Source organism: Anolis carolinensis, chromosome 3 (assembly GCF_035594765.1).
Source record: "Anolis carolinensis isolate JA03-04 chromosome 3, rAnoCar3.1.pri, whole genome shotgun sequence".
NCBI classification, from domain to species: domain Eukaryota; kingdom Metazoa; phylum Chordata; class Lepidosauria; order Squamata; family Dactyloidae; genus Anolis; species Anolis carolinensis.
Genome location: NC_085843.1, coordinates 2331676 through 2453474, shown reverse-complemented (window position 1 = coordinate 2453474; position 121799 = coordinate 2331676). Strand labels below are relative to the sequence as shown.

The window sequence follows — 121799 nt, the reverse complement described above, 5'->3', positions numbered from 1 at the left end:
TTATGCCTCAAGTACCACTCCCAGCAGCAAAGAACTGGTGGGATCACAAACCTGGAAGAAGAAGAAGAAGAAGAAGAAGAAGAAGAAGAAGAAGAAGAAGAAGAAGAAGAAGAAGAAGAAGAAGATTGCACAGACTGACTACAAACAGAGGCACAACTATGTGGCCCAAAGGAATCCATTGGAACTTATGTCTCAAGTACCACCTCCCAGCAGTAAAGAACTGGTGGGATCACAAACCTGGAAGAAGAAGAAGAAGAAGAAGAAGAAGAAGAAGAAGAAGAAGAAGAAGAAGAAGAAGAAGAAGAAGAAGAAGAAGAAGAAGAAGAAGAAGAAGAAGAAGAAGAAGAAGAAGAAGAAGAAGAAGAAGAAGAAGAAGAAGAAGAAGAAGAAGAAGAAGATCGCACAGACAGACTACAAATAGAGGCACAACTATGTGGCCCAAAGGATCCATTGGAACTTATGCCTCAAGTACCACCTCCCAGCAGTAAAGAAATGGTGGGATCACAAACTTGCAAAAGTATTGGAAAATGAGCACGCAAAGATACTGTGGGACTTCCGAATCCAGACTGACAAAGTTCTGGAACACAACACACCAGACATCACAGTTGTGGAAAAGAAAAGGTTTGGATTATTATTATTATTGTATGACACAGCAAACAAGATAGACATGCTGGATTTCGTATCACAAAATCACAAGTTGAACACTTCCCAAGTGTCTAGGACTGTGTGATGTTTTTTTCGGATGATGCACGCAGATCTCAGTTGGGTGGCCTTTTGCAGTTGGCAGATTGTAATTTTGTCAATGTCTATTGTTTCCAAATGCCGGCTGAGATCTTTTGGCACGGCACCCAGTGTGCCCATCACCACCGGGACCACCTGTACTGGTTTCTGCCAGTCTTTGAAGTTCAGTCTTGAGGTCCTGATAGCGGCTGAGTTTTTCCTGTTGTTTTTCGTCAATGCGACTGTCACCTGGGATGGCGACATCAATGATCCAAACCTTTTTCTTCTCCACAAATGTGATGTCTGGTGTGTTGTGTTCCAGAACTTTGTCAGTCTGGATTCGGAAGTCCCACAGTATCTTTGTGTGCTCATTTTCCAAGATTTTTGCTGGTTTGTGATCCCACCAGTTCACAAGCAGAAGTAAAGCTTCCATTTATTACCATCTACAACACGCAACAGAGCATACCCTCAGGGAGCCGGAAGCTGGAAAATGTTAAACGGCCTCTATTGTCTGTCTGTAGAAACATCAGAAGAGATGACTATATAAACCAGAAAACTCACAGAAACCCCGTTGTAGTTCATCTTGTTCATTTCCTATCCTTTGTGTAATAGACTGTGTCTCCAATGTCTCCCTTTTTGGTGTACGTTCTGAGAACTTTATCCATCCAAACTAATTTAAAGTATTTTTTCGGGCTGTGTGGCCATGTTCTAGAAGCATTCCCTCCTGATGTTTCACCCACATCTATGGTGTATTTTGGTGTATGTGTGAAATGTTAAATCAAGTGTTTTGTTGTTGGAGTTTTTGCAACTGTGTATTCCATTCCAGCATGCTTTCCAGCAGTACAGGGGGTTAATGGCAGGCCAGCTTGAGTGATAGCTTGCCTAGCCAATAGGTCAAGCCTTCCGATCTCAGAAAGGCGACAGGACATTTGTCATTCTGCTATGGAATGTGGGAGTTGCCGGCAGAAGAGCTTCACTGACGATTGGCAAAGAGAGAGGACATGCTTTGCCTTGTTAAGGAAGCATGGGTCCTATGAGTGATAAGACTTTGTAGTTGTATACAGTTTGTATATAATAAAGTCTTGGAACCGCTGTGATCAGCTGAATTACGACTATGGTGTTGTTGTCGGTGCTGCTTAGCCAGATGCTTAAGCAGTCTGACGGAGGATGGATTGGTGAGAGGCCTAACTCATCAATAAATCAGGGTGGTTCGATGCTAATTAACCCCCTGACACGGCAGGCCTTTTCAGAGGTGTGAGCTCTGTTGGAAACTAGGCAAGTGGGGTTTACATATCTCTGGAAAGTATAGATTGAGAAAGAACTCTTCTCTCTTTGAAGCAGGTGTGAATGTTGCCATTGGCCACCTTGATTAGCATGGAATGGCTTTACAGCTTCAAAGCCTGGCTGCTCCCTGCCTGGGGGAATCCTTTGTTGGGAGGTGTTAGCTGGCCCTGACTGTTTCCTATCTGGAATTCCCATTTTCTGAGTGTTGTTCTTTATTTACTGTCCTGGTTTTAGAGTTTATTTTAATACTGGGTGCCAGATTTTGTTCCTTCTCATGGTTTCCTCCTTTTTGTTCAAATTGTCCACGTGGTTGTGGATTTCAACGGCTTCTCTGTGTCGCCTGACATGGTGGTTGTGAGAGCGGTCCAGCATTTCCGCCTTCTCAAATAACATGCTGTGTCCAGGTTGCTTTGTCAAATTTAAATTAACGATGTGTGGACGTTGGGAGGGCAGAGAAAGAACCAGGCAGGCCAAAAAGAAAATGCTATAAACTTTTTTTTATTTGTTTTTCTTAGAAATTCTTTTCCAGAGAAACAGACAAGAAAATAATCTGGATTTTTTATTTATAGTTTCATTAAAAACCTTTACATAATGTCCATGCGTCTCCCCCCACGAGCCCCTCCTCCCTGCCACAGATCCACCCCAACTTTCCAGTCCAGACGGGCTGGACGGGGGCCTCAAATGTCCACCTGGATGGACACCAGCAGTAGTGTCCACTCCAGCCCTGGACCTTCCTCCCAATCCCTTCCACCGCCTGGGATCCAGGCGGACCCTTGTGCAAACGTGGATTCCGGCTGCTCCGCTTGCACACGCACAACAAACACACACACACTGACACACAACGCTCTTGCAGGAGCCTGGAAAACCCCTTCCTCAAAACCAGACAGAGCAAAACACCCCAGTTTTAGACCCACAGAAAGGCATGTCCCTCCAGGTGTTTTGGACTTCAACTCCCACAATTCCTAACAGCCTACCGGCTGTTAGGAATTGTGGGAGTTGAAGTCCAAAACAACTGGAGAGCGGAAGTTTGGCCCATGCGTGCTATAGGGCTTGCAAAGAGGATTGCAAGAAAGAGCGAGAGCGTCTCGGCATTCTTTGCAAAAAGGCCAAGAGAAAGCAAAACAATCAGAAGACGTAAAGCCATTTGGAAGGCCGTCCTGCACTTGACCGGCCAGGCCGGACTTGACCACCGGGAGGGAGGGAGGCCGGACTTGACCACGATGGGGAAAAGCCTTCCTCTCCCCAAATCACCGAGAAGCTCCACAAACCCACACAGAAATCCCTACTGCACACAACAGACGTCACAAAGGTGCTCTGCTGCCTCGCGTCCTTGCCAAGAGAAAGCAAAACAATCAGAAGACGTAAAGCCATTTGGAAGTCCGCCTTGCCCTCGACCTGCAGTCACAAAGGCAGGCCGGACTTGACCGCCGGGAGGGAGGGAGGCCTGGTTGGCATGATGGGGAAAAGCCTTCCTCCCCAAATCACCAAGAAGAAGCTCCACAAGACAGACATCCCCACTGCACCCAACAGACGTCACAAAGGTGCTCTGCTGCCTCGCGTCCTTGTCAAGAGAAAGCAAAACAATCAGAAGACATAAAGCCATTTGGAAGGCCACCTTGCACTTGACCAGCAGGCCAGACTTGACCGCTAGGAAGGAGGGAGGCCTGGTTGGCATACGCTCTGTGATGGGAAAAAGCCTTCCTCTCCCCAAATCACAGAGAAGCTCCACAAGACAGACATCCCCACTGCACCCAACAGACGTCACAAAGGTGCTCTGCTGCCTCAGGTCCTTGCTAAGAGAAAGCAAAACAATCAGAAGACGTAAAGCCATTTGGAAGGCCACCTTGCCCTCGACCTGAGGTCGCAAAGGCAGGCCGGACTTGACCGCTGGAAGGGAGGGAGGCCTGGTTGGCAGACATCCCCATTGCACTCAACAGACGTCATGAAGGTGCCCTGCTGCCTCACATCCTTTCTTCGCTCAACCTTTATTGATTCAGCAACTGGGAGAAGAAGGCATCCGCGGGCTCCCAAAATGTCTTCACGCCGCCACCCAAAACAAGACGGGTGTCAGAAGCCAGAAAAAAGAGTGTTGCAGTTCCAGGGTCTTCAGAGAGGGAGTCTGTGCTGTGAGGGGGCAAAAGGGGGGATTTGTGCCTCTCCCCTCTGAAAACCAGGGCCAACTGTTAAGAGAGGGAGGGGCTCTGGTCAGGCCGGTCCGGCCCGCGCGGGTCTCACTGGGCCCCCAGGGTCAGTTCCCTCAGGTAGGAGCGGGTGAGGCCCCGCAGCTCCTCCAAGGCGTAGTCCTCGGGCATCGGCAGCCGGCCAATGTGGGGGGCCAGCAGGCGCAAGGGCAGGTGGGGGGCCCCGGAGGACGAGGAGGAGGAAGAGGGGCCCGCCGGGTGCTGCAGGCTCAGGATGGCCCTCAGGATGTCCGCGTTGCGCTTGGCCATTTCTGGGGAGGGAGAGAGGAACGTTAGGGAGGTTCTCCCACAAAACAGCAGAGTATTGAAAAGAATACAGAGTATAGAGCACACACGGGCAAACTTCGGCCCTCCTCCAGGTGTTTTGGATTTCAACTGCTGGAAATAGCAACCTTCTTTAGCACAGCTGGAAAATCACCAGCAGCAATAAGATCTACACACCAAAAGTGTAGTGAAGTATGAATTTTTAGTTTACAGATGTTATGTTTACTTGTGTGTTTGTGTTTTAAAAGGGTCAGTATTTCAGTTATTGCATCTCTGCACTCAGAGGTTGGTTGCCATGGAGAAGTGGGCGGAGCCAACTGCCGTTTTGGTGAAGAAGTGCAGAGTTTAAAAAAAAGCAGTGAGTCTGTGCTCTGATGAGGCACAGGGAAGACTGATCCCAGGTTGAGAGGATCAGGGAGGCTCAATTGCTTATTTTTGAGCCGGTTTAAAATAAGTTTGGTGACTTATTTAAGGTAGTCTGTATCCTGGTAAGGAACAGAGAATCTGTGATTGTATATCACAGGGTGACTGCGGTTTAAAAGCAGCAGAGAAAGAAGTTTTAAATACTTTAAGCTAAAGTAGTGACACTTTAGGAGGTTTGAATCACCTCATTCTAATATTGCAACTGTTAACCAAAGTGCCTCTAAGTGAAGAACAATTTTGTAACCACTAAGCTCTGTGCCTGAATAAACTTGTTGTTGTTCCTCTAACATCTAAGCTTCTGTCGCATATATTATAGACTGAGTTGTGTTACCATCTGAAGTGAATAAGAAAGAAGAAAGAGGTCTCCTCTCTGAGTCTGTGGTGGCTGACTCTTTCCCAAAGTGGTGGCAGCGTTATAAAACCTTTATAATTTGGCGGCAGCATTAATAGTCTTTACAATTTGGTGGCAGCGTTTAATAAATCCTTTACATTTGGTGGCAGAGGTGGGATAAAAGGATTCCCCCTGCCTGAAAGATAGGGTGGAATAGATATAAAATGTTATATTATTATTATTATTATTATTTTCTTCAGGCCTCCACTAGTTATTTGTTATGTATGTAATTCAGATTGCTTACTGTATTATATATGTGTATATTGGTATGCAGTTTTCCTTAACTCTATATTGTAGGCTAGAACAGACCATGTGATCAGATCTGGCATTGCTCAGGACTCGGACTCCATTTTAGAAACTTTAGAAGTCTTTAGAAGTCAGTAGGATGTATGCTTAGAGGCTTCAGTAGGAATAGAATGCTGTACAGAAGCCATTAGACATTCAGTGTAGAAACAGAGACTCTATTCGACTCTCAGACCAGAAAGATGCTTTGGACTTTGGACTGTTGATTCTAAGAAACGATGTCCTGTGTTACCCACACAGAGGAACTACTTCAAATCCGATCTGTAACTGGATTGATAAGCAATGTACCTGTATGCTGAATATATGAAGTTTGTGAGTAAACCAACTATGTTACTTTTAAAGAGCAGGTGTCTGCTTTACCCAAAGTGTCCCAAGGAAATGCCGTTATATTTGCTTTTGCTGCGGGGTCTGGGACACATCGCGGAAGGGAATGCCTCAAAGACAGGACAGCAAACCCTGGGACAGGACTCACCAGACTGGGCCAACCTGTCCTTGGCGCTGTGGCAGGGGAGCAGCTCTATCCGGCTGCAGAGCGAGATCACCTTGGTGTGCAGCTCCTCCAGTTCGTAGCTGGAGCAGTCCATCTGGAAGGGAAAGGCAGGAAGGAGAAAAGCATCACACACCAAGAGAAAGAGAAGCAGAGGTCCTCAAACTTATCCCCAGTCATTTCTGAAACATATAGTCTGCATTTTTCCCCAGAAGGGGATTAAAGTTGATGGGCGCCAGGACAAGGGATGTGGGTGGGCCTAGCAAAGATACAGCTCCTTCTTAAGATGTCTTTTCTAGCTACCTGACCTTCTCAGAGTTCACGGGGAGGGAATTATCACCACCACCATGTTATTGCAGGCATTGAATTTTTGCCTATTTATTGTAAGCTGCCTTGAGTCCCCTTGAGTGAGAAAGGCGGGGTAAAAGTGCTGTAAATAAATAAATAAATAAATAGCCCTACTCTCCTTGGAGAGGAAAAAGAACTAGGGCTAGCCCCGCCCACCAGGCTATATATACTCTATTGGGGAGAGTGGGCGGGGCTTCCGCCAAAATGTTTCATTTACCGTGTTTCCCCGAAAATAAGAGTGTCTTATATTAATTTTTGCTCCCAAAGATGCACTAGGTCTTATTTTCAGGGGATGTCTTAGTTTTCCATGAAGAAGAATTCACATTTATTGTTGAACAAAAAAATGAACATTTATTATATACTGTACAGTAATTATCACAAACCAGCATAACCAGAGAAACTATGAATCCTATCAATAATTTCTTGTTACTACCATTATTTCCATGTACAACACTCTATGGTACGTACATTTACCAATCCTGCATGCTCTGGTACTCTGTTAGTTGGGCCTGCTTCCAAACAAAAACTTTGCTAGGTCTTACTTTTGGGGGAGGCCTTATATTTAGCAATTCATCAAAACCTCTACTAGGTCTTATTTTCTGGGGATATCTTATTTTAGGGGAAACAGGATAGAGATTCTAGAAGGTTCCGGAAAAACTGCAAGCGCAGGAAAAATCCCATATGTGCGATTTCCACAGAAGCACCACAAAGAATAAATAAATAAATTGCCCTATTCTCCTTGGGGCTCAAGGAAGGGCACATTATTACATGTTCATGTGACAGAAATAGAATGCTCACCCTGCAACACGCTTCCATCCTGAACTAGAAGGACAAGATGGAGAATAATAATAGAATCCTAGAGTTCAAGGGAACCCAAAGGCCATCCAGTCCAACGCCCTTCTTCCAGGCAGGAAGACACAGTCAAAGCCATCTCGACAGATGGTCCTCCAGCCTGTTTTAAACACCTCCAAAGGAAACTCCACTAAACTCCCAGTCAGAGTATTCCAATAGCTCTGTCTATCAGGATGTGCCTCCTAATATTCAGGAGGGATCTCTTTTGCTGGAGTCAGAAACAATGGCTCTATTGGGTCCCAGTCTCCAGAGCAGCACAAAACAAGCTTTGCCCCTTCCCTTCAACATGTTTAGGTTTGACAATGTATGGAGTCATGCACTGCGAATGGGCTTCTATTGGGAATCATTTGGGGAATGTGTTTGGGCCTACTCCAGGTGATTGTCAATGATGCAATCCTGAGTTGGGTCAATTAGTTGGTAACCAATCAAGGATTACTATGTGTAAATGTATTGTATATAAGGAACCATGTTCAGTGTATTTTCACTCTCCTTTTCCTTTTGATGTTGTGAAGTCTATATGCAATTAAACCTGTCTACTAGGACAAGATACTGCGAACTATGGTGAGTCTGTAATATCCTCTAGACTAGGGGAAAGGCAGTAGTAAAAACTGACAATGGCCGGGCATGTGCTCAAGTGTCTACTGTGGAAGCAGACTGGAAGACTGAAAGACTGAGCAGGTGTAAGCTACTGGAAGGCGCTGAGACTGTGCAAGTATAAAGTTAAATCTTAACACTTCCTTTCTGATATTTAAACCTGGCTCTCACGTCCCCTTCTCTCAACCTTCTTTTCTCCAAGCGAAACAGACCCGGCTCCCTCAACCACTCTTCAGAGGGCTTGTTTTCCAAACCTTTTGATTATTTTGCCTAAGCATTTGTCTAAGTCTTTCTCCAACTGTGTCAAATGCCTGGCTGAAGATAAGAAATGAAAGGCCCATGCAGTGCAAACAGCAGAGCTTTCCCATGAGTCAGGACACAAAAAACTCCTTGTCCCGGGGAGAGCTACCTACCTGCTGAATCCGGTTGAGCATCTCGATGACCTGGATGTAGTCCAGGAAGACCAGCCCCGCCGTGTCCCAGTCCTGGATGAGGGCGCTGCGTTCCGGCACAGACAGGTCTTCTAGGAATCCCTTCAGGTAGGTGTACTTCTCGTTGATGACGGCATCTGAAGCGAATTGACAAAAGCAACAGTGTTGGAAGAGGCTAAGGCTTACCTCTCAACCAGGCATGGGAAAACTTGGGATCTCCCTCCAGATGTTTTGGACTCCAACTCCCACAATTCCTAACAGCTGTTAGGATGTTAGGAATTATGGGTGTTGAAGTCCAAAACACTTCCGCAAAAAAGGAGTTTTATGACTGCAGAGAACCCCTGACATCAAATCCTGAGTTTCGTGCGCACTTTCTTTCTGTGAAGCGGTGACCAGGCACTAAAACTTTATTTATTTATTTATTACAATACTTATATCCCGCCCTTCTCACCCATAGGGAACTCAAGGCGGCTTACAATAAAGCACAATATAAAAATATTACAGACAATTCAATCAGTTAAAATTAAATACATTAAACATTGATAAAAATATACAGTAGAGTCTCACTTATCCAAGCTAAATGGGCCGGCAGAAGGTTGGATAAGCGAATATCTTGGATAATAAGGAGGGATTAAGGAAAAGCCTATTAAACATCAAATTAGGTTATGATTTTACAAATTAAGCACCAAAACATCATGTTATACAACAAATTTGACAGAAAAAGTAGTTCAATACGCAGTAATGTTATGTTGTAATTACTGTATTTACGAATTTAGCACCAAAATATCATGATATATTGAAAACATTGACTACAAAAATGGCTTGGATTATCCAGAGGCTTGGATAAGCGAGACTTGGATAAGTGAGACTCTACTGTACATATAAATACACAATTGGCGCATTAGAATTAATACAGTTTGACACCACTTTAACTGCCAAGTCAGGAGCCCCTGGTGGCATAGTGGATTAGAGCCTCGTGACTTGAAGGTTGGGTTGCTGACCTGAAAGCTGCCAGGTTCGAATCCCACCCAGGGAGAGCGCGGATGAGCTCCCTCTATCAGCTCCAGCTCCATGCGGGGACATGAGAGAATCATGGAAGTTAAAGTGGTGTCAAATTGTGCTAATTTCACAGTATAGATCAGGCATGGGCCTGCCCCCCAGGTGTTTTGGACAAACTCCCACCATTCCTAATAGCCTCAGGCCCCTTCCTTTTCCCCCTCAGCCCACTGTCCAAGTTCACAGCCGGGCTGTGGCACAGGCTGGAAAGCAAGCCAGCTGCAACAAATCACTCTGACCAAGAGGTCATGAGTTCGAGGCCAGCCCGTGCCTGCTTCTTGTCTCTGTCTCTGTTCTATGTTAAGGCTTTGAGTGTTTGCCTTTATGTGTGCAATGTAATTGTGCTGTAATGTATATTATTATCTATTGTATTGTTTAATTGTGTTATGATATGTTGTTTTTATATTTTGTTATTTTGTATTGTTCTGGGCATGGCCCCATGTAAGCCGCCCCGAGTCCCCGTTGGGGAGATGGTGGCGGGGTATAAATAAAGTATTATTATTATTATTATTATTATTATTGACACAACGACGTTGTATGACACAGCAAACAAGATAGACATGCTGGGTTTCGCTTCACAAAATCACAAGTCGAACACTTCCCAAGTGTCTAGGACTGTGTGATGTATTTTCGGATGATGCGTGCAGATCCCAGCAGGGTGGCTTTTTGCAGTTGGCAGATCGTAATTTTGTCAATGCCTATTGTTTCCAAATGCCGGCTGAGATCTTTCGGCACGGCACCCAGTGTGCCCATCACCACCGGGACCATGTGATCCGCCTTGAGTCCCCTTCGGGGTGAGAAAGAAGGGCAGAATATAAATGCTGTAAATAAATAAATAAATCTCCTCTCGAGGGAAAGGCTTCATCCCTACAGGACCAAGACATCCTTGTGAGCGACTCCATACGACCAGAGGGGTTCTGCCATCCATCACACACAGGAGTGAGGGCCTCACCTGAGGCCAGGTGCCTGACCACCAGCCGGTGGCAGGGGCTCCAGTGCCCGGCCTTGAAGAGGTGCAGGGCCTCCAGCGGGGTGTCCCCCTCCCTCCGGGCGCGGACGGCCTTGGCCTCGTGGATCCACTCCGGCGGGAGGCACAGCTTCTCCGTCAGGAAGGCCTCCTTCTCCCACAAGTCCGGCGTCTCCACCAGCTGGCAGTGGCGGCCCAGCACTTCCCGCACGGCCCTCTCGCGCTGCCTGCAGCCGGAAGCAATCATAATGTAATATACTTTATTTATATTCCGCTCCATCTCCCCGAGGGGACTGAGAATGGATTACAGAATACATATAAGGCAAACAACATTCAATGCTGTTATACAATTAACTAAGACAAGACAGTACACAGGCAGAGGCACCACTTCCCTCTATTTCATTTCCTGCATCTGGAGACTGTCCTCAACACGGCCATGGGGAAGTGCTGTTGTTCTATTTTTTCACGCCGAGGAGCATGTTGTCCATGGATGTCTTGCTGATCAAATTATTGGCAAGGAAGGAAAACATATACCGTGTTTCCCCGAAAATAAGACAGTGTCTTATATTAATTTTTGCTCCCAAAGATGCTCTAGGTCTTATTTTCAGGGGATGTCTTATTTTTCCATGAAGAAGAATTCACATTTATTGTTGAACAAAAAAATGAACATTTATTATATGCTCTACAGTAGTTGTCATCACAAACCAGCATAACCAGACAAACTGTGAATCCTATCAAGAATTTCTTGTTACTACCATTATTTCCATGTACAACAATCATGGTACATGGTAAATGTATGGTACATACATTTACCAAACCTGCATGCTCTGGTGTTCTGTTCGGCGGGCATCCTTACAAACACAAACGGTGCTAGGTCTTACTTTTGGGGGAGGCCTTATATTTAGCAATTCAGCAAAACCTCTACTAGGTCTTATTTTCTGGGGATGTCTTATTTTAGGGGAAACAGGGTATATCTGTGGAGAGTGCAGGGTGTGACAAGAGTCCTTTGTCAGTTGGAAGCCAGCACTAATGTTTCAGTTAATCACCCTAATTAGCATTGGAAAAGTTTGTCTCTTGCCTGGGGAGCATCCCTTGTTCAGAGTCATTAGCCATCCCTGGAGCTCCTCTGCCCTCAGAGTGTTGCTTCCCATCTACTGTGGATTTCAATGGCTTCTCTGTGTAGTCTGACATGATAGTTGTTGGAGTGGTCAAGCATTTCTGTGTTCTCAAATAATATACTGTGAAATCCACAAGCATGTGGACAACTTCAACAGAAAGGAGGAAACCATGAAAATGAACAAAATCTGGCTACCAGTATTACAAAACTCAAAACTCAGAACAGTAGATAGGAAGCAACACTCTGATGGCAGAGGAGCCCCAAGGACGGCTAATGACTCTGAACAAAGGATGCCCCCCAGGCAAGAGACAAACCTTTCCAATGCTAATTAGGGTGATTAACTGAAACATTAATGCTGGCTTCCAACTGACAAAGGACTCTTTTCACACCCTGGACTCTCCACAGATATGTTTTCCTTCCTTGCCTAGTTTATCCATGCCTCACAACCTCTGAGAATGCCTGCCATAGATGTGGGCGAAACGTCAGGAGAGAATACTTCTGGAACATGGCCACACAGCCCGAAAGACATACAACAACCCTGTGATCCCGGCCATGAAAGCCTTTGACAACACAAATGAGGTACTTTTTTTGGTTCCAGGGTTTTGAAAATGGAGATATGCATTAGATTCAATGGCGCATGAGATTTGAGTCAATACAGACACATTGCAGCTTAAAGGAGCTCTGCGAATCCCTAAGAAGGGCCCTCCCCACACTTACTGGGCGCTGGGGATGTGGAGCAGGACGAAGACGGCCCACTCCCAGAGGCCCTGGCTCTCCAGCTGGGCGGCATAGCTGGCGCTGAGGATCCCCGTGGACTGCTCCGAGAGGTGCGTGTAGTTCAGGGCCCGCAGCGCCTCCCAGAGGTGCCAGCTCAGGCGGTGGTCCAAGGGGTCGGCCGTGATGCTCCGGGGGTCCAGCAGCTGGTGCAGGTCATAGCACCTACAAGAGGACAACATGCATCAAATTAGTGCTGGTGTTGTGACTCAGCTGGAGCCTCAGAGTGACTCTGATGGGGATTGTGGGATCCAGGTTCAAGATGACTCTGATGGGAATTATGGGATTCAGGTTCAGAGTGTTCCTGCTGTGGAAGATGAGGAACAGGGAGGCTTTCCCATGGCAGGGGATGGTGTGGATGATACTGAAGCTAGCCAGGTGCAAATTGACTCAGGAAGGGAGGACAGCTCCCAGTCTGACAGCATGCAGACAGACGCTAATGCTAACGAGCTGTCTGGCCTTGATGAAAGGAATCTTTAGATCGAGCTGGCCGTTTGGAATTCAGCGTTTGCAGAAGTTTTAGAATAGCAAACAAGAGGGAGGTCAGAGGCCAAAGAAATGCGTTCATGCAAAGGATATTAAAAGAGTGTGCTGAGAGGGAAATCTTTGTCAAAGCAACTTCTCGTTCGAGTCAAGAAACAAGCTCTTGCTTTCCCAGATTATCTTGCAACCTTTGTGTGTTCATGTTCGTGGGACTTTGTCATGCATTAATGGAACCTTGTTTTATGCCTAATGTTTTCTTGGATTATTCTTTATAGCCTTGTTTTGCAACAATCTTTTGGAACTTTACTTTTGATTTTTAAGAACTATTTATTTCCTATTTCCTAATAAACTACAAAAGACTTCAACCTGTGTGCAGCCTAGTGTGTTTAGCAAGGTGAAGCTAACCTGAGGTGCGATAGCTGGAGCGCATGCATGCATGCAGTCATTAGAGACCCTGATTAAAGGAGCAAACATGCCAAGGGCTTGGAGAAAGCAAGCAGGTTTTTCTGTAAGGCAGGCATGGGCCAACTTCAGCGCTCCCTCCAGGTGTTTTGGGCTTCAACTCTCATAATTCCCAACAGCCAGCTGATAGGAATTGTGGGAGTTAAAGCCCAAAAGACCTGGAGGGCTGAAGTTGGCCCATGCCTGCTGTTACTCAGGGTGCTCATCTAACCTAGCTTCATGTTGGAAGAAGTGAAGAAACATCCCAACTAGTGTTTTTGAAGGCTTTCCTCCAAAATGAACTGAACCACCTAAACTGGGCTCTCCAGGCCAATGGAGACTCCACAACAGACAAGAACAAGAACAAGCCATGAGAGTAAAAACAAAGACCCACCCAGAGGAAAGTGTTCTTGGCATACATCAAGGGAACCACTGACCACAGAGGGAAACTGAGGAAGAAACACAACCTACAAACTATCTACAGACCCACCAAGAAAATCCAACAAATGCTATGGTCAGCAAAGGACAAAAGGGAGCCTCCTGTCACCTCTGCAGGAGACCACCATATCCCATGCAACTGTGGACAAGTCTATCGAGGGACCACCAAATGCAGCAGCATTGCCCAGACACAAATCAAGGAACATGAAAGGCCCTGCAGACTGATTCAACCAGAGAAGTCAGCCAGAGAAGAGCACCTGATGAACCAACCTGGACACAGTATATTATTTGAGAACACAGAAATGTTCGACCACTCCCACAACCACCACGTCAGATTGCCCAGAGAAGCCATTGAAATCCACAAGAAGCAGGTGGACAATTTCAACAGAAAGGAGGAAACCATAAAAATGAACACAATCTAGCTACCAGTATTTAAAAAAACTCTTAAAATCAGGACAGAAAATAAAGTGCAACACTCTGAAAACAGGGGAATTCCAGACATGAATCAATCAAGGCCAGCTAACACCTCCCAGCCAAGGATTCCCCCAGGCAGGAAGCAGCCAGGCCTTGAAGCTGGCAAGGCCATTAATACTAATCAATTACAACATTCACACTGGCCTCCAACAGATGAGAATTCTTTCTCCCACCCTGGGCCTCCCACAAATATATATAAACCCCACTTGTCTAGTTTCCTTCATACTTCACAACCTCTGAGGATGCCTGCCATAGATGTGGGCGAAACGTCAAGAAAGAATGCTTCTGGAACACAGCCATACAGCCCAGAAAACTCACAGCAACCCAGTGATTCCAGCCATGAAAGCCTTCGGCAACCAAACCACTGACTTGTTTGGGGATGGTACACGTTTTATCTTTGAGCAAGTCAAACTCAACCCAAATGGTATTACAATATATATCTCTGCACTTTTGTCTAGACCGCCCTCCCATTTTATTCACTCTGCCATTCAATGGTGGTAAATTTTATCATTTAAAATCATAGAGTTGGAAGAGATCTCATGGGCCATCCAGTCCAACCCCCTGCCAAGAAGGTGTTTTATTACTATACTATATTGAATTATTGTAGTTTTAATGTGTTTTTTTATTTGTTTAAAGATGCTATCTATACATGTATTTTATTTTGCTTATTATTTGTTTTTTTGGGCTTGGCCCTGTATTAGCCACCCTGAGTCCCTGCAGGGAGATGGAGGCGGAATAGGAAAAAAAAGTATTATTATTATTATGATTATTATTATTATTGACACAACAACATTATATGACACAGCAAACAAGATAGATATGTGGATTTTGTATTATTATTATTATTATTATTACACAGCGAACAAGATAGATATGCTGGATTTCGTATCACAAAATCACAAATCGAACACTTCCCAAGTGTCTAGGACTGTGTGATGTATTTTCGGATGATGCGTGCAGATCCCAGCAGGGTGGCCTTTTGCAGTTGGCAGATTGTAATTTTGTTAATGTCTATTGTTTCCAATGCCAGCTGAGATCTTTTGGCACGGCACCCAGTGTGCCCATCACCACTGGGACCACCTGCACAGGTTTCTGCCAGAGTCTTTGAAGTTCAATCTTGAGGCCCTGATAGCGGCTGAGTTTTTCCTGTTGTTTTTCGTCAATGTGACTGTCACCTGGGATGGCAACATCAATGATCCAAACCTTTTTCTATTATTTGAAACACAACAAGATGAGTCCACAGCAGACACTCTGCTGGCTGTTGTATTGGATCACACGTCGGACACTTCCCAAGTGTCTATTGGTGAATATTATTATTAACTCAGTCTCCACTGGCAAGAGGGGCAAAAAGAAATGGCCCTATCTCTGTTGTGCAGGAAACCCTAAATCTTGTGGTGTGTTACAGATTTATCCATTTATTACAATGTATGTATGTATGTATGGAAAGAAAGAAAGAAAGAAAGAAGGGAGGGAGGGGATAATCCATTTATTATTTCTCCCTGGCAGCCGGAGTTCAGGATATGTGATGCAAGGGAGATACGGCTACAGCACGAGGATTTTGGAGGAATGGATTTCAATCATATGTTTTATATCTTTATATTGTTTTAACTGTTTTATTGGATTTTCATTGCTGTTTTAATTATGTGTAGGCATCGAATTGTTGCCAGTTTTGTACGCCGCCCTGAGTCCCTTCGGGTGAGAAGGGCGGGATAAAAATGTTGGAAATAAATAAAATAAATAAGGGAGAGAACAGGAACGGGAAGCAAGCACTCACCTGTCACTGTAGAGTTTGAGGAGGTGGAAGCAGACGTCTTGCAGCGCATGATGCGCATCCCCTTCCTCCACCAGGAACCCGGAACCTTCCAAATAGGGAGGCAGCGGAGGGCAGGCGTACTTCTCGCTCTCTGGAGAGTCCTGAGGGATGCAAGGGCAGTACAATGGGTCAGAGATGGAGGCCGCTTTTTATTGGTACCCGCCAATACAAAAAAAGTCTGAAAAAAAGACTCAAAGCAGCTTACAGTAAAACCAATACAATACAACGGAGGGGCCCGCTGCCCGCTCACTACAAACTTATGGGGACCTGGCTGATCCTCACAGAATCAGAAGAAAATATTAGAACGGAGAGGATGCAGATCAGGAAGTGTCTTAAGAGGCCTTACGGGGCTGCATCACCACCACCATTATTATGATTATCATCATCATCATCATCATCATCATCATCATCATTATTATTATTATTACACATTGGAAACATTTTCTGTTACTGATTTGAAAGTCTTATTTCCTGTTTAATTGTGCAGTTCCTACTTTGAAAGTAGTTGTTCTACTCCAGAAACTTGTGTTTTTGTAGCTGCCACAAACTATGTTGTATTGGTTCAGAATCCATGAGATATTCATTGATACATACATCAAAATGTGATGCAGGATGGCCCACAGAAAGAAAATGTTTGCATTTTAATACACTTTTCTCATGTTTTTATGATAGAACCAATTAGAAAAGGACATTTATAACCCAGGAACAATAATCATGTTATATTGTGTCGCTGTTGTTGTTGACACAAAGACATAATATGACACAGCAAACGAGATATATATGCTGGATTTCGTATTATTATTGTTATTACTACTACTACTACTACTAGTAGTAGTAGTAGTAATACAGTAGAGTCTCACTTATCCAACATTCGCTTATCCAACGTTCTGGATTATCCAACCCATTTTTGTAGTCAATGTTTTCAATACATCATGATATTTTGGTGCTAAATTTGTAAATACAGTAATTACTACATAGCATTACTGCATATTGAACTACTTTTTCTGTCAAATTTGTTGTATAACATGATGTTTTGGTGCTTAATTTGTAAAATCATAACCCAATTTGGTGTTTAATAGGCTTCTCCTTAATCTCTCCTTATTATCCAACACGTTCGCTTATCCAACATTCTGCCGGCCCGTTTATGTTGGATAAGTGAGACTCTACTGTAGTAGTAGTAGTATCCTGCTTTTATGCCTCAACCCAGCTGCAAAGAGAATGAGTTTAAGTTCAATTTAAATTTGCTACCCACTTTCTAAACACCTCAAGGGCAAACAAATCAAGTTGATACCTCCACATTTGCTGTTAACACAGAACAGAAACAGATGTATCTCCTCCTCCTCTTAACACACGTAAGAGACAAGAAAGACTGACTCCTAGCACTATTTCTGAAGATAAAGAGCTCTGTGTAACATTTCTGGCTGCAAGTGTTCAAGCCCTAGCATTTAGGAACTGTGGGAATGTTATACCCCAGCCACCTTTGGGTTCTGAACCTGGTTCAGAAATGAACTTTGACCAGGATGAAGCTTATTCTGGCTTTTTACCCAGTTCTTCTACGAGCTCCTTCCAATTACAGACCCCAGCTGTGGATAGCGCCGATGCTTCCTTATTTGGGAGAGATACTGAAAACATTATTCCCATGGTAGAACCAGAAGTCCCGAGTTCCCCAGGGAATGTATCCTTTAACAGAAGGGAGTTTCTGCATCGCCAGAGATCAGAAAAACAGGAGCTTCGAAGGAGTCAACGTTTGGCATCTAGAGGGGATAATGGGTAGGAGATTCCCTTGGGGAGTTGGTTTCCCTTCGCTGTGGTTACATCTAAGTTCCATAAAAGTGTCCTGTACTGTGAACAATTCGTGGTGTCAACGTAGCCACTTCAGAGAACACTTCACCATTTCCAGTTCCCTGATTTCACCAAGCCAAGTCTCCTGTTCCTAGCGGCCAAGCCGAGGAGCAACTTCTGATTCAATCTGGAGTAAATTCACATCCTTGCCTTGTTCCTGAATCCAGGATGCTTTTAGCTTTGTCTTGTTCCTGCCTTGATATCCAAGACTTCCTAGTGACTTTGGACCTTGTTATTCACTCTTGCCTTCTTGTTGTTTCCCCACTCAAGAACTTCCCAACAGTTTTGAGCGTGTTTCGGTTTCTGGACTTTGGACAATAATATTGGACGTATCTCTTCAACTCTTTGGACTAATTCATACCATATCTTAGAGGACTATTGCTCACTCATCCTTTCCACTTATTCTTTCCTGAATTTATTATTGTTTTAATAAAGATATTACATGATTAATGGTCTCTGTTTGGTTTCCAGTGCTCACGCTGCCTTGGGGTGCAACGGGGAGTTTGAACACCAGGAGGAGGGCCCAAGTCTGCCCATGCATGTCTTCAAGGGACAAGCGAAAACTCTCCTGAAGGAAAGGTCTGGGCCTCCAGTTTGGGCTTTGCCAGCATGTGCCACATGGGCCAAGGACAGAACTGCAGCCCTCCATCCCTCCATTTTCCCTCCTTGGTGGGCAGCTATGGAAGGGCCAAAGCATCTCTGTGTCTCACCCACCTGGAAGGCGTCTTCGTAGAGGGTCAGGGCCTGGGAGAGGGGCGCCGTGGACGGCAGCAGGTACCAGAGGTGGACGCCCAGGCACCGCTTCCAGTCCAGCTGGGAACAGACGTTGAGGCTTCTCCTCTCAGACAAGCGCCACACCTGCAAAGGGAAAACGGGAGGGCTCAGGCCGGAGCCCAGGAGAAAGGCACCCTTCCTCTGCAAAGCCTTGCGAGAGAAGCAGCGGAGGCACAGTGCGCCAGACTCACCGGCTTCCCGGCTAGCAGGGCGTAGATGTTCAGCCTCTCCTCCTGGATGAAGCAGTCCGCCTGGAGCTGGTGCCAGTCGGCCAACTGCAGGGCGAGCAGCTCCCGCACCTCCTGGCTCCCAACCAGCTGGGAAAGGAGCAAGGCCAGACGGTGGTCCCCTGCAACACAAATAGTCTTTATTAGGTTGTATCTTCTATATATATAAAAGAGTGATGGCATCACGGCGACCCACAAAACAACAAAACTACAAGCCCCCCAACCTCGAAATTTGACAACACAACCCATCATCCACGCCTCTAGGTTGATACAACAAAAAGAAAAGAAAAATAAAGTCCTAATTAGAGGGAGAGAAATAATTGTTTTTATCCAATTGCTGCCACTTAGAAGGCTAAGCTCTGCCCACTCAGCCCAGTGTTAATAAAAGAATAAAAAATAAAATAAATACAAATAATACAATAAAAAATAATAAAAAACACTAAAAAATTAATACAATAAAATACTATAACAAAATAACTAAAAATAATACAACAAAATAATAAAATATAATAAATAAAAAAGATAAGTTACAATACAATTAATTTAAAAAATACAAATAACGTCAAATAAAAATTCCACAACAACTTTTAACCAATACCACCACCACTTTGCCACAGCAACGCGTGGCCGGGCACAGCTAGTAGTAATATATAATGCTAATATTGTGCTATGCTAATAATATAATATATTGTATGTACATACAACTTGTAAGCCGCTCTGAGTCCCCTTCGGGGTGAGAGAGGGTGGGGTATAAATGTAGTAAGTAAATAAATAATTGTTACTGGGTTGTTGTTTTTTTTTTGTTTTTGTTTTTTTTGCACTACAAATAAGACATGTGCAGTGAGCATAGGAAATGGTTCATTTTTTTTTTCAAATGATAATTCGGCCCCTCAACAATCTGAGGGACCATGAATCGGCCCTCCACTTAAAAAGTTTGAGGACCCCTGCTCTAGCTGAACACCATGGAAACCATGTCAATTTTATTTCCCCAAATTCCTCCTTTATCTTTTCCTTCTTCATTCCCCTCTTAATCCAGTCCCCTATTTTGTCTAGGTTTTTTTTTTCCCTTAATACTTTATCCAATATATTTTTTCTTGGAGTTTCTTCCATCCCTGCGATGCTATGAGTCTCACCGGAGTTCTGTGCCAGGCGGCAGGCTTCCTTGATCTGCTTCCCGGTGAGGAGGCTGAAGACGGCTTCCGGGGGGTTGCTGTTCTGGCTGAGGGACACCTCCTGCCGGATGCGCTCGGCCGCCGTGCGCGACAGCCAGCGGGAGAAGGCCTTCCTGCGCTCCAGGGCCTGGACGTACTCCGAGGGGCTGCCCAGGCAGGCCTCCAGCTCCTTCAGGCGGCCCCAGAGCGCCTCGCACAGGCTCCACACCAGGCCCCAGGCCTTGGCCACCCCTGGGGAGAAAGAGAGAGAGAGAGAGAGAGAGAGAGAGAGAGAGAGAGAGAGAGAGAGAGAGAGAGAGAGGAGATGGGCTTTGGTCTTTATTTATTTATTGAATGTATATACCGCTCTTCTCCCCCGGAGTCTCTTCCTAGGAAGTGGTGCTCCACAAGATCTTGAAAGAAATCTACCCTCTTCCCATTGTGTGGTTTGAATGAAACTATAATAATAATAATAATAATAATAATAATAATAATCAGCTGATGACCCAAAGTGCAGACTCTGCAAGGAAACCGACGAAACCATTGATCATCTCCTCAGCTGCTGTAAGAAAATTGCACAGACAGACTACAAACAGAGGCACAACTATGTGGCCCAAATGATTCATGGGAACTTATGCCTCAAGTACCACCTCCCAGCAGCAAAGAACTGGTGGGATCACAAACCAGCAAAGGTCATGGAAAGTGAACATGCAAAGATACTGTGGGACTTCCGAATCCAGACTGACAAACTTCTGGGACACAACACACCAGACATCACAGTTGTGGAAAAGAACAAGGTTTGGATCATTGATGTCGCCATCCCAGGTGACAGTCGCATTGATGAAAAACAACAGGAAAAACTCAGCCGCTACCAGGACCTCAAGATTGAACTTCAAAGACTGGCAGAAACCAGTGCAGGTGGTCCCGGTGGTGATGGGCACACTGGGTGCTGTGCCAAAAGATCTCAGCCGGCATTTGGAAACAATAGACATTGACAAAATTACGATCTGCCAACTGCAAAAGGCCACCCTGCTGGGATCTGCACGCATCATCCGAAAATACATCACACAGTCCTAGACACTTGGGAAGTGTTCGACTTGTGATTTTGTGAAACAAAATCCAGCATAACTATCTTGTTTGCTGTGTCATACAACATCGTTGTGTCAATAATAATAATAATAATAATAATAATAATAATAATAATACTGTATTAGAAACTGTATGATTGGGGTCTGGCTGGGGCCTATTAAGGCTTGCCAAGGTTGAAGAAATTATTATGCAGCCTTGCACTTCATCCCATGCCCTTGTCCCATGGTTATAGTTCTGCACTTATTCCCATTCCCTTGCCCTACTGTTTACAGCCTGGCTTGAGTTTAATCTGAGTTTTATGTTGTTATTTACATGCTTATTTACATGCTTTACATGCACAGAGTTCACCCCAGTTTAAGGTTCTCCCCATGATCTTATAGCACCTTAACTTCCTTCATGTTTACAAGTTTCACTCAGTGCACTTTGCTCAGTCTATTGTATGATTTTATTGCTGTGTTTTATCATGTGTTTTATAATGACTGTGATTTTATTTTATGCCTTTTAATTTTATTTGTGTGTTTTTTCTATTTGATACCACTGTATGCTTGTTTTATATCTGTGAGCCGCCCCGAGTCCCTCTGGGGAGATGGTGGCGGGGTATAAAAATAAGATTATTATTATTTATTATTATTATTATGTGTTTTATTCAGTTTGTTTATTTACAGTATTTATATTCCGCCCTTCTCACCCCGAAGGGGACTCAGGGCAGATTACAAAGCACATATACATGGCAAACATTCAATGCCATTAGACATACGACATATAGATACACACAGTAGCAATTTAACATTTTCCAGCTTCTGGCTTCACGAGGGTATGTATTTTATATTGTGTCTATTTTATGTTCTGGTTTTTTTTTACGCACCTTGTGCCTTGTGTAAGCTACCCCGAGTCCCTTTGGGGAGATGGTGGCAGGATATAAGAATAAAGTTGTTTTTTGTCTTCCGTTTTCTACTCTTCATGGATATATTCGAATGTTTAGATTGTCTTTTCTTGTTTGTTGGTCTCAATTTTGTTTGGATTCCCAGGATTCTCCTTTTCATTTCTTCTATTGCTTGTTTTCTATATTTTTCATATTTATTCCAATCTGTATTTTTTATTGGTTTGCCTCTGTTTTCTTTCATTAAATATGTTAATCTGTCCACCTTTACCCCCCCCCCTCTTTTTTCCTTTTTCTCTTCTCTTTTCCACTCTTTTCCCTCTCCCCATTGAGTTCCCCACATTTCCATTTCCATTATTATTATTATTATTATTTTCTTGTTTCTCTCCCTCCCTCTCTTCTATTTTTCCCATTTATCCATATATATCTTTTATGTAAAGTACTTAAAATCTGAATATAAATAAATAAATAAATAAAAAAGAATAAAGTTGTTGTTGTTATTATTATTATTAATTTGGAACCTGGAAAACTGCATTATGGGGACACAAAGGAGGTAAAAAGAGTGCTGATGAAGGAAAACTACTAAACTGTTGACATAACTGATCTGAGAACTTTTTAGTGTAAACAGGACATGTTTACATGGTCAGAGACATGGTCAGGAAGAAAAACAATATCTAATCAGAACTGATGGAGTATCAGCAAGTTTTAGCTGAATAACATGTTGTCAATCAAGTGAACAACAACAACAACAGGAAAATTTGCTCCGTAAAGAGACACTTTCCTCTTGGAAAAGTGTGGCAGATCAGTGGGGAAGGCAGAGCTCATCCACCCGCCTCCTTCCAAGATGGCCTGAATGAAGACGGTGGTGAGTATGAAAGTGACTGAATGTATGTGTAGTAAATGCCAAGTTAACATTTCCCTTTGTCTTGTGTAATCAATAGAGCTATTATAAAACCAGTACTGGGTCTGTGGCTCTGTTTCTTTCTCTGAAAGTGCCTAATGCACCCTGTAACAATGAAGATGGGTTAAATAACATTTTTAAGGTTCAAAAAATATTTATGACTACCACGTGCCAGGTTGTCTGAGATAAACTCACTCCTAAAGATTCTGCATTTACATTTGCTTTTGACTCAACTGGCTTTCAATCTGCTCCCAGATGTGTTTCTAAAGGATTCCAAACAAGATATTCCCTTCCAGGCTTTGATTAAATCCTACAAAACTGCAGTTCATGCTATAACAATGTGCTAGTTTTAAAAGTGCCACAAAACACAGCTCTTCCCTCTCCCTTAATTCTATTTGTCATTCCTTCTCTAGCAAGATAATAATAATAATAATAATAATAATAATAATAATAATAATAATAATAATAATAATTTATTTCTAGACCGCCCTCTCTCCCCAGAGGGAGTCAGGATGGTTAACATACATATAAATAGCAAACATTCAATGCCACAATTTCTTCATTAATATTAAAAGTATAACATGACAATAACATACACATTATAATAAAATTCCACATTAGAAAAAAACAATACATTTAAACATGACAGTCAGTAAAAACATTATTGCACAGAGCAAGAGTATACCTGGATCAATTTAAGCGACCAAGTTGCTGAAAATGTTCAGTCCTTGTTCTAGTTTCACTTAGATGCCACCTGTACCAGGTATCAAGAAATCTCCTTGTACCATCACACTGAGGGAGCTTACTGTAGTGTCATCAGATAGCCATATCTGTTAAGGTAGGATTTGTGTATTGGTAGTGTTTAAATGAAATTTGTGTCTTGCCTGTATTGCATACTGATTGCATCATCCAGAGTGTACTATAGTCTGGAAAGAAGCTGTGATGACCTTGATGTGTGACTGGAACCAGGGAGTGTCCAGACACAAGTGTTTGTACATTGCTGATTGCATTCAGTTCTGAGTTGAGTCGAGTCCAGTCCTGTCTGCTTAGAGTGAGAGTCAAGTCGTGTGTTCGTCCATTGTCTACAAGTCTGTTTGTCTTGATTATTACTGCTTACAGTAAAACTTTGTATATAGTTTTACCATCGTCTCAGTTGTCACTTTGTTCTGTGTTCCACTGATCCCATCCAACTACTGCTGCGCTACAATTACTTTGACAATATCTTCCCAAAGTAGCTTTACATACTTGTCTGTCTATCACCATAATTTGTGTCAAGTCTTGAGAGCTTCTCAATGGTCTTAGGTCGCAGAAAGATGTAATGTGTCGTGTACACCACCCAGTTAACACTGCACACAGGCTCTTGAAGGAACACAGGCTAGAACTAGTGAGCTGCTGGTTTTGTTCACCAAGAAAAGCTTGTCCCTAAGCACTGGGTTCTTTAAACCAATGCAAACAAGAAGATAGAAAAAGAATTTGAGAGCACGCTTTCATGCTGATCTTTCGTGACCTCAACAAGGCTAACGCTACCTTTCTAGTTTCCCTCCACACCAGACCCCCTTGACACCGGATGTCCGGCTGCAGACTCACCTTCGCTTTCCTCTGGGTCTCCGCAGACCTCCGCAGTCCAGGCCGCGTACTCATGGATGGCGGCCACGCCGGGGTTGGGGGTCAGGAGCGGGCAGGGCTCCTCCAGGTGGACCGTGCTGTGTGCCAGCTTGATGGCCAAGGGAGCCAGGTACAAGGACAGGTCCTCCTCGGCCGACTCCCCTTCCAGGCTCAGCTTCTCTATGTGGACCTTGAAGGGGGACTCCGAGATCCTGTGGAGAAAAGGCAGGAAGGCAGGCCTCAGGAAGGGGAAAGCAGCAGGCACCGCCATGGAGTTGTGAAGAAGAGCACGTGGAGTATCCATTTCACCAGGGGTCCCCAAACTAAGACCCGGGGGCCGGATGCAGCCCTCCAAGGTCATTTACCTGGCCCCCACCCTCACTTTTAGTATAATATTTTTATATCAGTTTTAATAATATAATATATTGTATATACATATGATATTGATAATAATATTATCATTTTATACAATATAATACTAATAATAATACCATATAATAATATTAATTATATGTTATATATTACATATAATATTACAGTATAGTGGTATAGCTCAATATAATAATATATAATGCTAATATTGTGCTATGCTAATAATATAATATATTGTATGTACATACAGCCGTTTTGAGTTCCCTTCGGGGTAAGAAGGGTGGGATATAAATGTAGTAAATAAATGTAGTAAATGAATAAATAAATAATTTTAGACTTAGGCTCACCCAAAGTCTGAAATGACTTGAAGGCACACAACAACAATCCTAATTAACCTGACTATCTCATTGGCCAGAAGCAGGCCCACCCTATTGAAATCCTGATAGGTTTGTGTTGGTTAAAATTATTTTCATTTTTAAATATTGTATTGGTCTTTTGTTGTTTTGTTGTTGTTTGTTGTTTTGCACTACATATAAGATATGTGCAGTGGAATTTGTTTGGGGTTTTTTTTACAAATGATAATTCGGCCCCTCAACAGTCTGAAGGATTGTGGACCGGCCCTCTGCTTTAAAAATGTGAAGACCCCTGTATTTCACAATCCATTTATCCATTTCACAATCACTGTTTCTGGAATGCTTTCCATCATGTCACCCTAATCCCATTTCTCATAATTCTCTGGAGAGAATCAGGGGAGCTAATTGCTCCCTCCATAAGTATTTTGGGGCCGGGCCGTGGCGCAGGCTGGTAAAGCAGCCTGCTGCAATAAATCACTCTGACCAGGAGGTCATGAGTTCGAGGCCAGCCCGTGGCGGGGTGAGCACCCGTCAATTAAAAATAAAAAATAGCCCCTGCTTGTTGCTGACCTAGCAACCCGAAAGATAGTTGCATCTATCAAGTAGGAGATAAGGTACCACTTATAAAAAAAGTGGGGAGGCAAATTTAACTAATTTACGACGTTGGAATGAGGAAGTGCGGTCAGAGTGGATTGTGAAGCAGCTGCTCCCCCCTGTGGCCAGAATCGAACATCCCCTCAGGAGAAGGTTAAATTGCCTCTGCGTCTGTCTATCTCTGTCTCGGTTCTATGCATATGGGCATTGAATGTTTGCCCTGTGTGTGTATAATGTGATCCGCCCTGAATCCCCTTCGGGGTGAAAAAAAAGGGCGGAATAGAAATACTGTAAATAAATAAATAAATAGTAAAGAAACAGATCTTGCCAACTGTCCAGAAATTCTATCAGGGACATAGCCACAAACAACCATTTCATAGAACCTTAGAATCCTAGTGTTGGAAGAAACCTGGTGGGCCATTCAGTCCAATCTCATTCTGACAAGAAGCAGGAAAATCGAATTCAAAGCACCCCTGACAGAAGGCTATCCAGCCTGTTTCAAAAACTCCAGGAAAGCTTGGTTTCTTGCCAAATCCTGACATGTATACTTTTACCTTTTTAAAAAACCTTGCCAGTGCATCATCCTGTGTATTTCCTCGCCTGTTTCCTAATAATAATAATAATAGTAATAAAACTTTATTTCTATCCCGCCACCATCTCCCCGTAAGGACTCGGGCGGCTTACAGAGTCACTCCATGGTGCAACATCTACCGTGTTTCCCCGAAAATAAGACAGTGTCTTATATTAATTTTTGCTCCCAAAGATACTCCAGGTCTTATTTTCAGGAGATGTCTTATTTTTCCATTAAGAAAAATTCACATTTATTGTTGAGCAAAAAAAATTTAACATTTATTATATACTGTACAGTAGTTGCCATTACAAACCAGCATAACCAGACAAACTGTGAATCCTATCAATAATTTCTTGTTACTACCATTATTTCCATGTACAACACTCTATGGTACGTACATTTACCGATCCTGCATGTTCTGTTTGGCGGGCATGCTTCCAAACAAAACCTTTGCTAGGTCTTACTTTCAGGGGAGGCCTTATATTTAGCAATTCAGCAAAACTTCTACTAGGTCTTATTCTCTGGGGATGTCTTATTTTAGGGGAAACAGGGTATATATATATATAAATGTTCTGTTCGTTTTACTATGGAGTAAACAGAAAAACCACTGAACCCAACCACACCAAATTTGGCCACAAAAGACATAGTCATCCAAAATATATCTTTCAATTAAAAAAACCTAGAAAAATAGTCCAATTACAGAGGATGTTTTTTCCCCTTAACTACCAGTTAGAAAAGTAGGCTCTGCTACCTTTAGCCTCCCCCCCCCCCCCGGCTGCCTTTAGGCCCCGCCCCCTTTGTGTCCTAGCAACTCCCTCAGCCAAGATGGCGCCCAGGGCACAAGCAGTTAGGCCTCTTCGACATAGCCTATAAAATACATATTATCTGATTTGAACTGGATTTTATGGCAGTGTAGACTCAAGGCCCTTCTACACAGTTATATTACCCAGAATGCCAAGGCAGGATAATCCACAGTATCTCCTTTGAACTGGATTATCTAGAGTTCACACTGCCATTTCACCTGGCCAACAAATTGTTGGGAAATCATCCTGGACTACTCAAGTCCAAATGTAGTTAGATAGATGATAAGAGTTAGATTGAGGGAATCCTTTCCCTGTTTCCAAAGCATGCCTAGACAGGCTTGACTGTGTTTCACTCTATCCTGTTTACGCCACATCCCTTACTTTGAAGTTAGTAGAAATGTGAATCTTTAGGGACACTAACTTCCCATTGGTCAGAATGTCTTTTATGGCCCCAATAAACTGGACCATGAGGTCGGAACCTTTTTGGTTCGCTTCTTCTCCCTTTGTTCTTCAAGCTAACAAGCAGCATCCTGCCATCTCTCCTGGCAAGATGTAACTATGTAGATGTTTGTTATTTTTCCTTTCTTATTTTTCCTTAGAAACCAGTCTATAGTAATCTAGACAGCTCCCAAGCCTTTCTATCTACAATGGAGTTCTTTTTACCTGAATAAATACTTTTTGAACTTTTATTGAGACTCTGCAGTCCATTGCAATCCTAAAAAGGCTTCTCTTGCTCGCCAGTGTAAGTAACTGCTGCATTTGAAAGCTTTGCTTTTGCTACTCTGCTGCATTTTGGTGGAATCTCCCCCAGAGAGGGTTAAATTGAGTCTAACCGCTCAGAGATTACCACAACACAAATGATTCCCATATGCCACAGCAACACGTGGCCGGGCAAAGCTAGTATAACATAAAAATATACATAAGTATAAAACAATATTGCATAAGATTATAACAACAACCACTGTCACAAGCAAACATACGCTGCGCTCCACTCTGCTATAGAGACCAAATGTTCCTACAAGGAGAGAATGACTCACTGTTTTGGGGTGACTGGTGTGGGCAGGAATCCGTACTCCATGGACTCGTTCTGGAGGTCCTTGGCTTCTCCACAGGTGCTCAGGCGCTCTCCGCCGTGGGCCAGGAGCCAGCGGGGGCCCCATCCGACGCGGAAGGAGCGTCCCATGAAGAGGCCCATGTCCTTCAGCAGACGACCCTTCCCACAGGCCACGGACTTCTCCAGGGGCACCAGGGCCGGGTGCCTGCGGGTGCCGACCGTCTTCAGGGGCGCCTCGGGGGCCGGGCCGGGGGCCGCAAAGATCGGGGTCAAGGGCGAGAGGGCCGGCCAGGGCAGCGAGGGAGGCGGCCCCGCCAGGGAGGAGGTCCTCTGTGGGCGGGCGTCCTGGAGGAGGGAGGAGACTCCCGATAACCTCGACTGCAGCAGCCCACCGACTGAAGGGAGATGGGGACAGAAGGGGTCAGGATTAGGAAGGCAAAATTCAGAAAACAGAGAAGGCAAAGCTAGAAACACCACAAGCAAGGCACCGTGATAGCAGCTTTCTCTAAACTGGACATTTGGTCTGAATGGCACCACTTCTCTCCAGGATGAGGAGGAAAACAAACTTCTAAAAACATGAGTGAGCCAAACTTAAAAACACTAAAAGCAGGGGACTAGGATAGCAGTGTTCTCTAAACAGACTAGCAATATAGAGTGAGTGTCTGCAGTATTTAAAGGATGCATACAGCAAGTTTCCAGGCCTGAGTGTGTGTGAAGTCTATGTCAGTGCAAGACATTCACCTGCCTGGCTTCCAAAGGAGGAGAAAGGCAGGTCTTGACACTCACTGCTCGCTGACTCACATCGCACAGAATCCCAGAGTTGGAAGGGACCCTAAGGACCATCCAGTCTAGCCCGCTTGTGCAATGCAGGAAAACATCATCCTATCCCTACCAACAGATGCCCATCCAGCATCTGCTGAAAAACCCCAAAGAAGGAAGGGGACTCCGCTTGACCCCCAGGCATCTCAGTCCAGCTTATCAACGTCCACCTTGAACTGTGACATCCAGAAGTGGTGTGAATCAGTTGCGCTGCAACAGTATTCTAAGCTCAGGAATAATCCGTATTAATTAAAGAAATTATGTTCCACAGTTTAAGTCTTTTCTATCGAAGCCTTTTGGAGGAGGGTTCAGCCCAAATCTTTAAAGGTCCAAGCCTGCGTTAATTACTCAATTGTTTATTTTAAAAGAAACGGAGTTTAAGAGTGTGACATGAATTCTTTAGTGTTCCAAACTTTTTAAATTGGTTTCGTACGGGTTTCATCTGCACACCGCCCTTAGATCTTGTGATTTGTGGCAGAGAATCGCAGATATTGTAATAATAAGGAGTAAGGATTGTGGCTCTTGCAGTACCTGACAGACGGCTCTTCTGGCCTTGCACCAAGGAGGAGATGGGGGTCCGGGGGGAGCAGATCTCCAGGGAGGTGTCCTGCGGTGCGGCCTGTCTCCTCGGACGGTGGTCCAGGATCAAGTCCAAATCGTCATCGTCCACCAGCAAGGAGGCCTTCATGATCTGGAAAACAAGGGCAGACGGAACCCTTCACGTGGTCAGCTTTTTACGGAAATCCAAACAGTATATAGGAGCCCCCAATGGCGCAGTGTGTTAAAATGCTGAGCTGCTGAACTTGGTTCGAATCTGAAGAGCGGAGTGAGCACCTGCTGTTAGCTCCAGCTTCTGCCAACCTAGCAGTTCAAAAACATGCAAATGTGAGTAGAGCAATAGGTACCGCTCCAGTGGGAAGGTAACGGCGCTCCATGCAGTCATGCCAATGACCACATGACCTTGGAGGTGTCTACTGACAATGCCGGCTCTTCAGCTTAGAAATGGAGATGAGCACCAACCCCAGAGTCGGACACGACTGGACTTAATGTCAGGGGAAACGTTTACCTTTACTAAACAGTATATAGCAGGCTTGGCCAAACTTTGTCCCTCCCTCCAGGTGTTTTGGACTTCAACTCCCTCTGGCAGAAGAGGGGCAACAACCTCCATCCCAAGAGGCCTGTGTGTGCCAGGTATGCAGGTGAGAGCCACAAAAGGCCAGGGAATCACCTGCAAGGTGTGGGGGTTGATGTCCAGGGAGGAGGCGATGTGGGCCGAGGCTGGGACCGGCTCCATCTCCTCCGCCAGGCCTTGTTCCTCCTCTTCCTCCGCTGCAGCAAAGGCCTGGGGGGCCTCCTGGGTGATGTCTGCCATGTCACTGTCCAGCTCCATGCTCTTTGCCAGCGTCTCCGCGTCTGAACTCTAGGAGGAACAAGGAGGAGGCACAGCAGGTCTTAAGGCCGGGGCGTTAATAAAAGAGAACCACGGTTGAGGCTCAGTGTACAGTTTGATTTCCAGTCAGACACTAGAAACAAGTTTAAAATACAATAGCTTAATCTGCAGAAAGACACTATTGGGTGGGTACCATTGCAAAAGCGGAGCGCTACACCAGAGTGATCTGCATGATGGGTTCTATATTATTTATTATTTATTTACTGCATTTATATACAATAGAGTCTCACTTATCCAACATAAACGGGCTGGCAGAACGTTGGATAAGCGAATATGTTGGATAATAAGGAGGGATTAAGGAAAAGCCTATTAAACATCAAATTAGGTTATGATTTTACAAATTAAGCACCAAAACATCATGTTATACAACAAATTTGACAGAAAAAGTAGTTCAATGGGCAGTAATGCTATGTAGTAATTACTGTATTTACGAATTTAGCCCCAAAATATCACAATGTTTTGAAAACATTGACTACAAAAATGCGTTGGATAATCCAGAACGTTGGATAAGTGATTGTTGGATAAGTGAGACTCTACTGTACCACTTTTCTCACCCCTGGGGGCACTTCAAAGCGGTTTACAACATAATGGCAAAATGCCAACCATACATTAGAAATCATAAACAATAAAATGAACAACATCAGGTGTACTTATCGAACAACTCAAAAATAACAAAAATAGAAACTTAAATACATAAATCAAACATTCAGGCCATGTTTACTAATAGATCTAATATTAGTAAACAGTTATAGAGGACCAGAGTCAGATTAAAGTAAACATGCACACACCCGAAAACCTTTTCCTCCTTTCCTGTCTGCATTTTCCCCCTCCCAGCTCCGTCCTTCAATCCGGCGTCTCTCTGTTCCTCTTGTTCCAAAACAATCCTGTTTCTTGTGTTGTCAAAGGCTTTCATGGCCGGAGTCACAGGGTTGTTGTGTGTTTTCCGAGCTGTATGGCTGTGTTCAAGAAATATTCTCTCTTGACGTTTCACCCACATTTATGGCAGGCATCATATACCTCACAACCTCTGAGGATGCCTGCCATAGATGTGGGCGAAACGTCAGGAGATAATGCTCCTGGAACATGGCCAGACAGCCCGGAAAACACACAACAACCCTGCAATCCTGTTTCTTTTCATAACCATTTTCCTGTGCTTTCCCCCCTCCCATAAACATCAAAACAATTTATATCACATTTAAAAATCAATTTAAATTAAAAAATTACATTAAAATTGAGAGCTTACATTTAAAAAACCTGCATAGTTATAAATATACATTCAGGCGCATTTCAAGTCCAAGTGGGGGCAATCAGTGAGTCGCATAATTATTGTACAGTAGAGTCTCATTTATCCAACATAAATGGGCCGGCAGAATGTCGGATAAGCGAATATGCTGGATAATAAGGAGGGATTAAGGAAAAGTCTATTAAACATCAAATTAGGTTATGATTTTACAAATTAAGAACCAAAACATCATGTTACACAACAAATTTGACAGAAAAAATAGTTCAATACGCAGTAATGCTACTTAGTAATTACTGTATTTACGAATTTAGCACCGAAATATCACGATGTATTGAAAACATTGACTACAAAAATGTGTTGGATAATCCAGAACGGTGGATAAGTGAGACTCTACTGTATCTCATTTCTACTTCTACTCTTGTTCAAAGTCCTGGTCCCATTCTGCAAATAACTTCTGGTGTAGAACCTTTTTTGTTGAGATCCAGGGTCAAATAAGCAGATGGCGAAAACAGAAGAATGGCCTGCCTCGGGGGAGCGTCTTGCTCCATCAGTGTTCAACATTTACACAAATGATCAGCCACTGCCAGAAGGGATAGTTTCATCTATGCTGACGATTGTGCCATGACCACCCAAGTAAGAAGCTTTGAAATGGTTGAACAGAAGCTTTAGGTACTCTTACTGCCTATTATGGGGAAAACCAGCAGATTCCTGTTCTGTCTAAAACTAGGACATATGCTTTTCACCTTAAGAACAGACAAGCATTTTGAGTTCTGAGGATGACCTGGGAAGGAATCCCCTGGAGCATTGCAGCACAGCAAAAACATCTGGAAGTCACTCTGGACCGTGCTCCGACCCACAAACACTGCTTGAATATCAAGCAAAAAGTGGGTGCTAGAAACAACATCATAGGAAAGCTGACTGGCACAACCTGGGGATCACAACCAGACTCAGGTAAGACATCTGCCCTTGTGCTTGGCTACTCTGCAGCTGAATACGCATACCCAGTGTGGAATACATCCCACCATGCTAAAACAATGGATGTGGCATTATCACAGGATGTCTATGACCAACACTGCTGGAGAAATTATACTGCTTAGCTGGCATTACACCACCTGACATCCGCTGGGAAGTAGCAGAATGTAATGAAAGGACCAAGGCAGTGGCATCTCCAGCGAATCCCCTGTTCAGATATCAGCCAGCATGCCAATGCCTTAAATCAAGAAATGGCTTTTTAAGATCTACAGAAGGAAGTAGAAAGAGGGATTTATAATATTATTTTATGATTTATACTATTATTTTAGTGTTTATTAAAAATCATGAAGCAGTGAGTCCGCAAAATGCGAACCGCGAAGTAGTGAGGGCACACTGTATGGGGGTGGGGGGGGGGGGGGGAGGAAATACCAGATTGAGTAAAAACGTAAGAACCATATGATGCTTGTCAAGCTAAATGAAGGAAATGAAAGTTCAGTGGAGCTGCTCGGTGGAAAACAGGGCCTGGCTGCCACAGCCCAGATGCCAGCTGAAGTGGATTCCTCCTCTGTGCCATTCCCAAGATGGACCAGAAACCATTTTGGGCAAAAATGAGGGAGGGAATGCAGCCCCCATGAAAATCTGAAGGGCTGTGTTGTGGACATGACAACACAAAGAAAGGATTCCCTGAAATGCACAGGCAAGAGGCCACTACAGCTAGAAATGCAATCCAATGATATGAACTATACAACAACAATTAAGCCAAAATATAATCCATGTGTTACCAACACACATACATTCATAGAAAGTAAAACTCTATATTCAGAGAAAGTAAAACTGTATATTCAGAGTTTTTGAGTCTAATGCCCACCAGAGTTCATGTTCCTCATGGAGGACTGTATAAATCTCTAATTGTGAGTCCAAATTTAATGTCCAAGTAGGTGAATCCTGTTATGAAATCCAATCTAAACAAGTCCAAGGTTAGTCACCATCCACGACCGGTTTCGACTGTGTAGTCTTCCTCAGGTGGTGGTTATGCAGGTATGAAAAACCTGGAGTAGTCAATTTCGTTCTTTGAGTATATCAATTCAGTGTATCATTATCAATGACGGAGTGGACCTATACAGTTTTACTTTCTCTGAATATAGAGTTTTACTTTCTATGAATGTATGTGTGTTGGTAACACATGGATTATATTTTGGTTTAATTGTTGTTGTATAGTTCTTATCATTGGATTGCATTTCTAGCTGTAGTGGCTTCTTGCTTGTGGACATGACAGACATAGTGAGCAAATGTATAAATGTGTTAAAGCAAGACAACAAAAGGGGGAATACAACCATCCATTTTTAATGTTTCCCTCTCCATCACCAAACGGAATAACTTAGGTCATTTTTCCACACAGGAAAGGGGGAAAATATCACAGACAGACTTTTGTTTTGTTTTGTTTTGAAGGTGGCCGGGTCTGCCGCTAGTCACGTGATTCTTCCCAGTCCGCCTCGGCCGCTCCTCCCCTCACCTTGGCGGGAACTGCGGGTTTCCCATTCAGAGCCGTCTGCTGCTGCTGGGAGGCCAGCTGGCCGGCGGGGGTCACTTGGGACGTCTTCAGCTTCTTGGCCTCTGCTTTGGAAGGCTGGCCTTCCTCTTCCTCCTCGTCGGAATCGCGCAAGCCGTATTTGGAGAAGTGAGACACCTGGGAGGAGAAATAAAAGCACCGCCCGGTAGGCTGTTAGGAATTGTGGGAGTTGAAGCCCAATAATAATAATTATTATATTATTATTGCAAAGACTCTGGCACAAGCCAGTCAAGGTGGTTCTTGGGAAGTGTCCGACGTGTGGTCCAGTACAACAGCCAGCAGAGTGTCCACTGTAGACTCAACTTGTTGTGTTTCAAATAGTAATAATAATAATAATAATAATAATAATAATAATAATAATGTGATCTAATACAACAGCCAGCACAGTGTCTCCTGTGGACTCATCTTGTTGTGTTTCAAATAATAATAATAATAATAATAATAATAATAATAATAATAATAATAATAATGATGATGTAATCCAATACAACACCCAGCAGACTGTCTGCTGTGGACTCATCTTGTTGTGTTTCAAATAATAATAATAATAATAATAACTTTATTTTTATATCCCACCACCATCTCTCCGCAGGGTGGCCAAGCCCAACATCACAATTAAAATAGAGTAGACAAAAACATAATATACAAGTCACAGTATAACATAGGTAAAAACAACAGTACAACATAAAATGAAGTATTATAACAGTAGTTTATAATATCAACCAACCACCAAGTCTTCATGGGAGGGGAGATTAAGACAGCAATACAAAATAGGATAATGGTTAAAGTGCATAAGAAATAGAGACCTAATAAGGTGAGGGATTGATTATCAATAACATCATCTAGAGCTAGAGCTGGATTATCTCATGACTGTCTTGCCGACAGCCAAACAGAACATCCAAGTCTTTAATTGTTTCCGGAAGGTGTATAGGGAGGGAGATAACCTACACACATGGTGGGCCAACGTTCACCCATACCTGCTGAACATTTTCAGTACAGAGGCTCATTTTCCGTTCTCTTCTTACCTTAAAGACCCACGAGCCTGTTTCGGGGCGGTACTCCTTGAACTGGGCCCCCTGCTTCCGGGAGGCGGCCTCCAGCCGGCCTTCGTAGTTCATCTCCGCCAGCCGCTCAGGGCTCTTGATCAGGCAGCGCGAGGTCTTGTCCGTGGGCCAAACGCCGTCCAGAGTGACTTCGGCCGGCCTGCGGAAGAGGAGATGCTATAACAAACCTCACCCAACAAAACACGACTGGGCTTCCCCCGGGGGCAACAAAACGAGGGGAACCAAAGAGGGAACCCAGTGTTGTCACCTGTTCAGGCCTTCCCCGACGGGAGGCTTTGGCTCGTCATCCGGGTAGACAATGACCTCCTTCCTGCGGATGTGAACGATCTCATCCAGGTTCAAGTCGGTGAGGTTGACTTCGCCCTCAAAGCAGATTGAGCCGTAACCTGAAGGGAAGACACCCAGCACAGTCTCAGTCCACACCCAGATCCGGCCACAGAAAACCTTCCGGCCTACTAACTGCCTAACTGCCCATGAGAGAGTCATCTCCAGCCAGCCATAAAATAGCAACAGCCTAAAAGGATCAAAGGTCTGAGGGAACTGAGGATATCTGGTTTGGAGAAAAAGAAGCTGAGAGAAAATGACATGGGAGCCAGGCCTGAATGCTTGAAATGACGACAATGACATGCAATGATGACTGGAATGGCTGCAGATTGCAAGCTTGGAGCATGTGGTTTTTGTCAGGAAAGGGTTAAATTGAGACACATTCACCTTCTGTCTCAATTTCCCTTCTTCTCCAGCAATCTAGCAGTCTGCTTGGTCACACAGAAATAAATCCACACTTCTCAGCAATTACAATATGTACATAGCTTTGCCAGAGCGTAACATCTAAGCATCCGACATGATCGATGGCCACAAGTGAAGCTCACCATCTCTCAACTGTCGCCACCCACATTCCAGAGCAGTGACGAATGTCCTGTTACATATCCGGAAACTACACAGTTTCCCTCTAGCAATAAATCTCTACTCTATACATTTAACTCTTACACTACTAGAATGCTGCATTATATTGCACATTACAGGCACACACAGTTTGCTTTAAACCATAAGTGAAATTTCAAAATTACACAATACATTCCTCCAACAGTTTTAATAACTGATTGAATGTTTAGATATGTTAATTCTTTGGTTTTAATGTACATGTTTGTTTTAATTGTATGTCTGTTTTATATAGCACTAGCTGTGCCCGGCCACACGTTGCTGTGGCGTTGTCTGGTGGTGTTCGTGAGAAATTGTTGAGGTAGTGATGGTATTGAATGTCTGTTGTATGGTTGTCTTTATGTTTAGTATGCACACTGAAGTGGATTATATGGCAGTGTGGAGTCAAGATAATCCAGTTCAAAGCAGATAATATAAGATTCTAAATGGGTTATATAGCTGTGTGGAAGGGCCTTGAGTCTACACTGCCATATAATCCAGTTAAAATCTGATAATCTGTGGAAGAGGCCTAAGTGAGGCCTAACTGTGCCTGTCCCCTGGGCTGAGGAGGTTGCTAGGAGACCAAGTGGGCGGAGCTTAGCCTTCAAACTGGCAGCAATTGGATAAAAACTATTATTCCTCTCCCTGTAAATAGGACTTTATTTTACTTTTCTTTTTGTTGTATCAACCTAGAGCCGTGAATGATGGGTTGTGTTGTCAAATTTCGAGGTTGGGGGGCCTGTAGTTTTGCTGTTTTGTCCGCTGCCATGATGCCATCACTCTTTTATATATATAGATGGAATGGTTGCCTACTTGTAAGGCTGCTCTGAGTCCCCCTCAGGGTGATAAAGGGTGGGTTATAAATATGATACAGTAGAGTCTCACTTATCCAACATTGGCTTATCCAATGTTCCGGATTATCCAATGCAGTTTGCCTCCCGCCCCAATCCACAGTTGTTTGTCTAGGCAACAAGGATTGAACTTTTTATTTATTTATTTATTTATTTATTTATTATTTCCAGCATTTATATCCCGCCCTTCTCACCTGACAATGTTGCTACTGTAAGTTCATTTTATACCATTCTATCTTTATTTGTAGTCAATTTGTTAGTAGGAAAAAATTTTTAGTCAATGTTTTCAATATATTGTGATGTTTTGATGCTAAATTCGTAAATACAGTAATTACTACATAACATTACCATGGACTGCTTTTTTTGTCAATTTGTTGTAAAGCATGATGTCTTTGGTACTTAATTTATAAAACCATAACGTAATTTGACGTTTAATAGGCTTTTCCTTATTATCCAACATTTTTGCTTATCCAATGTTCTGCCAGCCTATTTATGTTGGATAAGTGAGACTCTACTGTAAATAAATAAATAAATAAATAAATAAAGGAGGTTCCATTGAGGAGAAGTCAAGCTTGCTTTCCGCTGCCCGGGAGACTGGGACACCACAGAGCCATGGATTCAAATTACGGAAAAAGGGATTCCACCTGAACATTAGGAAGAACTTCAAGACAGTAAGTAAGAGCTGTTTGGCAATGGAATATGCTCCTTTCTGCCTGGGAGTCTCCTTCTTTGGACGTTTTGAAAGAGAAGCTGGATAGCCATCCATCAGGAGGGCTTAGACTGTGTTTTCCTGCCTGGCAGACGGGAGTTAGACTGGATGGTTTAGAGCAGGGGTCCTCAAACTTTTAAAGGGGAGGGCCAGTTCATGGTCCCTCAAGATTATCATTTGGAGAAAAAAAACGAACAAATTCCTATGTACACTGCACGTCTTATTTGTAGTACAAAAAAACCCCAACAACAATCATTTATTTATTTCCTGCTTCTTGCAGGGGGTTGGACTGGATGGCCCGCGAGGTCTCTTCCAACTCTACGATTCTATTATTTATTTATTTATTTATTTGCTACATTTATACCCCACCCTCTCTCACCCCAAAGGGGACTCAGCGGCTTACAAGTTGTATGTACATACAATATATTATATTATTAGCATAGCACAATATTAGCATTATATATTACTATATTGTACTATACCACTATACCATATTATTATTAGTAATATTACATTTAATATATAATATATAATTAATATTATTATATTATACAATATTATTACAATGTATTATTATTATTATTATTATTATTATTATTATTATTAGCCGCCCTAAGTCCCATACTGGGTGAGAAGGGCGGGGTAGAAATACTGTAATAAATAAACAAATAAATAAGTATTATATTGTATTACATTATAATATTATTATCAATATTATATGTATACACAATATGTTATATTATTACCATAGCACAATTTTAGTAAATAAATGAACAATACAATATCTATATATATAAAAGAGTGATGGCATCACGGCGACGCACAAAACAACAAAACTACAGCCCCCCCAACCTCGAAATTTGACAACACAACCCATCATCCATGCCTCTAGGTTGATACAACAAAAAGAAAAGAAAAATAAAGTCCTAATTAGAGAGAGAGGAATAATTGCTTTTATCCAATTGCTGCCAGTTAGAAGGCTAAGCTCCTCCAACTTGGTCTCCTAGCAACCAAAAAAAAAATCAATAAGAAACACTAAAACATTGATACAATAAAATACTATAATAACAGAATATAACTAAAAATAATACAAGAAAATAATAAAATATAATAAATAAAAATATAACTTACAATAAAATTAATAAAAAATGCAAATAACGTCAAATAAAATTTACACAACAATTTTTAACCAATACCACCACCACTTTGCCACAGCAACGCGTGGCCGGGAACAGCTAGTTTAAAAATAAAAACAATTTTAACCAACATAAACCTATCAGGATTTCAATGGGAAGTGTGGGCCTGCTCCTGGCCAATGAGATAGTCAAGTTAAGTAGGATTGTTGTTGTTGTGTGCCTTCAAGTCATTTCAGACTTTGGGCAAGCCTAAGTCTAAAACCGAGGGCGGGGGCCAGGTCAATGACCTTGGAGGGCCGCATCTGGCCCCCGGGCCTTAGTTTGGGGACCCCTGGTTTAGAGGGTCCACTCCAACTCTAGGATTCTATAAAATGATATCCCCGCCCTTCTATCTTACAGGTGCATATATTGTTGAAGTGGGAATGATTGTATATAGAGTTGTTTAAATGTAATTAAGTTATAGTGTTGCAATGTGAGCTGGAGATTGCATCACGCTGTCTGCTGTCCACTATGCGAGTGTGTAAAGAGTTAACTGTGTATTGCATCAGACAGCAGAGGTGGTTATAAATAGCTTGCTATGTTATCTGTTCTTCTCTCTGCCTATTTGCACTCTGTATGTATATGTCGTCTTGAGAGTTTTCCGTTTGTTAGTAAATCTTTTGTAGAAAGCCAAACAGGCTTCAGCCTCTTTATTGGTGCCAGTGATTCTTCGTTGATCTTCCGCTGCATGTGTGCTTATCCAAACCGCGCACTCTGACATATATGATGTACTGTAATGCCTGGTACTTTAATGGCTGGTTACAATCTGCAACCAAAATCCAATAGAAGTTAATTGTGGTTGCGGCAGTGCGCCATGAGCTTGCAAGGGCAGGGGATTGGAACTTTCTCTTCCTAATTTCTGGAGGAGAGGAAGCTTTCAAGCATGAACGCCAGGGAGGACAGTCCCTCCTTGAGGTCTTCTAAAAGACGGAGGTGGGAATCAGAGCAAGAGGTGCATGCGCTCACCTTTGCGGCCAATGGTGAAGTCCGACACGATGCACTCCCCTCGGTCGTCAGTCCTTTTGGCCAGTTCTTCCATAGACGGAACGGTGTAATACCCCACGCGCGTCAAAACAATCCCTGGAAAAAGCACAACCGGGATATTAAGGGGCACACTTCTCATCTACTATAGCAGCAAATGCAGTGATTAAATGGCAGAGCAAAGTGAAGGGAAACACATCATAGTTTTCCTAATTTTAATGTGTAAACTGAAAGGAACAACTCTGTAGTTAAAACCAAGTGTAGAATAGAGCAGAGCTTTCAAACCGTTTCACATTGGTGACATGGCTTCTTAAGACATGCATCGTTTTGCAACACAGTAATTTAGTTTTACTAGCAAATCGGAAATTAAACCAGCCCCTTATTAGAGATACAGACACACAGATAAATTATACAGTAGTCTCACTTAGCCAACCTTCGCTTATCCAACGTTCTGGATTATCCAACGCAGTCTGCCCTCCCACTTGGATCCACAGCTCTTTCTCTAGGCAGCAAGGACTGAACTTTTTACTGATTTAATTTTTGACAATGTTGTTACTGTAGGTTCATTATATGCAATTCTGTCTTTATTTGTAGTCAATTTGTTAGTAGCCAATGTTTTTGTAGTAAATGCTTTCAATACATTGCTATGTTTTGGTGCTAAATTCATAAATAAAATTATTACCAATAACGTTACCATGTATTGAACTACTTTTTCTGTTGATTTGTTGTAAAACATGTTTTGGTACTTAATTTGTAAAATCATAACGTAATTTGACGTTTAATAGGCTTTTCCTTAATCCCTTCTTATTATCCAACATTTTAACTTATACAACGTTCTGCCGGCCCATTTATGTTGGATAAGTGAGACTCTACTGTAATAACGAAATGGATGAGGGCACAATATATCTCATGAAATCCTTTTAGTTATACAGTGTTCCCTCACTATTTCGCAGTTCACTTTCCGTAGATTCGCTCTTGTGTGGTTTTACAATCTATATATATAAAAGAGTGATGGAATCACGGCACCAGACAAAACAACAAAACCACAGGCCCCCCAACCTCGAAATTTGACAACACAACCCATCATCCACGGCTCTAGGTTGATACAAGAAGAAAAAAATAAAGTCCTAATTAGAGGGAGAGGAATAATTGCTTTTATCCAATTGCTGCCAGCTAGAAGGCTAAGCTCCTCCAAATTGGTCTCCTAGCAACCCAATACAAAATAATAAAAAACACTAAAAATAATTAAAAACACTAAAAAAAATTAATACAATAAAATACTATAATTACAGAAAATAACTAAAAATAATACAAGAAAATAATAATATATAATAAATAAAAAGATAACGTACAATAAAATTAATTTAAAAAATACAAATAACATCAAATAAAAATTACACAACAATTTTTAACCAATACCACCACCACTTTGCCACAGCAACGCGTGGCCGGGCACAGTTAGTAAACTCTAAAATACTATTATAAATCATAAAAATTACACTGTACATCCTAAGGAAGGGAGAGAAAAGGAGCCCAAGCAGCAACAGGAGGAGGAGGCGATTTATCAACACATGATTGGTTGATAAAGACTTAAAATAGTATATAACTACTAAAATAATGTATAAATACAGTAGAGTCTCACTAATCCAAGCCTCGCTTATCCAAGCCTCTGGATAATCCAAGCCATTTTTATAGTCAATGTTTTCAATATACACTAGAGTCTCACTTATCCAACACTTGCTTATCCAACGTTCTGGATTATCCAACGCCTTTTTGTAGTCAATGTTTTCAATACATCGTGATATTTTGGTGCTAAATTCGTAAATACAGTCATTACTACATAACATTACTGCGTATTGAACTACTTTTTCTGTCAAATTTGTTGTAAAACATGATGTTTTGGTGCTTAATTTGTAAAATCATAACCTATTTTGATGGTTAATAGGCTTTTCCTTAATCTCTCCTCATTATCCAACACATTCGCTTATCCAACGTTCTGCTGGCCCGTTTATGTTGGATAAGCGAGACTCTACTGTATCATGATATTTTGGTGCTAAAATTGTAAATACAGTAATTACAACATAACATTACTGCGTATTGAACTACTTTTTCTGTCACATTTGTTGCATAACATGAAGTTTTGGTGCTTAATTTGTAATATCATAACCTAATTTGATGTTTAATAGGCTTTTCCTTAATCCCTCCTTATTATCCAAGATATTCACTTATCCAAGCTTTTGCTGGCCCGTTTACGTTGGATAAGTGAGACTCTACTGTACTAAAATAATGTATAAATATTAAAACAAATATAGTGTCCCTACTTTGAGGATTTTCACTTATTGCGGGAGGTCCTAGAACACAACCCCCGCGATAAGTGAGGGAACACTGTATTTGATTTTGTTACTTCTGTGTGACACGCCTACAGATTGCACCTGACAACTGAACATACCATAACATTCAGTTTAGAAAGCTCTGCATTAAAGGAATGATACTGTGTCCAAAAGGTCTACTCTGTCGCCTCACTACATTGCAAAAATGACAGAGGAGCTTCTGGGGACAATGTGGACTAAACCAGGTATGGGCAAACTCTGCCGCTCCAGGTGATCTGGACTTCCAATTCCCACAATTCCCAACAGCCTGGACTAAACCCACCTGAACAAGCCCAGCAGCCCCTGGACCGTCCCAAAGTCCTTGCAAGGTGAGCTCTTTTTAAAGATTTAATCATGCACATGTGTCAAATGCAAGGCCTGTCGGACGAATCCAGCTGGCCATGACCTTTTGTCTTCCTCATCCAGACCATAATCCAACTCTGGGTTCCTCATCATTAGACATTATGGCTAGAGCTGATACAAGCGGTAACTTTGGAAAGGCTGGGGGCTGTGGCGCAGACGGGAGAGCAAGCCAGTGCAATTAACTGTAATGAATCACTGACCAGGAGGTCATAAGTTCGAGGCCCGCTCGGAGCTATGTTGTTGTCTTTGTCCTATGTTAAAAGGCATTGAATGTTTGCCTATATGTGTAATGTGATCCGCCCTGAGTCCCCTTCGGGGTGAGAAGGACAGAATATAAATGCTGTAAATAAAATAATAAATAAAGGCTGAGTCAGGATAGTGGGGCTTGAATCTAGATACAAGGTATGTGGATATGACGCCCGACGTTAAATTGAACTTTGGGTTGTTGTATGTTTTCCGGGCTGTATGGCTATGTTCCAGAAATATTCTCTCCCGACGTTTCGCACACATCTATGGCAGGCAGCCTCAGAGGTTGTGAAGTATCTCCTTTGAGGATGCCTGCCATAGATGTGGGAAAAACGTCAGGAGAGAATACTTCTGGAACATGGCCATACAGCCCGGAAAACATACAACAACCCTGTGATCCCAGCCATGAAAGCCTTCAACAACAAAATGAACTTTGTTCCACCATCCTGACTTAGTCTTTCTCCAGCCTCAGAGCCACAAGTGTTGTCGGGTTGCAATTCCCATTATTCCCAGTCCGAATAGCAGGTAATAATCAAAAGTGATGGGAGTTGTCATTCAGTAACATCTGGGGACCCAAACTGAGTAAAAACTAAAGAGCACTAATCACTATGTAAAAAAAATATATAATTGGTTCTCTATATCTACTGATTCTCCATCCATGGGTTCAATGGCACTTTGAAGGCAACCATAAGGTAGATGTGGCCATGAAAATGAGTCTGACAGCCCCGATTTAAGGCTGAGTCAATTGGCAGAGATCCTGGCTCATTGTTCACTCTCCTACTCCACAGAAGAAAAAGAACAAGAGGAGATCTATCGGCTCAGAACAATCAAGAGCTGAGTTCAAAAACTGTGTGCACTAGCTTACCACTGTTGGGATAGGTAGCACTGAGCTATGGCATCACTTTGTACTTTGAGCCATGGTATAGTGGTTTGAGCACCAGGCTATGACTCCGGCCATGGAAATCCACTGGATGACATTGACTAAGTCACTCTCTCTCAACCTCAGAGGAAGAAGGTCGTGTCATATCTACTTGGTACAAAACTTGCCAAGAAAACCCCAAAAAGGTTTTACGGCCAGAATTACTGGGGTGTTGTGTGGTTTCTGGGGTGTTGTGTAGTTTCTGGGATGTATGGACATGTAGCATTTTCTCCTGATGTTTCTCCTGCATCTGTGGCTAGTATCTTCAGAGGGCCTGATGACAGTCAAGTAAGTGGAGTATATAGACCTGTGGAATGTCCAGGGTGGGAGGAAAGAACCATTTTCTGTGCAAAAGGTGCAATTAGCAAGCTAGATTTGTGTGTGTTGAGTGTGCTCCACCCATTAGCAAGTGAGTAACCTTGAAGACCACATAGTCAGTTAGTGAGGGCCTCTACCTAGAATCAGCCCTGGTCTTTGTCCCCTTGGAATTGTTTGCTGCCTGGAGACATCCTTTGTCTGAGTGGAGTTCATGAGTTAATGCCTTGGTTCTGGTGTTTTTCAATATTGGTTCTTTCTCCTGCCCTGGGCATTCCATATATATATGAACTTGTATATATATATATATATATATATATATACACACACACACACACACACACACATACACACACACACACACACACACACACACACACCCCATATATATATTAGATCCACCATTAGATCCTCTGAAGATGCCAGCAACAAATGCAGGAGATGTTTGATTTGTTTGTGTGTATATGAAATGTAAATCAAGTGTTTCTGCTGTTTTGCAAGTGTGTGTTTCAGCAATGAAACAGTTAACAGCAGGCCAGTTTGACTGACAGCCTGCTGTGACCTATGAGGCATGATTTCCGCCCTTGGAGGTCGGAACTTCCTTCGGACTAAGGAATGTGTTTTCTTATCTCCTGTTGTACTGTGAGAGAAAAGCCGAGCCGAAGAATGCTGGCTTTGAGCGATGGACTTTGCTGCAATTGTAAATATCTTTGTAAATACAGTAGAGTCTCACTTATCCAACATAAACGGGCCAACAGAACGTTGGATAAGCAAATACGTTGGATAATAGGGGAGAGATTAAGGAGAAACCTATTAAACATCAAATTAGGTTATGATTTTACAAATTAAACACCAAAACATTATGTTATACAACAAATTTGACAGAAAAGGTAGTTCAATAGGCAGTAATGCTATGTAGTAATTACTGTATTTACAAATTTAGCACCAAAATATCATGATGTATTGAAAACATTGACTACCAAAATGCGTTGGATAATCCAGAACATTGGATAAGCGAGTGTTGGATAAGTGAGACTCTACTGTATTAAGTAAGTGTTTGAACTTCAGACTGCAGATGTCTTGGAGTCTGACATTGGAGGAACTGGTGAGGGCAGAAGTTCACCAATTCGTCAGGGTGCTGGTCCGGAGCTGACTGATCGATGGTGTTTGAAGAAACCCACCCACACACACCCTGAGCCCTGGCTCTGCATTCTGACAGGAGAAAATGCAGGCAAAACATCAGGAGAAATGCTGCTAGAACAAGTTCATTGAGCCCGGAAACCACACAACACCCTAGGTTTGCCTTTGGAAGAAGGCCCATACATGTGCTAGTGCCCAGAGACCTCAGAGAAGACACCCACTCAACACCTGGGCCAGAGTTTACAGTTCAGAAAAAGCCAGATCATGTGGATACCTGCAGGCGCCGTCCTCTGCCCGCTCCCCCCGGCCGCTGCGGCCTGCTCTTTCCGCCTGCAGGCCTGGCACCTGGCTGCATTTCCTGGGAGAGCAGGAGAGTGGCGCCCTGGGTGGACCCAAGCCTCACCAGCAGGATGCAGCTCACGCACTCGGTCCACCCCCTCCTCCTGGTCGTCCTGCAGAGAGTCTTCGTGGCAGAAGGTCTCCTCAAGGCTGCCTTCCAGCCCGTTGCGCAGCGCCGGCCGCCTGCCCAGAACCGTGATGGTGTCGTCCGCAATGTGATTGTGATGCTTGTGAGCGGCCTCCTCGGGGCTCTGCGGGAGCAACCTGACCACAGGGTTGCCGTAGAACTGCGTCATGTCGCGAGAGGAGGATTCCCCTTCCTCCAGCTCCCCGTCTGGACGGTGGTTCTCGCTGCTCTCGTCCATCGACCGGGAGAGGAAGTTGAATCTGAGGATATCAAAGCCACAAGCATGAGAGGCTGCAGCAAAGCCTGGCCTGAGCAAAGAGTGCACATTCAGCTGCCTCTGAGAACAGGGATCATAAATTCCAACTCTCATAGACATACAGTCAAAGCGACATTCATGCTCCAGAGATACCATGCAGTTTAAAGGGCCCGGGATGTGGCACAGGCGGGAGAGCAAGCCAGCTGCAATTAACGGCAATGAATCACTCTGACCAGGAGGTCATGAGTTCGAGGCCCGCTCGGAGCCTATGTTTGTTTGTCTTTGTTCTATGTTAAAAGGCATTGAATGTTTGCCTATATGTGTAATGTGATCCGCCCTGAGTCCCCTTCGGGGTGAGAAAGAAGGGCGGAATACAAATGCTGTAAATAAATAAATAATAATACAGTAGAGTCTCACTTATCCAAGCTAAACGGGCCGGCAGAAGCTTGGATAAGCGAATATCTTGGATAATAAGGAGAGTACAAGGAAAAGCCTATTAAACATCAAATCAGGTTATGATTTTACAAATTAAGCACCAAAACATCATGTTATACAACAAATTTGACAGAAAAAGTAGTTCAATACGCAGTAATGTTGTGTTGTAATTAGTGTATTTACGAATTTAGCACCAAAATATCACGATATATTGAAAACATTGACTACAAAAATTGCTTGGATAATCCAGAGGCTTGGATAAGCGAGGCTTGGATAAGTGAGACTCTACTGTAATAACTTTATTTTTATACCCCGCCCCATCTCCCCGGAGGGACTCGGAGCAGCTTACATGGGGCCATGCCCGACATAAAATACAGCAACAACGATAAAACAGTAAAAACAATTTTTCACATCAATAAGACATCAACATCAATAAAACAGTCATAAAAATCAATGTACTGCATAAAATATTAAAAACGGGAGGCTAAAAACAGATCTGGGAAAGGTAGTTTCATGGCAAAATAATCAGTAAAGTGCAAGTAATTATGACCAGGCATCCTATTGTTGAGTGGGCAGATGAATCAACCTACAAAAATTAATCCTCGAAAGCCTTTTGGTTTAAAGATATCATAATTTAAAACTAGGATTTAAACTATGCTTAAATATTTTAGAGCATGGTATACTAAGGAGGGGCAAGTTTATTGTGTGTTGATCTACAGACTAGGACACAATGGAACCATAGGTTCAAACTGTAGGAAAAGAGATTCCACCTAAACCTTAGAAAGAAATTCCTGACAGTAAACAGAGCTGTTTGGCAGTGGGAGATGCTGCCTCAGAGTCCAGTAGAATCCCCTTCCTTCTCTGGAGATTTTTAAGCAGAGGCTGGATGGCCATCTGTCGGGAGGGATCAGATTGTGTCTTTCTGCCTGGCAGAAGAGGGTTGGACTGGATGGCCCCTGGGGTCTCTTCCTACCATATTTCCCCGAAAATAAGACAGTGTCTTATATTAATTTTTGCTCCCAAAGATGTGCTAGGTCTTATTTTCAGGGGATGTCTTATTTTTCCATGAAGAAGAATTCACATTTATTATTGAACAAAAAATGAACATTTAGTATATACTGTAGTTGTCATCACAAACCAGCATAACCAGACAAACTGTGAATCCTATCAAGAATTTCTTGTTACTACCAATATTTCCATGTACAACACTCTGTGGTACGTACATTTACCAATCCTGCATGCTCTGGTGTTCTGTTTGGCGGGCATGCTTCCAAACAAAAACTTTGCTAGGTCTTACTTTCGGGGGAGGCCTTATATTTAGCAATTCAGCAAAACCTCTACTAGGTCTTATTTTCTGGGGATGTCTTATTTTAGGGGAAACAGGGTACTATAGGATTCTACCACTCAAAGACCAAACACAGCAGAAGCAGCACAAAGAAAACATCATCATACCATGTTTCCCCGAAAATAAGACAGTGTCTTATATTAATTTTTGCTCCCAAAGATGCGCTAGGTCTTACTTTCAGGGGATGTCTTATTTTTCCATGAAGAAGAATTCACATTTATTGTTGAACAAAAAAATGAACATTTATTATATACTGTACAGTAGTTCTCATCACAAACCAGCATAACCAGACAAACTGTGAATCCTATCAAGAATTTCTTGTTATTACCATTATTTCCATGTACAAGACTCTATGATATGTACATTTACTGATCCTGCATGCTCTGGCGTTCTGTTCGGCGGGCATGCTTCCAAACAAAGACTTTGCTAGGTCTTACTTTCGGGGGAGGCCTTATATTTAGCAATTCAGCAAAATCTCTTCTAGGTCTTATTTTCCGGGGATGTCTTATTTTCGGGGAAACAGGGTATCATTGGCTGTCAACTCTTTAAAGGACTTACAACACAAGAGCTTCTGTATGAACCATAGGATCTTACTAAGGGGACTCAAAGTCTATTCTGCCCACTCGGGAAAGATGCCCAACTGAACTGTGTTTAAGGACTTCCAAAGGACTATGCCAGGCAGTCTACACCATGCTTAAACTGTTCCTACAATCAAGATATTAGTAATAATCAAGCGGAACCTCCTTTCTTGAACAGTGGACTCAAATCAAGTATTTAAATGTGATTTTCTTGCTTCTTGGCAGAATGGGGTTGGACTGGATGGCCCACGGGGTCTTTCCAACTCTAGGATTCTAAGATTCTATTATTTGCAAAGCACAGTCAATGGGGAAACTATTCCAGACTCTACAAAGTTCAAGGCAGAATTTGCAGTACAGAGACAGGAAGCATTTGAGCTGCACCTGTTACGAGACTCATAGGATTTGGCCTCCTTGCAATGGGGAGGTTTGTGGTGAGTCTTTGGAAAGAGCCTTATCCCAAATGGGAGCCCCAGAGGGGATGGACTAGCCCCTTATCATCGCCAGCTGCCCCCATTATGGCCCCAGGATATTCAACAGACTTGGGCTAAAGACAAATACGAGGCAAAGAGTGGCACCCAGGAAGGCTTTAGTGATATCATCAATCTCAGAATCCTGGAGCTGGAAGAGACCGCACAACATCATTCAATGCAGGAAGACACAATCCAAGCAGTCCTAACAGAAGGCCATCCAGCCTCTGCTTAAAGGCCTTCAACGAAGGTGATTTAACCCAGATGCAAAACAGTGCTTTCCTATAATAGGTCCTTCATATGTTACAAACCCAAGGCTTTTGCTTTGATTTCAGTCTAGGGGAGACTGTTTCAAAGCCAGGAGATCAGGTTAGAGCAATTTCAGAGCCACTTGCCGTTTTTATAAAGGTCTCTTTTGAGTATAAAGCAGTCAAGTGTGGCAAAAACATGAGACAAAGTGTTCCACAATATCCTCAAAAATGTTTGAGGACAAAAACAAGTTGCATTTTGTGCAGGGAAGCACTGGGGAACCAATGCAGCTCCTTAATATAAAGCAGACACCAAAAGAGCAACAAGTTAAGACTCATAAGGCTGGGGATCTTCGCCAAAGCTCAGTGAGCCAGGTACAAAAATACTTCTTTTCCTGCCTTAAGATTTCCTTCAACCTGACTTCAATTTCTTTTCTTCCTCAATGAATTCTAAAATTAATAAAGCCCCTCTTGTTGCATACTCACTGGACTACTTTTTTTTCATTCTGGCTCGATCTTTGTAAAAAAAGTGAAAGTTTGACTACCTAAAAAGTTGTGATCCGTGTGTGCACTTGTTTGTTTGAGCCATGGGGAGAGGCAAGAAATAAAATAATAATAAAGCAACAGGAAAAGCTCAGCCGCTATCAGGACCTCAAGATTGAACTTCAAAGACTCTGGCAGAAACCAGTGCATGTGGTCCCGGTGGTGATGGGCACACTGGGTGCCATGCCAAAAGATCTCGGCCGGCATTTGGAAACAATAGACATTGACAAAATTACGATCTGCCAACTGCAAAAGGCCACCCTACTGGGATCTGCACGCATCATCCGAAAATACATCACACAGTCCTAGACACTTGGGAAGTGTTCAACTTGTGGTTTTGTGATATGAAATCCAGCATATCTATCTTGTTTGCTGTGTCATAATAATAATAATAATAATAATAATAATAATAATAATAATAATAATAATAATAATTGATGAAATCCAGCATATCTATCTTGTTTGCTGTGTCATAATAACATAATTGACAACAATAATAATAATAATAATAATAATAATAATAATAATTTATTCCTTTCTTGCCTCTTCCCATGGCTCAAACAAAGAAGTGCACAGACAGATCACAACTTATTATTATTATTATTATTATTATTATTATTATTATTATTATTTGAAACAAAATAAGATGAGTCCACAGCAGACTTTACTCTGCTGGCTGTTGTATTGGATCACACGTTGGACACTTCCCAAGTGCCTAGGACTGTGTGATGTATATTATTATTATTAACAAGGGAGGTTTATATATCTAGGGAAGGTCCAGGGTGGGAGAAAGAACTCTTTGTCTCACAACCTCTGAGGATGCCTGCCATAGATGTGGGCGAAACGTCAGGAGAGAATACTTCTGGTACATGGCCACACAGCCCGAAAGACATACAACAACCCCAACTCTTTGTCTATTGGAGGCAAGTGTGAATGTTGCAACTGGCCACCTTGATTAGCATTGCAAAGCCTTGTAGCTTCAAAGCTTGGCTGATTCCTGCCTGGGGGAATCCTTTGTTGGGGGTGTTCATGAAAATGAACAAAATCTGGCTGCCAGTATTAAAAAAAACCCTCTAAAATCTGGGCAGTAAATAAAGAAGAACACTCAGAGAACAGAGGAATTCCAGACAGGAAACAATCAGGGCCAGCTAACACCTCCCAGCTAAGTATTCCCCCAGGTAGGAAGAAGCCATACTTTGAAGCTGAAATGCCATTCAATGCTAATCAAAGTGGCCAATGGCAACATTCACACTTGCCTCCAACAGACAAGAGTTCTTTCTTTCTCCCACCCTGGACATCATTCCACAGATATATAAACCCCACTTGCCTAATTTCCAACAGACCTCACAACCTCTGAGGATGCCTGCCATAGATGTGGGCGAAATGTCAGGAGAGAATGCTTCTGGAACATGGCCAGACAGCCCGGAAAACTCAGTGATTCCGGCCATGAAAGCCTTTGACAACGTATTTTATTATAGGTAGTAGTAGCTGCATTGATAGGCCAGCCACATAGACCTTTCTGCTTCGCTCAAAGACTCCCCTTTCAGCAAAACAGGGCAGTCTGTAGGACCAACAGCTGTCAGGATGGCATCTATTCCCGAAGGCAAGCCAGACAGATGTCTTTCCTCACAAGGGTCTCTTTTGTTTTCCTTCCCTCCTCTGCCAGATCCATACAGGACCAGATCTGGCCCGGTCTCTTTGCCCCACTTTTGTTAATGGAAGAGACTTGGCAACGCCAGAGAGGTGACAAACACAGCAGAGCCTTTTCCTTAGAAAACTACATTATTAGGAAGGGAGTGCAAGAGCGGGAGGCCACGCGAGAAGGACGCACCGTTCTCCGTTCTGTGGGAACTCCGAGGGGGAGGCCAGGTCGTTGCTTTCGCCAGGAGAGAAGAGGCTGCTGCTGTTGAGGTTCTTCAGGACCAGCTTCTTAATGCTCTTCCTGAAACAAGAGATCATGGTACGGTGTTGGAGCCAGGATATGTACAGTGAATTTTACAAGAAGTTGAGAATGGGTTAAAGCAGGCATGGGCAAACTTGGGCCCTCCAGGTGCTTTGGACTTCAACTCCCACAATTCCTAACAGCCTGCCGGCTGTTAGGAATTGTGGGAGTTGAAGTCCAAAGCACCTGGAGGGCCCAAGTTTGCCCATGCCTGCTTTAGAAGCTCAAACTCAATTTAATTCACAGAGAGAGCAGATACTCACTTGGGCATGAAGGCCCCATTGGAGAGGGCAGGCTCGTCGTCATCCAGGCCGTCAAAGAGGTGGGACTTGGAGGAGCCAGTGGTCTGCAAGGCCTTTGGCCGCACGCGGGTGGCCGGGCGAGGGGTCAGCTTGTAGTGGGTCGGGGTGGTCAGCGCCTTCTGGGCCGCCGGGTTGGTGGGCTTCAGCCTCTGAAAACCAAGCACAAGAAGCAGTGGGCTTCAACCATCGTCCCATTAGCCCAAGTGCTGCCGGTTATGTTTGTCCCATGGTCCAGGTTCCAATTGAGTTTGTGAATATGATGAGGGCTTTGAGGTTTAAAGTCCATTTTAGGTGTATTTATTATATTTTAATCTGTTTTTACCACACTGCACTATTGCTAGCCACCTTGAGTTCCCACAGGGAGAAAGGTGTGGTATAAATAAAGTTAATAACAATAACATTCCTGGAGTTCCAGGTCATTCTGCTATATGAATGAGAATAAAACTCTTGCCTTGGTTCAGACCAAGCATAGTTTCACATCCTCTCTGTCCTGTTTCCCCTACAGCCTTCTTCCCTTCAGCAGCCCATAGAGTCAGGGAACCATGTATTTTTGTGTATGTATGTATATGTATATGTATATGTATATGTGTGTGTGTGTGTGTGTGTGTGTGTGTGTATATATGTATATAATATAAAATATAATTTACAATAATAAATAATAATATATTATTTATACATGTAATATCTGTAATATTATACCATAATGCAATATACAGTAGAGTCTCACTTATCCAACACTCACTTATCCAACGTTCTGGATTATCCAACGCATTTTTGTAGTCAATGTTTTCAGTACATCGTGATATTTTGGTGCTAAATTCGTAAATACAGTAATTACTACATAGCATTACTGTGCATTGAACTACTTTTTCTGTCAAATTTGTTGTATAACATGATGTTTTGGTGCTTAATTTGTAAAATCATAACCTATTTTGATGTTTAATAGGCTTTTTCATAATCTCTCCTTATTATCCAACATATTCGCTTATCCAACGTTCTGCTGGCCCGTTTATGTTGGATAAGTGAGACTCTACTGTAATACTAATAACAATACAATATAATAATATTAATTCTATATTATTTATTACATGTAATATTACTGGTAATATTACAGTATAGTGGTGTGGTGCAATATGCTGGTATATAGTGTTAGTGTTGTGCTGTGCTAGTGATATACACTGTATGTAAATATTATTTGTAAGCCGCCCCTTTGGGGTGAGAAGGACAGGATATAAATGTAGCAAATAAATAAATAAACCCCTTCCCTGCTTACCTCTTCTTTCTTCTTGGGGTCTGACATGGGGTTCCGGAAGAGCGGGGAGTCCCCGAAGGGCGAGTAAGTCAAGCTGTTGAGGTGCTGCTGCAGAATCGCTTGCTGAGCGGCTGAAGCGTTTGGGTCCGTCAAAGCTGAGGAACAGAAACATGGAACAGAAACACCTGTTAGTCTAATGTCCAGCGAGGGAGATAAAGGCTGGAGGCCTGAGATTGTGCTGTGACCACTGCCTGGAGGGCCTCCTGGGACAAAAGCACTCTCTTGCCAGCCGGGCATTTCCTTTTTGCTGGCCTAAAAGCTGAACCTGGAGAGCAACCTACCATGATGGCTCAAGCAAAACCCCTTTCCTGTCTCTATCTTTAAATATGGAGACATGGGAGGATCAAGACAGACTTCATTTCAGCTTCAACTAAGAATACAATACTGATATGAAAGGAGACATGGGACTGGGCACTGACAGGCAGCAATGAGGAGAAGGGGGACTCTTTTGCACCCCCGCCCTCTTTGCATTCAGTGGGTCAGTCAATAAACCACTCCCTTTGCAAATACTGTGGGGCCACTCAGGTTGGGGAATCACTTCAAGAGTAAGACCCTGAAAGACCCCTACCAGCCCCTGAGCAGGAACACTTCACACAGCTGTTATTTTACTACACACACAGTGCTCATCTTGTTTTTTGGCAACCAAATGGTCCTTGAGCCAGCCTTGATACCCTGTTTCCCCTAAAATAAGATATCCCCAGAAAATAAGACCTAGTAGAGGTTTTGCTGAATTGCTAAATATAAGGCCTCCCCCAAAAGTAAGACCTAGCAATGTTTTTGTTTGGAAGCATGCCCAATGAACAGAACACCAGAGCATGCAGGATCGATAAATGTACATACCATATACATGGAAATAATGGTAGTAATAAGAAATTCTTGATAGGATTCAGTTTGTTTGGTTATGCTGGTTTGTGATGACAACTACTGTACAGTATATAATGTTCAACAATAAATGTGAGCTCTTCTTCATGGAAAAATAAGACATCCCCTGAAAATAACACCTAGCGCATCTTTGGGAGCAAAAATTAATATAAGACACTGTCTTATTTTCAGGGAAACACGGTACAAATGAACTAAATTGTTATTTTTCTTATATAGAGGAAGCTTCCTGCTTCAAAAGGTGAGCCATAGGGGCCACTTTCCTTGTATGGATGGTCAACAACAGAGTGATGATCCCTGGATCCTCCACACATCAAGGCAAAAGACTTTGCCACATCCCTTTTCTTGCCAAATGTCCAACAGGTTCATTGCTGAAAGGCGCAAGTGCTGCCACATAGAGGCAAGAGTGACTGTCATTACTGGCAGTTAAACTGGCTTTAACTCACAGCAGCCCCGGAAGAAAGGACCCTGAGAGATCACTGTTTCTCTTGGCTCTGCTCTGTCCTTTCAAACTCTGGGCAGCCATGGTTTCCCTCTTGCTTTTCACCAGACAAAAGAGATAAATCCCTCTTTTAACTTCAGGAGATGCGACCATCCGCTGAGATGTACTTACCCACGGCAGGCTGTGGGGCTCCGAAGCCAAGGGTAGCTGTCGAAGTATTAAATCCAGGCGCGCCAAAGGTGCCGGTCCCCAGCGTGCCCCCGGGTTTTGGCTGGGCGCCCCCAAACAAGGAGGTCTGGCCGGGATTGAGGGCTACGGAGGAAAGAGGAAGAAACAGGCAGGTTGGAGGAAGGCCCCCCCAAATGCCCAGAAGAAACCAAGGCGCCCAAGGCCTCCCTGTCTCAAGGGAGAGACCAGAGGACGTTCTGAAAGGGTTTTTCCCCCCTCTTGCTTTGCCAGAGAAGAAACATCAGGGATACATCTAAAGGGCACATTCCAAAAAACAATGCCCATGAAACCTAGGAATTCCCTCTGCCCCAGAGAGAAGTATCAACTGCCATTTACTAACTACAGGCATGGGCCAACTTCAGCCCTCCAGGCGTTTTGGACTTCAACTCGCACAACTGTGAGAATTGAAGCCCAAAACACCCGGACAGCTGAGGTTTCCTCATGCCTACTGTAAAGCCTTTGAAGCAGAGGCTGGATGGCTCTGTGATGGGAGAATATGGATTGTGTTTGTCTGAATGGCAGAAGAGGGTTGTGGTCTCTTCCAATTCTATGATCCCAGTACATGGCAATAGGATTTGGAAGATAGAAAAGCTCTGATAAAAATGCCACAGAAAGGAGACCTGTTCTTTGGGTGGACAAGGGCAAAATTGTCCTTTAGAAAAACAAACAAATGATTTTTGTGGATGTCGAGTCACTGCCATCTAGCCGTGAGGTTTACTGAGCTCTAACCGAGACCTTGCTGGCGCCTTCCCATTCCTTACCTGTCCCAAATCCCGTTCCGAGACCCGTTCCCAGGGCACCTGCAGCTGGCTTGTTCCCAAAGAGGCTATTCCCAGTGGTGTTTGCACCAAAACCTACAAATGGAAAACCAAGGGTCTGGAGGCTTAGAGTCCAAGACAACCCTCTGCCCAAGCTCCACCATATTTGGCCTTCTGCCTCCCATGCACACAAAGTCCTTTTCGTGCGGATGATGCAAGCAGAAAAAGAGCACAAGCTGTCATAACAGCACAACAAACTACTCCTCTGCTCCTATCAAAACTCAAAGCGTCTGTTATGAAGGTGGGAAGACCTTCTTCCATTATTAGTCTCCCAACCAAAAATGGATTGCTCTGGAAGCCCAGCCAGCACAACACAAAAGCAAGAATTCTCGGCAGTTTTCTCCTGGCATTCGCTTATCCTGACACTTACAGGCTGAGATGCATGTGGAGACAAAGTGGGGCCAAAAAAAAGGGTTCCTTTTTGCAAAAGTGAGATTTCCCCAAAGAACTGCAAATGTATTTCTAGAAAGCTTTTTTGGCCCCTATTTTTGCTCCAGTGCCAAGCATAGTGACATGCAGCTTGATTTTTGGAAGCGCATTGGGATGTGCAAAGATAAGGCAAAGAACCAGAAGAAAATTTGACAGAAATATTCATTTTCTTCTTCAGCAGGGAAAAAACATAAATCACACCCCTTCCATCATTTCACAGGTGAAATCCCACACTCCTTGTCCCAGAACTTCAATCAGACACTGAGCTTGGAATCTCCTGCACAAGAAACAGCACCCAACTCTGCTGGGGGTCTCCCAGGTTCCTCCTGGATCACAACTTAGCTGGCAATACTGACTCCTAGGGCCCTTCATCCCAAGGGATGCTGCTCTGGGATGTTGAATGCAACAGCGAATAAGATGCACACACTCTTATGTAAACGTGCCAAAGAGAAATAATCTGCTTCATCTCTTACCAAAAATTCCAGTTGTGGTTCCAAAGGAAGGTGCACTGGTGGTGGTGGTTCCAAACCCAGTAGGCTTGTTGCTAAACAGGGACTGAAAGTTTAAAACAAATTTAAATATTGAAGTTTCACAGAATCATATAAACAATTATGAAGGCACGCTGGGGGAAAATGGCTATCTCTAGGTCTGGCTACCCAAGCGGCTTCGGTTTACCTTACAATTATACCTCAAACCCCAAAGTAAATACTCTAGAAGCTGATTAAAGATAACCAAAAATATGTTTATTGAAAACAGGAAACAGTCCTTTTAATGTATTAGAAATAATATGAGGTAAAATCACTGAAATTATACAGAAATAAAACTATATTGATTGAGAATGAAAGCTATAGAGACTATAAAGGATAAACACACAAGCTATGAGGAAACTATAAGGTAAGGACTATAGGGTATGTACAAGGCTATGATAAGCACTATCTATAATGACTTTAGTGGTAAATACCAGCTATAGTGAACTATCTATAATAACTCTGAAGTAAACTATAAGGTGATAAGCTATACGGCAAGTACATAAGGTAAGTACATAAGGTAAGTACATAAAGCTATGGTGGTAAGTACAAGGTGAACTATAAGCTTTGCTATCTTTGAGGTAAATACTTTACTATGAGGTATACTATCTAAGCCAGGGGTCCCCAAACTAAGGCCCGGGGGCCGTATGCGGCCCTCCGAGGTCATTTACCTGGCCCCCGCCCTCAGTTTTATAATATAATATATTATATATACATATAATATTGATAATAATATTTTAATGTAATACAATATAACACTAATAATAATACCATATAATAATATTAATTATATATTCTTTATTACATATAATATTACTAATAATATTATAGTATAGTGGTATAGTTCAATAAAGTAATATATAATGCTAATATTGTGCTATGCTAATAATATAATATATTGTATGTACATATAATTTGAAAGCCACTCTGAGTCCCCTTTGGGGTGAGAAGGGTGTGATACAAATGTAGTAAATAAATGCAGTAAATAAATAAATAATAAATAAATACATTTTAGACTTAGGCTCGCCCAAAGTCTGAAATGACTTGAAGGCACACAACAACAACAACAACAATCCTAATTAACTTGACTATCTCATTGGCCAGAAGCAGAAGCACACTTCCCATTGAAATCCTGATAAATGTATGTTGGTTAAAATTATTTTTATTTTTAAATATTGTATTGTTTTTTCATTGTTCTTGTTGTTGTTGTTTTTGCACTACAAATAAGACATGTGCAGTGTGCATCAGAATTTGTTTGTATTTTTTTTTCAAATGATAATCCGGCCCCTCAACAGTCTGAAGGATTGTGGACCGGCCCTCGGCTTTAAAAGTTTGGGGACCCCTGATCTAAGCTATAGGTAAGTACAAGGCTATGAGGTAAACTGTAAGGTAAGTACATGATTTATGTTGCCTGTTTGAATTTGCCAGGTCAAAGAACCCAGACCAATGCTAAGACCTATCTCTAAGGTTTTTCTCTGGAATACCAAAAGAGGGGGGGAAAAGCCTTAGAGCCTAGCTCACAGGCTGAACCATTTCACCCAAACCTACAGCGGAGTCCCAAGCTCCACCCCCAAAACAGGAGCCAATGGAACATTCCTCCCATTAACTGCAAAGCAGGAAATAAACAGGGGATAGGAACCCAGTAAGACAGAATAACAGTCAACACATGGCAAGTGGAGTCCAGTGGAAGGTATTTAAGCAGAGGCTGGATGGACACCTGTCAGGAAGGCTTGGATGGTGTCTTCCTTGACGGCAGGAGGGAGTTGGATTGAATGAACCTTAGGGTCTCTTCCAACTCTAGGGTTCTTTGGTGCTTTCCCTTCATTAGCTGTGAAGGAGTCTCTAGAAAGCACATTGTCCAGCATGCTCTGCCACATGGCTGCCCCAGAGCAGGGGACTAGCTGCTGCTCCATCTCCCTCATCTATTTGTAACATATATTTGTCTGCTGCAACAGACCTTTCCCCAGTGTCAGGAAAGAGGAGAGAGACCACTTGGTGAGTGACTCCAAGGCAGAACTACACATCCCAAGATTCCACAGCACTGAGCCATACCAGTTAAAAGTGGTGCCAAACTACATTGATTCTACAGTGTAAACACACTCTATAACTGCCTTAAAAAAAGTAAAGGTAAAGGTTTTCCCCTGATATTAAGGCCAGTTGTGACCGACTCTGGGGGTTGGAGCTCATCTCCATTTCTAAGCCGAAGAGCTGGAATTGTCCGTAGACACCTCCAAGGTCATGTGGCCAATGGCATGACTGCATGGACGCCGTTACCTTCCCAACAGAGCGGTACCTATTCGTCTACTCACAGTGGCATGTTTTTGAACTTCTGGGTTGGCAGAAGCTGGAGCTAACAGCGGGCACTCAGTCTGCTCCCGGGATTTGAACCTGGGACTTTTCGGTCTGCAAGTTCAGCAGCTCAGTGCTTTAGCACACTTCACCATCGGGGCTCTATAACTGCCTTACCTTATAATAATAACTTTATTCTTATATCCACCACCCCGAAGGGACTCGGGGCACCTTACATGGGGACCAAGCCCAGCATAAACAAGGATTACAAGGTAACACAATTAAAAACATATGACAAATAACAATATAATTAAAACAATTAAAACCAGAAAAATAAAACGTAATAAAAATACATCAACAACCAGTAGCTGGAAAAAGTGGGCATGTTCAGATTCGAGAGGGCAAGGCAAGGGCTTGTGCAAAACGCAAACTATAGGGCCAGGGATGGAAGTAAAGTGCTGGAAAACCCAAACAATAAATTGGGGCTGGGCAGACCTGATTGGAAGCTAAACTGTTATTCAAAGGCACATTGCAACATGCAAGTTTTCAAGTATTTACGGAAGGTATTTACAGGGTATTTATTTTATTTATTTACAACATTTATACCCCGCCCTTCTCACCCGAAGGGACTCAGGGTGGGGGCTAATCTAATCTCCTGGGGAGGGAGTTCCAGAGTTGGGGGGCCACCACCGAGAAGGCCCTCTCTCTCATCATCATCAACCCTGCTTGTGACAGAGGTGGGAGCAAGGGAAAGGCTGCCCCAGCAAATCTTAAAGCTTACGCTGGTTCGTAGCAAGAGATACGCTCACGAAGGAGGGAGTGCAAGGAATGTCAGTATTTGCCCTGGGTTTGCTATATTATGGTTTAAGAAATCATCTGCTCATCTGCTTAGGTTTCTTTACAACAGGCATGGTTAAACTTTGACCCTCTGGGTGTCTTTGACTTCAACTCCCACAATTACTAACAGCGTACCGGAGCACCATGCCTGCTTTACAAGTAAAACCTTCCAGAGATGGCACTGTTGGAGATCCTTAAGGACTACTTACATTGCTATTGACACCTTTGGGGAAGACTCCACAGAGACATGTTTGGGAATAGTAGCAGTGGTGTCTCTGGAAAGCCACAAGCCCCTTCCACATCACCCCCAGCGAGACCTTGCCTCTTCCCGACAACATACCGAGCTGCCGACGCCAAATCCGGTGCTGGCCGTTCCGAAGAGCCCTGTTGCCGGCCCAAAGGCAGTGGCTGTGTTGGTGTTGGTGGCCGTTCCGAAGAGGCCTGGGGTCTGCGAGGGCTGCGTGGCACCAAACAGGCCCTGCAGACACAAAAGGAGCTTTGAGAAACAGGGAGGCTGCAGTGCACTCCTTGAGCAAAAAGGCATGGCTGTTCTGCAGACAGGAGGCTACTCTTTCCAATCAGGAAAACCTTTGTTCGACATAACCAGGGAAGCGGGCTCTGCTGACATTGAACAGAGGCACCAGAACTTGGTTCAGCCAAGCTCTCGCCATTGGCCAAGCAGACCATTGAGTTTTAAGCCAGGGTAATCCCATGCAGAAGACTGGCAATGACTTTCTTTTTGCCTAATGCGTCAGACATGGGCTCTAAATGTGCACCCATTTCATTCCTTCCTGAAAACAGATCAGGGCCCAGAAGCCACTGGCCCAGGAAGTGGCACAACTCAGAAGCCACCGAACTGCTAAACTTTAATAATAATAATAATAATAAAACTTTATTTATACCCCGCCACCATCTCCCCAGCGGGGACTCGGGGCGGCTTACATGGGGCCATGCCCAGAGCAAAACAATATAACAAGTATGAATACAACATAATATAGAGCAATAAACGATACAGTAAATAATAATATACAATATACACTACAACGCAAATCACAAAAAACAGTAAAAACAGGGCCGGCCACATGAATACAGAGATTGAAACTCGGGTGAGAAAGATAAGGGAATGGAGACCACGGGGAGCAGGGACATACGAAAGTGGAACCGTCTAGAGGAAAGATGTTGGAGAGGAACAAGAAGAAGAATAAAAACAGTTACTCTCCAAAAGCACAGCGGAAGAGCCATGTTTTTAAATCTTTTTTAAAAGCTAACAGAGTGGGAGCTTGCCTGATCTCAAAGGGCAGTGAGTTCCATAGTCGAGGGGCTACAACAGAAAAGGCCCTCTCCCTAGTACCCACAAGGCGGGACTGGGATATAGGAAGTGGTGTAATTTGGGCCTCCCCAGATGATCGGAGAGATCGGGCAGGTTTATAGTGGGAGATGCGGTCACGAAGGTAGGTGGGTCCCAAACCGTTTAGGGCTTTATAAGTGATGGTCTGCACCTTGAATTGGGACCGGAAGATGAACAATAAACTTTGCAGAATTTGATAAACTAACTTGTCTTCTTAGAAATAAAATACAATGTTTTCAAAATACTGTATATACTTGAGTATAAGCTGATCCAAATATAAGCTGAGGCACCTAATTTTACCACAAAAAAACTGGGAAAACATTGACTCCAGTATAAGCCGAAGGTGGTCAATTTCAGAAATAAAAATAGATACCAATAAAATTACATTAATTGAGGCCTCAGTAGGTTAAATGTTTTTGAATATTTACAGAAAGCTCAAATTTAAGATAAGACTGTCCAACTCTGATCAAGTCATTATTCTCATCTTCAATGTAAATGTGCTTATGTATCCTTTTAATAATAATAGAGTAACCTAATAAATGTAATAATAATAATAATAATAAATAGAGTAAAATAATACATGTAATAATAAATAGAGTAAAATAATAAGTGCTATAATAATAAGATCAGAGTGAAATAATAAATGTATTAACAATAAATAATAATAATAATAATAATAGAATAAAATAAATGTAATAGTAGCAACAATAATAGAGAAAAATAATAAATGTAATAATTCCAATAATAATAGAGAAAAATAATAAATGTACCATATATTCTTGAGTATAAGCTGACCCAAATATAAGCCAACCAGGACCCTGACCGAATATAAGCTGAGGGGGGCTTTTTCAGTCTTAAAAAAAGGGCTGAAAAACTAAGCTTATACTCGAGTATATACAGTAACTGGAAGCCTTTTGTAGAAGATATAGGTAGAACGTTTAAAGACTGGTATCCTAGATAGAGTGGTATTTATGTCTGGTTGTCCTTGCTTTCCAAATGAATGCCACAAAATTAGGCATTCGCATGAATCCCTACCAAGAGAAACATTAGAATAGCAGTCAGCCTTCCTATGGAGGCCCCAGCAATTTTTTTTAAGGATGAGAATGAAATCTACTTTGTTGAAAGGCTGAAGTTTTGCCCGGTTGCAGTTGTTTGCAACCAATTACTTAACTGGTAGTGTTTGCCAAGACCAACATTCTTGTGGAGGAATGCACAGAGAATAGGAATGCATGGCCCTCCAGGCTGTGGTTGGACTACAAATCCCATCATACACACACTGGTTTAGGTTCTAGGGATCGGGATTGCTGTTGTTTATCTATAATGTGCCGTCAGTGTACAGGGAACTATACAAGCATACAATCTAAAATACATGTGTACACACACACATACAGAGGGAAGAAAGGAATACAAGATATACAATTACAGAATTGTCAAATTATCCAGCTAAAACACAGTCTGCAAAGAGATCTTGTAGCATCTTTGAGCTTAAGTGAGAAAAAGATGTTGGTAGCAGAAGCTTTGCTAGACAGATGTCTACTTCAGATGCATTATACCTTTCAGGGCTACTACAACAGGCATAGGCAAACTTTGGACTTCCTCCAGGTGTTTTGAACTTCAACCCCCACAATTCCTAACGGCTGTTAGGAATTGTCGAAGTCCAAAATATCTGGAGGGAGGGCCAAAGTTTGCCCATGCATGTACTACAAGATCCCTTTGCATCACAGGATGGACCACCAAGGGTTTAACCTCAGAAGGAGGCAGCAAAGCAGCAACTTGGTCTTCCAACAACAACACTTGGGACTGCAGCTCTCAGTATCCCCTCCACTGACTAGGGCAGCTAGGGGACCGCTGGGAGTTGCAGTCCAACAGCATCTAGAGGGGCCACATTGTTGCTGGCCCCTTTTAGGTTACAAGAAAGCCTGTCTCCTTACCATCGTGTTTGTGTTGGGCTGCCCCAGGGTGCTGGTGTTGCCGAAGGAAAAGCCAGTGTTTGCGGTCGTAATCTGTCCAAAGGGCTTGTTGAAAAGGCTGGTGGTCTGCTGCTGGGGCTGGCCAAAAAGGCTGGTGGTCCCAGCCCCAAAACCGGTCGTACCTGCAAGAGAGGGAAGCAGTGTCATCACAGTGTACATGATGAGGCTCTCTGGGGAAGGCAGAGCAAGAGCCTTAAAGGAACAATTGAAACTCTTGGCCTCCACATTGCTAGGCCTGCCTGGTTAAGCAAAGATGGCCTTAAATTTACAAAGGAAAACGAAATAACACTTCTGTTAAGTGTTTCACAGGTGGTACGTCACTCCAGTAAAACTTGCCAAGAAGAATAAAAACAAAAGAATGGATAATAAATATTGGAAATGTAAGACTAAAGAAGGGACATTTTTACACATATGGTGGACCTGTCATAAAGCCCATGCATACTGGACAGCTGCTAAGGAACAATCCAAAGAATCTTGCAACAAAATACAGTAGAGTCTCACTTATCCAAGCCTCGCTTATCCAAGCCTCTGGATAATCCAAGCCATTTTTGTAGTCAATGTTTTCAATATATTGTGATATTTTGGTGTTAAAGTCATAAATACAGTAATTACAACATAACATTACTACGTATTGAACTACTTTTTCTGTCAAATTTGTTGTATAACATGATGTTTTGGTGCTTAATTTGTAAAATCATAACCTAATTTGATGTTTAATAGGCTTTTCCTTAATCCCTCCTTATTATCCAAGATATTCGCTTATCCAAGCTTCTGCTGGCCCGTTCAGCTTGGATAAGTGAGACTCTACTGTATACTGTTTTTACTAGACATATTTTTTGTTGGACTGGTAAATGCTGTCATCAATAAGAAAAATACAGTTTTCTTTCAAATGCTGTAACAACTACCTGAATAGTTTATGCCAGACACTGGAAAGAAAATATTACTCCAACTAAGTGAATGGTTGACCAAACTGCTAAACTTTGCAGAATCTGATAAACTGACTTGTCTCCTTAAAAATAAACAATACCATGTTTTCAAAATAATTGGAAGCCTGTCACAGAATATATGGGTACAATATTTAAAGACTGGTCCATAATGACACTGAATAACTAAAAATACATTGACAGAAAGAAGAGCACAAATATGTTAAATGTTATGCAATTAGGGCAACTTTGTATACATCATGTAAATTTTACACACACACACAAAGTAGAACTTTTCTTTCAAATAGGATACACATGTTTTACTACAGTAGAGTCTCACTTATCCAAGCCTCATTTATCCAAGCTTCTGGATTATCCAAGCCATTTTTGTAGTCAATGTTTTCAATATATCATGATATTTTGGTGCTAAATTCGTAAATACAGTAATTACAACATAACATTACTGCGTATTGAACTGCTTTTTCTGTCAAATTTGTTGTAAAACATGATGTTTTGGTGCTTAATTTGTAAAATCATAACCTAATTTGATGTTTAATAGGCTTTTCCTTAATCTCTCCTCATTATCCAAGATATTCGCTTACCCAAGCTTCTGCTGGCCCGTTTAGGTTGGATAAGTGAGAATCTACTGTATTATTATTTTATTATTATTATTATTATTATTATTATTATTATTATTATTGAGAATGTACTGTATTATTAGAGGGTGTAAAATACTATTTTGAATTGGTGGCTTTATATACTAATAGTTATGTTATAATGTGTACATTTTGGAAACAACAAAATTTTGCTATTATAAAACAAGATGGGGCTGGTTCCCAATCCCTTTTCTCTGGGATCAGTCACTTCCTTGGTCTGGTCTTAAACAGGTGGACACGATGTGCTTTCCACATGATATCCTCTTGTTTAGGCCACAGGAAACTGTGCAAATTGGTCACAGTCCGTGCCCTTTGACCACATATGTCAAAGAGAAAGAGGTGTACATTTCTCCTTGGCGAGAAAGGTCATGAGATGATGCAAGCCGGTAGAGATAAGGTGAACTATAACACAGTTGTCCTAAAAGACGGCAGATGTTCCTCCTACAAGGCTATTTTAGGCCTCTTCCACATTAGGACATAAACTCTTTTGGAAAAAGACCCCTCCTGAAATGGCTCAGAGGGCCAAAACTATGACAATATTGCCCCTCCCTGAACCTTCAAGAACTTGGGGGGGGGGGGGGGCACTTGGAAACAAAAACCTTTCTTTAGAAAAACATGTGGGCAAATGGGGCCACAAAAACCCATCATTGGACTTCAGCAACGCTCCCTGGCTATATCTTTTTTATGCTCTGATAAATCAATTTAATGACTCAATTATGACTTTTCATTTTGTCAGTTCCACCAGTAGAGTTTAAGCATTAGGGTTGCTCAGTAGTCACTTAGTATACATTTACACTGTAGAATTGATGATGATGATGATGATAATGATAATAATAATCAAATGACGGCTGCGATCTTTTGGCACAACACCAGGTAATGGGCATATTGGGTGCCATGCCAAAAGATGTCAGCCAGCATTTGAAAACCATAAACATTGACAAAATCACGATCTGTCAACTGCAAAAGACAACCTTACTTGGATCTGCGCACATCACTCAAAAATACATCACACAGTCCTAGACACTTGGGAAGTGTTCAACTTGTGATTTTGTGATACGAAATCCAGCATATAGATCTCTTTTGCTGTATCATACTGTGGGTTTTTTGTCATTAAAATAATAATAATCTTTATTTATATCCTGCCCCATCTCCCCGAAAGGACCCGGGGCAGCTTACAGCATAAATGAATGCAATGAGTAATATACAAAAATAAATAACAAATCAGTGTAAAAGGGATACAATATAAAACAAAATAGACAAATTAAACAATAAACAGTAATCCTCACAACCTCTGAGGATGCATGCCATAGATGTGGGTGAAATGTCAAGAGAGAATACTTCTGGAATGTGGCCAGACAGCCCAGAAAACACACAGCAACCCAGTATAAAAACATCAGATTAAAACACAGTGATTCCAATAAAGTTTGATACAGTTTGACACCACTTTAACTGCCCTGGCTCAATGCTGTGGAAACATAGGATTACTTTTACAAGATCTTGTAGTACCCAAGAGTGCACATGCTTCAACAAACGACAACTTCCAGAATGTCCTAGCACTGAGCCATGGCAGTGAAAGTGATGCCTAATTGCATTAATTCTACAATGCAGATGCACCCTTAGGGAGTTTTATGGCTGAGTAGGAAGAGTGCCCCATTGCATGACACGGCCTGTTCTACTCTTGGGTTTCCAGTCACCGGATACTGAACACACTGCGAAGGTATGCTGCCCAGAATAAGCATTCCATTTACTCAATGAAGGAAAGTTCACTTCAGGTGAGGCCAGGCTTGTTTCTTCCTGCTCCAGAGATGAGAACACAATGGAGCAAGTGATTCAAATTGCAGGAAAAGAGATTCCATGTAAACATTAGGAGGAACTTTCTGATGGCAAGAGCTGTTCAGCAGTGGAATAGGCTGCCATAGTGTCTCCTTATTTATGTATCTGTGGTATTTATATACTGCCCTTCCCAACCCCAAAGGGGACTCAGGGCGGTTCTCTAGAGGTTTCTAAGCAGAGGCTGGCTGTATGGCCATCTGTCAAGAGGGCTTGGATGGTGTCTTCCTACATGGCAGAAGGGAGTTGGACTGGATGACCATTGGGCATCTCTCCCAATTCTATGAAAACTTCATTCCCTGGATGGGGTCTTTCAATGATGCAGAGAACATGTGGGGATCACAGGTAATAATAATAATAATAATAATAATAATAATAATAATTGTGCGGTTTTCTGGCATTGTATATTTTTGCCGCTTCTGTGACTGTTCATTTGGGTTTTGATGATTCCGTAGCCCACTTGTCGATGGATGTCCAGAATCAGCAGCATCCACCGCGGTCCTTTTTATCCTGGGCGACGACCGAGCCAGTATAGACTTCGTTTGGGTTTGATTCTCCATAATGCTAATGGGTGAGGTGCTCTTAGTTCTGCTCCTCAGCTGAGGCCTCTCTGGCTTGGTTGGACCTGCCGGTAGTTACACTCCCGCCAGCACAGCCCTCAGTCATCATTGGAGCAGCTAAGCCCCCCCACCACGTCAAGGTGGCACCTGCGGGTCATCCCAGGTGACAGTCGCATAGATGAAAAACAACAGGAAAAACTCAGCCGCTATCAGGACCTCAAGATTGAACTTCAAAGACTCTGGCAGAAACCAGTACAGGTGGTCCCGGTGGTGATGGGCACACTGGGTGCTGTGCCAAAAGATCTCAGCCGGCATTTGGAAACAATAGACATTGACAAAATCACCATCTGCCAACTGCAAAAGGCCACCCTACTGGGATCTGCACACATCATCAGAAAATACATCACACAGTCCTAGACACTTGGGAAGTGTTCGACTTGTGGTTTTGCGAAACGAAATCCAGCATATCTATCTTGTTTGCTGTGCCATACAACGTCGTTGTGTTGATAATAATAATAATAATAATAAGCAAGCAAAGATACTGTGGGACTTCCGAATCCAGACTGACAAAGTTCTGGAACACAACACACCAGACATCACAGTTGTGGAAAAGAAAAAGGTTTGGATCATTGATGTTGCCATCCCAGGTGACAGTCATATTGACTAAAAACAACAGGAAAAACTCAGCCGCTATCAGGACCTCAAGATTGAACTTCAAAGACTCTGGCAGAAACCAGTGCAGGTGGTCCCGGTGGTGATGGGCACACTGGGTGCCGTGCCAAAAGATCTCAGCCGGCATTTGGAAACCATAGACATTGACAAAATTACGATCTGCCAACTGCAAAAGGCCACCCTACTGGGATCTGCACGCATCATCCAAAAATACATCACACAGTCCTAGACACTTGGGAAGGGTTCGACTTGTGATTTTTTGATATGAAATCCAGCATATCTATCTTGTTTGCTGTGTCATAATAAAATAATAATAATAATAATAATAATAATAATAATAATAATAATAATAATAATTTATTTTTATACCCTGCTTCCATCTCCCCAAAGGGACTCAGGGCGGCTTACATGGGGCCAAGCCCGGGTAAAACAGCAAACCAAAATAAAATGACATCAGAAAATACAGGCACAAAAATTAAATTGACACTCTAAACATGATAAAATATAAAATGATAATCATAGTAAAAACATGGATTTGGCACCCAAGTAAAGGGAATAAAACGAATTGGGTAAAGTGCAACGAGTGAATATTGTAAACATGGTAGTTGATTAAGTGCTACCATCAATAGGAGAGCAACTTGGTGCGGGGTGGGGTGGACCATGTGACTCTAATAAACAGATAGGGCAAGATAAAGTGCAACAGATGAGGAAATGGTCGTAGATACAAGGTCTATCATGGGGATGGGGAATTCACTCTCCAACAGCAAGATCATAATAATAAAAATTTTTATTTTTAACCTGCCCTCTTCTCCCCTAGGGGACTCATGGTGGCTTCCAAAAAATAAAATAAAATGGCAAACATTCAATGCCATGTGCAAATAACAGAATAAATGAACAGAACCATTAAAATCAAGAGTTAAAATAAACAGTTAAAATCACAGAATCAAACAAGCTTAACCAAACATACAATCAATCATGCAGCCAGGATCTCAAGGTTTGGATAATAATATCTATATATATAAAATGATAAAGTTGTTTGCGCAGTGACTATAACAACAAAACTAAACATCCCAGAAATACGAAATTTGGCAACACAATGCAAAAGGCTTGCCTCCAGGTTACAACAACACAACCACAACACAAAACCACAATCCAGACCCACAAAACTCACAACAACGCATCATGCGATAACAACACAACTAAAGGCCCCAGAAATACAAAACTTGGCAACACAATGCAAAAGCCTTGCCTTCCAGTTGTAACAACACAACCACAACACAAAACCACACAGGACCCACAAAACTCACAACAACGCATCGTGACTATAACAACACAACTAAACTCCCCAGAAATACGAAACTTGGCAACACAACGCAAAAGCCTTCCCTCCAGGTTGTAACAACACAACCACACCACAAAACCACAATCCGGACCCATAAAACTCACATCAACGCATTGTGACAATAACAACACAACTAAATGCCCCAGAAATACGAAACTTGGCACACAACTAAACGCCCCAGAAATGCAAAACTTGACAACACAATGCAAAAGCCTTGCCTCCCGGTTGTAACAACACAACCACACCACAAAACCACAATCCGGACCCACAAAACTCACAACAACGCATCGTGACTATAACACAACTAAACGCCCCAGAAATACAAAATTTGACAACACAACGCAAAAGCCTTGCCTCCCAGTTGTAAGAACACAAGCACAACACAAAACCACAATCCGGACCCACAAAACTCACAACAACGCATCATGACTATAACAACACAACTAAACGCCCCAGAAATACAAAACTTGGCAAAACAATGCAAAAGCCTTGCCTCCCAATTGTAACAACACAACCACACCACAAAACCACAGTCCAGACCCACAAAACTCACAACAGTGCATCGTGACTATAACAACACAACTAAACGCCCCAGAAATACAAAACTTGGCACACAACTAAACGCCCCAGAAATACAAAACTTGGCAACACAACACAAAAGCCTTGCCTTTCAGTTGTAACAACACAACCACACCACAAAACCACAATCCGGACCCACAAAACTCACAACAACGCATTATGACTATAACAAATACAAAATTTGACAACACAACTCATCCACCTCCCCAATCCCTACATTCACACTTGGCCTCCAAAAAAACAATTACAATAATAACAATGACAACAACAACAACAATAAGAATCAACACCATCACAGGCAAGAAACAGCCAGGCACTGAGGCTGAGAGGCCAGTCAGTGCTACACTGGGCCTCCAAAAAACAATACAGTAGCATCTAACTTATCGAACCTTCATGACCACTACAACAACAATAATAAGAAACACCTACACAGGCAAAACAAAAAAAAAAGACTATTGTACCACAATAAAAATATAAACCGCACTCAGCAGACTCAGACATTACAATTAACAACAAACCAAAGACAACAGGGATCTCAGGCAATTATCAATCAACACAAAAATTGAAGAAGGTAACAGACTTCAAATACTACTACTAATGTGAGTATAAAGAAGGTGGAGCTCACAGCATAAATACAACCTAATGTAGACTGACAAACACCACCAGACTAAGCCACAGCAACGCGTGGCCGGGCACAGCTAGTTATTTAATAATAATAAAACTTTATTTCTATAGCGCCCTTTCTCCCCGAAGGGACTCAGGGAGGTTTACAGACACAAAACAAAAAGGAAAACATTCAGTGCCTCAAAGTCAAGGGATTGGCCTGAAGACAAATAAATAATAATAATAATAATAATAATAATAATAATAATAATAATAATAATAATAATAGATCTGCCTGGCAAATGGCCGCACAGATCAGTACTTACTGGCCCCGAAGCCGGTCTTATTTGGCCCGTACGAAAAGCCTGTATTGGTGGTGGAGGAGCCAAAGAGCCCCGTGGCTGCGCTGGACGTCGCAGGGGATGAGCCAAACAGCCCCGGCGCAGCTACAGCTCCCACAGGGTTGGTGGGGCCTTTCCTGTTTGCTTGGTAGTCCTCCAGACGAAGCTCCTGCAGAAGAAACACAAATTGAGTAGAGTCTTGTCGCACGCAACATCACTTGGACCTTGCATCCACCCATCCCCAAACACACACACACACCATCGCTGCAGCAATAATGGAAGGGATTCGAAGCTCCCTTGTGTTCAAGGGTAATCTCTGCCAAGGCAGGTTCTGGGAACCCCAGCACCGCATCATTTCTAAACAAATGTGAGACCCACAGGAGAATCCCCCCTTTCCTCTCCCCTGTGACTTCCTTCCCTTCACTCCTCTTGAAATGCAGCACCATCACCACCACTTGTGTTCATGTGCAGCCAAAGCAAGCACCACCACTGCTGTAATAATACAAGAGACTGGGGCTGATGCAATACTGAGGAAGGGACAAGCCTTGTTTTCTGCTGCTCCAGAGATGAAACCCCTTCTACGCTGCCATATAATCCAGATTATAAAAGTAGATAATCCACATTATCTGGATTATATGAATCCACACTGCCACATAACCCAGTTCAAAGCATATAATCTGGATTTTATATGGCAGTGTAGTAGTAGTAGTAATATCAATAATAATAATAATAATAATCTGCGTGCATCATCCAAAAATATATCACACAGTCCTAAACGCTTGGGAAGTGTTCGATTTGTGATTTTGTGATATGAAATCCAGCATATCTATCTTGTTTGCTGTGTCATACTATGCTGTTGTATCAATAATAATAACAATAATAATAACAACAAAACTATTTCTACCCCGTCACCAACTCCCAGAGGGACTCGGGGCAGCTTACAAAGCACTCAAAGGTGCAACATACAAAATACAAAAATCGCAGGAACAATAACATAAAAGAATTACAGCCAACATAGATATCTCACTTCATAAAACCACTTGGTTAAAATCAATAAAATACAGGAATAGCTGCAGATATAAAACAGTAATGTAAAGTGATTGGTGACATCTATGTGTCTTCACATATTTATTAAACGCATCCAAATATGGTTAAAGGCTTGTCGAAATGAACATGTCTTCAGTTGTTTGCGGAAGGTACACAACTTCAATTGTATGTAAAAGGGGCCTGGGACACAATAGAACCATGGATTCAAATGGCAGGGAAAGAGATTCCACCTAAACATTAGGAAGAACCTCCTGACGATCACAGCTCTTCAACAGTGGAATCTACTTATGTGTGTTTATTTCAAATGGATTAGGTATCCTTTAAAAGCAAATTCCACGTATAGATACCGGCAGAAATACAGATATACACACAGAAACAAGGCACTCGCCAGACGGACCTCTAATGACTTGCTTTCGTATTCTTTCATGGCAGTAATACACTGGTGCTTGGTGCTGATGTTGGTGCTGACTCCAGACTTCACCATGGTGTCCGTCCCAGTCGGCGGCTGTAAGGAGGCAAAAGGGAAACACATTGGATTCACACTTCCAGAAGTGCAGGCAGTGATCACACAGAGGTGCTACAGCGCTCCCTTCAGAGGCCAGAAGACCATTAAAAGGCCTCATCTGTTGTAGGTTTGGATGCACAAAATCCAAGTGGAGATTCCTGCTCAGTCACAGGCTTCCTAGGTGGTTGATTTCTTGCACAGGCGAGAACAAGGCCACTAGTTCTTAGGGAAAGGATCCAAAGATCCTGCTATTAAGCCACATTCTCTCCTAATCTGAGTTTACTACCATTCCATCTGCTATAAAATTATATAGTACAATATAGTAATTTAATGCTTATATTGTGCTATGCTAATAATATATTGTATGTACATTTGATTTGTAAGCCGCTCTGAGTCACCTTCGGGGTGAGAAGAGTGGCATATAAATGTAGTAAATAAATAAATATAATATAATATAATATCAGCAAGCCAGATTCTCCCCCGCCGCCACCACCCCACCACTATTCATGACTCATCTTTCTCCCACTTTTGCTTCTGTTGAGAGGAAATCCCCTTTATGCCTTTTGTTTGAACTGAAAGACCCAGACCAAAGGATAAGCATAGGATTGCTGGAATACTTCCTGAAAAGGAGGGACTCACGTTGAATTTAATGGTAGTCCCAGTCGGAACAGCAGTAAAGCTCGCCGACCCAAAGAGAGAGCCAGACGTTCCTCCGAAGGGGTTGGAGGTTGTGTTTGTGGTTCCAAACAGGCCTCCACTGCTGGTACTCGTCCCGAAGTCTGTAAAAAGGGAAAGAAAGGAATGAGTCGCATAATGGGATGTCACTTTTGAAGATGCATTTCTGTTTTCACTAAAGTTAAATCCCATGTAAATTGAGTAAATACTGTCTCCTAAAAGTGAGTGTCACAACAGGAATGGAGCAGCATACAATTACAACACACAGTCATAAACGGTCAGGGGAGGGATACTCACTGCCAAAGCCCACTGGCTTGTTTTGCGCAAAGGCATTGTTCTGGGATGAGAAGAGGCCTCCTCCGGTGCTCGCCGTTCCAAATAAGCCGGTGGAGGTTCCGGTGGACGTCCCAAAGCCAAAGCCGGTGCTGGTGGAAGAGGTGGCCGGCTGGCTAAATGTGCTTGAACCAAACAGCCCTCCTGAAACCAGAAACAAGATGCAATCAGACCAAGCTGGGAGAAGAGGGTGGTCAGGAAAGGCATTCAAGAAAAGGTCAAGGGCAACAAGGATGCTCTACCGGGTTTAGTCTGTGCGCTCCCAAAGAGCCCTCCGGTGTTATTGTTGGATCCAAACGCAGACGTCCCGAATGCTCCTCCGCTCGTGGTGCCGAAGCCAGCATCTGCAAAACATGAACAGGACTCAGGAGTTCTGGAACACAGCAGGGAACTGGGATTTCTGGGTAAGTGCTTGGCCTTGCAGTCAGGAGCTGTCATGACTGACCAAAGGGAAAGGGAACAAATCCTGGAAGGCCACAACCTCTGGCCAGCTGAAAGTGCTATACAATACAGACATCTGTATCCCTTCAGATGAGCAGAACAATGCATTTCAGACTCTGTAATTTCAGAGACTCAAGGGAAGTTAATACACTTAAGGCTGAACTCATCATTAGATGTGAGCTGTTTAAACCACCAATGGGGAACGTGTGACCCTTCAGCTGTTGCCTGACTGCGATGTCCATTAACTGCAGAGAGCAGAGTCAATTTTAACAAGGATTGTAAGGACTGGCAGCCCAACAGCTGAAAAGCCCACCTAACACAGACCTAACCGACAGCGCAGAAACAAAGCATACATTTCGCACACTGGTGGCCCTGCATTCCCTCCCTACCACTAAGAACACTAAGATCTGCCGGGGAGTGTCTGCTCTCGATCCTGCTGCCTTCCAAGGGGAGATTGTGGAGACAAGAGACAGGGCCTTCTCGGTGGTGGCCCCTCAGCTGTGGAACTCCCTCCTCAGTGAGATTAGATCGCCCCCTCCCTCTTAATGCTTAGGAAACAACTTAAGACTTGGTTATTCAAGCAAGAATTCAATGCATGACAGAAATCTGAAAACATGGAAGTAGGTAAAGACACTCTGGGATTGCTGTAAAGGTTTTACATTAAGTCTGTGATTATTGTTTAGTTTTATAGTTTTAATGGTTTAATTGGCGGCCGCAGTGACACAATGGGCTAAACCCTTATTTATTTATTTACAGTATTTATATTCCGCCCTTCTTTCTCACCCCAAAGGGGACTCAGGGCGGATCACATTACACATATAAGGCAAACATTCAATGCCTTAACATAGAACAAAGACAAAAACAAACACAAATGCGGGGCTCCGAGCTGGCCTCGAACTCATGACCTCTTGGTCAGAGTGATTAGTTGCAGCTGGCTGCAGCTGGCTGCTCAACAGCCTGCGCCACAGCCCGGGCCCCTTGTGCTGGCTGAACTGCTAACCTGAAGGCTGAAGGTTCAAATCTGCGAGACGGGGTGAGATCCCGTCTGTCAGCCCTAGCTTCCCATGTGGGAATGTGAGAGAAGCCTCCCAGCAACTAAATCTCTCACACCAGAAGCGATTTGTCTCAATTCACTTCCGACACAATAAAAAATGGCTTAATCTATTGTTATCTGTTGTCAATTTGATATGTGATGTTTTATACATGAGGCATTGAATTGTGCCATTGATTGTTATGAACTGCTTTGAATCCCCCAGGGGTGAGAAAAGCAGCATATAAACATAATAAATACCATCTTCAATTAAAAAGGCGAGAATGTTTGTTATAGCCACAGAAGCCCCCCAACTAACATTGCTTCTAAAATATCAAAGAATAGAAAAGTCTAAACGTTTTCAGCCACATGACCAATCCCCTTGTTCCCATCCAAACTACAAATATACAGCTGAGCAGTGTTTAACGTGGTGGTAGGAAACACCTCTGCCAGGAAGCAGAATCCTCATCATGGAGCCTCTGGAAAGGCACTATTTTGCTTAAAAATACATCTTTTACTGCTGTTCATGAAATATGTTTGTTAAAATGAGGAAGTAAGCCTGCAGCAAAGCTCCTGGAACCCAAAGTAATTTCTTTTTTAAAAAATAAAGAAATTATCAATACTTAAGTCTAGTGCTTCATTCCGAGGCATGTCTAGCTGACCAGAAGAGAAAAATTAAAGGCTAAAATGCAATCAGGATGAGAGATGTACATTGTCTATTTTGGTATGCAGCTGAGTTTCCTGACTGTGTATATGCTTCTGTCTTCTGTGAAGTTGGCATTGTAACAGAAATCTATGGGAGGAAAAATGTAATTTTCTGTCCTGAAACTCAAGCCTGCACCATTGTCACGTCTTGAAGTTTCTGAATAAATGGTGTTTTCTTTGTCCTTACTAGCCTGCCTTCTGGTAATTTAAGTGTTTTGGTGATTGTCCAGGTATCCTCTGAGAACTACTTAATAAACAGCAAGCCCCCATGGTAATCATATGGAGAGAGATGCTGATATTTCCCCAAAATTCCAAATAAGACCAAAGGCCTCAAAAGCCAAGTTGCCCCTGGAATAAAACAACAAAACAAGCAGAACTTCCCATAATTTTATTCAATGTCACTTACTCTGTCCAAAGGTTGACGCCCCAAAGCCCCCCGTGTTGCCTCCGAAAGGCGTTCCAAACGATTTGTTAAACATTTTGAAGCTGTTTCAGGTTCTCAAAGCCTAGACAAAACAAAAACACAAGACTGGATTAGACAAACCTAGTCCTAAGAAATCCGTGTTTGGCATAGTTTAGAAAAATACCAAACAAATGCAGACATTTCAGACATTAAAAAAACTAACACATATCAATTTTTTTTCACATACAACTAGAAAACCTTTGGAAACAAAAAGGGAAGGACCTTATTAAGGACCTGGCTCCCTCACTGGGTTCTGTTATAATCTGGTCAGGCTGCCTGGGTGAGATGTGGAAGGCACTGCTTTGTGTTGGCTGTATTCTTATCAGATTTGAAGGAAATAATACTCTGGCGTTCCTTGTGGCTTCTCTTTCACAGGTTGTTTAAGGTCTCTCATGTTAGGAGGATTAATCAGGACATATGCTCCAAGGCAGAGTCAGTATGAAAACCACATTCATCTTTATCTCTCATGTTCATTTATTTTTTATTGGAATGTATAAGTAGAGTATAACTTATCACCATTATATTACAAAAGTATTAATTAAACAAAATCAACCATTAGAGGAAGAAGAAATGACATACCCTTCTAATATAACACATTTTCTACTCCTTTCTAATTCCATCTTAGTCTCCTACTTACCCTACAGTAGAGTCTCACTTATCCAACATTCGCTTATCCAACGTTCTGGATTATCTAACGTATTTTTGTAGTCAATGTTTTCAATACATCATGATATTTTGGTGCTAAATTCGTAAATACAGTAATTACTACATAGCATTACCGCGCATTGAACTACTTTTTCTGTCAAATTTGTTGTATAACATTATGTTTTAGTGCTTAATTTGTAAAATCATAACCTAATTTCATGTTTAATGAAATTTTCCTTGATCCCTCCTTATTATCCAACATATTCGCTTATCCAACGTTCTGCCGGCCCGTTTATGTTGGATAATTGAGACTCTACTGTATCTCATTATTTTTCCCTCCCTCCAGGAATAGTTGTGATTCTATTTCAGCTTTTATTCTATGTGTTGGATCATGGAGATTGTCCGATTTAGTTCTTTGTATTTTCTTTTTCCCTTCACTCTATCATGCTTTCCATTTCGAGACCCAGTTACTCATAGGATATCCATTTATATAATGATTTTTCCTTTCAATAATATAATAGCGGAGCATATAGTCTGCTAAATATTTGTACCATTTCTTAATTTCCCATTTTTGTACTTTTTCCATCCCAGTGCAACCGTTGCTCCTCTCATATATCTTATAATATCAGCCCAATCTTTATTACAAGTTATCTCTCATGTTCATCAGGTCCAAAGAATGTCATGGCAGTCTTCAAGCAATGCTTACACATCCCTCTTCTTGGATTCTGAAATCCAAAATCCCCCAAAACCCAAACTTTGCCCCATGTGTGGCCAAGACAGTGACACTTCTGCTTTCTAAATGTTCATGCTTCAGGAAGAAAATTATACAAAATGCTGAATAATATTACCACTTGGCTATGTGAATAAGGTGTATATGTAACAAATAAATTTCATTTTGAGACTTGGGTCCCATCTCCACGGTATCTCATAATACCTGTGTTATGCAAACACCGGGATTCCAAAATCCTAAGCACTTCTGGTCTCAAGAATTTTGGGCTACCTGACATGTACACAAGAGTGGAAGGTAAACACAAATGACTCTGTCAAGACAAAGTAAAGATATTTTTTCATCCATCCATCCAGTGCAATGGCAATCTAAGTGTTCTAGGTGAAATCACAGAATGAGAAGAGATCGCATGAGCCATCTAGACCAACCCTTCTTCCATGCAGGAAAAGCACAATCAAATACCCCTGACAAATGGCCATCTAGCCTCTGCTCAAAAGCCACCGAAGAAGTAGCCTCCACCACACTACCAGACAGAGAGTTCCACTGTTGAACAGCTCTTACAGTCAAGATCTGCATTTCTAATAAAGGATCAGTTTGCAATGTCAATGGATCTGGTACACTCAGAAACTGCTCACTTGAGTGATCCAAAATTGTCGAATAATTATCTCTACAGGTCGAAGCCCCTTCTTAAAACTTAGGTGCAACTACTCATTGTCTGGAAACCTCAAATGATTTGGAACCATGGGTGATCAAAACATGGAAAGAACGTATTTTCAGCAAGTAGTTTTCTAACTCTTTATAGCTTTTTAAGGCCCTACCAAGTACTGCTGTCAAATTATGCCAGGTAGTAAAACATAAGGGAGAAAATGTTTTTAGTGGTGGCATCAATTAGGAATCAGCATTCCCAGAGAAGGCATCTGTTAGTTTATTTGGGTGTTTGTTTTAAATCATTTGTGTAATTACGTATGTTGCTTTCGTATTCATCTTTCATATTTTATTTTGTATTTCACTTTTGAAAACGTTGTTTATAATAAAGCACACTCTACTTATGTGGAACGTACCACAATGACCTGAATAAGTACATTCCACATAAATAAGACTGTGTGCTAGGCAATAACACATGGCAATTTTGAGCTGATGCTGCTTTTGGTATTATTATTCATGCATCATACAAAATGCATGTTTCAAGTTGCCTTCAATGCATGAATACACAGAAAGACAAGCTACAAACTGAACAATTAAGTGGCCCATCCACCCATTCCAGACTATAAATGGCTTTTAAATTCAAACACAGTCACAACAGCATTATTTTCAAGATAATATACTTCCGCTTCCACCAAGAACATTCTCCAACCACCAAATAATTCAAGAAAGGTGGCTTCCCAGTTTGACACATGCAAACACACACTCACTCTTTTGTCCTCCTTCAGGTATCTACTTCAAACCTAATGTATTTGTAGAATTTTTCACTCAGATATATATACATACACACACACATATCTCTGTGTGTATGTATGTATGCATACATGGACAAAAGCCTAGTTTCCATTTTCCTATAGCCACAAAACTTGCCCTAAACAAAAATGTGCACTCGCAATTATTACAATTGTTTTATAATGTATGTAGTACAGATTGCTTGGAACCAGAGGTTTTTCTAATTTCATTTATTTTCTGATGTTTGGAATATTTATGTTTACATAATATGATGAGGACCACATCTAACACAAATTTAATTTGCATTCCAAATGCACTTCATACACGTAACAAAAATGTAATTTCATAACAGCGTTTTTCACTACTTTGATCCTGAAACAAAGTTTGTGTATACAGAACCACCTGAAAGCAAAGACCAACAAGTGGACAATTTTGGAACACTCTGGATTACTAGATAAGAGATACTCAACCTGTATGAATAAAAACCATGTATCTACGTGAGTTTGCTTTACCCAGCACTCTACTATTTATTTCTCAACCTCTAAGCACCCTGACCTTGGTTTTTGTTTTTGCTTCATGTAACCTGTTTTACACATTACATAACCAACTAGCTCTATTCCATCCCTTTTTGTTTTTGTTAGCAGTAGGAGTTTCAAGTTTCAGGTTGCAATCACAGGTAGCCTGGTTCCAGAAGGGCCTTTTACTTGACATTCCTAGGGCTGAAGCTGAAAGCTTCTGCATGACGAATATTTATGTTATGAGAAAGGTATGTGCCTGAAATATACTGCTTCTTGCTCACGAGGCCCTGAACGGCTTGGGATAAGTTTATTCCTCAAACAGCTTCAATATAAACCTGACTGTATAATATCCTATTCTGAGGTTTCGTTCTAAGTCTCCTCACGAAGAGGGCCAAACTGCATCTGATCTCAAGGCATCTGCCCTCAGAGAAAACAACTCTACAGGAAACAGCAACAGAGAAATTCCTCAGGTAGTTCGATTACATAATCTGCAGCTTAAAGAGGGAACTTTTTTATTCTCAAGACCTTTATTAACAAACTCATTAATGAAACATCTGTACTATCACTCAGCTATTAATTATTACAGCTAAATTAAAAGTCAAAGTTTGACTTAATTTTTTATTCCCTATCCCACCAACTTCTGCCTACCACCCAAAGTATTAATTATGATGTTCTCATCAGTGTTCCTTGAGAGATTCACTTCTAATTCATGAATAAAGACTTGATCTCACTACAAGTATCATCCATCTCAGGAATGCAAGGATATGATAATGACCCACTGCTGAAGGTTAAGAGCCACTGTTAAGGTCATGTTACTTCTATCTTTTAACTCTGAACTCTCTTTCTGACCGCAATGACTATAAACACTCAAGCATTCACTCATCCACCCACCCAAACACATGTTCAATCAACTGGCAGTTGAGACAATGCATCTCTGATAACACAGACTAAATTTCCAACAAGCTTCTGCGGAAAATATCAAACATTAAGTTCTTCAGATACACAACAGATCCCCATTAGGGTTGTTGTATGTCTTTCGGGCTGTGTGGCCATGTTCCAGAAGCATTCTCTCCTGACGTTTCGCCCACATCTATGGCAGGCATCCTCAGAGGTTGTGAGTTTCCCTGCAACAAACTGACATGAACCATTCCACCAGAAGAAAATAATAAACATACACATGGATGTGGCTGATCTCCAGCTCCACTACTTTAAAAAACCTACACAGATCTATCAGCAAAGTTAGCATTAAGTACCAGCCTCACACTTGGGGAGATGGGAAAGCTTCAAGTCTACTGATTAGTCCCAATGACAGTAGATGCCTTAAAACAAAAAGTGTGCCTATTAAGGCTTTATATCCTTGGGCCTGTACCCACACCATACCAACTCTACTGAGCCAAACAAAAACAAAACAAAAACAAACCCAGCAAACTGCCTCTCCCGAATGTCTCCAGAAACAGCAGCAGACCTTTTGTACTACAGTAGAATCTGGCTTACCCAACCTTTGCTTATCCAACAATCTGTATTATCCAACGCAGTCTGCCTTTTAGTAGTCAATGTTTTCAATACACTGTGATGTTTTGGTGCTGAATTCGTAAATGCAGTAATTACTACATAACATTACCATATATTGAACTGCTTTTTTGTTGATTTGTTGTAAAACAGGATGCTTTGGTGCTTAATTTATAAAATCATAATATAATTTGATGTTTGATAGACTTTTCCTTAATCCCTCCTTATTATCCAACATTTTCGCTTATCCAACGTTCTGCCGGCCTGTTTATGTTGGATAAGCGAGACTCTACTGTACTTGCAGCTCCTTCTGCATTATGTAGTACTAAAAAAACCTATTTTTCAAAGCCAGAAGTAAATCTGTCTACTTCCAGACAGTCTGTTTCCAGACCAAGTCCACTCACCCAACACTTCCTTAAAGCAGCCAGATGTCGCAACACATAAGCAAACCTCACTGCTTTGGTAGGCCTACCCTATCCGGAACAAACAATGTGACTCTCAATGAGGCCACCTCAGCAATCCCTTAGCCCCAAACCTCTCTGCTTGAAGGAGGGCCTCACCTTTCCCCTCCTTCTGCTTCTAGTACCTCCCATTGCCCACCCCATGTTTAACACGTAGGGGCGGGAGAGCTCCATGCAAATTGTGCCAGAAATTTCATTGGGAAATTAGTCCAGGCTTAGGGCAACAATTTGAGAAATGCAGACAAGCTGGAATATGTAAATGGTGAAAGGTCTGAAAACCAAGTGGTTGAGAGAGTGCAGAGTAATTAGACTGTAAAAGAGGGCAAAGAGACGGAGCCACGTTTAAACATTTGAAAGGAGGTCACATTAAAGAGAAAGGCAGCACAATACACTACTGGATTCAAATTCTAGGAGAAAAGATACCACCTGATGATTAGAATTGTTCAATGGTGGAATATTCTGCAGGTGAAGGTTTTGGAACAGAGGCTGGATTGGATGACCCTGAGGGGAATCCCTTGCAACTCTAGATGCTTGGGGTCTTGTTTGATAATAGTAATAATAATAATAACAGCAACAATAATAATAAATGTATTATCTGCCTCTCCTTGCGGCTAGAGGCAAGAGTACAACAGGGTTAAAATAGGAAGTGTGACACATATGTGTGTGTATATACAACAGTGTGACACATATGTGTGTGTATATACAACAGTGTGACACATATGTGTGTGTATATATAGAGAGAGACTTGTACATAACACACACCAATACAATGTTTAAGAGAGAAAAGGGGAAGTAATAATAACACTATGTGACAAAATTTTTAAAAGAAATTCTGTTCCTGGTTTGAAAGTGATATTCCTGTTTAATTGTGCTGTACTTACTTTTAAAGCAGTTGTTACACTCCAGAAACTTCATTTTTGTGGCTGGCACAAACTAGATTGAATTGTAAGCAGAATTGTTTTCTGCTGCCTTGGAAACTAGGACCAGGAGCAATGGTTTCAAATTACAGGAAAGGGGATTCCACCTAAACATTAGGAGGAACCTCCTGGCTGTAACAGCTGTTCAGCAGTGGAACTCTCTGCCTCCAGAGTGTGGTGGAAGCACCTTCCTTGGCGCCTTTTAAACATGTCAGGGGGTACAATGTGCGTTTTCTTGCATGGCAGGGGATTGGACTGGATTGAAAAACTATAGCTAAATGTGCTGCAAGATGTCCGGCCAAAACAAAGTTTTTGCAGTTTAATAAACTTTCCCTGTGTTTTTATGATAGAAACAATTAGGAAATGATATTTATAACTCAGGAACAAAAATTGTGTTACACAGTGTAATAAATGTATTACCCGCCTCTTCTTGTGGCTTGAGGCAAGGGTACAACAGGGTTACAAAAACACAATAGTATTAAAATAATATGCCACACCAATAAAATAAGAGAAAAGGGGAAGTAGTAGTAGTAGTAATAATAATAATATCAAGAGCACTAATTTGATTATGTGTTCCTGCATGGCAGAAGGGGGTTGGACTGGATGACCTTTGGGGGCGGGGATACCTTTCAACTCTAGATGTGTTGAGTCTTGCTTAAGGGAAGAAAGAGGAAATAACAACACTAACTTGGTTGTATTTTCCCCTTTAATGCTAGATCAGGCATGGGCAAACTTCAGCCTCCAGGTTTTTTGGAGATCAACTCTCACACTTCCTAACAACCGGCTGTTAGGAATTGTGGGAATTGAAGTCCAAACCATCTGGAGAGAGGGTCGATGTTGGCCCATACCTGTGGTAAGTGTTAAGACAATTAGGTCACCTTTGTCTACTTTATATAACTTATACACACACACACTACTTGTTAAGAGTTGTGATAGGACAAAATATACTAAGACTCTTATCTTGATGTATAGTCAAGAAGTTTTTCTTTCTTTCAAATAAGATGCATATGTTTTACTATTATTGGATGTAGCCAGGGGGTGCTGCGGGTTTTAACTTTGAATATGTTTTCATGGATGTTAATGGTGAATTTTTTAGTGCTGTTTGTGTTTAATTCTGTTTTTATGTTTGCACATTTGTATATTTTAAATTGTATGCTAATGCTTTTTATGTCAAGCCACTTTGAGCCCCTTCGGGGGAGATAAATAAATACAACAACAATAATAATAATAATGTGTAAAATTGCTACTGTTAATGGGTGGCTTGATATATCAATAGTTATGTTTCAATGGAAATAATAATAATACATTAAACAATAATAAGATATAATACAATACATATTCAATATAATAATCATGTATAATAATACCTTGATCTATTAGTAAACATGTGCTAAATGTTTGATTTATATATTTAAATTTCTAATTTTATTATTTTTGAGGAGTTCTATAAGTACGCCTGATGTTGCTTATGGTTTATGATTTAATCTATTTCTTTATGTTATGCCAGCATTGAATGTTTGCCAATTTTCTGTTGTAAACCGCCCTGAGTCCCCTTGGGGAGACAGGGTGGTATAGAAATCATTATTATTATTATTACTAGATGTAAAATTGCCACTGTTAATTGATGGCTTGATATACCAATAGTTATGTTATAATGTGTACACTTTGGAAATAATATTAATATATAATAAATTAATAATACATAATAATAAATATTAAATATAATATTATAATATAGTAATCATAAATAATACATAATAAATATTAACTACATTAATATAACACATAATATATAATACGTGATATTAAATATAATATATAATTTATAATGTAATAAAAACACTAACTAAATATAATATATATAATATGTTATATTAAATATAATATTTTATATGCCTATCTTCGCAATCGCATCTTCCCCTAAGAACCTGCGTGGGCTTTAAGATCTGCTAGAGAGACCCTTCTGTCCCACCCATCCCAATCACAAGCACGGTTAGTGGGGACAAGTGATAGGGCCTTCTCAGTGGTGGCCCCCCCGGCTCTGGAACTCCCTCCACAGAGCACCCACCCTGTCTACCTTCCGTAGACACCTGAAAACTTGGTTGTTCCAATGTGCCTTTGATAAATTGGTTCAACAATTGACTTGGCCCTTCTAGCCCTAACCTAATACCTGATTCTTGCACTTTACTACCAGTCCAGCCCTTGCAGTATATTTCACAAGTTCTTGCCCCACCCTCTCAGTTCTGAACATGCCCACTGTGCTCAGTTACTAGTTGTTGCGTTGATGGTTTATGTTTTTATGATGTTTTATATGTTTTCTAAATTATTGTAATGTGATGTATGTTATGATGTTATATTTTAATTTCGTTTTGCTGGGCTAGGTTCCCATGTAAGCCGCCCTGAGTCCCTTTAAGAATCAAGTTATTATAATAAAATAATACATAATAAAATTAAAAATGAATATAACATATTATTTAATAAAATAAAATAATTTTGATAGATATAATTATTAATACATAATATTTATTGTTTATTTACGACATTTATATCCCACCCTTTTCACTGTGAAGAGGACTCAAGAGTGTCTTACAAATTACAGTGTTCCCTCACTTATCGCTGGGATTAGGTTCCAGGAACACACACAGTAAGTGAAAATCCGCAAAATAGGGACACTATATTTATTTTAATATTTATACATTATTTTAGTAGTTATAGACCATTTTAAGTCTTTATCAACCAATCGTGTATTGATAAATCGCCTCCTTCTCCTTCCGTTGCCACTTGGACTCCTTTTTTTCTCCTTTTGGCTTCTACTCTCTCCCTTCCTTAGGCTGTAAATTGTAATTTTTTATGATTTATAATAGTCTTTTAGAGGTTATTGAAAAACCACAAAACAGCGAATCCGCGAAAAGTGAACCAAGAACTAGTGAGGGAACACTGTATATAAAGGCGGTAAAGGTTTCCCCTGATGTTAAGTCTAGTCGTGGCTGACTCTGGTATCCATCTGCTGGGTTGGCAGAAGCTACAGCTAACAGCAGGCACTCACCCCGCTCCCCAGATTCGAACCACCAACCTTTCGATCGGCAAGTTCAACAGCTCAGTGGTTTAACCCACTACACCACTGGGGGGTCAAATCACATGTACATACAATATATTATAATATTGGCACAGCACAATATTAGTACTATATATTACCATATTGTACTATACCATTATAGTGCATATTATTAGTAATATTACATGTAATATATAACATAAAATTATTATGTTATTATATTGCATTATTATTAGTAGAGTACTAATAAGCTGAAGGCTCCTCCCCGCATCAACAACTGATGCTGTGGGACCAGAGCGAAGAGGGGGAGCCAGGAAGACAGTTCCACCTTTTCTCCTGTGCCAACAGTTGGAGACCTCCCCCCAAGTTATATATATAAATGTAATATATATAGTATATACAGTAGAATCTCACTTAACCAACATAAACGGCCAGGCAGAACATTGGATAAGGAGGGATTAAGAAAAAAGCCTATTAAACATCAAATTAGGTTATGATTTTACAAATTAAGCACCAAAACATCATGGTTTACAACAAATTTGACAGAAAAAGTAGTTCAATACGCAGTAATGCTATGTAGTAATTACTGCATTTACAAATTTAGCACCAAAATATCATGATGTATTGAAAACATTGACTACAAAAATATGTTGGATAATCCAGAACGTTGGATAAGTGAGTGTTGGATAAGTGAGATTCGACTGTAATATAATATATTGTATATGCATATATTGATAATATATGCATATAAAATATATTATATTAGTATATGTGTATACAATATATTATATTATTGATAATATATACATATACATATACAATATAATACTAATAATAATACCATATAATAACATAGTGTGTTAAAGCACTGAGCTGCTGATCTTGCAGACCGAAAGGCCTCAGGTTCAAATCCTGGGAGCGGAATGAGCGCCCACTGTTAGCCCCAGCTCCTGCCAACCTAGCAGTTTGAAAACATGCAAATGTGAGTAGATCCGGCAGGAAGGTAACGGTGCTCCATGCAGTCATGCCTATGGCCACATGACCTTAGAGGTGTCTACGGACATCGCCGGCTCTTTGGCTTAGAAATGGAGATGAGCACCAACTCCCAGAGTGTGAGTAGATCAATAGGTACTGCTCTGGCAGGAAGGTAACGGCACTCCATGCAGTTATGCCTATGGCCACATGACCTTAGAGGTGTCTACGGACATCGCCGGCTCTTTGGCTTAGAAATGGAGATGCGCACCATACCCTTGAGTCAGACATGACTGGACTTAACGTCTGGGGAAAACCTTAATATTGATAATATATGCATATATAATATAATATTAATAATAATACAATACAATAACATTAAATATTATTACAATATTGTAATATATAATGCTAATACTGTGCTATGCTAATAATATAATAATATTGTATCTACATATAATTTGTAAGCCGCTCTGAGCCTCCTTCGGGGTGAGAAAGGCGGGATATAGATGTAGTAAATAAATGAATACTGTATGACAATATATACAAAATATAGAATTATAATAATGATAAATATTTAATTATAAATATAGTAAGTAATAAACCGGCCATCTGTCGGGAGTGTTTGGGTGGGCCTTTCTTGGGAGGGAGGCCGGCCGGCGGGGGTCTGTCCGGATGGCCTTTGGGGATCCCTTCCCTCCCTCGCTGTGGGCCCGGCCTTTACCTGCTCCTGGGCCTGGAGGCGCCGGAGAAGGCAGGGCCCTGGCCCCGCGCTCCTTCTCCTCGTCGCCCTCTTCCTCCTCCTGCTCCTCCTTCTCCGGCCGAAGAATCTCCTCAGAAGGCGCGCTTCGGCGGCAGCACCCGCGACGACGAACGACGCCTCCTTCCCGTCCTCACGCGAGAAGCGAGCGCAAGCTGCGTCAGGAGCACGCACGCCGACGCACGAACGCGGACTACGTCGCCGCGGCCTCCCATTGGCCCGTCGCAGTCACCGCCTCCCCGTTGCGAAGACGGCCATTGGCTGAGAAAGAATCTTCAATCTTTATTGGTCAAGAGACGAGCCAATCGGTTTTGCTTTTTCTTAAGTTTTTCTTGGCCTCGTCTACGAATATCGCCAACGGGGATTGGTTAAAACAATGGTTTGTTATTGGAGGAGAGGAAGAGGGCGGGGCTATCCGCTCCTTCGGCTAATTGGGTTGGCCTTCAGGTATCCATGGCAACCTGCTTCAAGGAAAAAAGGCGCCTCGGAGGTTGCGCTAGGCCTCGCCTTCCCCTGAAGGCCCGCTTTGGGCCCAGCGAGGCGGGCGGGCGAGCCAGGGAAGGGCCTCGCCTCCAGCGGTGGCGGCGGTGAGTGGCAAAGCGGAGAGCCCCTTCTGTCATTGGTTAAGTGACAACCCAAAGGGTTGCTGTGAGTTTTCCGGGCTGTCTGGCCATGGTCCAGAAGCATTTTCTCCTGACGTTTCGCCTGCATCTATGAAAGGCATCCTCAGAGGTTGTGAGGTCTGTTGGAAACTGGGCAAGTGGGGTTGATATATCTGTGGAATAATGTCCAGGGTGGGAGAAAGAAAGAGCTCTTGTCTGTTGGAAGCAAGTGTGAATGTTGCAGCTGGCCACCTTGATTAGCATTGAATAGCCTTGCAGCTTGAAAGCCTGGCTGCTATTTTATGTGGGATAGGGGTTTTGGGTGCGTGCAGGGTTTGTTGTGTGTAATACGTTTTATGTCTTTGTTTGAATGTTAGAGTGAACTCTTATATTTAATTTCTTTAAAAAATGAGTAGAAACCTAGATTGAAAATAGTGAATAACACGTAGAAAGAGCAATTCTATATGTTTTGAGTAACAGATAATAATATGAACTCAGTGTTAGAATTAACAGGCTGATTGACTAATGTAGATATGCATGTACATTTCAAAATCATTGTTATCTGACTATATCTGCTATAATTTGCTGTTTTGTTATGTAACATTTCATTAATAAACTGTTTACCCACCAAGAAAGAAAGAAAGCCTGGCTGCTTCCTGCTTGGGGGCATCCTTTGTTGGGAGGTGTTACCTGGCTCTGATTGTTTCCTGTCTGGAATTCCCTTGTTTTCAGAGTGTTCTTTTTTATTTACTGTCCTAATTTTAGAGTTTTTTAATATTGCTAGCCAGATTTTTTGTTCATAAAAAAAACTCTTTAAAAAGGATAGTAATTAAAGAACACCACTCAGAAAACAGGGAAATTCCAGACAAGAAAGAATCAGGGCCAGCTAATATCTCCCAACAGAGGATTCCCCCAGGCAGGAGGCAGCCAGGCTTTGAAGCTGGAAGATCATTCAATTCTAAACAATGCCAATCAAGGTGAAACACTCACACCTGCCTCCAACAGACAAGAGTTGTCTGTTGGAGGCAGGTGTTTAAGCCCAAGGCTAAACACCGAAGGTATTATACACCATAATTTTAGTTTGCACATGAATCAAAGCATCAGAAAGGTTCAGTGTACACAGTGCTCCTTGGGAACAATTTTGGGTTTTAGAATATTTTGCAAATTCAGAATAAGTGATGTGCCACTGGTATTGTTGTTATTATGTGCCTAATCTGACCTGCAGGTATTGTCAGTCGAGGCAGGAATCGAAAGCAAGGCAGGTGGGGCTGCAGCTTCCTAGTGGAGGTGGCTAGTTTGATCAGGGAGCCTCCTTGCAAATTAACCTTAGAATGGACCTAGGGGAAGTGAATCTAAAACACAGGAGCTTGCGATATAGACCAGCTTGGAAGCTGGGTTCCATCCTGTGCCTGGTTTTATTCAACATCTTTATTAATGTCTTAGACGAAGGGTTAGAAGGCACGATCATCAAGTTTGCAGACGACACCAAACTGGGAGGGAGAGCCAACACTCCAGAAGACAGGAGCAGAATTCAAAACGATTTTAACAGACTAGAGAGATGGGCCGAACTAACAAAATGAAGTTTAACAGGGACAAATGCAAGATAACTCCACTTAGGCAGAAAAAAATGGAATGAAAAGATACAGAATGGGGGACGATGCCTGGCTCAACAGCAGTATGTATGAAAAAGATCTTGGAGTCCTCATGGACAACAAGTTAAACATGAGCCTATAATGTGATGCGGCTGTGAAAAAAGCCAATGGGATTTTGGCCTGCATCAATAGGAGTATACCCTGTTTCCCCTAAAATAAGACATCCCCAGAAAATAAGACCTAGTAGAGGTTTTGCTGAATTGCTAAATATAAGGCCTCCCCCGAAAGTGAGACCTAGCAAAGCTTTTGTTTGGAAGCATGCCCAACGAACAGAACGCCAGAGCATGCAGGATCGGTAAATGTAAGTATCATAGAGTGTTGTACGTGGAAATATTGGTAGTAACAAGATATTCTTGATAGGATTCACAGTTTGTCTGGTTATGCTGGTTTGTGATAACAACTACTGTACAGTATATAATAAATGTTCATTTTTTTGTTCAACAATAAATGTGAATTTTTCTTCATGGAAAAATAAGACATCCCCTGAAAATAAGACCTAGCGCATCTTTGGGAGCAAAATATAATATAAGACACTGTCTTATTTTCGGGGAAACACGGTAGAGTCTAGATCCAGGGAAGTCATGCTATTCCTCTATTCTGCCTTGGTCAGATCACACCTGGAATCACACTGTGCCCAATTCTGGGCACCGCAATTGAAGGGAGATGTTGACAAGCTAGAAGGTGTCCAGAGGAGGGCGACTAAAATGATCAAGAGTCTGGAGAACAAGCCCTATGAGGAGTGGCTAAAAGAACTAGGCATATTTAGCCTGCAGAAGAGAAGGCTGAGAGGAGACATGATAGCCATGTACAAATACGTGAGGGGAAGTCATAGGGAGGAGGGAGCACGCTTGTTTTCTGCTGTCCTGGAGACAAGGATGCAATGGAACAATGGTTTCAAACTACAGGAAAGGAGATTCCACCTGAACATCAGGAAGAACTTCCTCAGTGTGAGAAAGGCTGTTCAACAGTGGAACTCTCTCCCCCGGACTGTGGTGGAGGCTCCTTCTTTGGAGGCTTTTAAGCAGAGGCTGGATGGCCATCTGTCGGGGGTGCTTTGAATGCGATTTCCTGCTTCTTGGCAGAATGGGGTTGGACTGGATGGCCCATGTGGTCTCTTTTAACTCTATTATTCTATGGAGGGGCCTATGGAGGTAAGGCATTGCAGCAGATGTGCCTTCTCGTGCAATCAGGTGGCAAACAACCCCTGTTGAACCTCCCTCTCCTGTCCAACCCAAGGGACTGGGGCTACCATCAGGTTTTGTTTTGGTGGTCCCAGAGAGAGAGGGATTTCCTCCTGTTTCTGTTTGTAGTTGGCCATTGAAATGAGGGGAGGATTGATGTCCTTTTAATACTTAAGCAGAAGTGGGTGTTGCTAGTCAAGCACCCAGATAAGAAGCACCGCCTGCCGTTGACCATCAACATGAGGGGGGATTGATGTCCTTTTAATACTTAGACAGAAGTGGGTGTTGCTAGTCAAGCACCCAGATAAGAAGCACCGCCTGCCGTTGACCATCAACATGAGGGGGGATTGATGTCCTTTTAATACTTAGACAGAAGTGGGTCTTGCTAGTCAAGCACCCAGATAAGAAGCAACGCTTCTCCGCCTCCGCAAGCATTACAAAGAAGTAAAAGAGCCCTCTTGCACTTTCCGCCTGGCAACTCTACATTGGAGAGCCCCTGGAAAAACAGGAGTTAAGGAGCTCTGCCTTAAACAACTCCTGGTGATCAGAGGTTGTTTATAATCAGTAAACATGGGTTTTATGTGTGTCGGAGATTTTATAATAAGTTACTAATTTTATCCATCCTGTGGCATATGATTGTATTTTTATGTTATGTAACTGTTTTCTGATTTTATGTGCTGTATGCTGCTTTGAGTCCCTCTCTGGGAGAAAAGCAGGATATATATTAAATAAATAATAATAAATATTTACTGATCATAAAACAGCATTTGCAAGGGTTGCTAAAGAGGCTGATTTATTTTCGTGGACTGGAGCTGAAGCATTTCCAGCAAAGTTCACTGTAAACATGGCACATTGTTGGTAACAGAGTCGTGTAAACAGACGGTATTCAGAAACCTTTTACTATTGCCTTGCCACATTTTTCATGACTTCAGCATTGCATTAAGACAGAGTTTCTCAAACTGTGCTTCACCAGATGTTTTGGACTTCAGCTCCCACAATTCCTAACAGCTCTTAAACTAGCTAGGATTTCTGGGAGCTGATGTCCAAAACATCTGGAGCAGCAGTTTGAGAAACATTGCACTAAGGGAACCCAAAGTACAAGAAGCAGTGGGCCAGGGAACTAAAACGTGAGGCAGATCCCTTTCAAGTGGGATTAGGCAAGCACCCACGCTGTCCTCCATTCATAGGGATTTAAAAACCTGGTTGCTTCAGTTAGCATTTGTAAACACCTAGTCCCTAGCAATACATACCCAGTCCCTGGTTCCCTGATAAAATTTTGTTCTCTGCACTTCATCCAATGCCCCAGCCCTATGTTACGCTGCTTGCACTATCCCATGCCCGGCCCTTTTATAGCCTGGTCACGCCCATTGTAATACTGGCTATTGGTTTTGTTGAGTATTGTTCTGATTGAGTTTTAACGCTGCTGTTTTATATTATGTTTTATTTTATTGTGCTTTTATCTGGATTGTTATATTTTACTATGTTTTTTATTTTGTCTCTGTCTTGCTTTAATGGATGTTTTGTATTTTTGTCTTATGGGCATTTTGTCCCATACTAGCCGGGTTGTGGCGCAGCTGGCTAGTAACCAGCTGCAATAAATCACTGCTGACCGAGGGGTCATGAGTTCAAAGCCCGGGTCAGGTTAAGCCCCCGACCATTAAATTGCTGTTGACCTATGCAGCCCCGAAAGACAGTTGCATCTGTCAAGTAGGGAAATTTAGGTACGCTTTATGCGGGAGGCTAATTTAGCTAATTTACAACACCATAAAACTGCCAGCAAAACACGAGGAAAGGAATGAGGAAGTACAGCCACTAGTGAACAATGAAGCAACAGCTCCCCCAGTGGCCGGAATCGTGAAGCTGGAAAAATGTTAAATGCCTCTGTGTCTGTCTATACTGTATGTTGTTTGTCTGTTGGCATTGAATGTTTGCCATATATGTGTTCATTGTAATCCGCCCTGAGTCCCCTTCGGGGTGAGAAGGGCGGAATATAAATATTGTAAATAAATAAATAAATAAATATGTAAGCTGCCCCAAGTCCCTTTGGGGAGATGGTGGCGGGGTATAAGAACAAAATTATTATTATTATTATCATTATTATTACTATATCCCAGGATACGTGCTGGGTGCTTTTAGGTGAATAAAGCAGGTACAGTTGCCAGCCTGTCTTATCTGCTCCCCCAAGTTTTAGCAATATGCAAAACATTAATATTATGGGAAAGGGGCTGAAAAGGAACTATTTGGGAAGGGGAGGGTGTGATGTGCCAAGCCCCAAAGGAGGCAATGAAAGTTGAAATGGGATGGGGGGGGGGGGGTTTGAGGGTGCAGAGGGAAAATAATTGGCAGGCCTGGGACCCCATTGCTGCTGTTACCTGTTCACTTTGGAGAGGGGGGGGAACTACATTGGGGTTACTCGAGCCCCAGTCTATTTGTTTGTTTGCATTTCTGTTTATATCCTGCCTTTCCCTGAGTATGTGGCCCAAGTCTGTTCACATTAGATTAACCCAAAAGACAGCTGATGCAGCTTAAAAAAGAAATACCATCAGTTAAATAAGCAATCCTATTAAAAACCCTAAGTTTGGAATCGTTTAGGACATAGCAGCATCCCTTCCTTGCCCGATGTTCTACTTGTTGCCATGGGCCCCTCCCTTTGAATGGTCATAAACCCACATCTGACCCTGTTCTGAAAGGCAGCAGTTTCCAGATAGATCTGCCTCCTACACTGCTAAAGCAAACACAATGGAAAGGGCGTGGGCACCCTATGAGCAACCTCACAAGAGGTTTCTGCAGCGCCATCACATTTGTGCATCCCTGGATCTTTGGGACATCCCCTCGGCCCAGGTGGGAATGGATTCAAAGCCAGAGGTTGCCCACCCTCAACCTGGAGCTAATACATAATGGACTTAACCAGGGAGAACAATCCCAAGAACACTTTGTGTGTAACTTGAGGAAGCAAACGCCAGACTGCAGAGGCTTATGCCGAAGAAAAGCGCATTAACCTTTTTATAGGGATCATTAGCCTGTCTGCTTTTCAGTGCCAAGCGGTCAGCCCAGGGTCACTTCCTCCTCCCTGAGATGCAGAAGAGTGTGGTCAGTGGCCAATGGGCAGGACAGACCCCCTGGGGACCAAGCTCTTTATGTGGAGTTATTTACAGCCAATAATCTCATCAGTGGACCTCAGTCCCTTAATAAACTGTCTTAACCGGCGTGGCAAGTTGAAAGTTATCGTTGGCTTTCCCTATTCACAGATTCATCCACGACAACAAAATATTTGGGAAAGAAACCAAAGAAGCAGACCTTGATTTTGCCATATTTTACTACACCATTTATACCGTGGGACTTGAGCACCTCGAGCCATGAGGAAAAGCAGGTAAGAAATATTATTATTATTGTTGTTGTTATCATCATCTACGCATCTGAGTATCTGTGATGGACCTGGAACCAAACCCCAGCAGATACTGAGAACTTCAAAATACTTTCCTCAAGTAATCTGGATCAGAGATATACAAACTGATCCTGAGAAGGAGACTTGGGTGACATATTTAAATTTGTTTTGATGGATTTTAATGGTGGATTTTTAGTGCTGTTTGTGTTTAATTCTGTTTTAATGTTTTTATAATTGTCTAAATTATATCCTAATGCTTTTGTGTCAAGGTGCTTTGAGTCTCCTTTGGGGAGATAAAGTGGGGTATAAAGAAATATAATAATTTCCATGCCTTCTACTAAAACACAGACAAAATACACAGCTGCATAGAAATATTCCCCACAAACCTTAGTGAGAAGTCTCCTTGAAAAAAAGCCATTGTGTTGCTTTCAGTGTGCCAGTTGTTTTGTGCACTTTCACCAATTTAATTTTGTAAACATGTAAAAAAGACAGTCCATGCTAAACAAGGTGGCCAGTTGCAACATTCACGCTTGCCACAAGCAGACAAGTTCTTTCTCACACCCTGGACATCATTCCACAGATATCTAAACCCCACTTGCCTAGTTCCCAACAGACCTCACAACCTCTGAGGATGCCTGCCATAGATGTGGGCAAAATGTCAGGAGGTAAATGCTTTTGGAACATGGCCATACAGCCCGGAAAACTCACAGCAACCCAGTGATTCCGGCCATGAAAGCCTTTGACAACACATGTAAAATATTTTAAGATGCATCTGAGAGGCTGGTGAATGTGTGCAAGGGATCCATGGGTGCTTTGGTGAGCTGTGGTTACTAAGTTTGGGGACCCCAACTTCAGTGGAATTGAATATAGCCCCTAAGGCACCATAAAACACCTTGTCATATTTATGCCCTCAGGGAATGACAATGACTGGAACAATCTATGTTTTTGGCAAAGCTCATTGAACCTCCAGTATCCACTGGAGTTTGGTTGAAGGACCCCCTGTGGATACCCAAATCTATGCATGCTGAAATCTCATTTTATACAATGACAAAATACAATAGTGTTCCCTATATAAAATGGTAGCATCGATGTTTGCTATTCTGAATGGGGAAAAAAATTCAAGCCATGGATGCAGAATCCGTGGATACATAGAGCTGACGTTATGTGTGTGCCCACCTTCCCACATCCACTGCCTGGGGAAGTGCAGTAGAGCCCAAGGCACTCTCTGCCACTAGTGAAGAGTCAGAAGAGCCAGGTTTGTCAAAGAAGAGGCTTTAACAGAGAGGTGTGTCTGTGGGAGGCCTGCGCAACAGGAAACTCATCTTTGGAGGAGAAGCCATGCCAGCTGCCTCCCAGTTAGGCACACCTAGTTATGCAAACACCAGGAGCCATTTCTGGTGTCCTTGGGGGAGAGAAGGCTCAATCTCAGCGTTCCTTGTCTTGGCCGAGTCAAGGCGAGCTCTTGACTTAAGGACGAGTTCCCCACCTCCTCCCAGAGGGTGAGTTCTTTTGCTGGTTCTTTTGCACCAGAGACATGGGTGCCCTTGCACTGAGTAATTGTACTCATTGCCACTGATTTGGAAGGATCGGGTGTGTATATTCAAAATGTTCAAAAGTAACCCCCTTCTAGGAAATGATAACAGAAATGATGGAAAAATATTTAAAATACAGATACAAGCAAATATAGACATGATACTAATGGGAATACAGTAGAGTCTCACTTATCCAACATAAACGGGCCGGCAGAACGTTGGATAAGTGAATATGTTGGATAATAAGGAGAGATTAAGGAGAAGCCTATTCAACATCAAATTAGGTTATGGTTTTACAAATTAAGCACCAAAACATCCTGTTATACAACAAATTTGACAGAAAAAGTAGTTCAATATGCAGTAATGCTACGCAGTAATTGCTGTATTTATGAATTTAGCACCAAAAAATCACGATGTCAATGTTTTCAATATTACAAAAATGTGTTGGATAATCCAGAACGTTGGATAAGCGAATGTTGGATAAGTGAGACTCTACTGTATTAGGAAGTATAGGAATTAATGGAAAAGAACAAAAATGTTTAAAACTATCATTCGAGCTGGACAAGCAGTAATCTTGGGGGGGTGGAAAGATGAAAAAAGTGGACATTGGCGAACTGGTCCAATGACATATATGAACAGGTTCAATTTCAAATTATGACAAGTGTAACAAAGGAGACACAAGAGGATAAAATAGAGGAAATAAAAAACAAATGGACGACAAACATAGAGTGGGTAAAAAAGGATACGTAAAGCCAATACAAATATTATAAAGAAATTAAGAGAATTGTGCACATGGTTAAAGATAACAATATGGTAGAAAATGTCGTTGAGGAGTTGAGTGATAACATGGAAGCTATGTTTTATTTTTCTTAATTCTTCATTTTTTTTTCTTTAAAATCAAATAGTTAATGTAATTTTTTTATTGTGCCAGAAGGAAATTGAAGTCGCTTCTGGTGTGAGAGAATCGGCCGTCTACAGAGACGTTGCCCAGAGGACGCCTGGATGTGTTAACGTCCTGCTGGGAGGCTTCTCTCATGTCTCACAGAGGACGCACAACCTCAGAGCCCTAATCATGAATTTCCTCGCTGCTGTGTCCTCCCAAAGGTTAAGCAGCAGATGAGCTCCTTCTGTGATGCCGCAACCTTGGGAATTAACTTTTTGCCTGGGTCACAGCAGGTTACAGAATAGTTCCCTGTGCTCTGCCTAAAAGGACATATAACACCACTTAACACTATTTTTGTCCCTGGGCTAAACATGTCACTTCCTAATTGGTGCTATCATGAAAACATGGGCAAAGTTTATTAAACTGCAAAAATGTTGTTTCTGTGGGAGGGACATCCTGCTGCAGCACATTTTGCTCTAGTTTTTCAATGAAGATCTCATCCTAGAGCAATGATGGGCAACCTTTTGCGCTTGGTGTGTCAAAATTCACCAGAAAAACCTAGCATGACTTGGGTGGTGTGTCACTTCGAGAGAAAAAAACCCATAATTTCACAATATATATAGTTTAAATAACAAAAATGTATAATTGTAATATATAACTGTATTTAATAAATCAAAAACTATTTACTACCATTATTTCAATGTACAACAATCTATGGTACCTCTTGCAGTTTCCACGCTGATTTCTCTCTATAATATATCTATAATATATCTCTATAATATAATAGTACAGTAGAGTCTCACTTATCCAAGCCTCGCTTATCCAAGCTTCTGGATTATCCAAGCCATTTTTCAATATATCATGATATTTTGGTGCTACATTCGTAAATACAGTAATTACAACATAACATTACTGTGTATTGAACTACTTTTTCCGTCAAATTTGTTGTATAAGATGATGTTTTGGTGCTTAATTTGTGAAATCATAACCTAATTTGATGTTTAATAGGCTTTTCCTTAATCTCTCCTTATTATCCGAGATATTCGCTTATCCAAGCTTCTGCCGGCCCGTTTAGCTTGGATAAGTGAGACTCTACTGTAGTAATATAATAGTAATAATATCATAATATACTACAATAATAATAGAATTATATGTGTGTGTGTGTGTGTGTAATGTGCATAATTCCCATGGAGTAAACAACAAAACCACTGGACCAAATCACACCAAATTTGGCCACAAAAGTCATTAGTCATCCAATCAATCTGCATGCGGCAGCATGTCAGCAAAAATGGCTAGGCGTGTCACGCGTGTCATAGGTTGGCCATCACTGTCCTAGAGTCTCAATCAATTCAACCTAGTTTGTGTCAACAACAAAAACAAAGTTTTGGGAGTAGAACCACTACTTTCAAAGTAAGGAATGCACAATTAAACAGGAATAACATTTTCAAACCAGGAACAGGTTTTTTCTTCAAATGTTGTTACATAGTGTAATTTTGTATAGTAATGTTTATTAAAAAGGGAGGAAATCTTACAGCAATGACAAAATAAACAAATCTACATGCTAACTGCTATTACAACACTACAGCTAAGTGCCTACTACATATAAACCACATGCAAAAGTAAGACAAGCAAAGTATACCCACATGCACACAAAAACAAGACTCACAAAAAGACTGATCTGTGGGCCTCTCACTCACTAGCTGATGGTTTTTATCTTTAATTCATCTACTTCCTTTAAGTGATGTTACAGTAGAGTCTCTCTTATCCAACACTCGCTTATCCAACGTTCTGGGTTATCCAATGCATTTTTGTAGTCAATGTTTTCAATATATCGTGATATTTTGGTGCTAAATTTGTAAATACAGTAATTACTACATAGCATTACTGTGTATTGAACTACTTTTTCTGTCAAATTTGTTGTATAACATGATGTTTTGGTGCTTAATTTGTAAAATCATAACCTATTTTGATGTTTAATAGGCTTTTCGTTAATCTCTCCTTATTATCCAACATATCCGCTTATCCAACGTTCTGCCGGCCCGTTTACGTTGGATAAGCGAGACTCTACTGTATATAGTCCTACATCTACATTCAATAATATGCTGCCAGTTCAGAAATCCCACAATTGGCAAATGCCCCCATCATTATTCTAGTATAGTGATTACTAGCAAGTCCCAATCTCCTAGAAATCATAGAATCATAGAGTTGGACACGAAAAAAACCCACCTTTAATTTTCTGAAAATCAGGTTAATTAACTTTCTGTTCTTCTTCCTTTCTTCCCTCATCCGATTTGTGAGTGTGTGTTTGTGTGTGTTCAGACCTGGATTAACCGGCAGTGTTCTTTTCCCCTTTAGCTGCCAAGGTGGAGCTGGAGGACACATGGCCCTCCCTCAGCTGCGGCTCCTTGACTGCAACTCCCATCAGCCCTAGCCAGGAGTGGCAACACCTGGGGAGCCGTGCGTCCCTCTCCCTGCTCTCCGTGCAGGAGGATTGGCAAGGCAAGGCTCCCATTCCTGGCACTGAAGGCCGGGCAGGATGTTCCAGGTGCCTGTGCCCTTGGACCGGGACCGGGCCCTCTTCCGACTCCGCTTCACTACGTTGGCGGTCGGCACCGTCTGCTGCCCACTTTTTGGCTTCCTCTTCTGCGTGATCTGGTCCCTCTTCTTCCACTTCCAGGATGCCACCGCCACCCACTGCAGAGTAAGCGCTACCATTTATTTCATAGAATCATAGCTTTGAAATATTATTTTATTTCGTGTCAAAAGCATTGCATAACAAATACATTTTTAAAATGATAAAAAAATAGAGGAAATCACAAGCAACTAAATAGTTTTAGACCAAAAGCGGGCAACAGCAACCGCATTGTCTGTAGCGTTAAACAACTCCTCCTCCGTGCATGAGGCAGGGCATTGTGGGCAAGCAGACAGGTGCGGAGTTGTTTGTTCAGCTCCACAGTCACACAAGGTGGAGGATTCCTCCAGGTAGGGCCACCTTGCCAAGTTGTCTTTAGATCTGCCCACTCCGCTTCTGAGTCTGTTCAGGGGCTTCCAAGTTGCCCATTCCTGGTTTGCCCCTGGAGGAAGGAAGACCCTCCTGGGGGGCCATCCAGTTAGAATTGCCAGGTTTAGCTGCCCAGAGGGAGACCCTTGCTGTTGCTGGAGGAACATCAAGAGGAGGGAGTGGTGGTTCTCACGAAGCCCTTCCTTGACTTGAGTCTGGTGGGAGGAGGCTGAGAGCCATGCAATACGTGGCTTTCACAATGTTCGACCTTATTTCTCTCACCGTTAGCAGCAACTTCCCGTCGCACGTCAGGAGGGGCAATGCCAGCTAACTTGGAGAGTTTATCAACAGGTGTAGGTTTAAGGCATCCTGTGATTATTCTGCATGTTTCGTTTAGTGCTGTGTCCACTTGCTTTGCATGGGCAGACTTGTGCCAGACAGGACAGGCTCACTCAGCCGTTGAGAAAGACAAGGCCAGGGCTGATGTTCTTATGACTTGTGGGTCTGCACCCCATGAGCTGCCAGTCAGTTTCCGCAGGATGTTGTTGCGTGCAGCTACTTTGTGCTTGGTGTTCGTGCAGTGTTTCCTATATGTTAGTGTTCGGTCTAAGGTGACACCAAGATATTTAGGATGGAAACAGTGTTCGAGCTCTTGGCCTTCCCAAGTAACTTTCGGTTTCCTGTTGGCTTCACGGTTACGTAGGCGGAAAGCACACACTTGTGTCTTGGAAGGGTTAGGCTTTGAAATATTATCTAAACATCATCTCATAGAGAACAGGGAAGATCGATCACTTATAGAGTGGCTAAGTCGTGTGCGGCAGCTGGAAAAATAAGGAGGCAGATTGTGGATTAATTTAGCGAATGATGTTTTAACTTACTGGTATGATACTCTTTTTATTATCTGTACCTGTTGTAGTTCAGCCTTTGGTTATGCCCTTCACCTGATGGCACTGAAGAAGTAGATCATGGGGATTCTTGGCCTGCGAGTCAGTAGGAGATTCTGAAACTGAGCTGTCTCTATCTCCAACAGCTAGTGAAGGTCACATTCCAGATGTTGTAGACAAGCTGTTCCGCTAGGAAAGCAAGGTCAGAGGATTAGGTGAGCTCATAGGACAATGATGGGCTACCTTTTGCACTTGGTGTGTCAAAATTCACCAAAAAACCTAGCATGACTTGGGTAGTGTGTCACTTTGAGAAAAAAACCATAATTGCACAATATGTATAGTTTAAATAACAAAAATATATAATTGTAATATATAACTGTATTTAATAAATCAAAAACTATTTACTACCATTATTTCCATGTACAACAATCTATGGTACCTCTTGCAGTTTCCACGCTGATTTCTCTCTATTGTAGTTTCAACGTAGTCATGAATAATGAATAATATAATAATAATATAATAGTAATAATTTAATAATATACTACAATAATAATAGAATGATAATAGAATATATATATATATATATATATATATATATATATATATGTAATGTATCACACCAAATTTGGCCACAAAAGGCATTAGTCATCTAATCAATCTGTATGTGGCAGCATGTCAGCAAAAATGGCTAGGCGTGTCAGTGTTGAGACACGTGTCATAGGTTGGCCATCACTATCATAGGAGGAAATTCTAGATGGACAGACTAATAAGCCGATAGATAGGATATTTACCTTTCGTGAACACAGGGCTGCCCAGCAGAGTTGTGAAGGTCAAAACACTTGCTAGCCATAAAATCCTTATAAGTTTTTCAGGGAGACAGCATGATTTTCTGTCTATATTAGAAAGACCAAAAGGCTTTTTTGCCAGTTTGGTCAGCGTTGGTGTTTGAGAAGCAACAGTCCTGGTCAAGTCTTAGTGGCCTGCTAAGGTATTTCTAGTTTCATGCTTTCAAGTTTAAGTGGTTATTCCTAGATTTCTGTATTGGTGTGTTGTCGAAGGCTTTCATGGCCAGGATCACAGGGTTATTGTAATTTTTCCGAGCAGTCTGGCCATGTTCCAGAAGTATTCTCTCCTGACGTTTCGCCCACATCTATGGCAGGCATCCTCAGGTACCTCACAACCTCTGAGGATGCCTGCCATAGATGTGGGCGAAACGTCAATCATGTTTGCAATCCTGTCCCTCCAAACCTGCAGGTGCCCAACTACCTGCCCTCCATCAGCGCAGCGATTGGCGGCAGCACCCCCGAGAGCTACGTCTGGCGCTTCTGCATCGGCCTGCACTCGGGGCCCCGCTTCCTGGTGGCCGTGGTCTACTGGAACTACTATGGGAGCTGCCACTGCACCCACCGCCGGTACCACTGCCTCTGCAACGCGGCCTTCACCCTCAACCTGATGGAGAACCTGGCCCTCCTGCTCCTCACCTACGTCTCCTCCTCCGAGAACTACCGTAAGCCAGAGGGTCATAAGATCCCAGAGTTGGAAAGAGAGCCCAAGGACCATCCAGCCCAGCCCCATTTCTGCCAGGCAGGAAAACACAATCAAACCTTTCCAAACAGATGGCCAACTGGCCTTCCCTTCTCCAGACTGAACATCCCCAGATCCCTAAGTTGCTACTGACAAGGTTTCATAATTATCAGACCTTTGACCATTTGGTGGCCTTTTTTCTGGACACCTTCCATCTTGGGTTGCTGTGAGTTTTCCGGACTGTATGGCCATGTTCCAGAAGCATTCTCTCCTGACGTTTCACCCACATCTATGGCAGGCATCCTGAGAGATTGTGAGGTCCGTTGGAAACTAGGCAAGTGGGGTTTATATATCTGTGGAAAGTCCAGGGTGGGAGAAAGAACTCTTGTCTGTAGTAGACAAGTGTAAATGTTGCAATTAATCACCTTGATTAGCATTTAATGGCCTTGCAGATTCAAAGCCTGGCTGCTTGCCTGAGGGAATCCTTTGTTGACTGCTATTAGTTGGCCCTGACTGTTTCATGTCTTGAATTCCCCTGTTTTTGAGTGCTGTTCTTTATTTAATTTATTATTTATTTATTTATTTATTTACTACATTTATATCCCCCTCTTCTCACCCTGAAGGGGACTCAGAGCGGCTGACAAATCAAATGAACATACAATTTATTATTAGAATAGCACAATATAAGCATTAAATTACTATATTATATAATATCATTATATGGTAATATTATTAGCAATATTACATTTAATATATAATATATAATTATTATTATATTGTATTATTAGTAGTATAATATTGTATTCCGTTATTATAATCAATATTATATGTATATACAATATATTATATATTTATAAATTATAATAAATTATATATACAGTAGAGTCTCACTTATCCAAGCTTAAACGTGCTGGCAGAAGCTTGGATAAGCGAATATCTTGGATAATAAAGAGAGATTAAAGAAAAACCTATTAAACATCAAATTAGGTTATGATTTTACAAATTAAGCACCAAAACATCATGTTATACAACAAATTCGACAGACAAAGTAGTTCAATACTCAGTAATGTTATGTTGTAATTACTGTATTTAAGAATTTAGCACCAAAATATCATGATGTATTGAAAACATTGACTACAAAAATGCGTTAGATAATCCAGAATGTTGGATAAGCGAGTGTTGGATAAGTGAGACTCTACTGTATATTGAAAACATTGACTACAAAAATGGCTTGGATAATCCAGAGGCTTGGATAAGCGAGACTTGGATAAGTGAGACTCTTCTGTATATATATATGTATTTAAAATTAGCCTAGCATATTAGCATTAATGTCCTGATTCTAGCTTTTTTTAATGCTGGTAGCCAGATTTTGTTCATTTTCATAGTTTCCTCCTTTCTGTTGAAAATGAATAAAATCTGGCTACCGGTATTAAAAAAAACCCTCTAAAATCAGGATAGTATATAAAGAGCAACATTCAGAAAACGGAGGAATACAGCCTAGAAAACTCAAAGCAATAGACCTTGATTTGCCGTGTTTGCCTCTGGGGTGCTGGTGGAAGAGAGTGTCTCCTGACCAGGGACAACCATCACCAGCTTGAACATATTTTTAAAACTTCCAAAAAGCTATGAAATCCTAGAGTTGGGAGGGAGCTCAAGGGCTTCTACCCCTTACCCACCAATCCCTGCTTCCTCACTCGCCCTTTGGGCTTCCTCTCCTCTCTTTGCCGCAGTCATCCACGAGAGCGCCTTCATCCTCTTCATCGCCTCGGCCCTCAGCCACATGTTCCTGACCTGCATTCTGTGGCGGATGACCAAGAAGCACACCATCAGTCCAGAGGTACGTAAACTTCTTTCTTTTTCTTGCTCTTCAATCATCGGTCAGTCCCCAAATTTGCACGTTTCTGTCTTTGAAGGGTTTGTTTACAGCTTGTCAATCCATGTCGCACCACAGGTTAGCTTCACCTTGCTGAACACACAAGGCTGTACACAGGTTGAAGTCTTTTGTAGTTGGGCCCGGGCTGTGGCGCAGGCGGGAGAGCAAGCCAGTGCAATTAACTGCAATGAATCACTCTGACCAGGAGGTCATGAGTTCGAGGCCCGCTCGGAGCCTGTTTGTTTGTCTTTGTTCTATGTTAAAAGGCATTGAATGTTTGCCTATATGTGTAATGTGATCCGCCCTGAGTCCCCTTCGGGGTGAGAAAGAAGGGCGGAATATAAATTCTGTAAATAAATAAATAAATAAATTATTAGAAAATAGGAAATAAATAGCTCTTAAAAGCCAAAGTAAAGTTCCAAAAGATTGTTGCAGAACCAAGGCTATACAGAATAATCCAAGAAAACATTAGGCATAAAACAAGGTTCCATTAATGCATTTATTTATGTATTTAACAGTATTTATATTCCGCCCTTCTTTCTCACCCCGAAGGAGACTCAGGGCGGATTACAATGAACACATATATGGCAAACATTCAATGCCAACAGACAAACAACATTCAGTTTTAGACAGACACAGAGGCATTTTTAACGTCTTTTCCAGCTTCACGATTCCGGCCACAGGGGGAGCTGTTGCTTCACCGTCCATTGGTGGCTGTTCTTCCTCATTCTTTTCCTCGTGAGCAGTTTTATGGTGTTGTAGATTAGTTAAATTAGCCTCCCGCATAAAGCGTACCTAAATTTTCCCTACTTGACAGATGCAACTGTCTTTCGGGGCTGCTAGGTCAACAGCAAGCTGGGGCTATTAATGCATGACAAAGTCCCATGAACTTGAATACACAAAGCTGTAAGATAATCCGGGAAAGCAAAAGATGGCTTCTTGACTCCAAACAAGATGTTGTTTTTGACAAAGGTTTCTCTCTCAGCACACCCTTTAATATTCTCTGCATTGCATGAATGCATTTCTTTGGCCTCTGACCTCTCTCTTGTTTGCTATTCTGACACTCCTGCGAACCCGGAATTACAAACAGCCAGCTCGATCTAGAGATTCCGTTTCATCAAGGCCAGACAGCTCATTAGCAGCAGCCTCTGTCTGCACGTTATCAGACTGGGAGCTGTCCTCCCTTTGCACCTGGCTAGCTTCGGTATCATCTCCAGTATCAACAACATCATTCCCTGCCATGGGAATGCCTCCCTGCTCCTCATCTCTCACAGCAGGGACACTCTGAACCTGAATCCCACAATCCCCATCAGAGTCATCTTGAACCTGAATCCCATCATCTTGAACATCTGGAACCTGAATCCCACAATCCCCATCAGAGTCACTCTGGGACTCCAGCTGAGGCACAACAATCCAGCAGGATCCCCCAAATAACATACGACAGATAAAAACACTAAGATTATTCAATATGCAAGTGGAAACATTTGAAATCCGGCCAAAACAGCTAAAGCAACCTGAGTAGGTGTGCCTTATTATTATTATTATTATTATTATTACAGTAGAGTCTCACTTATCCAACATAAACGGGCCGGCAGAATGTTGGGTAAGCGAGTATGTTGGATAATAAGGAGGGATTAAGGAAAAGCCTATTAAACATCAAATTAGGTTATGATTTTACAAATTAAGCACCAAAACATCATGTTACACAACAAATTGGACAGGAAAAGTAGTTCAATACACAGTAATGCTATGTAGTAATTACTGTATTTACGAATTTAGCACCAAAATATCACGATGTATTGAAAACATTGACTACAAAAATGCGTTGGATAATCCAGAACGTTGGATAAGCGAGTGTTGGATAAGTGAGACTCTACTGTATTATTATTATTATTGGGTTGTTGTATGTCTTTCGGGCTGTGTGGCCATGTTCCAGAAGTATTCTCTCCTGACGTTTCGCCCACATCTATGGCAGGCATCCTCAGAGGTTGTGAGGTATGGATAAACTAAGTAAGGAAAGGAAAGAATATATATATCTGTGTAGAGTCCAGGGTGTGGCAAGAGTCCTTTGTCACTGGGAAGCCAGCATTAATGTTTCAGTTAATCACCCTAATTAGCATTGGAAATGTTTTGTCTCTTGCCTGGGGGCATCCTTTGTTCAGTCAAGCCCTCAGAGTGTTGGTTCCCATCTACTTGTTTTGATTTTGGAGTTTTGTAATACTGGTAGCCAGATTTTGTTCATTTTCATGGTTTCTCCCTTTCTGTTGAAGTTGTCCACATGCTTGTGGATTTCAATGGCTTCTCTGTGTCGTCTGACATGATAGTTGTTGGAATAGTCCAGCATTTTTGTGTTCTCAAATAATATCCTGTGTCCATCAAATGCTCTGCTATGGCTGATTTCTCTGGTGGAATTAGGGTTATAATAATAATTATTATTATTATTGACACAACGATGTTGTATGACACAGCAAACAAGATAGACATGCTGGATTTCGTTTCACAAAACCACAAGTCGAACACTTCCCAAGTGTCTAGGACTGTGTGATGTATTTTCGGATGATGCGTGCAGATTCCAGCAGGGTGGCCTTTTGCAGTTGGCAGATCGTAATTTTGTCAATGTCTATTGTTTCCAAATGCCGGCTGAGATCTTTTGGCACGGCACCCAATGTGCCCATCACCACCGGGACCACCTGCACTGGTTTCTGCCAGAGTCTTTGAAGTTCAATCTTGAGGTCCTGATAGCAGCTGAGTTTTTCCTGTTGTTTTTCATCAATGCGACTGTCACCTGGGATGGCGACATCAATTATCCAAACCTTGTTCTTTTCCACAACTGTGATATCTGGTGTGTTGTGTTCCAGAACTTTGTCAGTCTGGATTCGGAAGTCCCACAGTATCTTTGCGTGTTCATTTTCCACGACCTTTGCTGGTTTGTGATCCCACCAGTTCTTTGCTGCTGGCAGGTGGTACTTGATGCATAAGTTCCAATGGATCATTTGGGCCACACAGTTATGCCTCTGTTTGTAGTCTGTCTGTGCAATTTTCTTACAGCAGCTGATCAATGGTTTCGTCAGCTTCCTTGCACAGTCTGCATTTTGGGTCATCAGCTGATTTTTCAATCTTGGCCTTAATTGCATTTGTTCTGATGGCTTTTTATTATTATTATTATTATTATTGACACAACGACGTTGTATGACACAGCAAACAAGATAGATATGCTGGATTTCGTTTCACAAAATCACAAGTCGAACACTTCCCAAGTGTCTAGGACTGTGTGATGTATTTTCGGATGATGCGTGCAGATCCCAGTAAGGTGGCCTTTTGCAGTTGGCAGATCGTAATTTTGTCAATGTCTATTGTTATTATTATTATTATTATTATTATTATTATTGACACAAAGGCAGAGTACGACACAGCAAATGAGATATATATGCTGGATTTCGTATTACAAAATCACAAGTTGAACACTTCCCAATTATTATTACTATTATTATTTTTATTTGGTGAGACTACTGAAATTAAGGTTACAATCAACGGCATCTTACAATTGAAGAAATACGGTATGTCTGTTTCCACACACAGACCAGCCTCCAGGGGGCAGCATTGGCCTGTTTGTCCTGTCCCGTATTCCTTTCGAATTCTTCAGGTCCGGAATCTCTGGGTTGCTGTGTGTTTTCCGGGCTGTCTGGCCATGTTCCAGAAGCATTCTCTCCTGACGTGTGGCCCACATCTATGGCAGGCATCCTCAGAGGTTGTCCTGGCCTCAGGGCCTTTCCTTTTCCCCCTCAGCCGCTTAAGCGGAAAAGGAAGGGCCCTGAGGCCAGGACAACCTCTGAGGATGCCTGCCATAGATGTGGGTGAAACGTCAGGAGAGAATACTTCTGGAACATGGCCAGACAGCCCAGAAAACTCACAACAATTCCCTGAACATTTTTTGAATCAAATAAGAACTCCTAAAAATTGGGTTTTGGCCTTCTTTCCAAAGAACTGGGTGGGAGAAGCACTTTGCACATGCTCAGAGGCACACCTTTCAGCCAGGCAGCCTGCCAGCCAATGGGAACAGATTAGATTTGGCAAGTGTTCGTTGCAGGGGGCAAGAGTTAAGACAGCCGTTGTGGTCAGGAGAAACTATAACTGAACCCAGTGTTCTGCGTGCTCAAGATGCAGTAGGGTTGGGGCATACTCACATCTTATTGGCAGGCTTAATGTATAGAAAGTAACAGGTTGGATGGCCATCTGTCGGGGTGCTTTGATTGTGCTTTTCCTGCATGGCAGGGGGTTGGACTAGATGGCCCATGTGGTCTCTTCCAACTCTATTATTCTATGAGTGTATGAAGAATAATAAATTGGGAGTTTAATTCCATTTTAATATAGAATTTTAGGGTACTAGAGGTGGAAGAGACTCTCAGGCCATCCAGTCCAAACTCATTCTGCTGTGTAGAACAATACAATCAAAGCAGTCCTGGCAGATGGCCATCCAGCCTCTGCTTCAAAACCTCCACAGAGCGAAGGGGACACCACCAGATTCTGAAGCAGCAGCAGCAGATGCCACTCTCCGACAATTCTAATTATACTATGTTACAAAATTTGAAAAATGTTCTGTTCCTGGTTTGAAAGTGTTATTTCCTGATTAATTGTGCGGTCTTTACTTTGAAAGTAGTTGTTTTACTCCAAAAACTTTGCTTTTGTGGCTGAGACTGTTTGAGATTAATTGGAAACTGTAATAATAATAATAATAATAATCATTATTATTATTATTATTATTATTATTATTATTATTATATAAAATATAATATAAAATATATCTCTAATATCTCTGGCCCTTGGAAAGAACCCGATATTCAGAGACGAACCCCAGACACTTGGATCTAATATGCATGTGTGCTGTGGTGTTATGTACAAATCTATATGTATAAAAGAGTGATGGCATCAGGGCAGCGGACAAAACAACAAAACTACAGGCCCCCCAACCTCGAAATTTGACAACACAACCCATCATCCACGGCTCTAGGTTGATACAACAAAAAGAAAAGAAAAATAAAGTCCTAATTAGAGGGAGAAGAATAATTGCTTTTATCCAATTGCTGCCAGTTAGAAGACTAAGCTCCTCCAACTTGGTCTCCTAGCAACCCAATAAAAATAATAAAAAACACTAAAAAATTAATACAATAAAATACTATAATAACAGAAAATAACTAAAAATAATACAAGAAAATAATAAAATATAATAAATAAAAAGATAACTTACAATAAAATTAATTTTAAAAATACAAATAACGTCAAATAAAAATTACACAACAATTTTTAACCAATACCACCACCACTTTGCCACAGCAACGCGTGGCCGGACACAACTAGTAAATCTATAATAGTAATAATAATTATCTATGGTATAATATAAAATATAATATAAAATACCTCTAATATTCTAGGCCCATGGGAAGAACCCGATATTCAGGGACGGACCCCAGACACTTGGATTTAATATGCATGTGTGCTGTGGTGTTATGTACATGTAAAATATAATAATAATAATAATAATAATAATAATAATATCCTAGGCCCTTGGGAAGAGCCCAATATTCAGAGACGAATCCCAGACACTTAAACTGAATATGCATGTGTGCTGTGTTGTTATGTACATGTAACTATTATAATAATTATTTTATTTTTTACCTGCCTCTCCTTGTGGCTCGAGGCGGGTCACAGCACAGTCAAAACATATAAATTACAGTAATATATAATTAACATATTGTATATACATATGATATTCATAATATTATATTGTAATATGATATAATACTAATAATACAATATAATAATATTACTTATATATTGTATTTTACATGTAATATTACTAACAATATTACAATATATTGACACAGTGCAATATAGTAATTTATTACAGTAGAGTCTCACTTATCCAACACTCGCTTATCCAACGTTCTGGATTATCCAACGCATTTTTGTAGTCAATGTTTTCAATATATCCTGATATTTTGGTGCTAAATTCATAAATACAGTAATTGCAACATAACATTACTGCGTATTGAACTACTTTTTCTGCCAAATTTGTTGTCTAACATGATGTTTTGGTGCTTCATTTGTAAAATCATAACCTAATTTGATGTTTAATAGCCTTTTCCTTAATGCCTCCTTATTATCCAACATATTTGCTTATCCAACATTCTGCCGGCCCGTTTATGTTGAATAAGTGAGACTCTACTGTAATATAATATTGTATGTAAATTTAATTTGTAAGCCGCTCTGAGTCCCCTTCGGGGTGAGAAGGGCAGCATATAAATGTAGCAAATAGATAAATAAAACAAATGTAACATTGCAGAAATTCTATAAACACACATATTAAAATGTAGTTTGATGAAAGATGTGTATGGCAGGATGTGATATAGCAGGATGTCTCTCCTGGAGAAACAAAAGTGTTTGCAGTTTAGTTAACTTGTCCCATGTTTTTTATGATAGAACCAATTAGGAAATGATACGTCTAACCCAGGAACAGAAATGGTTTTACATAGTGTTATCACTTTTATATTGAGTTGGTTTCATTTTGGAAGCCAGTTTGGAAGCCAATTGAGATGGTGGTTTGGGGGGTGTCGACACGGAGGCCGGAAGGAAGGAGTTGTAGTAGCGGATGTGTGCTGTGGGCAGGAAGCGGGCAGGCCGTGGAGGAAGGAGCCTTGCGGAGCCCCGATAGAGAGGCAGACCACCGAGGAGGGTTCGGCCGGAAGGAAAGGGCGGAGGCCTGGGAGCCGGAGGGAATGCGGAAGGCCTATGCGGGAGTGATGGGCTGGCCCCACTGCAGAGTGAGGCTTCCGTTGCACGCCTGGGCCTTTTCCTTCCAGAATTAAGCCGTGTTCGGCTGCATCTGCATTGCAAAATTAATGCAGCTTGACTCCTCTTTAACTGCCACGGCTCAATGCTATGGAATCCTGGGACTTGTAGTTTAGTGGGGCCCTGACATTTTGGGAATTAGTGCACCCACTCTCTGGGGCACGAACCTTTTGGAAATAAATGGCAATCATAACCTTGTTGAAAAAGGAAAAATGATGTCGCATCAGTCTGGCAAATGTGAATCCCCGTGAACATGTGGAGACCAACTTTTGAAAACCACTAGTTGTGATGTCTCATGGGCCTTGTAGTCCCGTTCCTAGTACTATTGTGGCAGATGAGGAGGAAAACATGGGATTTCCACCGGTTCAGCCAGAATTGGAGCCCCTGCACTTGGAGGATGTTTGCCCTCAAGAAGTCAGCCAAACAAGCCTTGGGCAGAATTCTCCCCCGTTTTCTCGAAAGGACAATTATAATAGAGATAGAGGAGCTAGGGAGGCGAATTGCCGGAGCCTCAGAATCCCAGCCAAACAATTAGCTGATTAGGTCTGCTTCCCTTGGGAAATTCTAAGGAGTCATGCATCTGGACAGAGTTGGGTTTCACTTCTCGTTCTCCAGGGAAAGTGTTCTTCTGGCGGGAAACAAGACCCTATTTAGGTGTTTTGCCGCGAAGGAAACCTTGCGGAGTCAACTCGTCAGCTTGAGGAGTGAGATCGTGTGTGGACTACGCAACTCCAGTTCCTTGTTTCCAGGATCAAGTTCCAAGCCTGCCTTGTTCCCCGGACCTCGCCACGGACCTTGTTCTTGCTTCTTGTTGCCTCGTATCAAGTCTTGTTTTGCCAAGAATCTAGTTTGTTTTCCAGCCTTGTTGTCAAGCTTCAATGGACTAAAAGACCTTGTCATTTCCCCACACTATTGCTCGGCAAAGTGTGTGTTTCGGTTATTGGATTATAACTTTGGACCTTAATATCACATATTGGACATTATTTCCCTGGACTATATTTGACCTTTCCTGAAAGGTCTATTTCTGAACTATATTCTTCACTTGTTTTTATTGACTTTATATATTCCTTTAATAAAGATATTAGATAGAATCCGGCCTCTGCGCATGGTTATTGGTGATCTGTAGCCTGGGTCCTGACACTAGTCAAGAAAAGCATGACCTTATTGGAAGTCAACTCTTTGAACCAGTGATATTCACAAACATTCATGTAATGGCACACAGGGAACTCAGCTGTTAGACTTAAGAACCATGTTTTTTTGACTGTCAAGAACAAAGACATGCCATTGAACAAAAATATATTTGGTTAACAGAGGATGGTGGTTTATTTGATGCTGAAATTGCAGTTACCCAAAAGATATACACTCCTTTGAAACCTCTTAGTTTAAAATATGCACTCAAATGATGAAAAAAACAAAGTCTCCTTTGAAAAATAACATATCTTGTTTACTCACAAACATCTTGTATTAATTCACCATACAGGCACATTTCTTATTAAAGTTCAGTCATAGATAAGATGTAGCTTATCTCTGTGTTGAGTACACAGGGTATCATTTTTAATCAATAGTCCATAATCTTTAAGTGTCGTTGAAGTCCATAAGCATGCATGCATCCACCTCCACCGAGGTGTAAAGCTAACTTATTACATTGAAGTCTTGAAGTATAGTTGTACTCACTGACGTCCATAAGCATGCATGCATCCACCTCCACCGAGGTGTAAAGCGAACTTATTACATTGAAGTCTTTAAGTATAGTTGTACTCACTGAAGTCTATAAGCATGCATGCATCCACCTCCACCGAGGTGTAAAACGAACTTATTACATTGAAGTCTTTATATATAGTTGTACTCACTGAAGTCTATAAGCATGCATGCATCCACCTCCACCGAGGTATAAAGCTAACTTATTACATTGAAGTCTTTATGTATAGTTGTACTCACTGAAGTCCATAAGCATACATGCATCCACCTCCACCGAGATGTAAAGCTAACTTATTACATTGAAGTCTTTAAGTATAGTTGTACTCACTGAAGTCCATAAGCATACATGCATCCACCTCCACTGAGGTGTAAAGCTAACTTATTACATTGGAGTCTTTAAGTATAGTTGTACTCATTGAAGTCCATAAGCATACATGCATCCACCGAGGTGTAAAGCTAACTTATTACATTGAAGTCTTTAAGTGTAGTTGTGCTCACTGAAGTCCATAAGCATACATGCATCCACCTCCACCGAGGTGTAAAGCAAACTTATTACATTGAAGTCTTTAAGTACAGTAGAGTCTCACTTATTCAAACCTCGCTTATCCAAGCCTCTGGATAATCCAAGCCATTTTTGTAGTAAATGTTTTCAATATATCATGATATTTTGGTGCTAAATTCATAAATACAGTCATTACAACATAACATTACTGCGTATTGAACTACTTTTTCTGTCAAATTTGTTGTATAACATGAAGTTTGGGTGCTTCATTTGTAAAATCATAACCTAATTTGATGTTTAATTGGATGGATTAGTGAGACTCTACTGTAATAAAACTTTATTTATATACCGCCCTATCTCCCGGATGGGACTCAGGGCGGTTTACAGTCATAAAAGCAACACAAACATTACATAACAACATAATGCACATTATTAAACAAAGTAAAATAATACAATTATAACATTAAATCACACTTACATGACCAGATCAAGGGGACAGGAACCATAAACCCAATATATTAAAATGTATCATTTTAGGCTAGGGAAATCTTGTGCAATATATTCAGGCTCAGAAATCGGCGGTATCTATCTATCTAAAAATGTAATGTGCATACAGTAAAGTCTCACTTATCCAACACTCGCTTATCCAACATTCTGGATTATCCAAGGCATTTTTGTAGTCAATGTTTTCAATACATAGAATCATAGAATAGTAGAGTTGGAAGAGACCTCATGGGCCATCTAGTCCAACCCCCCGCTAAGAATGATATTTTGGTGCTAAATTCATAAATACAGTAATTACTACATAGTATTACTGCGTATTGAACTGCTTTTTCTGTCAGATTTGTTGTATAACATGATGTTTTGGTGCTTAATTTGTAAAATCATAACCTAATTTAATGTTTAATAGGCTTTTTCTTAATCTCTCCTTATTATCCAATATTTTCGCTTATCCTACGTTCTGCCGGCCCATTTACGTTGGATAAGCAAGACTCTACTGCAGGGGTCCCCAAACTAAGGCCCGGGGGCCACATGCGGCCCATCAAAGCCATTTATCCGGCCCCCACGGCACAAGGGCAGAAGGGGGTTGGGCTAAATGACCCAAGGGGTCTCTTCTTCTCTTACAACTCTTGTTGTTATTATTATTATTATTATTATTATTATTATTATTATTATTATTATTATTAACAACATTGAGGCCGGGTGGTCATCTGTCAGGGTGCTTTGCTTGTGCTTTTGGTGCACAAAGGCAGAAGCTGATTGGACTAAATGGCCCAAGCGGTCTCTTCCAACCCTCTTTATATTATTATTATTGTTATTATTATTATTATTATTATTATTATTATTATTATTATTATTATTATTATTAACAACATTGAGGCTGGGTGGCCATCTGTCAGGGGTGCTTTGCTTGTGCTTTTGGTGCACAAAGGCAGAAGGGGGTTGGACTAAATGGCCCTAGGGGTCTCTTCCAACCCTTTATTATTATTATTATTATTATTATTATTATTATTATTATTATTAACATTGAGGCTGGGTGGCCATCTGTCAGGGGTGCTTTGTTTGTGCTTTCGGTGCACAAAGGCAGAAGGGGATTGGAATCTATGGCCCAAAGGGTCTCTTCCAACACTCTTTGTTGTTGTTGTTGTTGTTGTTGATGATGATGATGCTCGGTGGCCAACTATAGTCCGGCCCTCCAATGGTCCAAAGGATCGTGAACTGGCCCACTGTTTAAAAAGTTTGGGGACCCCTGCTCTACTGTATTTAGGACCGAGTTAACAACAAAACCACTGGGCCAAATCACACCAAATTTGGCCACAAACCACATAAGAAAAAAAAAACCCACCGGGGCCGGGCTGTGGCACAGCTGGCTAGTAACCAGCTGCTATAAATCACTACTGACCGAGAGGTCATGACTTCGAAGGCCGGGTTGGGTTAAGCCTCCGACCATTAATATATATATATATATATATATATATATATATATATATATATATAGCCTCGGCTTGCTGTTGACCTAGCAGCCCCGAAAGACAGTTGCATCTGTCAAGTAGGGAAAATTTAGGTATGCTTTATGTGGGAGGCTAATTTAACTAATCTACAACACCATAAAACTGCTCACGAGGAAAAGAATGAGGAAGAACAGCCACCAATGGACGGTGAAGCAACCGCTCCCCCTGTGGCCGGAAATCGTGAAGCTGGAAAGATGTTAAAAATGCCTCTGTGTCTGTCTAAAACTGAATGTTGTTTGTCTGTTGGCATTGAATGTTTGCCATATATGTGTTTATTGTAATCCTCCCTGTGTTATGGTTGAGCCTCATGGCTCTACTACTGGGAGACGTGGGCGTAAGACTCCTCGAGAGTCAGATACTCTCGAGGAGCGAGAAAGGAAGCGGCTGCAAGATATCTTTGCAGAACCATCTGACGAGGATTCTTTTGAGGGGTTTACTGAGAGAATGGAGGAAGAGATGGTTAGCTCGGAAGAGGATGACATGGAATGGACTCGTGTAAGAGAGGATTTGGGTGCCACTGGCAATGATAGTATGGAAGGCGATTGGGGACCTTCAGGATTAGACCCGTGGACAAGCTGGAGGGATGGGACGGGATCCACAGCTGGGGATGCTGTGGGGCGTAGTCAAAGGTGTTCCATTTCTGATGAGGAAAGTGATGAGGAAACGCCCGGGCTAAGGAGAACAGCTGATAGCGATGAGGACTTGTAACTGGCATAAAATGGGGTTTGGGAGCAATAGCAAATTGCGTTGGGCAAGGTAATCTGGACGAACGCTTGGGATCTGTGTGGGAAGTTTTCCTGAAGACGGGTGTGATTCGTTTGCTGACTACGTAAGTTATCCTGGACATTGGGCTCAGATGGCGGGAGGAATTGTGTGGGGTTTTGTTGTGCAACCTCTGCTTAATCTTAATAGCTTTGACCTTCCGTCGTCTTCTTGACGGACGCCATCTGCTTACTCTGGACTTACGGACTGACTGACTACGGCCTCGGATTTTCCTACCTGTGTCTATCGTTGGAACTGGTGAACTACAAACGTCTGCATCTGCCTTACGACCTTCGGAACGGATTGGGACTTCGCTGACTGCTTCTGCCCTCGTCTGCTGTGTTTGTATTGGGAAATTGCCTGCTGTGTGGAGGAGTAATCTCTAAGTTACTCAAACATAGCTCTTGGCAGCAGAGAAGCATCTGCTGCCAATTAGTTGCATTCCTTTGAACTTTTTGTTCACCAGCTTCTGTTTGTTTATTCCCAGGCTGAAGCAAGCTGTTTTGATTTAACCCGGATTAAACTCCGGTTTAATCCGGTTTATCTTTTGAACGTTTTTCTTGTCTCTTTTTACTTTTAAGGCCAGTGTTTGCCTAGCCCTTGTCTTTTACGGGCATTTTTGGTTTTGTAACTCCAATAAACTTTGTTATCTTTTCTGTCTTTGACACCCTGAGTCCCCTTTGGGGTGAGAAAGAAGGGCGGAATATAAATACTGTTAAATACATAAATAAATAAATTAACTATGGTGAGCATTACAATTGTTGAAAGCAGATACGGTTACGGATTTGGGTGAGCATCCTTGTATAATTTCCATTTGAAGAAGGGCAAAATTTACCTTAAGAAGAGAAAGAAAATGACAAGTTTGAGAGTAAAAGTTTGTGGTCTTGCACATAAAAAGGGGTAAAAATCAGCCCAGATGCACTGGAGGCTGACTGAGAAATATACTGTAGATTTCTAGCATAAGTTTTTATGAAGTTTGCTTTTTCCCAGGGTCTGGACTCCTGATTCAGGCACTTAGATAAGTATTTATTTCCACTGTGCTTGACTTAGTAGGTTCTCCTGTCCAGGCCAACCAAAAAAACGGGGGGAAATGTCACCCACCCCATTATATTTGCCAGGGGAATTCAGGGCCTCCTTCCTCGTGGCTGCTGCCCGGCAAAGGAAAAGAGTTGTGGTCATGGCTGCTGTGTCACAATTGCGGCCGAGCCGTCTTCCTCTTTTCCCGAGCGTCACGGTCTGTGTTCTATGCAGGTCACGGGTTTTGTAATGGTTTCGTCGGTTTTGATGAGTTCTGTGTTTTGCTCTATTTTAATGTTTGTATGCTTTGGGTTTTAATCTACATATTGTGTGAATTTTAGTGTTAGCCGCTTTGGGAGAGAAGAAGCGGGATGTAAATACAGATGTGGTGTGTCTTCCCCAAAAGCACCCAATCCAAAGGAATTGGAAAATGAGTTCTAGGTGGAAGAACATGGTTGGCTAGGAGAAAAATATTATTAAGTGCAAATCAAAAGGATCCAAATGCATCAAGTCACTTGGGTACAGGGCTTTGCAAATGGCATCCTCTGGGCAGGTTTATTATTGTTGTTGTTGTTATTGTTGTTATTATTGGGTTGCTGTGAGTTTTCCGGGCAGTATCATCATCATCATCATTTAATTACTTATTAATCGCCCTCCATCCACGATGCTCTAGGCGATTTACAAGATAAAATTGTAAAGGATAAAAATATGGCCATGTTCCAGAAGCATTCTCTCCTGATGTTTTGCTCACATCAATGGCAGGCATCCTCAGAGGTTGTGAGGTCTGTTGGAAATTAGGCAAGTGGGGGGTATATGTGTGTGTGTGTGTGGAGTAATGTCTAGTGTGGGAGAAAGAAGTGGGAATATTGCCATTTGCCACCTTAATAAGTACAGCCGAGTCTCACTTATCCAACATAAACGGGCCGGTAGAACGTTGGATAAGCGAATATGTTGGATAATAAGGAGGGATTAAGGAAAAGCCTATTAAACATCAAATTAGGTTATGATTTTACAAATTAAGCACCAAAACATCATGTTTTACAACAAATTTGACAGAAAAAGTAGTTCAATGCATGGTAATGCTATGTAGTAATTACTGTATTTATGAATTTAGTACCAGAATATCATGATGTATTGAAAACATTGTCTACAAAAATGTGTTGGATAATCCAGAACGTTGGATAAGTGAGTGTTGGATAAGTGAGACTCTACCGTATTGCCATTTGCCACGATAAGTATTAAATAGCCTTGCAGCTTCAAAGCCTGACCGATTCCCTGAGTCGCTCTGGGGAGAGAGGGCAGTCTAGAAATAAAGTTTTATGTTGATGATGATGATGATTATTATTATTATTCCTGCCTGGGGAAATTCTTTTTTGGGAGATGTTAGCTGCCCCTGACTGATTCATGCCTGGAATTTCCGTTTTCTGAGTGTTGCTCTTTATTTACTATCCTGATTTTAGAATTTTTTAATACTGGGAGCCAGATTTTGTTCATTTTCATGGTTTCCTATTTTCTGTTGACATTGTCTTGATGAACCAACCTGGGCACAGCATATTATTTGAGAACACAGAAATGCAAGGCCACTCTGACCAAAGTCATATCAGTCTGATGATAATAATAATAATAACTCAGCCGCTCTCAGGACCTCAAGATTGAACTGCAAAGACTCTGGCAGAAACCAGTGCAGGTGGTCCCGGTGGTGATGGGCACACTGGGTGCCGTGCCAAAAGATCTCAGCCGGCATTTGGAAACAATAGGCATTGACAAGATTGCGATCTGCCAACTGCAAAAGGCCACCCTGCTGGGATCTGCGCACATCATCCGAAAATACATCACACAGTCCTAGACACTTGGGAAGTGTCCGACTTGTGATTTTGTGATATGAAATCCAGCATATCTGTCTTGTTTGCTGTGTCATAATAAGATAACAACAACAACAACAGCAGCAGCTTTATTTTTATATCCTGTCACCATCTCCCTGAAGGGACTCTGGGCGGCCTACAAAGCGGGACCAAGCACAACAACAACAGAATTAGACAACTAAAAGTATTTTTAAAAACATAATAGCAATGGAATCAAAAAATTAAACACTGTAAAGTATAAAAACATTATTAAAATGAATCAAAACAAACCTCAATAACCAGAACCAGGAATATGGGCATTGAAATCCACAAGAAGCACATGGGCAATGTCAACAGATTGTTGTTGTTGTTATGACTTTTATTTATTACCTCCTTCACCTTCCATGTTTTTGCAGAGCAGGGCCTGACATGACACTTAGCTTCTGCTTTGCCTTTTGCATTTCCTTGGAGAGGAGACGTGCCATTTGCTCTGAAAGTGGGCTTATGAGACCTTTGGAGTGTAGTGTGTCAGTGTGCATAACGTGGGTCACACATTTCACAAGGCCCACCTTGTTGTTTTTTTGCAAAGCCCTCATCTCTTGTTTTCCTCCTCTCTCTCTCTTCCTCTCTGCAGGAGCGCAGGTCCTACAAGTGGAAGTGGTGGCTGTTCCTCTTCAACCTCCTCACCTTCTCCGTGGCCGTCTGCTTCTACTTCCGCCACAACTGGTACTGCGAGGCCGGAGGTAAGGCCAGCCCCTCGCGGAGCCTGTTCTGGGTCATTTGGCCACCCCACAGCCCCTCCCTGCCCTTTCGTGGCCCTCAATAACCCCTCCATCTCCAAACTGGCCTCTTTATGCTCATATATTGTCCCTTAAGTTCTTCTCTCCCAACTCTGTTTAATATTCCTTCCTCCTTATTTTATCCATTAATAATAATAATGTATGTCTTTCGGGCTGTGTGGCCATGTTCCAGAAGTATTCTCTCCTGACGTTTCGCCCACATCTATGGCAGGCATCCTCAGAGGTTGTGAGGTATGGAAAAACTAAGCAAGGAATGTTGTTTTTTTCCATACCTCACAACCTCTGAGGATGCTTGCCATAGATGTGGGCGAAACGTCAGGAGAGAATACTTCTGGAACATGGCCACACAACCCGAAAGACATACAACAACCCTGTGATCCCAGCCATGAAAGCCTTCGACAACACAATAATAATAATAATAATGGGCACACTGGGTGCCGTGCCAAAAGATCTCAGCCAGCATTTGGAAACAATAGACATTGACAAAATTACATTTATTATTTCACTCTGATCTTATTATTATTATTGTTATTATTATTTTACTCTATTTATTATTATATGTATTATTTTACTCTATTTATTATTATTATTACATTTATTATTTTACTCTATTATTATTCAAAAGGATACATAAGCACATTTACATTGAAGAAGATGAGAAGAATGATTTGATCAGAGTTGGACAGTCTTATCTTTAATTTGAGCTTGATGTAAATATTCAAAAACATTTAACCTACAGATGCCTCAATTAATGTCATTTTATTGGTATCTATTTTTATTTCTGAAATTTACCACCCTCGGCTTATACTGGAGTCAATGTTTTCCCAGGGTTTTTTGTGATAAAATTAGGTGCCTCGGCTTATATTCGGGTCAGCTTATACTCGAGTATATACGGTACATGTATTTATTTATTTATTTATTTATTTATTTATTTATTTATTTCTGGTGTTTCTACCCCGCCCTTCTCCCCTGGGGGACTCAGGGCGGCTTACAAATTGGCAACACAGTGCCATCACATCAACAATACAATACAAAAGGCATTAAAAACAAAAACATTTAAAACATCATAAAAAACCAATGTACAATAATAAAACATTACCATGCACCGAGGTAATGTCCTTTCATTCACTAGACCTTGTTAATCCAGAATCTTAAAAACCGACCGTGCCAAGCTTGAAAGTTCATTCATTGAACGCTTGAGCACATAGCCATGTCTTTAGTTTTTTTCTAAACCCTAGAAGGGAAGGAGCCTGCCGGATGTAAATATTTATTGTAATTATCTTATCATTCACGTAGGACTTACTCATAAGAAATCTTCTTATATCTATATATATAAAAGAGTGATGGCATCAGGGCAGCGGACAAAACAACAAAACTACAGGCCCCCCAACCTCGAAATTTGACAACACAACCCATCGTCCACGCCTCTAGGTTGATACAACAAAAAGAAAAGAAAAATAAAGTCCTAATTAGAGGGAGAAGAATAATTGTTTTTATCCAATTGCTGCCAGTTAGAAGGCTAAGCTCCGCCCACTTGGTCTCCTAGCAATGGACTCAGCCCAGGGGACAGGCAGAGTTAGGCTTCACTTAGGTCTCTTCCACAGGTTATCTAATTTGCACTGGATTATATGGCAGTGTAGACTCAAGGCCCTTCCACACAGCTCTATAACCCATTTATAATCTTATATTATCTGCTTTGAACTGCATTATCTTGACTCCACACTGCCATATAATCCACTTCAGTGTGCATTTTATACAGCTGTGAAGAAGGGGCCTCATATAATCCAGTTCTAAGCAGATAATATAAGATTATCAATATACAGTAGAGTCTCACTCAAGCTGGCAGAACGTTGGATAAGTGAATATGTTGGATAATAAGAAGGGATTCAGGGAAAGCCAATTAAACATCAAATTAGGTAATCATTATACAAATTAAGCACCAAAACATCATGTTATACAACAAATTTGACAGAAAAGGTAGTTCAATACGCAGTAATGCTATGTAGTAATTACTGTATTTACAAATTTACCACCAAAATATCACAATGAATTTAAAACATTGACTACAAAAACATTGACTACTAAAAGGCAGACTGCGTTGGATAATCCAGAACATTTGATAAGCAAATGTTGGGTAAGTGAGATCCTACTGTAATATGAAATAATTACTGTGATAGAATAATACAGAACAATATAATCTCTAAAACCAGGACAGTAAATAATGAACAACACTCTGAAAGCAGGGAAATTGGGTATTCCACAAAGGAAACAATCAGGGCCAGCTAACATCTCCCAAAAAGGATTCTTCCAGAAAGGAAGCTGACAAAGGAGTGAGCTACGGACAACGCCGGCTCTTTGTCTTAGAAATGGAGATGAGCTTCAACCCCCAGAGTCAGACACGACTGGACTTAGTGTCAGGGGAAAACCTTTAGCCTTTACCTTAACTACCACCAATTCCTCAATACTTTATTTCCCAGACCACCAGACTTCGCCACAGCAACGCGTGGCCGGGCACAGCTAGTAAATGTATATAAATCTATTGATACATTAACTTTAATGTTTATTTAGACTCCACTTTCTCTCTTCCCAGCTGAGGTCTGAAATAATAAAGTTTAATAAAGTTGCTTTCCCCTGAGGCTGAGAGAGCGAGACCTCACCGAGTCACACTCTCTCAGCCTCAGATGAAGACATGGCTGGGAGGAGGTTTGGTGGCCGGGAGGGGAGGTTCCCATGGCCAAGATTTGAACTCTTAGTTCAACACTCAGATGACCACACCGGGCTGGGTCTGTGGTCCAGCCCCCTCCATTCACCCCAAAAGGGAAGAGGCCAGGGTCCCATTCCTGTCCTGCTTGCTCACCTGTCCTCCTCCTTCCGCAGTGTACACCATCTTTGCCTTCCTGGAGTACCTGGTGGTGCTCTCCAACATGGCCTTCCACTTGACCGCCTGGTGGGACTTTGGCAGCAAGGAGCTGGTGGTCAGCTCCCAGCCGGAGGACAAGCACTTCTAGCCGAGACTTCCCTCCGGCCTTCACTCCCCTCCTTCGGGTCCTGCGTGGAGTCGGGGGAGACCCAAAGGCCATCCAGTCCAGCCCCCTTCTGCCGGTAGAACCCTTCAGGTGGACCTTAGGAAGATGGTCCTTCCACCAGAGGCAGTGAAATGGACCTCAGACTGGCTCCTGCCCAGAGACATGGGACACTCTTTGTTTCTTAAAGTGATGACAATGACCCAAGCGCACATCCCGCTGCCAAGTCGAGGCCG

General features: G+C 41.9%; 2 protein-coding genes across 5 annotated transcripts; one reads left to right on the top strand and one right to left on the bottom strand.

The window, feature by feature from the left end:
- Positions 1 to 2486: 2486 nt before the first annotated feature.
- Positions 2487 to 86733, bottom strand: nup98 (nucleoporin 98 and 96 precursor). 2 transcript variants are annotated; one of them, XM_062974394.1, is made up of 33 exons: positions 86510 to 86733; positions 75491 to 75590; positions 73151 to 73252; positions 72873 to 73052; positions 72540 to 72679; positions 71793 to 71900; positions 70334 to 70517; positions 62804 to 62964; positions 59865 to 60002; positions 56345 to 56426; positions 55386 to 55478; positions 54568 to 54708; positions 53037 to 53170; positions 51725 to 51912; positions 51351 to 51461; positions 45456 to 45907; positions 39815 to 39928; positions 35443 to 35581; positions 35157 to 35334; positions 34075 to 34248; positions 30125 to 30316; positions 29428 to 29587; positions 28061 to 28472; positions 24313 to 24542; positions 19838 to 20107; positions 18669 to 18826; positions 18418 to 18561; positions 15823 to 15962; positions 12156 to 12377; positions 10307 to 10548; positions 8281 to 8435; positions 6059 to 6170; positions 2487 to 4456 (listed from the first exon to the last, which is right to left on the bottom strand). In XM_062974394.1, exons 2-33 carry the CDS (start codon positions 75561 to 75563, stop codon positions 4236 to 4238), a joined length of 5550 nt encoding a protein of 1849 aa, XP_062830464.1. In that variant the 5' UTR covers positions 75564 to 75590; positions 86510 to 86733; the 3' UTR covers positions 2487 to 4235. The 2 variants fall into 2 exon arrangements, with proteins under 2 accessions (XP_062830464.1, XP_062830465.1); XM_062974395.1 differs by having other exon boundaries at positions 45585 to 45907.
- Positions 86734 to 86977: 244 nt separating this feature from the next.
- On the top strand, positions 86978 to 121577 carry pgap2 (post-GPI attachment to proteins 2). Of its 3 annotated transcripts, none has more exons than XM_062974390.1 (7): positions 86978 to 87132; positions 93229 to 93350; positions 98136 to 98481; positions 100920 to 101172; positions 102920 to 103026; positions 118375 to 118483; positions 121418 to 121577. In XM_062974390.1, the coding sequence occupies exons 3-7, from the start codon at positions 98317 to 98319 to the stop codon at positions 121546 to 121548; spliced, it is 765 nt and encodes a 254-aa protein (XP_062830460.1). In that variant the 5' UTR covers positions 86978 to 87132; positions 93229 to 93350; positions 98136 to 98316; the 3' UTR covers positions 121549 to 121577. The 3 variants fall into 3 exon arrangements, with proteins under 3 accessions (XP_062830460.1, XP_062830463.1, XP_062830461.1); XM_062974391.1 differs by lacking the exon at positions 86978 to 87132 and adding an exon at positions 87140 to 87285; XM_062974393.1 differs by lacking the exons at positions 118375 to 118483; positions 121418 to 121577 and adding an exon at positions 104153 to 105513.
- The last annotated feature ends 222 nt before the right edge of the window (positions 121578 to 121799 follow it).

Excerpts from the sequence above, each read along its gene's own strand:
- nup98 (XM_062974394.1), bottom strand. The coding sequence starts at position 75,563 with ATGTTTAACAAATCGTTTGGAACGCCTTTCGGAGGCAACACGGGGGGC. Across the intron at positions 51,462-51,724 it reads AATGGGGCCTTCATGCCCAA|GAAGAGCATTAAGAAGCTGG; the intron begins GTGAGTATCTGC and ends CTCTTGTTTCAG. Across the intron at positions 18,562-18,668 it reads CCCTGCTAGCCGGGAAGCCG|GTGTGGCGCTTGTCTGAGAG; the intron begins GTGAGTCTGGCG and ends TTCCCTTTGCAG.
- pgap2 (XM_062974390.1), top strand. The coding sequence starts at position 98,317 with ATGTTCCAGGTGCCTGTGCCCTTGGACCGGGACCGGGCCCTCTTCCGA. Across the intron at positions 101,173-102,919 it reads CTCCTCCTCCGAGAACTACC|TCATCCACGAGAGCGCCTTC; the intron begins GTAAGCCAGAGG and ends TCTTTGCCGCAG. Across the intron at positions 118,484-121,417 it reads CTGGTACTGCGAGGCCGGAG|TGTACACCATCTTTGCCTTC; the intron begins GTAAGGCCAGCC and ends CTCCTTCCGCAG.